The sequence below is a fragment of the Aythya ferina genome, assembly GCF_964211825.1.
Source record: "Aythya ferina genome assembly, chromosome: 2".
Lineage (NCBI taxonomy): Eukaryota > Metazoa > Chordata > Aves > Anseriformes > Anatidae > Aythya > Aythya ferina.
The window spans coordinates 31,963,903-32,108,081 of NC_140297.1; the positions used below are offsets into that span (position 1 = coordinate 31,963,903).

The following is a 144,179-nucleotide window of genomic DNA, read 5'->3' on the forward strand; positions in this document are numbered from 1 at the left end:
CACACACACACCAAAAAAAAAAAAATAAAAAAAAAATCCCACAGACTATATATTAATCATGTTTACTGATCTCTGGAGAGTATTAGCACACTTTGAAGTTAGCCTACTGTGCCAAGCCTCTGTCAGTTGAAGGCATAAATTTTCTTCTTTGCTCCTAGTGTAACATTTTCTTTCTTCCACACACACTCCCAAATGAAGTAAGGTTAGACTGGAACTAGATGCTCTAGATTAACCTGCAAGAGCTTACTAAGATGTGTGAATGGGTGGCTTCACTTTGAATGTACATGTTCTAGTACAAAAAACATATTTTCCAGCCAGAAAATATCTCAGTAAGACATCTTTTTTGAACTGTTCTGCAATAGAATGAATTTTTTTCAAAAATACAGCTCCATCCATTACCATGTCATTAGATAGCCAAGTTTCAAACATAAGGCAGCAAGTTATCCTTGCAAAGCAGCAAAGCAGTGATTATAAATAAAACATCTGAGATATGACTTCCTCCACATTGTGAAGTATAGTAATAACACTGAATAGGAATTCTGTGTCAAATATATATATATAGGTTCCAAACAGGGAAAAAAAAAAAAAAAAAAAGACAGCTGTAGAACATAATGAGAAGATGTGCTGTTAAAACTGAGCACAATCAGATAGCAATTTCCTTCCTTAAGACACAATGCCATCTAGCAGTGGAAAAGGAGTGATCACTGATTCATGATTCAGCCATCAGATGGTGAAGGCATGTGCAGCCGTGGCATCAGCACAGCCATGGTATCAGGCAGCCAGTGTTCCTGGCTGCAGATCCTGGTAGGGTAGGAATAACTCTCGGGAGTTATAACACTCAAGAGTTGCTGAGAATTATTACAGATGTCATGCATGAAAGGACTTAATGGAGACCAAAGTATAAGCACAGATTGATAAGAGTTGCTTAGGAAAGTCAGTCTAATCTACAGGTGTTTCCACCATTAACATCTTCAACAAAGCAAACAAGTAAATGCAATACTACAAAAACATAGTCATGTTCGTTCACTCAGAAAAGAATCACAGACTGTATACAGACAAGAAAGACACAAAAAACTCAACTTTAGCTAGCAAAGAATTCAAAGTTAAGGAAACAAGATGGATTTTCCTTGCAATTGCATCAGCATAAGTGACTATTTGTGGCTATACATCGTCAATATCTATACCAATCTACATTGCATTTGAAAATTTAGGCTTCTGATTTTTGCCCCGTAAACTGTACTAAAGCAGGATGACTAGAGTAGCCTGGATGCACATACAAGACCCTAAATATGTTTTTCATAGCAAAGAATGGATGCAGTCACAAGTAGCCCTGATTTCAGTCATTTAAGATCAAAGGAAGCTTTCTCAATTAGAAAGGACAAAATCAGACAGCCTGAAGAAAGTAAATTGGGAGTCTTTCTCCTTTGCCTTCCAAAAAGACAGCCTATCCATGGCCAATCAAACAGAAATTGAAAGCCAAAGCCTCTGAAGTTACTGGTAACACCAAAAATATCAAAGCTAGCAAAACACACTAGAGCATTATAACACGTTCATAGTTAGTTATAGAATCATAGAATCATAGAATATCCTGAGTTGGAAGGGACCCTTAAGGATCATCAAGTCCAACTCTTGACACCGCACAGGTCTACCCAAAAGTTCAGACCATGTGCCTAAGTTCACAGTCCAATCTCTTCTTAACTTTACAGGGTTCCTTTTTGATGTTCTTTTTTTTGCATGAAGAGATTTTTTTCGCAGACCCAGCTTAAAAAGTCAATCTGTGAGAAGTCCCAGTGAACTTGCTCCTTCAGGATGGACTCTCCTGGAAGAAAGAAAGTCAATTCTCTTTGTCCTCTTGGAGCTGCCTGTTCTATACTGTGTCTGTAAGTGGTGGATGCCCAAATCTTATCCCAACCTGGGATCCTCACCATTTTCTAAATTGCTTATCTTCCAGCAGATTTCTGGGGACAAGAACCTGAGATTTTATAAAGGAGTTGTTCAAATGTTAAAGAAAAATGCTTTATTCATTTTGAAACTCTGAATAAATCTTAAATTTTCTAGCCCACTGTCTTCTCATATCACCCTAAGCACACTGGGAAAAGTTATATGAGGGGACAATCCATAATACATATTAGTGGGTCAGACTAGCAGGCATTACACTGTTGTGCCATGAAAGATCCTGCTGCTGAACCAAATGCAGAGTAAGGAAATATAATTAAGGTAACTACAAGGTACCTGAACTCTACATTCGCACTTTGGGACTTTGTATCTGAGGTTTAGCCTGGCAGTAGTATGATTTAGTGCATTAAACAGAACAAACTCTTGAAAGAGATATCCACCAGCACACTGCACCAATACGAGATCTCTCTCTCTAGTCCTACCATGTCCAGAGTGTACATGCTCTCTCATCCACGGCACAGTAAGAACAATGATAGAACATCAGAGACATCAGAGAACATTGGAGGGCTTTAGAATTTGTTTGTACTCTGAGTGGGTTAGTTATCAAGGGTACATTCAGAGGCAGTTTTCTGACAAAGCTGAAATGGCCACTCTCCTGGGCTGGGAAAGGATGTTACTTAAAGGGCTCCATTAGTCACCAAAGCTTTTTTCTCTTAAATTGTGCAAGTTTTTGACCTCAGAGGTCAGAAATAGACTGTGCATCTGTTGTTGGTTGGTCTTCCTGAGGTCTCATATCTAAACGCTCGGGCTGATGTTTCCCTAATTGCATTTCCTTTTCAGAACAAGCCGCCATGGCCCCATTCAAGAAGGGGCTCACCCAGGCTGGAAGTGCTTTCTGAGGCACTCAGGGACAGAGTCTGTTCCATTATTTCTGGCTGGCACAGACCTGCCAAGCAGAGCAATCACAGATCTTCACATCCCAGCGAAATTAACCAAAGGGATCCATTCACAGTGGGGTGGGGGGAAGGAACAGTAGTAAAACACAACAGAATCAGAGCCATCTCAGGGTCTAGTCAGCATATGCTGGGCGACAAGCCCAGCGCTTTGCTCTTTGTTTGCTCTTGACTACAGGCAGCAAGCTCTTAATTTATGAACAAGAGTGTACAAAAGGAAAGATAAAAATTCCTACCTAAATCAACAAAAACTGCAAGAAAAAGAAATAAAATTATTTTCTAAATAATTTGGCAAACAGTAAAGTGACAAAGAAAAAAAAAATCTCTTCTCACTAGAGACAAATACATAAGAGCAGGAAGCAAGCAGTGTGACGCATCAGGGTTATTGATGGCAACTATTCTATTTTCCAGTAACTATTTTCATCTCAAATATGCTCTTCAGATGGCTTAAATAGCATATAAATAAATAAATAAATTTTAAAAGAAGCTAAAAATCTCCTGCCAAATACAGACATACAATCATTTTTCCCTGCTTTTTCTTTCATGTTACCTGAGTCATCCTTTGTGTGAGTGTGTATTTTAAAACAAACACCTTCAAAGATCATTTGCATTCATGCCAATTGTGATGTACAAGGCAAAACACTGAATATTCTGTATATACCTTCTGCCTGTGTGTAAGACCTAATGTTTTGTAGTGGACACAGTCCACATCTCTGTGCAAATATCAGGCTGTGACAGGAAAACTCAGTTTCTGTGTAACTTACCAGCTGAGCATGTAGTTAGTAGACAAGACAGTGCATGAAGTCATTAGGACTTGTTAAAAGTCACCAAGTTGAAAAGCAGTCCCTCTAGAAACAGAAAGCAGCCCCTCAGATCACCACGGAGATGACAGATAAAACATATAGGTTCATATTTCAAATCAAAATTTGAAAATTTAAAGTTCCTGTTCCTCAGTAAAAGTAAGCAAACAAATAAATAAAAATAAAAAATAATAAAAAAAAGTCCAGCTGTACTTGATTTCCTGTTGTCATAGCCTTAAATCCTGGCAGTGAAAATATCATTCAGGACCAGCATGAAATGCGTATGCTCTCCCTATACACAGAGAGCATTCAGCCTCATTCACTAGGTGGCACTATTAGCCCGTCCTTCATTTGCTAATGAAATTAAAGCCCATCGGCATTTACTCCTGTACGTGGTGCAGATGTCAGTCTGAAAAACAACGTTATGTTTTTAAGCCTTTTTTAAGAGTTATTCTGGGTTTTAATAGCGTGTTTTGTCATCTTCAGCATGAGAACAGTTTTTCAAAAGACTATGAGTTAAAACCTCAATACGCATCATATATTATATTTATGATGACTTGAATGGTGATGTAACCACATAAAAGATCTAGCATGGTGGAGGGGAGAAACAACTAATGTGTATCTGAAGTTTGACTTTAATGACTTATACTTAAATTTTCCATGGAGAAAATATTGGGGAGAAAAAAAAAATAAAAAAAATAAAAAAATAAAAAATTAAAAAAATAAAAAAGAGAGAGGGAGAAAAAAAATAAAGTTGGGGGGGGGGGGGGGGAAGAAAAACAGAAATCTGAAATGCTGAGCCACCAGAAAGTTTTACCACTTCTAGATGTTCATTTATGGATCCTGAGCTATAATAATGATATATGATGCATAGTTTATTTCTAGCCATTTGGTTGTTGCTTACTTAAGCTTAATTCAATAGACCATATAAAAGAGGTTTCCTGATCTTCACTGAAAAAACTATGTGAAAAGCAAGGGACCTGAAATTTAGAGTCTGCCTTTTCTTGATCTGCATCACTTAATAGTGCAGGACTGCAACTCGCTGCACTTTCCACCGAACACAATAAACTAGCGCGTAGGGCAGCTGTGTCAGCCAAAGCACTTCCCATCAAGGAGCGCAGCGAGACTGAACATGCAGTAAAATGTCCTGAAACCCTGCTATGAACTCCGGCATTGGTTGGGTCAGTAAATCAACTATTCACAATGCTGATTTGAAAAAAAAAAAAAAAAAAGGCAGAAAGAAAAAGCTGGTTTTGCTTTGAAGGCTAAAAAAAAAAAAAAAAAAAAAAAAAAAAAAAAAAAAAAAAGCTCATTTTTAAACTCTACTGTATGCGTGTGCTATTTCTTGAATGTGCTTAGTGGATTACTTTTCCTGGAGACCCCCACAGCTTGTCTCTGGGCCAAAGGCATGGTGGGAGCAGAGTCAGGAGATGTCACGGTCTTTTCCCAGCACCAATCCATGGTGTAGGAAAAGCCAAATAAAGGCTAAAATAAGAAATAGTTGTGGTGCTGCTAACTCCAAACAAAGGCCAGTGGTTTCCCCTGAAAGATCAGTACTCATTCCCTGTGGGGGTCTTCTCAATGCAAAGGTCACAGGCAGGTTCTGGTATTTTTTTCCGTTTCTAATGGAGAAAGCAATGAGTTGCCAGAACGAAGGGGTCAGCATAGACCTCATAGCAGCCCAGATGCAAAATCTTGTGTAGACCCTACCTGGGCAGCTTTCCCCAGCCTTCCTATCCAGCCAACACACACCCATCTCCAAGCACACAAACATCACATCCAATGCCCAACATTATCATGCAGCTGAGTTTCAAGTCATATTTAGCCAGAGCCTTTAGCAAAGGTGGAGAAAACTCTAAAGTACCCATCTAAGAGGATCATTAAATGGGGCAAGTGTGCTGGTGTCCTGTTGGATGCAGCTCCTCTGGCACCTGTCCTTCAGGGATGTGGCAGAAGAAAAGGGGCTTGAGGAGGGGTAGCTGGCGGCCAGATGTCAAAACTCTTGCTTACAGGGGGCTATATGCACAAAGAACAGTTTTTAAGAGTTGTTCTGTGGTCTTGGCACAAAGACAGCTCACAACCAGGGCTGCTGTATGTGAGACGTGATGAGGAGAGGCCAGGCCGGCAGGGCAGATCTGTCAAGTGTCCAGCACCTAGGGAGGAGGTGCACAAGCATTTTCAAGTGCTTGTGAAGGCCAGGATTCACATCTAATTGTGCTACAGAAAAGTCCATTCAGACATGCGTCCCAGACTCCCCAGAGGACAAACTCCACCCTTGCTCAGAGAGCAAATTGTGTACCAGGTTTCTGAATGGCCAAGGAGTCTTTAGGATCATGTTTTTGAAGGCACTTACCAGTTACTTCTGAAAATCTGGACCACAAGTGATGAAACAGGAGATGTGATAAATCTGACTAGATGAAAGTGTCAGAGTAATAAATATTAAAGCAGAAAACCCCTGCTGAATCATCTCTTCAGTCTTTCCAGCAGTTTCATGTGGAGTCATTTTTTATTGAGTCAGATATTAACATTCAGAGGAACAGTTGCTTTTAAGTAATTTCCGAGGTCCTTTAAAAGTATTTATTTGAATGTTTTCCTTCTTCCATTTTTGTCACTTGCTCACATATCAGAAGTTTAGAAAAAGACACAGAGCACCACAGTGCTTGCAACCAACTCTCTGAATAGTCTCTCTGCAGCTGTAACTCAGCAGGAGAGCTGAGCTGCTCGGATGTGTTAATTAGTTGGCAGCTCTCCGCAAATTTTCAGCAGTAATGCTTGGTGTTATAGGTCTGTCTCCAGGCGAACACTTTCATTTTGCTGTTTCACCAAGCAAATCCTGTAAAAAGGAGAGCAAACATTGGGTTTAATAGGAGTTAATGCATTACTTTACAAGTTCTTCATGGCTGAGAGTCTGAAGTCTTCCCTTCAGTGATGTAATTGAGACAGCTGCAAAAAGCCACTAATGACCTCAGCTAAATGACCCTGTCGGTTGTGTCCAGCTCCTGGTAGATAAATAACCGCAGATATATCTACCCTTCAGCTATTTGGCCCAGAATTTGGGAAGGAAATGCTGTATATGAGCCTCATCCTTCTGTGGTTAGACAAAAGAAGCTGTGTGTAAGTGAGCAAGGTGAGATTAACCCTGTAACCATGACCCTGAGGCCGCTGAGCACCTGGGTGCCACCAGCAGACCAGCCACTGGAGAGCACCAACAGTCTGACATGGCACTCGGCTCATCAAACACAGAGCCTGGGCAACTCGCGCTGTGCTTCTTGCAGTGCTAGGGGCTCATTGCATCACCTCAGCCAAATGCATAATCACCCAAAACAGTTAGATGGAGAATTTTTCTTTAATATAAGTAGTATCTACAATGAACAATTAGCTCAAATGGTTCTAACCACAGTGTCTTTCAAAGTAACATTTTAAAACTGATTTACATAGTTAAACACATTTTAGAGTATCGTGCTTGATCTCTTCAACACCAATGACATCTTCAGTGAGCACATAGCCAGAACCTTCCAAGTTTTGTGTACCACAGGAGGTTTTCTGTTTTCAAAAACAACACTAGACAAAAACAGAGTCACCTGTGAGCACAGGAGGCATCCAGTTTCCAAAAGACTGAGAATTTTCATTTTGTCTTTCACCAATAGGCAGTAAGTAATGGTCACTCTCAGTGTTATGTCTACCTTTACTTTCTGGGTTCCATTAGGAAAAAACACATTGAAAATATTTCTGTCATGAACAGCTTCACTTCTGCAGCTTTCCTTATCGAAGGGTAGCATGAGAAGAGGACATCAGTCAGTTTTATGTAGAAAATTTGAATTCAGTTGGCTTGACCTGAAGTATTGTAACCTACAATCATATATAATTATTTGAACTGATGCCAAATAAATACATGAAAGAAAAATAAAATACAACATCATTAACATATTCAAAGATCAGCTAAGGTAAATGGAATTTGCATGGTTTTGTTTGAATGATATCCTAAGCATATGAGAAATGGCTGAATAGGATAAGCTATCTCCTTAGTTTGTTTGGATGATTATGCAGCTTCCATACAGCCTGCCTGCTCTTCCCTTACACTTGAAGAAAAGAGTGAAAATTATTTACTCTGAATAATTTTGCATTATGATGGTATAGCAAAATTGCCATTTCAGGTGGCATTCAAGCTGTAGAAGACAACAGGTAATAAGCTTTTATTTATTCTATATGCCCCTGGTATTCAAGAGCTTTCAAGGGGACGCAGAGCTGACCACAGTGAACATCCATCCACACCACAGTCACAGTGGCTTCTCTCCTGGAGTACCAGGGACTGGCAGTGCGGACACCCCATCCCGGACCTGAATGTTGGAGCCGACCGCCCTTTGCTGGAAAAGCAGACATTAATACTGTCTGCCAAATACTTAAATCTGATTTAAAAAAATCCCACCTGTAATGCAACTTGCTCATCTCGGCTGCTTTTCCAAGGCCTTACCAGATGGTGGCAATCTTGTTTCATGTTTGTGCTGTTTCCGCCCAGACTTGCAGCAGGCAAGAAAGAAAAACCAGCGGATGTAAAATTGGCAGCTACAGGCTTGTTGTAGGCACAAAATCAAAAGAAAATGAAAAGAAAAATCCTCATCTCTAGTGACAAAAAATATTACACAGGTGAGCTTCCTCACTGAAAACTGCATCTTTAAAAATTTTTCTTGTTTGGTAGAATTATTTTACAACATTGCTTTTATTTATAGCTACTATTCAGAACTGAAAATCTGAACGTAGCCCTATTTTTATAGGGAGAGCATTTTAAGCTTGTGTAATGAGAAGTTTTTATTTCTTTATCAAAGGTGTGTTTTTATTTAAAAAAAAAAAAAAAAAAAAAAAAAGTAGTGCAAAGGAACTTTGTATGGGAATGACTCCATACATTTTGCTTCCTGAAAGAGCCTAGAGTAACACAAGAATAACAGGTGTCTGAGCACACAAAAAGTTGTTTGGATAGGTATTTGAAAAATGAGCACACTGCAAAGCAAAGTGGCCCTGGTTTCAGAGAAAAAAATATAGACAGATAGATATTATTATATATAATTCCCATGACTGAGAAGAAGGAGCCATTTCTTGTGGAAGGCCTAATCCAACCTGCAATACATTGCTCTGAGGAAAACTTCATGACGTAAATGGGAGATTTACCATAGCAAAGTCTGTGATCCCTTTTGAACAGGAGGTAACACACGTCCATGATTATATTTCATGTATCAGGCCTTTCCTTTGTCTCATGATAATTTGGCCATTCTATCCTTCCACAGTCAGATACAGATACAGGCAGAGGCACACTGTGCACACAGAAGTGAGGCACAGAAAAGAGTTGAAAGGGGAACTCTTGCAGGAGCTACAGCCACATGCCTGGCTATGACTTTTACCAATCTGAATGCTCCTTGGAAGGACAATGCATTTAATATTTAATTTGGTATTTTGCACCACAGAAATCTCTCCAAACAGAGGACCTCTTGGAAAAAAAAAAAAAAAAAAAAAAAAAAAAAAAAAAAAAAAGAACTCCCTTCTGCAATTTGCATATAAAGCCAAGATCATTCTCTACAAATATCTAATCAGATAGTAATTAAATATTTAACATTTTAGAGACTTCAAACTTTTTACTTTAGACGACGTGTTTACGTGTTTATCCACAAACACCAGAAGTCACCTGCTTCTGGTCTGGTTCCTCAAGAGCATCCAACAATACACCCACTGCCAGACTTCCCATTGCTGCACTGCAGACCCAGCTCGATCTTCAGTGTGCTGGTGCACTTCTGTCCTTCAGGAGTGAGGCAGGCTGTTTTCTCCAAGACCCAGCCCTTGTGGTAGAAGCTTTTTCACTAACACATAATTTTTTTCAGTGTCCCCCCCACTTCTTTCTGATACTTTAAGAAATGGTATCTTAAAGGAAATAAGAGCATACAAAAGTAAAATTACAATATTTCTTGTCCTTTAAGGCATCGCCCATTCAAGCCATGCTCTTCAATCAGAGAAGCCTTCATCCCCTGGCTCTGACAATACTAGATTAGTTGTTGACATGTAGAGGACATGTTTACGCTGGCGTCTGTTAGAGTATCAAGCTCTCCATTGGCTGTGAGTGGTTGTGGGCATCAGTACAGCACGATAACTGTAAAGGATTGAAAGCAAGTATAAGGCCAAAACTCCTGTGTGCCAAAACACAACAATCATTATGTTACACACAGACATTCACAGTCAGCTTAATGAAGCGAGAGAGAAGGCCCAAGACCAAAGGGTGTGGAAACATTCAATCTCCTGCAGACATGTAACAGCAGCAACCACCCATCTCAACATAGGGCCAAAATAAATCACTAAGATAAGAGAAGACTTCTGCAGGAGACTGAAAAATATGGGAACATCTGGACAGGAAAAAAAAATAGTTGAATGTGTGTTTTGGATGCTTTGTAGGAAAAATATCTGCAAGAGACTGTCTTGTCTGTAAGCACTGAACACTGAGACCGAGGACATTTCCTGAGGATTAATAACTACCTAGGAGAGTTAATGACCCAGAGGAAAGCTGAGGGTCATTTAAACCAGTCAGTCGTCAGCTCGTTGGGAAATACCCTCCACTGAAGTTTGTTACCCTTGCTGCTTGAACTCCTCCCTCTCAGTAAATACCAAAAAGAAAAACAAAAAGAAAAAAAAAAAAAAAAAAAAAGATCATACTGCTTTCTGCATAGCCAGAAAGCTCTACAGCTATGCCTCTGCACAGAGAATTGTGTAGGGACACCACCACCATGCCAGATTTTCCAAATAAGCAAACAAAAAGTCTTCCTTTGAATTCACATTACATCACTTAGAAAATTAAAACAAATAAAATAACATTTGTTATTTGACTAACAAGGTATCTGATGAGTTGTGGAGGGGAGAACATCACTGAGGAGTGCAGCATGTCAGCATGGGGCAGCAGCTGTGCTGCTGCTACAGGACAAGCACCGCATTATAGGCACCGGGGAGGGGATGGAGAAAACTTTCTTCCAGCCTGACTGACATTATGGAGGAGTTTAAAGCAAACCACAGAGATGTTTCTAAAGATGAGAACGACTTCTCCCTTCTGTATCTTTTGCTCACTGTGGGATTACAGCACACATCTGAAGTGAAGATCTGCTGCCGTGTGGACTAAGCACAGACCACTGCCAGCCACAGACCCAAGCCTAATCTGGCCCTTAGATAAAGTAGGGAGAAGGAAGAGTAAAAGTGTGACCTAGAATATATGGTACCAGCATATGTTTCTTGCAAAGTTTCATGAAGATAACACGTTTTTTGTGATACTCCCTTAACCCTGGGGCATAGAGATGCACCAGAGCAAAGGTGCAATTATGAGCACCAGAGCAACCAGAGCAATTGCATTATGAAAGAGTGAATAGACCAAAGTAAGCAGCCACACAAATCCTTGGGGGAAAAAAAAAAAAAAAAGTATTTCATCTTTAAAATGAGATCTGCATGGTAGTCATATATCAAGGCATTTCACAACCTTATAGTTTGGGAACATAATGTGTGTGTGTTTCTAACATGAAAAATAGTATTACTGCATCATATTCCAGTGGCTTAACATTAGGCAAAGTTGTGCCTGGAAAGCCTCAGCCCTCTTTTCACTAAATGCTAGATATCTGTTAGTTTAAGTATTACTTATTTAAAAAGTTCTTTACATAAAATATTAACTTATTAATAAGTGCACTTGTGGTTATTAATAGCACTTTTATCTGAACAAAGAGAGAACAGGTTTATGTCCTAAGGCACCCAAATGTTATCGGTTACTTGAGCTCCCTGATTTGGCAGTGAATACTGGGAGAAACGCACTTATCTGAACTTTACATTTGTCTGAATGCTCACCAGTAACAAGGGCAGGTAGGTACAAGAGAGGCAACAAATACAGACACCTATTTCCTGCCTCTTTTATACTCCATGGTAGTGCTGCAGGAGCTGGTGGATAAAGTCAGGATCACTCTGGAAAAGCACTTCCAGGGAAACGTGTATGCCTTTAAGCTAAGGCACTTCAGACAACAAAGTTGCTTTTAACAAGTAGAAGATCTGGTAATGAAGCACATCTGATCTAAGCTGTTTAATTTTACCCTGAGTATAAGCAGTAACCAGGATCCAGTAATCCAGTAGGAGAAGAAATGGCACTGCTGGTGCTCCAGCCCCCTTTGTTAGGAGGGCCAGCCTGAAAGATGAGCATCTTTAACTGTCTTTTGCAAGGCAGCTTTAGCAAAGACAGCTTGAACAAACAACAGTTGGCAGTTGCAGTCATTGAAGGACCTTCAACACTGATTTTATTTCTCAGCCGTGCAGAAAGGTCCAAGTGGACATTGACAGACAGTCACGACAAGGGCAGCCCTGAGGAGCTCTCACCCTGCTCTCTGACCTGCTGGCAGAATAGAACCCCAGGCATGTGGCGCCTGTGTTGTCTCCTTGTCTTGACTGTCGAACTGTTAACTGCTCAGCAGCAGAGACCTAAGATAATTTTGCAGCTCTGGAAAGCTCTACTGAGTGTTTCTCCCACCATGCTGGGGTGGGCAGTGGAGCTGTGTGAGCAATTTAGGAAACACAGGGAAAGAGTTGTTCATCTCAGGCAGAAATATATATATATATATATATATATACACACACACACATTTATATATTGACATTGAAGTACCTATATAGTATGGATATTCTGTAACAGAGAGGCTGTTCTTTTACAAGCCTCATTTTATTGATTTATTTGCGTAAATTATTCCTAGTTGGTAGAACGTCTATTTTTTTTTTTCTGTATGAAATCTCGATGCATTTTCAACTATGAAACTTTCTTGCTTCTCTTGACCGAAGCTGTTTGGCTCTGGTCAAGAGGAATGTTCCACCAAATTTCTCTTCCTCCCCCTCCCGCACAGGAAGAGGATGCCAGGAAGAGGATGCACTGCTTCTCATGACAAACTTTGTTTGGACGTTACCCCTCATGAATTTTCAAGATGTGCTGGGGATGAAATACTCAGGATAGCAACTTCTCTTTTACTGCAGGAAAGGGAGAAGACTTATTTTCAAGTGGTCTTACTTTTGAGCCAAATGTCTCAGTTTTTTTCTTTCCTTTTTTATTTGTGTTACAGAATTTCTCTGCACTTTGAAAAACAAAAGTTCATCAGGAGACAGAATGATCTTTGGACATTCAATCCATCCAGCTCTCACCAGTGCTGATTTCCCAAGTGTTTATTTTCCTTCCAAGCTTCATTTTTATTTCTTGTATCTCAGTGTGACAATCTTAGGCTGCGCCATCCTCTATGAGATCGAATGGAAGAGAAATTCAGCTGCCTGCACAGATGAATCCTCTCATATGGGAGTTCTACCAGACATTCCTGTCATCACTGTTAGGCTAACAAGTACAATAAGTATTTACTGTGTCAGCCCTGCGATACCTTTCTGAAGGGACAGGGTTCAACGTGAGGGTTGAAATAAACATGGAAAGGCGAGGCAAGGGAGAAGGAAGGCTGCCAACAGTTCCCGTGCTTGCTCCAACTTTTTATGTAAACCTTCCACTTTGAGTTAACTGAAAATCTTTCAAGATAGAGCCGTATCACGAGCACATCTTTGACTCAGTATTGTGGCAATCAGCACAAAGTGTGTGGAAATACAAGAAAATAAATAAGTCAACTAATAATTCTACAGTGGCATACCTGCAAGAGCAGGAGATAAGAAAAAGATTGAGATTCAAAATGCAGAAACTTCCTTTTTTAAAATATTTTTGTCAAATACCAGGGGCTACATGTAAAGCAGATGCCAGCAAAACAAACCTTTCTCACATGGCAGATGGACCTGTCACAGCACCCTGGGGAGCCCAGGAAGACAGCACCAGGTCCCTCACCAGCAGCAACAGATGGGCTTGCCAAGAGGAGAATTTCCTTATATAGATAGTAGATCTAAGAGAATTATAAAGAAGTACAGCTGGGAGAGACCCTTTCAAGGAGACACCCTTAAAAAAGTCTCCTGCAAATCAAAATGAGTAAGTGATTCTCCTAATATATGCCAAAAACTGGCAAAGATGACTTTTTGGACTTTGTTAAGAGATCTCTCTGTAGTTTAATTTCTCCTGTTAGGGTTACTGTTTCTACAAGTTCTGAGCATGTATTGTGAAAGCAGCCATGGCATGAAAGCAGAATGATAATAGCTTAAGTCAAAAATATGTTCTTTGTGACAGCACTCTGAAGAGATAAGATTACACTTACCAAGACCTGGAGAAAAAGCAAGCTACAGTAACCTATACAGTGATAACCTTGCAATGAGGTAAGGTTCGAGCTTCGAGCAATAGCTGGCTGTGACAAGACTGACTTTTCTAAAGATTCCTCTTTCATCATCACGTGTAAGCCGAGACTACCTACAAACCAAGACCTAAAGATTACATGGCTGTTTCTTCTCAAACAACTGTCCCACAGCCAGAGAGTACATGCAGGGAGAGGGTAACATTCTAATACATCAGCTCTCTAGCACACCAGAAGCTTTTAAAGAAATGTGGAAACAAGAAACCTACAGAGAAGAGCAAGAAGGAACAATATACAGTTTTGGAGGGTAGAAAAAGTTTCCAAAACCTCTGTATACCCCTGAGACCCAGCAGAACTGACAGATCAGCCACAGCTTTGTCAGGACTTTGACCTCCCAGCTACAAGACCCTGTGCCTGATGCCTGCTCTGCCAACACCATCTGCAACCACAGAGCACATTGACCAGAACTGCTTCTGAACAAAATGTTTTTCAAACAAAATATTTTCCCACGAAGGCATACACACCAAAAAATAATAAATTAAAGAAGACAACAAAACAACTAAAAACACTCCTCAGTTTAGTAGGATTCATTTTCAGAAATATGTTTTCGATCTGATATAATCTGATTTATTATTCAAAGACAACAAGACAACTGCTAACATTCACTCCCTGGAACACTTTATGGAAAGTATGGACAGGAAAATAAACTATCATTTAATATAGGAAATACACTATGATACAGGGCTTTTCCCAAATTAAAACTGCAAAATTTGGTAACAGAAGTCATACCTTTGCAATAATAATAGCAAACTAGTAATAGTGATGCTGAACAGTGAGTTTATCAGGATGGAAATATGTTGAGTTTGCAGGTCTCAGTGGTAGTCAGAGCTAGTAATTTAGATTAGCTTCTGTAGAATAAATTAACAGCCTATTTCATAACATGCACCACTACATATGAATTCTGTCATTTTTAGAAATTCATAGAGCTGACAGAAGAGATGAAACATTTGCTCAGGGAGAACAGGGTTGGTCAATTTTCTTTTTTGACCTGGAACACCCAGATCCTCTCCAAGGGAAGCTCTGGAGATAACACTTTGCTTCTGTATCTTTCAAATTCATCATCCTCCAGTCTGTCTGTTAACTTTGCCAGACAGCCATGCATCTTCTTTTTGAAGATAGCTGTTAAGGAGAGGAAGGATTAAGCTATCATAGCCTGAGGTTCAAGAAATTAAATTTGCTACTTCACTGAACGTCACTTGGGGACTGCCTTAAACTTTTCTGGGGCACACGGGTGGGGATGTTGGATTTCTCCAGACCCGCTGTTTTTGTGTGTCTGCACACTGGAGGGAAGGAGAACGCAACCCCGACACGTGATGCATCCACAGCATGATTGCCAGGCAGCCTGCCCTTCTGCAAATACCATTAGGAACTTCTTTGCTCAAAAAACAAACTTAAATCAACATTAGCATTGTAATTATTGTAACGCTGCTGAATGGGCCACTCTGTTACCAAAAGTCTGTTCTAATCCCAAAACAACATAGTTAGGATGGGAGACTTTTTAAAAGTATTTGAAATATGCATACCCCATTTCAGGTCCCGAGAATCAAATTACCAGCTTGTAAGTGAGATAAGGCAGCAAGAGAGTGCTGAGACCCTGCACGTCCCCCGGACCCAGTGATTTGCTGGGCTCGGTCCTCAGACCGAGCTAAGCCCTGATAACACCAGCTGGAACGTGTGCTCTGCAGCCCCGGACAGCTGGGAGGAGAAAAGGGCAGCCACAAATTAAATTAGGAGGTGTAATATGCTGTGAGAAGAAAAACAAATTGAGATTGTGAAAACAGGTGCCAACTGACATTTACTCAATACTCAGTCACACTTTCCTTTCTCTATATGTGATTAGCAGCTAAACCGAATTAGGATAGATTTCATGCTTCTGTGACCTTCCAGAACCCCCATACAGAAAAAGAAAAACACCTGTAGCTAATTTTTTTTTTTTTTTTTTTTTTTTTTGCTAAGGGGTAAAAGTGCCCAACTACTGCAGAGCTGGGTTGGCAGGACTGACACGTTAAGGGCAAAATCTGCCAGTCATTTTTCTCTGAGTAGTCATTACTAAATCTCAGCATAATGTAAAAAGGCAAATGTTCAAGATAAAAAGGACAAATAACAAATATTAAATATAGTGGTAGGTTGGTAAATATTTAGAAATGCAGTCTAATAGTCTAAATATGATGGAGGTACAAGCTGTCAGCATAACCTTCCCATGGGACCTCTGACAATGCTGCTATGCTTTCCATAGCCCCAGGGTAATGCAGTTCAACCCAAACATTTGGGGGACCATAATCAGAGTAAATTTGAATTATTATTTTTTATATTTTAATATTTTATATTTTAAATTAGTCCAAGCAATAAGCAGCAGTAAACACAGTGCTTAAAAGTGGCACCAGACTGGCATACTAATGGATTTAGTTATCATTCAAGCCCATCTTAGTAGCTCTCACTTGGAGAACAAGCTGAAACCTTTGGGTGCAGTCCTGATGTAGCCCTTGAGGACAGCAGTGACATTTGATGAGCCACTAATCCCCAAGGAGCCCCATGATGATCCTGTTCCTCTGCGAGCAGGATTGCTGTCTCCTGTCAGCTCCATGCGGGATTCTGTGAGTGAGAGGCCTGAGCTGGGCCTGAGGAGGTTGCTGTCAGCAAATAGATGTGCAAACAAAACGCCCTTCTCTAAACGACCTGGCATAGATGCCAAGGAAGTCCCTGGCTCAACAAGCCCTTCTAGGGGGATGATGTGATGTAAAAGATCACAGCCAGGCCTACCTATTGAAGCCAGGGTGATCTCCTTGCATATCCCCACCCCAGTAATTTCAGAGAAGTTCCATTGAAAGAAAGGGATCTACACATCTGTTAGGCTCGGTCTGTGGTCACAGAGCAACTTTCAAAGCAGGCATTTCCCTCTTCCCCAAAACCACCAGAATTATCAGAAGAAATTATTTTGATGTTGCTTTCCATCACCAACATAAGGATATACCATCCAAGAACTGGCTTGCAGCATAAATTCAGCCCCATCCTGCAGGGTTCAGTCCCACATTCACCCCTCAACCCAACTATAAAACATAAACCACCCCCACACAACCCCAAGTATACTATGATGCATAGATCCTAAATGCTTCAGTGGAAAATACTTCAAGCTACACCTTTCACTCATTTTAATTTTTTAAGGTAACTTTTACACAATAACATGAAGAAGTTTTGGGCTCTTAACTACAGAAGCATTTCATTAACATCTTTTCCTCAGCACTCCCCACAGCTGAACACATGATGGCAAGCACATACTGTAAGACCACTTGAAAAACGTCAGGGGCCTTAGAAATAGTTCACATTCTCTGGCCTTCAGTTTCATGATCATTCACATAATAAAATGTTTTTGCTTATTTCTTGCACACCTGCTGTGTGTCAGTTCCCCGTTATCACAGCTATGTCACCACAAGGCACTGCCGAGACCAACACACTCCATCACCTTCTTTGTACCAAACAGATCTCAGGCAGTGCTGGCCCATCACACTGATCACAAAGCATTTTATGTGCTGTTTTTTTTTTTTATGAGAGGAATGTAGTCCGTGGATGTGATTCAGGATTAGATTAAATGAGAACAGAGTTCTGGAACTCTGTCATCAAGTTTTGGATCAAAATTCATAAATATTTCTGAGGTATTTGTTTTTGTCTCATATGACCAACTCTTGCTGTGAAATGTCAGCAGCAAACCAAGCCAATAGGTGCACTCCTTGAGTTTTGAAGCCATAAACCATAAACCAAACCCTCTGTAGGGAGTAGCAAGGATGGATGGGAGGGTGCAGATCCAGGATCTCCTGCCTGGCTTCTTTCTTAACCCTGCTATTAGAACTGCAGGAGGGGGGAGGTACATTAGGAGATTCAGCTTCTCTTTGCTCTCAGTACCTACTTTACTTCCTCTTTGCTCTCAGTACCTTCACAGCCGGTCCCTGGGTACCTTATGCCACGTGTCATTCAACCCCCCAACACCCGCAATTTGCAATCTCCTTCAAAATATATTTGCTTTTAGAAGCACGTTACCTATGTTGTGCTTGTAACAAAGCAACCCAAGAAATAAGAAATGGTTAAATATTGACTTTATAACTGAAAGAGAACATATTCTAAATAACATTTGGATCTGATTTAAATGAACTGTTAGAATTTGTAACTGTTTTTTATTGCAAGTTTAAAAAAAAAAACAAAAAAAAAACAACAGTCTCATGAATATTCCTACACTGACTAAAGAATAGCTGATGAAGAAAAACCTACTAAGCACGAACAAGACTATGACTGCTCTACTTCAAACACTACTTAAAAATAATTTAAAAAAAAAAAAAAAAAAGAGAGAATCAATAGCATTTTTCCTTAAACATGATATACTAAGCAAATGTTGAAAATACCTCAGGTAATTATCTTTGTAAGATTTTCTTCTTAGGTCTTATGAATTAAAGACTCAAAAAATGCAGCAGACTACTAATGTTAAGAATGGAATTGATCTTGTATGGGGAACTGTTGGTAGCAAAGAGAAGTTTCTTTTAAATTATATTATTCCTGGCCCACAAAACACAGATCCAGAAATAAGAGTCCTAAATGTGATTTTTTCCTCAAATTATAGAGAAACTGCTACGATGCAGGAGGGAAAAGCACACATGGTCAAATCAGCTTCAAAGACAGCAAACTTACTAATTTAGCATTTGCATTGGCATTTTGTTCCAACTTCTGTTAACCAAGATTTCATTCCATGTCCTTACCTTAATTTATAAATAAAAAGCTTTTGTTACTGTTCTTTTTTTCTTAAAAATAAAAATAAAAAACCACACTTGGATGTTTCCGTGCTCTAAACATCTGCAATTCCAACAGCACAGGATTCCTTGCTCACACCTTTTCCACAGACACAACCCCTCTGCCTTGAAGCCAGGCCAGTGCTGTTTGAGAAACGGATGAATCCACACCACCACTTAACCACAAAGGTGTTTACATTGTCCATACTTCAAGGGCAGTTGTAAAGAAAACTATTGAGAACAGTTTTACATAAAAATTCTAGAAATGGTAGTGAATTAGACTTCAAGTAGTCTTTTTCTGTTCACTCTTCCAATTAGCTAGTAAACACCAAATCATTTTAAGCATTGCTCAATCAATATTGGCAGCTACAGAACCAAGAAAAGTTTTTTGATATGAAGATTCAGATTTTTGACAGTGGCACCTCTTTATGTACCTCCCTTAATCAGTTTTGTTGTTGTTGGTAGTTTTTCTTTGTTTTGGTGAGTTGGATGAAGACACAGAAGATATGAAGTACTTTAACATCAAAAATTAAACTTGAGAAACCAAATGACTGCTCAAATCATTCTATTTAATATTCTTAGTTTAATAAATTACTGGATTAGTTGGAAAGACAACTTAATATCCTACATGGTATCACCCATGAATTTTAGTTTTGTTCCCGATACCAGCAGCTGAAAGAGTCCAAACAGCTATCTACTGATTATTAGTGTGCTTCATGCGGTTCAAGATAACATCCTTTAGAGAATACATTCTTGGTAGTCTCAGTAGTCTCGAGGGGGAAAAAAACCAGCATGGATTCTGTAGCAAGTGAAGAAGTTAGCACAAATGTTAATACATGGAATCATTTTTAATAGCTCAGGTACTTCAGCAAGATTTTTTTCTGGTACGAGAACAAGCATGCATCTTGGTCCTAAAGCATCCTTATCATTGAAATTCAGCTTTGCAAGCTGTATTTATATCCTGTCCTGATAAGTAAGGATGTATTTAAAAGACATTTAACACAGCTGTTAACTGGAAGCCTCAGCAGCACTTAGAACTTACACATAAAAATAACTTTGGTGTTTTTTTTTTTTTTTTTTTTTTTTTTTTTTTTAAATATGTGATATACAGGAGAATCTGGATCCATGTTTCCTTTCCCAGCACTGCAGAATGTCAGCAAAATTAATGAACTCCAAGCTGAGTGATACTGAAGTTCCACATTGCATTGATGTGATTACCCAAGACTGCAGAACAGTTCTGCACTCCTATCCTTTTCTCCCCCAAATACCTCTTAATGTTCTTATGTTAGTTTGTTTGAAATGTTTTGTATGAAGTCCTTGAAAACCGAGAGGAAAATGTTTTCCTTCATAATCCACCTTAACTTCACTTTCAAACTGAAAAATAAGAAACCTATAGCTTGCTAACATGAGGTGGCTTGTGCAAAGGAAGCTTTGTACTTATCCTAGTACTGGTAAAAAGAACAAGTTTTTCAAGTCCTAGCTATTTTGTGCATGGAATAACTGGCTCACTCGCACAACAATCTTCCACATGTTCTGAATGAACAAATGTTCCCAATTCCCACAAGTTTCTCAGAAGCTCCTAAGATTCCAGTGCTAATTGAAAATTCTGTGTCTACTAATTCAATGCAGAATTACCGCATTTCTCAACCTCAAGCTGAGAAAATCCAGGACACAGTGACTGAAAAGATTACTTGGAATTTGCCTTTTAAAAGTGCTACGCTAAGAAAGACCAAGGACATTTTTGAAAACTATATTCCTTCCTCCCAATAAATAGCTCTTGATTTCCAGTAAATTCAGAATAATCTAGTTCTGTAGTTAAACCCAACCTCAGAATTAACTTATGTACCAGCTCAGTTTTAAAATGTCAAACAAGAATTCCAGTTAGCTCTTTCTAAACTAAATGTCAAATGATTTAACATGCAGATTTCCCCCATCCCAACCCCAACATGCCAGAGTAATTTAGAGACACAGCATGGGAAACAGTTACGTGAGATACTTACACAGAAATACTTACATACAGAAATATTCCAGCATATTGCTGTGTCCATGGTGGGGGAATTGCAGTGGCATAAATGTTTCAAAGTGTTCATGAAAAGAAAGCTTAATTTCTTTTTAAATCCTTAACAGAAGTAAACTTGTTGTTTCCATTATATAATTTCCTTACTTCCAAGAGAAAAAAACATGAAAATTGTAGTTAAATAAATCAAATGTAGAGTGATGCTGATTATCAAACATTATAAAATCTTCAGCAATCCTCACACATACACTAAACACCACAAACAATATAAACCAGATAATGTGATAGATTGGAGAATTAAATAAGCCACAGAGCCACAGGCACATATGACCCACATTTAACAAATGGCAGATACTTCTAAGAATTCATAAAAAAAAAAAAAAACAGTAATATAATGGAGTGAGTTTCCTGCCATGAGATTATCCTAGGATAACAGCCTCAATAAATATGAATTTGCAAGCAGTTAATGAAATTCTTGACATGTGTCTATATCCTGTAGCAACATTGTGCAAATTAGTGAAAACAGTAAACACTTTACCCTAGGGTCAAAGAACTAACATCTCTGTAGCTCAGGACATCTTTTTGATGAATGTGAAACAGCTGGAATAAATATATCAAGGGTAACAATTGTGCTCTCCCATGGTAGATCCAGCTGCTGCAAAAATAAACCCAGAAGGGAAAAAAAAGCCAAATAGTTAAAAAAAAAAAAAAAAAAAAAAAAAAAAAAAAAAAAAAAAAAGCATGCCCCATAATTACACAGTTTCTGTATATATTCTTTTAGAATACAGGACACTGGAAATGCTGATTGAAAATTAGTGTAGTGATACATTTGTTAAAAGTAAAACCAGTTTATAAAGCATTTTAAAATCAAGAAATTACTTTTTTTTTTTTTAAGCAGCACGTAACAGCAATATTTATCGTCAGTGATTTTTTCTTCTAGATCCGAGAAACATTCATACCTGCTAGTGAGAAAGTTATGTTTTTGTTGTGTTTTTTTTTTTTTTTCAAATAAACAGTGAGACTCAAAATAATCCTGTTAATACTTTATTAGTGTATTTTTTTTTATTTTTTTATTTTATTTTTTTTTTTTTTAGCTTTGGACAGAACATAAATGCAAACTCCAAAAAAAAAAAAAAAAAAAAAAATCAGAGTCCTCAGCCTTCTAGTACAAGTGACCCTGGCAGTCTGTTTCACGTTCATTCTTTGTTACGGAAACGAGAGGATGGGGAAGGGAGGGAAAAAGCATCAATAGAACAATTAGGCACACAGCTGACGCTTACTGTACAATGATATGCACAAGTAATTTATAACAGCTATATTCATGAGATGTGCTCTTCAGATTTTTCCCTTGTAATGTATGAGCTATGCTCACATGAGCAATGATCATTAAGAACAAGGGAATTAACAGAGGAGTAACAAATAAGACTTTTAAAACAAGTCTTTAAATAAACTAACACAACAACAGAATGCAAAATTGTTTAGCTGAGAAGACATTTTTAACCTAGACTTCAAAACATTAAAAATTCATTTATTTTACAGTTATTCAAATACACATGCATTTAATGAAAATATTGCACAAAATTAAAATTTAGATTGTGGAATTCATATATTTTTATTTTGGTACACATTCTGGTAGCACTTAAAATTTACCGTTTAGTTCTAGCAAACACCAGCAGCACAAGCTTGAGGATGAACCAAATGAAAAATTGAATTGCTCATTTTCTCTTAAAAGTAATTAAGGCTAAAACAAGTGCATTTGTTGACAATGGCACAATTTTCAGCGGCCAGTCACAGCACCCAAAGGCCAGAAGTTACACCCATAAACTTAAGTGCTGTATATTAACATTCAGTTTTGGAGACTTTATAGGATAACAGGCTGCATGGGTTGACAGGGCAGGTATTTTAAATCCTCAACAGGAAAACCACTTAAATAAAGATGCATACTAACTTTTAAACAAAATGTATTCATTTCTGATCATTCTTGCCAGCTAACAGGCACCACTGAATTAGGAAGCCACATTCTGTAATTAAATACAGAAGACAAAACTTTAGTACATATATACATATGCACACACATGTATATAAATGTGTGTGTAAGTATATATATGTAATAAATTCATTAAGTAAAATGACTAACAAACACATTGTATTATGTTCAGTTCACATTCCTAGAGATATTATTTTATTTTTTTGTACAGAAATGTACCAGACAATTAAGAAAATCCCGAATTTGCACACGATCGCTATTCTCTTCATTTTTTTCATGGTACCTGCAGACAGAAAAGAGGCTCCACAGATTTGACAAAACAGTATTTAAACTTCCCATTTTCATACTGTATAACTAATTCAGTGATTTAAAAGATATAAATTAGGTTTGGTAGTATCAATGATATATTTACTATATCACCAAGAACAATTGCTGAATGATCTTTATCAGTCAGATATCAGGTATAACAGAGCATACCCTGACATCAGAGGAAGATACAGGCATGTAAACAATAGTAGCTGGCTATGTTGATTACTTCACACAAGAACTCAAGAATTTTGTTAAATTCAACAGCACTTAATCATCACACTTCTACAAAACCTGCAGAGAGGAAGGGGGAAGGATTCATACATATTTTCCAACTTGTCTTCCTAGAAATTATAAAAGAAAGGGATTTAATTTACAGTATTTAGTTCTGCAATAAAGAAAAAAACAAGTGCACTTGAGCCCATGCATACTGTATGAGAATGTTAACAGTACAATATGATCACCATTAAGTAGTATGATAAAAGGCTACATTGTGTGAATAGAGTCCATAAGAAAAAAATATCTATATAGAGGCTTCAGTCAATTTAACTAGGTCCTTTAAGAGCTTTCTATCTTCTCTTAGAACACTTCCATAAAAAGTCTGTGTTCCCTCCTTGCATAAAAGGATCATTTGTTCCCATTTCGACACAAATTGCTATAAAGATCCTTGATCGATAGCTATATCTTACCCTGTATTTAGTGTTCAGAAAAAAAATGGACTCTGCAGGATCTTTCTATTCACCTGAATAGTGGTGCTCATAAACAGCAGGGGACTATGAAAAAGAAAACACAAACTGAGAAATGCTGTGGCCAAACAGGATTACTCATGTTACTTTATTTTTAGTTGGACATAAATTATTTGATGAAACTAAACAGATGGATGTGGGGCCTTGATGTCAAATTTTTATTAAAATTTTACACTATGCAAAAAAATAAAAAAAATATTTAAAAAAATATTGTAGTTTTATCTCCTTTTTATTTTCATATATACACTGAGATGCATTCAGGAATTTCCAAATGTTTGCATATGACTAGTGAAATATTTTATCTGTAAGGAACCAACTAATTCTAACATTTTTCCATGAGGCTTGCACACCCAAAGGTAAGGAATCCTTCAAGTGGGTAGGACAGTCTTTTACACCCAAAGTGTTTCAGATTTTAAGAGGGGAGTTGTGTGAGAATTGCTTCTTCATGCCATTTCCTCATCTTTTAACATGAGATGTCTACCCTCTTTGAAACATGTACCCCCTTCCTTCTACAACTATCATCTTGACATATGTTCAAATACACCAATTGAACACAAATATGATGCCCCTTCTCCACTGAAGTCACATGCAAAATGTATGCCAGGTGCTGTAAGAGCAGAGCATGGCCCTTAGAGCTACAGAATAATCAAAATAAAGGGTTTATTTCTACTGCACCTCTGCCTTTACTAAACCCCCGGATAGATGTTAGTTTATTTTTCAAAACATAAAAGGTAAACTTTATGTGGCATAAAAACCACATTACCTCAACTTTTCTTTAATAAATATACTTTTATGATGGGGGCGTAACTATATCTCCCCTCCCCTATGAACATGCTGTTCCAGAGACTGCTTTTCATGTTAGCTCAGCCTTTACAGGAATGTTAAATAAGCCCTACGGAGTCTCAACAGCCATAAGGTAGAACAATTCCACCTGATTTTCACACATTGCACTATCTCCCAGTGCCAAAATATTATTTTCCTCCACTGTATCGCCATAGCTGTTGTGCTTCACTCAAACAGTCTGGCACTTTTCATTGCTGGCAAACATCAACTCAGGAACGGAAGGAATCAGCATTCTTATACAATGGGCCAGTATTCTTCTCAATGTTGCATGAAGACGCACCAAATCATTTAAGACACACGAACCCTTCTGGTAGTGGTTGAATTACAAGTGAAGATGAGAAGATCCACAGGTCTTACAGATGCATTAATAATCTAATATGTGACACTAAAAGACTGGTGCAGAAGTAACAGCATGTGAGTTTGAAGCCCCAGAGAATCTGCCCAAGTAATTAGTCCTGGACAAACATACACCAGCTTAATAGGTTTGAAGTGTCACCTTTTCTGCAAGGAAGGCGCTTGAGTAGTGTGTAGTCTCTGTTTGTACCTCTGCATCTGCTTTGACCGTGAATGCAGTTTGTTGAAGAGCTCATGGAACTTATTTTGTGGAAATAAGGTTTCTAAGAATCTCTCCAGAAAGACATACACCATTCTCTTATTCAGTTGAGCGTGCTGGAACATTTCAAAGACCCGAAGAATGCCTTTTCGAGTTGTCTCAGCGCCTATGATGTGCTTCAGCTCATCTACAAAAATAAAAATTACACATAAGTTCAAATCAAATTCTACCTGTTAACAACAAATTTAAACTGAATGTTAAGTCTTTTGAGTAATTTGTCTGGATTTTTCAAAAATTATGTCGCTTGAATTTTGAAGTGACAGTACCTCTGTTATAAATAGCATGAAAATACTAAAAGTTCTCTTATAGCCGAAATGATCTCCAAAAATTACTTCTTTCACACTGTATATGTGGAAAATATGCAAAAAATATGTATGCTTTTTTATAGTGAAATAATGCTGCATTGGAATACATATTTTTAATGTACTAAGCTTAAATTCTCTAGTGAAACTAAGTACAGGGTTGGTTCTAAGAACTACAGTTGCAAAGGTACCACATGTGAAGATTTTCAGTGCATTAACAATTAAAACCACTTTCATTTGGTGGTTTTAAATCAACATTTCAGTAAATCAACAAGAACACTAACATTAACACCACTACCACTAGATGGTAAGGACTATTTAGCTTCAAACACAAACCCACTTACCTGGCATTACCTCCAGTAATTTGGTCTTCCCTGCTACTCTTGTTCTCATTCTAATAGCTTTGTCTCTCCGCGGAACAGTCTCTGCTAAAATGCCATTGGGCCAAAAAGCATCTCTGTAACAAAAGCAAATCTGTCAAAATACATTAACATTTTAATCAAGTGAAAGGTTCTTTTTAATCCCTTCCAAGCTATCTCATAAAATAAATACAAGAAAGTAATTTATACAGAACTTCATACACTTTAAATATCAGAGCAGGAAGAAGAAAAGTGAAAAAGGAATAATCCAAAGTAGGAAGTATGATACACTCAATCTAATTGTGGTTAACTTCATGCTACTTTCAGCACAGGAACATCCAAATACCACATACTTGTTGCATAAAATATATGTAAAATTTGCTTTTACCAATCAGTCTCCATTGCCACTGACAAACTGTAGCCTTAGGTCTATTAACTGTTTCAACAGATCTCTGACAGAAGTTAGCCTATGAACACGCTAACTCTGAGATGAGGTCATTTCATTATACTGTAATGCCCCATGCAAAACACATACCTCTGTCTGAAAAGCTATTTTTTCCCTCAGTGAATGACGCATTCTTTTTCTGAGTAAGACACACGTGTTTTTACTCAACTTTATTAAAGAATAACAGAGTATCTCTAAAGTATGACCCTTTGGCTAATAGGTTATCCTACTGTACATCTTTCACCCCACCCCACACCCCAAGAAAAAGGCAAGGGGAGGGGTGCTATTGCTCAACAGATTTTGCAGAAGCCATTAAAACTTCTAGAAAGAATATGATGTAACATACAGATTGTTCTATGAAGATCTCTGACAAATTCAAAGTCAGACTTTAGTTCAATTGTTCCATCTTGTATGGAACATGTATTAGCATAGATCTAGGGTTTTTAGTAGTAACAACTGCTTGCCTTTTAAGACTGGGCATGCACATGCCTTCATCAAGGTAAACAAGACACTTCATCCAGTCATATCCTGAATTCAGAGACATAACTATATCACAGCTGTTCAGGGCCAGTTAACAAAGAATTTTAAGGAAAAGGAGAAAACTGTAAAACATTTTTCTCCACGTGACAAATACTTTCACTCACTTAAAACAATTAAGAAGCAGGACTTACTCAAACTGTATTTCTGTACAGTAATTTCCTCACACAAAACAAATGGAAGGGATACACAGATATTAGATATCAATTGACAAGCATTTTATATTTAATATATGTCATAAAAGACATACCTGAAGCGTTTTACAGCATCTGCTACTTGTTCAGGAGATGTCATCCAGTCAACATGATCAACTATTTTCCTAAAATCAAAGCAACAAAGTCTCATTTTGTTGTTACAACAGAGAAAAAAAAAAAAAAAAAAAAAAAAAAAAAAAAAGCATAGCATTTTGATAAGCATTCTGGTGCAAACCAAGCATAACTTCAGCTTTTCTCCAACTCCATACATAGGTTCTATAAAGCTGCACATCAGGAAGGCAAACATCAATTCTCAAGATAAAAATCTAGAGCTCACTGATCACTCTTTGAACACTGCTAAAATTAAAGCCTTTTTCCATTTGAGCAAATACGTGATGACTAAGGAGGTTGGAAAACTGACATTACATCTTCAGTGTTATATAAATGTTCTGCTTGCAGAGTTCTCTTCATGAAGTGTTCTTCAAATTCTGTTTCTGTATGCAAAGAACTTACTTAAAATTTCAAATTATCCTACTTATGTATGAAGTTACTTTATAATCTTGAATACAAATTTACTGATCACGAAGTTTGACCTTCCTTCACCAACATATACACACAGCTCAATATTCAGATTTTGCACGTTTACAGAAATGCTATAAACATCTGTGCATCCCAGGACTGATTTCCTAAACAAAATTTGTTTTTTAAACAAAAGTAAAAGCAGAACTTTGTTGCAGAATGCCATTACACTTTAAGGATCTGCAAACACAAGGTCTGACTGCTGAACCAGAAGAAGCTGTAAGCATCTGGAACAGTCCCAAATGCACACATCTCTGCACTAAGAAAGCTGCCGTCTGTGTACAAACTCAGCTAGTTTGTTGTATCACAATCTGAAAGCAGCAAAATTGTTCACAGAGCTGTTCAATAGGGTAGAATGATTTTGGAAGCACAGGTCTCAAGATAGTTATCATCTTCCCACTAGGAAGTATTTGAAAGCAATCCAGTGCTATATTATTACAATGCATCACCACTACTGGTACCATGAAAACTATATGAAATAGTGATAATGAAAAATATACTCATGAATGGTACAAAGTACTCTTTCAGTAATTTCCTCATCGTAATAGAAAGCTACTTTTCACTGACAGAAATCAAAGTCTTAATTTATGGCCCCACACCAAATCAACAATTTAATGTCAATTAAATTGTTTCTAGAAGACTTTGTTCTTTATTTTTACTTACTTTTCAGAAACAAATGATTAGAATGGGAAACGTGGAAGCAGTAGAATTCTATGTTTGTATATTAACAATAAACATTAATTATTTAGCACTACTAATAGCATGTGAATGAAAGGGGTATGTCTGAATTACAGAGACACAATCATGGGATCCCACAGCATTGTTTTACTTTTCTCTCCTCCATCTTTTAAAGTGAGAGGAAAATATTAACATACCAACTAAGTACAAGTTCACCCAACTTGATAATGCTAGTGTATCATTTGTAGCACCGAACAGATGAAACCAGAAACGGGGCAGAAAGTAATGAAGAGTATTAACAGCAAAAAGTATAATGTTAAAACACGGGTGAAAAAAAAATGTATACCATCAGTATTAAGTTGCATTCACAAAAGCCATGAACTCCATGTGAAAACTTTTGTGTAAGTACTCTGGCATGTAAGAGTGACCAGAACCGGTCTTTCAGCAACATTGTGTGTATCACCTTTTTACAGCACATTTGCACTTCCTTTACCAATCCTCTTTAAAGGGGAAGGCAAGAAGATATAAAACACAGTAGTTGAGCAATACCAAAAAGGATTTCTAGACACATTCTACATAGCTTTACTTACACAATAGCCCTCTAAAAGAAAAACAGTACCTGTTAATTGTGTCACCGTATGTTGCTCTAATAAGCTGTTGAAGCAGATTTTTTATATTTCTTCTTAACCACTGATTCCTTTCCTTTAAATCAAACACTTCATCCATCAGGAGGAGCATTACTCTAAGTGGGATATTGTCATCCACCTGACCGAGTAAAAACAGGATCAATCAGTAAACTCATTTCAGCTCAAGAAAGGTACTTTTTTTTTTTCATGGGACAAAAAAAATACTGAGTCCCCTATATTAGGATTTCAATAACTATGTGAAATAATTTTTAAAGATGGATAGTGTACATTTGCAGGAACAGTCAACATCTACATTATTTTTAAAATATTAAAGTTTGAAGAAGTTTACTCAATTTTAGTAAGAGTATTAATTTTTACTCCGTTATTATGTTTTATCCTACAGTAGCTGCTAATATTAGCTGCTAGCAACAAAGCCTGCTTATATGCCAAACTACAGCAATCTAAACTTTATGTTAATAGAATATCTTAAACCATTAGATAAAAATATAGCATTTGGAGTTAATGTATTGCACAGTACTGCACAAAAGACCACAGTTGTTTATCTCAAATACAATGAACGTGATTTTTTGGCTCAGTCATTACCTAAACTTTATATTCATTATTAAAACTTTATAGAATAGCAAATTAAAAATTAAAATTATTTTACATCCTCAGAAAAACAAAGACTCAATACCTTTTCTGTGGTTTTGGATTAGGATTTTTACATTCCACATATAACCTTCATGGTTTTGTGTACTGTTTTAAATGTGAAATGCTCTAACTGGAAGACTGGTTTCAGCAAGCAGTGCAACTTCACCTGTATTTTACTTGTGTTTGCACTACATTCTTAATGCTACCATTGAAGAATTAGCAAGACCTCACTACTACCAGAGAATTTTTATTTTACTTGGTGGGCTACACAGGTACATCTCACTTCAGAGTGAGTTTCTAGGGCTGGAACTGTGGTTAAGAGTACCAAGAACATTTTTATATACAAATGGAACACAGTGGAACATCATTCATTCAGCTAGAGGTGCCACGGATCCACACCTCACTTTTACAGTATTGTTTCCCCTAGCTTAAAAAATAAGAAATGTAAAATCCTATTCAAATTGACATATTTTTGTCTGATTTAGTGACTGTAGTTTGTGTAGAATTCATAGCAGTTCAGAACTGAAGGGTTTTAAAACATTTGAAATCTGCCTTTCAGAAACACATGATATGTTAACTTAGAAGCTATTAAGAATCGAAGCTCCTATTCACTTTACAGAAGATCAATGAAATATTTGCGGAAATGCTGCTCATATATTTGAGCTATATTATTTTTTCCCATGCAAAAATAGCAGCTTCAGGAGCATTAGAAGATACACATTTGTAATTACAGATTTACAGATAAATACTCTGATACAATGAAAAACAGTAAAGTAGAAAGAAAGCCTAGAAGAACAAATCTACGTTATTTGAGTAAAAATACATCTACCAAGCCATCATAGCAGTTATGCACAGGAAGACAAACTGGAATGCTTTGATGTGACTAAAAAACATGAAACATGAAAGGCAGAACAGGTGCAGACATATGACCATAGCGAATTGCATATAATCACTGGTAATCTTATGGCCTTTCTGTCCTACTTAAAGATGAAGGTTTTTTTTTTTTTTTCTCTCCAATTGTTTTCACATATATGATCAATGTTTCAATCAAAACAATAGCAAAATACCATAGTTATGATAACATCAAGAGCTTAGACTTCACCATCAAGTTTCCTAATATTATTACCTCATACATTCAAAGTATCACATAATGAAAGTTTATTATTCAGGAATATATTAAGTCTTTTTTTTTTTTTTTTCTCCCCTCTCTTCAAAACATACCAAACACTACTTCTGATCCATTAAATGAATGCTCCCTAAAAGGTCACCTCAGAAATCAGACCCTATAAAAAGACAACTGAAATAATGTAACATAACATAACAGTTTGGTATCATACTACCATTGAACTGAAAGAAACTTGAAGAATAACAAAAAAAAGCATATATATATATATATATATATGTAAAAATAAAAATACAAAACACCAAAGCAGTGTCATGTGAATTTTAAGTTACTGCACTGTCATGAAAGCTATTTTAGTACTAAAAATTGATAATTTTAAAAGGGAGCATATCAGTTTCTTTTTTAAAAAATAAGTAGTTTTTAAGCGTTTATTTATCTGAAGATAAATACATTGCTTAACAAAGTAACTAAATCTTTAATTTGGTTTTAGAGGACTTATCATTGAAGGGACAAGTGTCAGACTCACATTGTCATCAATTGGTGCTGCAACACGGCAGTGGTCAGGATCTGAATAGGTTTTCTGGATCAAAGGAGGCACCTGCAATGAAATCAAAAATGTAACGTTTATGAAGGAAAATACTGTATGAAAATAAATCTGATTTATTGCTATTCTAACCAAAACGATTATGATAATGAAAACCAAACTGGCCAAAAGTCAGTTATATACTCAAATGGATAAACATAAAGCAGACCTTTTGTCTTCCAACAAATCAAGTCTTGCATGTATTCCCCAGTAGCTGCTGAAGTTATCAATACCATTCAGACAGTCCACATATTTTCCCAAGTGCCTAGCGCTTCAACTGAAAAACATCTATAAATCCATATGAGACTGATGCTTCTTTAGATAATTCCTCTTTATCACAAGAATTCCCATTGAGTATATCTGCAGATGTGCACACCAGGGAAGCTACCAGCAATGAGAAAGTCCAGAGGCGGTCATTCTCTCACATGTAACATTTAAAAAAAACAAACAAAAAAACAAAAACAACAAAACCATACAACACAGATTTGTTCTTCCCTTTGATGGTGTAAGGGTTAACTCATCTTGGTTACAGTTCTATATCTACCATAAATAACTGTTTTATTAATATAAAAATGTCCTGACCACAGGACCTTAGAGCAAGACAAGTAAAAGGGTAAGGGAAAAGAGGGCAAGATTACTACTTTACAGGACTTCTGGATAGCATGCCTTGCTACTACTCCACACCATTAAGGTGTTGTATTTAAGGAATACACAGGTAAGAAAAGATAACAGCTGTAGATGACAGGACAGGCAGAAAGAAAATTTGATTAAAAACAGAGTTCAGCAAGGAATAAGCAGAAAAGAAGCTCTCTCCTTATTCTAAGTTTCAATACATATGTTCTTTTGCTATTGAAAGAGGCAAATGCCGCAACCTAGTCTTATGAGAATGGAGGAGTATTCAGTTTTTACCAACATTATTCTTGTCCTGAATTAAAGGGTCCCTGCATAAATTTCATCTTCAAATGTGTTACATAATACCAAAGAGAACTCTACATTTGTGTTATAATGACTGCTGAACCTTATTAGAAGTGCATAGGTATAAAACAGATTACTTTCCTGTCTATTGATGTAACTTTTCATTATAGCACACAACGTGAGTTCAAATGACTTGATAGCTAGTCTCCTATTAATTCACTAGTACGCATTAACTACCAAATATTTTCTTACCTTGAAAAATGATTGCTTTATGTCTTGTCCCAATCTCTCTGACATTTTACCCATGTTGTCTGACATTTTAGTCATTCCCTCTGCCAGGCTGTCAGGGAGAGACTTGACTGCATTTGATACATTTCTCATAGAGTTACGCAGTGGGTTTACAAATGTGTCCATCTGAAGGGGAAGATGTTTAACCAGAATAGTATAATGTGTGAGGACACTAGTAAATTAATACACTATGAGAAGTATCACATTGTTCTAGAGAACAATAAAATAAGGAACAACTCCAGTTGCTTAAGTTCATTACAAAATGCAGCAAAATGCAGAGACTAGCCAACAGTTCTCTGAACATTTCTGGTAGCTTAACAAAAAGGATGGACAGCTCAGAGCTCTGAATATGATCAATGGCTCTGAATGTTTACAATTAAACACACAGCAGCTGCTTCTGAAGGGAAATGCATTTCATCTTTTTGGCTGAAGAGTGGACAGCATGGTAACAACAGCAAATACAGAGCAAAGATTTGAAAAAGGATATTAGAAGGAATGAGACTAACAAAAAAAATCACAGATGTCACTGACAAAGTAATTTGCAACAAAAACATGTTTTATAAACTCTTAGTGCAATACATGGTCCCCAATTCAAAATTTTGATTTTGTTGTCATACAAATAAATGTACCTGCTATAGAAATGGTACATTTTTGGTTCTGTGTACCCTGAAATACTACATTAATCACAAATACTGAAACAGCTCACTTGAAATCTTTTTTGAAAGTTCTATAAAGCTGCTTAATATTGGTTAAATATCTCCATTTAATACAGTCATCACACTAATAAATGCTCTACTAAAGTTTCCCTAATAGTGCAAAACATTCTTACCTTCCGTGCAAAATCTCCCTTCCCTTTGCTGTAGGCTTTATTCTCCAGGAAGTCATACACATAATGGGCTAGAGCTGGAGAAGCTTTCATCATTTCAGGATTTAACAGGAGCTGAGTAAAATATGGTTGAAGGGCACTTTTTAGTTAATTATGAAAAAGGTCATGCCGTTTAGTAAAAGTTTACCATGCCTAAAAACACCATATCTTGCAATGTATTTTTTCATTTATTCTCTGAATTTCATTCCAACACTACTCTAAAGATTAAAACAATCTGCTGCCTGGTAATTTCTATAATTTTAACTTATTTGTTAATTATTACATCTCACAGAAAAATACGTTTTCATTATTTATTAACATGTCCATCAAGTCAGTCAACGGAAGTCCCTGTGAAGTCATAGCTAGGCCTTATCTGAATGGAGAAGTTGTGTGTTTCTGCTACTGCGCAGAGTGGGTGCTGTGCCTATCCTACGCAATGGCACAGGAGAAAGTAACCACAGAAATGAGTGCAATGAAAGAAAGTTAAGTGGTGTAGTGCTCAAAAAAAAAAAAAAAAAAAAAAACACACACCACACAACACAGCTCAAGGGGAATGAGGGCAGAAACAGCTGAGAATAAACCAAAAGAGCACAGAGATGGCCAACTGACTAGATAATAATAAGTTTAAACTTCTCATGGTATACTGTTGAGTATTTATCTCCATGATTTATTTGGATTAATTCTGTTAGAAAACTATCTGAATTTTTAGATAGCATTAGCTCAAAACTGAACTCCTGAACCTTCCTGTACTAATATTAGGAAGTACTTATGACGTTTCTATGAAATTTCTGTTTATTCAAAATTAAATTTGGCATTTAGTTTCAGCTGGAACACTTACAACAGCATTTTGTTTCGTGCTTTAAAAAAAAAAAAAAAAAAAAAAAAAAACACACACCACCAACAAAAAATGCTAGCAAGTTATCTACCTTAGGGAAAAAAAAAAAAAAAAAGAAAAGAATGTCAACCAAAAGACGTAACAGCTTACCTGCAAATATGCATTTAAATCTTTTTTCCTCTTTTCCAAGAATTCTCTGTCCATATTGTTAAATGTCTTTTTGCCAGGAAGTTTCAGTATATTTGCCAGATTTTCAAACTAGAAAAAAAAAAAAAAAAAAAGATAAAGATTTTCATTCTGTGTTCAAAGGAGGTTCTAATCACCATGTAACCTCAGAAATTATAGGGGTCATTATTTCACATCACCTGTTCTCATCCACCATATAATATCTGGCAAATAATTTCTGCATCAAGACCAGAACTCAGGCACCCTGGAGATGCCAAAATGAAGGTAGGCTGTCAAGAACAAGTACTTGCAAACTCTTGGGACAGTCAAGTGCAAAATTTAATTTCCAAACATACCAAGTGATATTGAGCTTCGAAATACAGACATATGCTAGATTAGTCTACAAGTTATTCATATGTCATCACACCTGCTCAAAAACACCGGATTCAAGATTATCATTATTATTTGGGCAGAAGTTGGTAAGGTTATGACTATACATCAAGATAACTTGTACATCTTCCTAAAAGATCTCCAGTGAGTCTTCATTGGAGCTTTTCAATACTAAAAGGTGGCTTATAAAAAAGATGATGAGCAACTTTTTGCTCAGGCAGATAGTGACTGGACAAGGGGGAATGGTTTTAAACTAAAAGACGGGAGATTTAGATTAGGTGTTTGGAGGAAATTCTTCACTGAGAGGGTGGTGAGGCACTGGAACAGGCTGCCCAAAGAAACTGCAGATACCCTATCCCTGGAGGTGTTCAAGGCCACGTTGGACAAGGACCTGGGCAATCTGATCAAGTGTAGAGACACCACCATGGCAGGGGGGTTGGAACTAGGTGATCTTTAAGGTCCTTTCTAATTCAAGTCGTTCTATGATTCTGGGAATTCAGTACTTTAAAAAAAAATGACAACTTCAATTTAATTTTGGATTGGGTGCCTATTTCTCACCCCACAAAAAAAAAAATAATAATTCCTGCCCTTTCTATTAATTTTATATAAAAAATTCTAACATTTATCCATAAGATGTCAATAAAAGTATCTCAGACATGCACACAAGAAAGTTCAACATACTGGTGACATTGTTGTGTCTGCAAACTCAATAAGAAATTCGATTTTACTTTCAAAATAAAGTAATACTGTTGGGAGTTTCGGAGATGCTACAATGAAGCACAAAAATAAGATCAGGTAACCCATACCTGTTTCACCAGGTCAGGGATTACTATTAATTTTAATTCAATTTTGAAAAAAAAAAAAAAAAAAAAAAATCAAGAGAAATACAAAATCTTAGGTTTTACTTTGTACTTCAGTGAATTACAAGCATCTTGCACATTTTTTTTCTTTTATTTAAGGATAAGTTAAGAACATGAGCATACACGTATATCAAATAAAAGAATGTCTAGCAGTACACTGAAATGCCAACATCTGTCCCTTCTGAAACCCACCAACCCTTAACATTTTGCTTAAAACCTAAATATGTATTTTCCAAGCTGAGTTTTTATTTCTTAATCTCTGTGACAAATATAACAGATGAACTGTGCCACTGTTCCAGACCAATAGCACAAACATTTCACAGTAAAACTTAGGAAAGGGAAGAAAAAAACCAAGTTTATTTAGTACCATATCCTTTTATTAAAGCAATCTAATGCCTCAGCATCAGGAACTAAACAGGTGCACCTGTAAACTGCTTTGTACAAATAACTTATTATATTAATGACTTAAAAGTATACCTTAATGCAAAAATAATGTAGACCTGGAACTCTTGATCTTAACTCACTTTGAGAAAGCCAATACTTATGCCATACCATCACACAGGAAAAAAAAAAAACAAACAACAACAACAACAACAAAAAAACAGACACACCTTTCAAAGAAACCTTCAAGGATTTCTGTGAGACAGATTACCTGCTCAGTGATCCTCATATGAAAGTCGTGAAAGTCACTGTAACGCCGATATGTCTTCCATGTCTCTTCACTGTTTTGATTTCGCCGATGGACTGTGATAGCATACAGTGCGTATGTCTTGCCATGGTCATTACACACGCCTGCCACAGCATATGGGTCATAGTCAGCATAGACTAGTAGTTTGAAAACAAAAACAAAAAAAAGGAACAAACAGAAAGAAGGAAGACGAGAGGACACAAACGTGAAGTAAAGAAATGTCTGAAATGACAGACTTGAGAGACTAAAATGGACATGCAAGCAGAAGAGTAAGCCATCCCTTTATTCAAAACACCGCATAAGTGGTACCCCTCCAGAAACTTAAGTTTAATTTATAGACATTAAGTAGCCTTAACGATTGGAGCTTGTCTATCACATGCAAAACATGAAAAAAGAAAAAGAAAAAAAGAAAATAAAAGAACAGGAAAGGTTTCAACACTAAAGAATCGAGAACAAATCTTTTAAAAATAATTTTAACCTAAAGAATTCAAGATACAGTTGAAAGACAACTATGAAACCAAATGAAATTCCAGTCTGCAAAGTACTCTCTAATTACATTTTTTTAAAGTCTGCAAATACAGAAGGAATGTGCTAACACTGTAAGCATTCAGTTCTGTTATTAACATCAGCAGTTATTAGCTACAAGATAGAAAGTAACCTCCCTACACTATTTCTCAGTCAAAAGGAACTATATACACACAAATATACACAAATGCATGCCTTCTGCATGTATGCGTACATATGTACTCTGTATATGTGTACACATGCGCACTCAATTTGATTTCTCCATAAAATAAATTGAAAGAGACCCTTATCTGAAATAGAAAAAGAAACATCTTTTTTTCCTCATTGAGTATTTAAATTCTCTCCCACATTCCTCCCATCCCCATACAGAATTTTTCAAAAACTTCAATTTAAACTACAGACTAACTTAAAACCAATACTGCATACACCGCACACATTTAAATTAATGTGCTGTAACTCTAATTATTGAGCCAACAGCTCGTTGAAAATACTTCTTGATTAAGTTCTGTGAGTTTGTTAATGCATTTGTGCTCCATACACTATTCTGCCAAATCATCAACTCTAACCTCGTGACATCTTTGAAAAGCAAGGCTGATGCCTAAGCAGCCAGTGAGTATCCCTAGAGTAGGGGCAGCTGCTGACAATGCAAGAGTTACATGCTAACAAAATGGAAACCAGTAATGTAGCATCATCAGCCTTTTCTTTGGTATTGTCATGGTTTAACCCGGCTGGCAGCTAAACACCACGCAGCCGTTCGCTCACCCTCCCCCCTCCCTCTCTGGGACGGGGGAGAGAAATGGAAAGTGAAGCCCGTGAGTTGAGATAAAGACAGTTTAATAAGACAGGAAAATAATAATAACAAAATAATAATAACAATAATAACAATAATGTTACAATGGTGATAATAGGAAAGTAATAATAATATGTACAAACAAGTGATGCACAATGCAATTGCTCACCACCCGCTGACCGATGCCCAGCCTAACCCCGAGCAGTCCGGCCCCCTCCCCCCGGCTAGCCACCCCTATATATTGTTTAGCATGACGTCAGATGGTATGGAATACCCCTTTGGCTAGTTCGGGTCACCTGTCCTGGGTCTGTCCCCTCCCAGCTCTTACTGCACCCCCAGCCTGCCTGTTGGCAGGACAGAGCAAAAGGCTGAGATGTCCTTGGCTTGGTATAAGCACTGCTCTGCAACAATTAAAACATCGGGGTGTTATCAGCACTCTTCTCATCCTAAGCCAAAACACAGCATTCCACCAGCTACTAGGAAGAAAATTAATTCTGTTCTAACTGAAACCAGGACATCTATCCACCCCTTATTCCATACCATTTATGTCATGCTCAGGTTATACTTTTTTCCATACATTCTAATTAGTCACCTACAGTAGTCATAGTAGTGATAATATACAGTATTATATAGTAATTAACATGGTACAATTCAGTTCATGGGCTATTCTCACCCAGTATTAAATCTCTTTGAGGTACACACCGGACCTCTCCGTTCTTTTGCATCACCCACCAAGTGTATCCAGGTCCCTGAGCGAAAACAATTCCACGAATAGGTTTGCCTTTTCCTGAGGCAGGAGTAGCCCAGACTGTTTTACCCAGCATATTTCTTACATGCACTACAGGAACTTTATCCCCATCTACAGTACGTAACAGGTTTGATTGGGCAGGTCCAGCTCGGTTGGCAGATCCCCTAGTATTGACTAACCAGGTGGCCTTTGCCAAATGCGTATCCCAGTTTTTGAATGTTCCAGCGCCCATTGCTTTCAATGTAGTCTTTAACAGTCCATTGTATCGTTCAACTTTCCCAGAGGCTGGTGCATGATAGGGGATGTGATACACCCACTCAATACCATGTTCTTTGGCCCAAGTGTCTATAAGGTTGTTTCGGAAATGAGTTCCATTGTCTGACTCTATTCTTTCTGGGGTACCATGTCGCCATAGTACTTGTTTTTCAAGGCCCAGGATAGTGTTCCGGGCAGTGGCATGAGGCACAGGGTATGTTTCCAGCCATCCGGTGGTTGCTTCCACCATTGTAAGTACGTGGCGCTTGCCATTGCGAGTTTGAGGGAGTGTGATGTAATCAATCTGCCAGGCCTCTCCATATTTATATTTCAGCCATCGTCCTCCATACCAAAGAGGCTTTGACCGTTTGGCTTGCTTGATTGCAGCACATGTTTCACAGTCATGAATAACCTGTGCTATAGCGTCCATGGTCAGGTCCACCCCTCGATCACGAGCCCATCTGTATGTTGCATCTCTACCTTGATGGCCTGAGGTGTCATGGGCCCATCGGGCTATAAATAATTCACCTTTATGCTGCCAATCCAGGTCCACCTGAGCTACTTCAATCTTAGCAGCCTGATCCACCTGCTGGTTGTTTTGATGTTCTTCAGTAGCCCGATTCTTGGGCACATGAGCATCTACGTGACGTACTTTCACAGCCAGGTTCTCTACCCGAGCAGCAATGTCTTGCCACAAAGCAGCAGCCCAGATGGGTTTGCCCCTACGCTGCCAGTTGTTTTGCTTCCATTGCTGTAACCATCCCCACAGGGCATTTGCTACCATCCATGAATCGGTGTAGAGATAGAGAACTGGCCATTTTTCTCGTTCAGCAATGTCTAAAGCCAGCTGAATGGCTTTCACTTCTGCAAACTGACTCGATTCACCTTCTCCCTCAGCAGCTTCTGCAACTCATTGTGTAGGGCTCCATACAGCAGCCTTCCATCTCCGATGCTTCCCCACAATACGACAGGACCCATCAGTGAACAGGGCATATTTCTTCTCATTCTCTGGTAACTGGTTGTACAGTGGGGCTTCTTCAGCATGACCCACCTCCTCCTCGGATGATATCCCAAAGTATTTGCCTTCTGGCCAGTCCATAATCACTTCCAATATTCCTGGGCGACTGGGGTTTCCTATTCGAGCCCGCTGAGTAATCAGTGCAACCCACTTGCTCCACGTAGCATCAGTTGCATGATGCGTAGAAGAGACCCTTCCCTTGAACATCCAGCCTAGTACTGGCAATCGGGGTGCTAGGAGGAGCTGCGCTTCAGTACCGACCACCTCCGAAGCAGATCGAACTCCTTCATATGCTGCCAATATCTCCTTTTCAGTTGGAGTATAGCGGGCCTCAGATCCTCTGTATCCCCGACTCCAAAACCCCAGGGGCCGACCTCGAGTTTCCCCAGGTTCTTTCTGCCAGAGGCTCCAGGTGGGGCCATTCTCCCCGGCTGCAGTGTAGAGCACATTCTTTACATCTGGTCCTGTTCGAACTGGCCCAAGGGCTACTGCATGGACTATTTCCTGCTTGATTTGTTCAAACGCTTGTCGTTGTTCAGGGCCCCATTCAAACTCATTCTTCTTACGGGTTACTTGGTAGAGCGGGTTTACAATCAGACTGTAATTTGGGATATGCATTCTCCAAAACCCCACAACACCTAGGAAAGTCTGTGTTTCTTTTTTGTTAGTTGGTGGAGACATAGCTGTTATTTTGTTGATTACATCCATTGGGATTTGACGACATCCATCTTGCCATTTTATTCCTAAAAACTGGATCTCTCGTGCAGGTCCTTTGACTTTGTTTTATGGCAAAACCGGCTTTCAGAAGGATTTGGACTATTTTCTTCCCTTTCTCAAAAACTTCCTCTGCTGTGTCACCCCACACAATAATGTCATCGATGTACTGCAGGTGTTCAGGAGCTTCCCCCTGCTCTAGTGCAGACTGGATCAGCCCATGGCAAATGGTAGGGCTGTGTTTCCACCCCTGGGGCAGCCGATTCCAAGTATATTGGACTCCCCTCCAAGTGAAGACAAATTGTGGCCTGCATTCTGCTGCTAGAGGGATGGAGAAAAATGCATTAGCGATATCAATTGTGGTGTACCACTTGGCTGCCTTCGATTCAAGTTCGTACTGGAGTTCCAGCATGTCCGGCACTGCAGCACTCAGTGGTGGCGTCACTTCGTTCAGGCCACAATAGTCCACTGTTAGTCTCCACTCGCCATTAGACTTTCGCACTGGCAATATGGGACTATTGAAAGGTGAATGAGTCTTGCTGATCACTCCTTGGCTCTCCAATTGACGAATTAGTTTATGGATGGGAATCAGGGAGTCTCGGTTAGTGCGATATTGCCGCCGGTGCACAGTTGTGGTAGCGATTGGCACTTGCTGTTCTTCGACCCTCAGCAACCCCACAACAGAGGGGTCCTCTGAGAGACCAGGCAAGGTAGATAATTGTTTAATGCCTTCTGTCTCTAAGGCAGCTATACCAAAAGCCCACCGGAACCCTTTTGGGTCCTTGCAATATCCTCTTCTAAGATAGTCTATGCCAAGGATACATGGAGCATCCGGGCCAGTCACAATGCGGTGCTTTTCCCACTCATTCCCAGTCAGACTCACTTCAGCCTCCAATACAGTCAACTGCTGAGATCCCCCTGTCACTCCACAAATATAGATGGGCTCTGGTCCTTTATAGCTCGATGGCATTATAGTACATTGTGCACCGGTGTCTACTAAAGCCTTATACTTCTGTGCGTCTGACGTGCCAGGCCATCGAATCCACACAGTCCAATAAACTCAATTGTCCCTTTCCTCCCCCTGGCTGGAGGCAGGGCTCCCCTAATCCTGGTCAGAATCTTCTTCATTTCTGTGTTTGAAGGACTGTCTGCTGGAAGTTGGAGCAGTAAACTTTTCAGAGAATCCCTTTTTCTTGATTGTTTTCTTTTGCAACTCACGTACCCGTGCCTCTAGGGTCGCAGTAGATTTTCCATCCCATTTTCTCATGTCCTCTCCATGGTCTCGTAAGTAAAACCACAGGGTGGCACGGGGTGAGTACCCACCATATCGTCTTCCTTGTGTGGATGAACGCCTACCCCTGATAGCTGAGACACTGCTCTGTACAGGTACGGGGGAGAATAATCTCTCTTCAAGTTGGTGAACCTTTTCAGAAAGTTTCTCCACAGTGTTCTCTTTTGGTCGGTGGACACTGGTTGGTTCAGGTGGGGATGAAGATAGATTCTCTTTAAGTTGGTGGAACTCTTCAGAAAGTTTCTCCACAGCTGAGACGCAGGCCTGTAAGGAAGAGGAGAGACTTTCTTCGTACTGCCGGAGTTGTTTAGCCACTTCATCCACTGTGGGTTCCTCATCCTCTTTCCAGGCCATTATTGCCAATGAGCTGGCATATGATGATGGTGCACTCCGTACAAACTTCCGCCACATGGGTCGTGTACACCTGACTTCATCTGGATCTTTGGATGTTTGTCTGAGGTCTGGATCCTCATAAATCACTTCCCGTACGGCTAATTCCCTCAGGTACTGGATTCCCTTCTCCATAGTGGTCCACTTGCCTGGTAGACATAAAAGTTCTTCCTTGAAGGGATACCTTTCCCTCACAGCTGAGAGGAGACGCCTCCAGAGGCTGTGAGATTGTGCTCCATCTGCAATTGCTTTGTCAATGCCTGCGTCTCTAGCAAGGGATCCCAGTCTCTTTGCTTCCCTGCCGTCTAATTCCACACAATTGGCTCCAGAGTCCCAGCATCGGAGCAGCCAGGTGACAAGCTGCTCACCTATACAGCGACCAAAATCTTTTCGCACATCTCGTAACTCACGCTCGTTTAGGCTCCGGGTAGTTACTGTTGATTTTTCGGCATCCTCATCTTCCTCCTCCTGAACCCTTGATGGCCCAGCGTCGTCGTCGTCTCCGTCGTCTCTATACCTAGATTTGGCAGAAGACTCTCTGCGTTCTAAACGACCTGAATCTCTATACCATTTTTTCACCTTCTCTACAGGGGCAGCTTGCACTGCTACTGCTCGTTTCTCTGACCTTGTTACAGGGTCTGCCACAGAGGTTGGAATACTCTCCGCAGGGTCAACTTGCACTGCTACAGCTCGTTTCTCTGACCCCGTTACAGGGTCTGCCACAGAGGTTGGAATACCCTCTGCAGGGTCAACTTGCACTGCTACAGCTCGTTTCTCTGACCCCGTTACAGGGTCTGCCACAGGGGTTGGAATACCCTCTGCAGGGTCAACTTGCACTGCTACAGCTCTTTTCTCTGACCCAGCCACAGGAGCTGGAGCGGCTGCAGGAGCTGGGACTGGAGCGGCTGCAGGAGCTGGGACTGGAGCGGCTGCAGGAGCTGGGACTGGAGCGGCTGCAGGAGCTGGGACTGGAGCGGCTGCAGGAGCTGGGACTGGAGCGGCTGCAGGAGCTGGGACTGGAGCGGCTGCAGGAGCTGGGACTGGAGCGGCTGCAGGAGCTGGGACTGGAGCGGCTGCAGGAGCTGGGACTGGAGCGGCTGCAGGAGCTGGGACTGGAGCGGCTGCAGGAGCTGGGACTGGAGCGGCTGCAGGAGCTGGGACTGGAGCGGCTGCAGGAGCTGGGACTGGAGCGGCTGCAGGAGCTGGGACTGGAGCGGCTGCAGGAGCTGGGACTGGAGCGGCTGCAGGAGCTGGGACTGGAGCGGCTGCAGGAGCTGGGACTGGAGCGGCTGCAGGAGCTGGGACTGGAGCGGCTGCAGGAGCTGGGACTGGAGCGGCTGCAGAGTCCACCGTAGGGGTCACAGTGGCCGTTGGATCTGTCACAGGGCTTGGCGTGGCCGCAGGGTCTGTCACTAAGTTGATAGCAGTATCAATGGCAGCTCGATAGGCATGAGCCAGGCCCCAGCATGTTGCAATGATTTGTGTTACTTTGGAACTGCCAGAATCATGACACCTTTTTCTCAAGCATTCTGCCAGTTTTTGAGGATTTTGCAGTTGTTCAGGGGTGAATTTCCAAAACACTGGGGGTGCCAACTGCTCTAGATGCCTGCCCATATCCTCCCATATTCCCTGCCACCCACAACTATACTGCCTCCGGGCAGATCTCTGGATGAGCTTCCTAAGTAGTTGTTTAACTTTAAGCAGAACCTGAAGTGCATTCAGGAGGCAGAACAACAAGACTATGCTGGTCTGAGTATCCTAAGGATATTCAATATCTTGGAGAGCTATTGTAGCAAGCTCAGAGGGTAAGAGGGTGGTGAAGGAGGAAGGCATAGTGATCCAGGAGGATACAGGGGTGGTGAAGGAGAAAGGGAGAGTAAGCAAGTAAGAAAAAATATCTTCCCCTTTCCCCTCCACAGATTGACTCCCTAATGGAAAAAAACAATAGGTATAATTGCTAATAGTTTCCAAGATACAGTTTCCAAAATACAGAGTTGACGATGTTACTGAGTACAAATACCAAGTTAGAGTCATGACCAGATATCTCATCGTCTCATAAGCCATTGCTACAACACTCAGTACCATAATGATCTGAAACCAGGGCCCGGAGAGGATAAACAACATGACAGAGAGCAAATACGGAAAATAATGTACTATAATACTCAATTTGGAAAACAGGCGCAGCAGAGTTGAGATTAAAGCAATCAGCATTATGACAAGTGACTATTAAGCAGGTCTAATACTTACACCAATTTTAGTTTAACACACTGTGGTCAGATCTGCCGTTATCTCAACCTTTCGTGCCCCACGTTGGGCGCCAAAAAGGCTGTCGTGGTTTAACCCGGCTGGCAGCTAAACACCACGCAGCCGTTCGCTCACCCTCCCCCCTCCCTCTCTGGGACGGGGGAGAGAAATGGAAAGTGAAGCCCGTGAGTTGAGATAAAGACAGTTTAATAAGACAGGAAAATAATAATAACAAAATAATAATAACAATAATAACAATAATGTTACAATGGTGATAATAGGAAAGTAATAATAATATGTACAAACAAGTGATGCACAATGCAATTGCTCACCACCCGCTGACCGATGCCCAGCCTAACCCCGAGCAGTCCGGCCCCCTCCCCCCGGCTAGCCACCCCTATATATTGTTTAGCATGACGTCAGATGGTATGGAATACCCCTTTGGCTAGTTTGGGTCACCTGTCCTGGGTCTGTCCCCTCCCAGCTCTTACTGCACCCCCAGCCTGCCTGTTGGCAGGACAGAGCAAAAGGCTGAGATGTCCTTGGCTTGGTATAAGCACTGCTCTGCAACAATTAAAACATCGGGGTGTTATCAGCACTCTTCTCATCCTAAGCCAAAACACAGCATTCCACCAGCTACTAGGAAGAAAATTAATTCTGTTCTAACTGAAACCAGGACATCTATCTACCCTCTAGAAGAATGATGAGTACTGAAACCCAAGAGAAAAGAGATAAGCCACAGCCCCATAAGCACTGAGCAAACCTTATCTTCTAAGCTTACACTGACCACTCTGTCATGCAGCCACCACACCACAGCTCAGGGACACTGCAAAGCCAGGAGTGGTAGAAAAAGAAAGAAGCAGCTCTGAGAAGCCCCTACATTGTTTCTTCTAAACCAGTACTTATTTTACAGCACAAAGCAAACTGAATGCTCAAAAATTAAGGAGAAGATCTCATGTACTACCAACAAGCACAGTGAAAGGTAGTGAACAGCATATGAGTGCTGCCTGTAACATCCAGAAGGCAAGGACTTCTTTCTTGCTCAAATATAAGGTGAAGAGAAAGGAGACATCCACTTTAATCCTATCTTACAGTATGAACATGTACAAAACCCACAGTTCAACTGGAGTATTATGGACTGACAGTAAGGCTGATAGTTATCAGTATGTGCTGCTAGCAGATAATAAATTTTAAATAATTTCTGTGGGGTTAGGTTATCTTTTTTTTTTTTTTTTTTTTTTTTTTTAAGATCAAAACAATGAAACTTATAAGTTTAATTCAGAAAATAAGTAATGTTTGCAATTGCAAAAAAAATAAAAATTTGTGATTCTTAACTTTTAAAATATTTTTTCCCCTTTTCTGAGGGCTGACTACACTGCATGGATTGTACCATGTTCTTGCACTGGGTTTGAATAATAGAGTTTAATTAAAATGTCAATGAGTTGAATTCACAGCTTATGTCCACTATATAAATGCAAAGTTTTAAAAGTCTATTGCATAAAAAACTCCACAAAACAAATATCTGAACTGACAAATTAATTTCCTAGTGGAATCTTGTTGAAGTAGAATATTTGTAAATAATACCTGATGTTTATTATTTGCTCTCATGTAATACATTTTTTAACTTAATTCTAAGCAAAAGTTTGCTAAAACCAACCAAAAGTGCCACCACTGTAAAAACTGAAGTCACTACCTAAAATTAAGCTAAGTCACTCACAAATCAGAGAGAATTATGGGGTGACATAGCAAGAGAAGTAAAAACAGTCAACAATTCAGATGATGTGACTAGAAAAGGAGTTCACTTTTAGAATTTGTTCTTTAAATAACTGTAAAAATAAATACTACTCAATATTAAATTTAACAATTATTCACAAACAGGAAAAATAATAATGCTACAAACAGTAAGAATTAAATCACATTTTAGGTATGGATATACCATCTACGAGCTAAACATACTAATTCTGTATGGAGTTCCATTACATGGACCTAAAGGGAAATATGAATTCAAATGTTTTATGATGTTAAGAAAAAAAGTTTCAGATTTCAAGGGCCTGTAATATTAAAAAAACTCAAAATAAATGTTGGAAAAAAGCAGACATTGTAATGGATTAACTTACCAGTATCTGAGATGTATGCATGGAGTTGAACTGTCTCATCAGAAGGGACATTTGAAAGGTCATCTAAGGACTGCATGGTGGGGGAGAGAGGGGAGAAGGAAGAAATGGTCAAGAGAATAAGATCATGGACACATCTCATTTGAGAGATGTTTTTTGATCATTTTAATCAATTTTCAAACTTTCAGTTCAGCATACACTAATAACTTAATGCCCTGTAATAATGAAGCTAAGTTTTTATTACCTGGCTACCAAACCCTTTTTTTTTTTTTCCCCACAGCCAATAGGGCCCTTCATTTCCCTCACTCCTCAGTTTCATGTAGTTTGCAGACCACTCTAATATATTTACTACTTTCACTTGATACCTCAGTTTTAATAGAAGTACAGACACAAACAGTCTTTCATTGAACATTTCATAAAAAAAATGCAAAAAAGAACAGCTAGAGGGATACAAATGTGTTATAACAGATCTTTTGGTTTTATTTTTATACTGTTCTGTTTCTTTCAAATTACACAAAAGCTACAGTGCAGTAGAAGTTTAAAAATTTCTCTACTCTATGTAAAAAACAACGGTTTCCTCAGGAATATTTTCCCATGTGACAAATAAACAGGCACACCCTTAGGTTAACATCTGTCTCCCTGTTCAGCAATTATTTGTGTGCCCACGAGGCCAAGAAGGCTAGTGTCATCCTGGTCTGCATCAGAAATAGTATGGCCAGAAGGACTAGGGAAATGTTGTCCCTCAGGACTCAGCACTGGTGAGATCACACATTGAATATTGCGTTCAGTTTTAGGCCTCTCACTACAAGAAGGATATTGAATTGCTCAAGCGAGTGCAGAAGAGAGCAACAAACCTTGTGAAGGGACTAGAAAACAACACTTACAAGGAGCAGCTGAGGGCACTGGAGTTTAGTCTTAAAAAAAAAAAAAAAAAAAAAAAAAAAAAAAAAAAAAAAGGAGCCTGAGGCCTCATCACTCTCTACAGCTGCTTGAAAGGAGATTGCAATGAGGACAGTGTCTGTCTTTTCTCAGAAGAAAAATGAAAGGACACAAGGAAACTGTCTCAACTTGCAACAACGGAGGTTTCAATTGGATATTACAAAGAATTTCTTCACAGAGAGTGGGCAGCCCAGGGAAGTGGTGGAGCACCCATCCGTGGAGGTTTTTAAGAGACATGTGGATATTGCGCTAAGGGACATGGTTTAGTGGTGGGACTTGGTAGGTCAGGTTGACAGTTGGATGTGACGATCTCACATGTTTTTCCAACCTAGATAATTCTATGATTCTATGAGATGGAGGAGTTATTACAGAAGGTAAATAATAGTCAACTGCTCTAATACTTTGCTTGCTATGAAATATTAACGTTAAACTACTTTTATATGGTTTTGTTTTGTTTTTAAAGCATCACTGATTATTGTTTTCCTGCCTCCCTACATTACCAACCCGACTTTTTTTCCTTAAAACTGCATAGGGTTCAAGCTAATTAATGATCTCCAGAAGCTCAACCCAGACATTTCTGCTGCCATTCAGGGTCTTGGGTGTAATACCTGTGTAACTGCTTCTATTTGTTCAATGCACAAAGAATATATAAAGTTCACATTATGGATGCATTTAGATGAAATCTGCAAGAGCAAATATTCTACAATTGTTTTATACCACAGTGTGCCCTACTAGTCTAGTTTAGTAGATGAATGTGTCAAATTAAAGGCAAAAATTAAGGTGATACTTTTAAACTTTTTTCCTCAAAACAGCCTCTTTCAAATGCATTCCTAAATGAAGGTACAGGAGATAAATTTTGAAATGGAAACTTTAGCAAACACTTAACTTCTGTAGCAAAGTATTATACAGAAGAAATTTCTGCAAATAATTGAAATGGTTGAGACTTTTTTTTTGAGATAAAGCAACAGACAGATTGCATTTAGTGTGCCCCAATATCTTTGGCATGAGGTACGTTTGCAGGAACAATTAAAAATGCACATATATTAAACGCACACAAATTAAATTAAAATGCAAAAATATCACACCACAACCTAATCTTTTTTAATGCATTGTCATTAGGTGAAAGTACAGACATTCCCTGACCTTTAAAGTAACCTTTCCAAGGTCTATTTTTCTTCATGTAACTAACTAACACAAGGGAGCTATACTATTTATACAGAAGTTTACTTTTGATGTGGAATTGAGCCAGGAAAAACTAATCTACCAGTATTCAAACACCTGTAAAAGCACTGAAAACCCCAAACAGCCCTAAATAATAAGGATTACAGAAAGCAAAAGTTCTGCATAAATAGGGCTTCGTTAGGCACTTCTGCTAGAATGTTTTTCACTCTTTATAAAAATAATAAATGTTGTATTAGGCAACTATACTTTTCAGAACAATAGCAACAAAAATCAAGACTTGGACAAGCATCTTATGCAAATACCTACTTATATTGCAACAGTACTTGATAAAGGCTTTAAGACTTTCTAGTTTAGTTTGGAAAAGCCAAAAAATTAAGCAGGACATAAGCGCTTGCTAGATGTGCTATAACAAAGAAATCCCTACCCCATAATATAGCATTCTGATATGTCAGGCTAGTTCTAGAAAAAATACTTGAGACGTTTTAAAGATCTTTTTAAGAGAACAGTCCATTGAAAGAATCTCTTCTGAAATGTTATCAGCATTGTATGCAAATTTATAAAAATTTAAAAAAACATAAGTTTTATTTCTGCATCAAGAGGATTTTGTGTAAGTTCCATCTGCTGAATCTTATCTTGTTTGTGTTTTTGAAATAAAAAGAGAAAAACAATAGAAAATATCCCAGCTTAAAAAAAAAAAAAAAAACTACATGGAAACATGTTTAGATTGAGAGTAAATGTATTCAAACTGTATTACAAAATTAATTATATTCCTCTGCATGCTAAGCATGATCTGGCTAATACACAGGAACTCTTAAGGAGCTACATAATCCTCAAGAACGAATTAGAAGAACCTACGAATTACATGAGCCAGGAAATTGCATGCAGATTGCAAGCCTTTCTAAAACTATAAGACTTTCAAAAATACTCTCACATGCACCATTGAGCCTTGCTTATCTTGTGTCTCAGTTAAGAAGAAACAAATAAGAGGGAGGGAAGGAAACGCTTAAAAAAATGTTTAAAAAATTAATACCAAAATGCGAACTTGAAAATGGTCAGAATAGGAAACAAAGATTCATATTTTGAATAGGTAAAATCCAGATACTTGGATGTTTCCAAATCAAGTCCTAATTCAAAAAATTATTAAAAATGCAATTAAATGTCTTGTTTTAGGGTCTATTGGAATTTAATCCTTTGAGATTTCAATATTAAAGGATTTGTTTTCACCTATTATTACCCAACTCTAAAATTCATGTCTATTTATAAAAAGAATACGGAAGTACGTTTTGCTTAAGTTTACTGTAGTCTACTGATACATTCATTCTGTGAGAAACTATGTAAGAAATTCATTAAATTCAGGGAAAAGTACAAAGAGGGCAGTTTTATCTTACAGATCAAGTGATCCCTTATGTGTCTTTCAATTTGATTCAAGAGCAAGGCAAATTTTTTCAGAAAACAAACTGCAACAAAGTAACCCCCCTAATAGTAACATAATTTAAACTATTTTATAACACTTTCTCTACTATTGGGAAGAGGAAAAAAAGTACGTACCAGATTTATGCTGCCAGTAGGAGACCCATTAAAGGATTCTAGGAACAGTGAGGAAGGGGAGAAAAAAAAAGTAAAAACAGGTTAGAAAATTTTCTCCAATACAGGGCCCATATAGAATAAATAAAAATGTGAAGCCAAAACCTTACGGAAAATTAAACAAGTGTACAACAGTTGTACCTGACATATAAATACCTTCAGTTTCCCAAAATGACATCTAAATGGAGATGTATGGAAGTTTATACAACTATAGATATGAAATAAACACTCCAGAGAACATTTCTTTTTCACTTTAAGCTTGTATCACCACATGACATTGCTTCACTAAGGAGTCAGTGTAATAGCTGAACGTTTTCCATCAGATTGATGTTTCAGTTAATGAAAAAACTATTTTAGTTGCTGACTTCTTTGGGACCACACTACACTCAAATACTCCCTACCGCCACTAAAAAGAAGTCTGGAGTGACAAAATGATTCCTAGCTTTGTTAGAAATCAGATTTAAAAAACAGTAATAATTCATGCTGGATATTAAAATGTTCTTCAATAGAAAAAAAAAAAAAACGTACTTCAATTCAATACGCACTGTAACCTGGTAGCAATTTGACCCAAAAGTGTTCATAAGAAAAAGCACTAAGACTTGAGAGTGCTTAAGGAAATAGAACAAAAAAAGGTCAAGAGTTAAGCTAACTGTAGTAACAAGATATACAAAAACAATTTAATTAACATAAGACTGCTAAATAATTTGCTCAGAAAGGATGCATTCTATGTTTTGTCCACTATGTCTAATAAAAACAGACAGCATACTAAAAAGACACAGAAACTTTTGAGAAAATGAGGGTACCTGACCTTAACAACAACAAACTTAAAGAAAAACTCTTCTCCCCTTCCAGGATAATATGGATAGAAAGGACAAGCCATGTTAACATTCTCAAAGTGAAATAGAGCTAGTATTTCTATCACTCTTACCCTAACAGGACAAAAAATAGCTAAAGATAGTGGTTTGTGTTGTCAGCAGTGCTCTTAAGATTACTAGCAAGCAACCAAATGCTGGTAAATGATGCTAGCAGCAAATTCCAAAATACCACCAGGCAGCATGTATGTTTTCTTTAATTCATCATGCAGTTTGCCTAATCTCAAAAAAAAAAAAAAAAAAAAAAAAAAAGCCCATGCTCTCTGATGGACAGATGCAGGGAAAATCTGCTTTCATCCTTTCATCCCTACTCACTCTTAGAGTGAATTAGTTTTTTATTCCGTTATACAATTTATACAGCTTCTTGTTTCTAGTAGCAGGACTGCATCCGATATATTAGCTACTTCATTAAATTACACATTCAAAGGTATTAATTTGTGAATAACCTGACCTGTATCTGATCCAAGACAGATTTTGTCAGAGTTCTCTGGGATTTGTTAAAGAACTTAGAAGACCAAAAAAATCCCAACATTACAGGAAGAAATTAAACATGATGGAACAAAACTAACACATGAAAATTAATAGTTATATTCACAAAAGTTGCTTAAAATAACTACAGAGAATAAAACCACTAAACAAAAAGAAGGCAAAAGAACAAGTAGATAAGAATAACTTGGGAACAAATAAAGCAGGTTGTAGAAGTGTTATTAGATATTTTGTATATTATTGTAGGTTTTGCAGAGGCAGTTCCATTAACAGGACTGTTTCAAAACTTAAAGAATATGGTGTAGTAAATACACATTATATTGAAAGTAACTTAAGTGAGAAGAACAAAGCTGATCTTCACAGTTCTAATTCTTCAGGTGTTAACAAAACGTATCACTAGAGCGTAGTAAAGAACACAATCCTCCTTCCATCTTCTAAATTGTTATTAAGAATAATTAAGTTCATATATAACTGTGCTTTAAAGAGGAAATAAATATTTATAAAGGGTTCTGTGTTAAAATTACTCTTGATGCACAATGTTACTTTAAGCGAGTAAAAAAGAAGGAAAGTTCTTAAAATAAGAAATTTCAGAGGAGCTGATAAAAAATCATGGAGAAAAATGTATAAAATGAAACTTCCAAAAGTGAAGGCTCCTTAGTTCCAAGGGGGCGGGGAGATGATAGAGAACGACATCACAACCACACATCTTGAAGTTTCAAGCTTGATTCTTAACAACAAAAAGACTTCACTGACTTTCAGTTTTCCAGAAACCTTTAAAAATCCACATCTTCTATGTACTTATTTCTATTTCCCGGTGAAGAATATAAAAATTTTTTTTGAGAAAATTGCAAGTGAAAGAGTTGCACACTTATTTTAGTGACACACTCATGACTAAGACTTGGAAAAAAAAATTACACAAAGTTAATAAAGTTAAGAAAAACTTGTTTAACTCCCAGAACAATTTACATAAAAACACAAACCAAAAAAAAACAAACACTAATTTAAAATCCTGTACAAACCTTTTGATTTTATCAAAAACAGTGTGGACAATGTTCTTCATTTCATTTTAAAGGAGAAAAAGAATACACCCAGAAAATCTCCCTTACAGGTAGACAGCTCACCTCCTTCCCCGTCATCTGATCCTCTGAAACTAGGATCCTTTAGCATATCCAGCTCAGCTAACATGCGCACATACAATACATTCTGTTTGAATGAAGGGTAGAATCTTTCATCTCGCAGCATCAATTCGTAAACCTTATTGAAATAAAAATAACATTAGAAATATATATATGTATTTTATATATATATTTTTAATTAGACAAGCTTTCATCAATAATACAGGAAAGGCATAACACATTACTTTCCTGAAGATTTCCAGTTCAGCCAACACTGTGTAATCACAAAGATTTAATCTACATCACAAATATTTAATCACATCATCTCAAAAATTTGTCTGTGTAGCCTGAACAGTAACATACTGCTTTCCTGCTATATTGACATGTTCTTTTTTTTCAGTGTCATCATATCCAATCCCCCAACTACCTACCCAACCAGTTACAAAAACAACCTTTATCATGAAGATAACTAGCAATTTAAGTACATATGAATTTCAAAAGGAGAAATACATAGAACATGATATCTTAATCCCCTACAAAATTGTCTTCAGTGACTATGATCTTCACTCGCTATTTTTTAAGCAGTACTTTGCAGCAGTCAATGTATATATATATATATACACATATACAGAAATATTTGTGCATGGTAGGAACAAATTTGTACAAGTCCAATCACCTGGTAAGAATGCCAAAAAAAAATCATGCGGGTTTGAGGATGTCAATTTTGTAATACATGAAAATTTTACATTCTCTTCAGCAGATATCACATGCAAGGCCCTTATAATAATCTACTTTGAGCAATGTAGTTTTAACAATGTTTTCATTATTATTAAATGAAGTACAAAGTGATTCTAAGTTCTACAGCTCATATCGTTAATTTTTAATAGAAATGAGTATATGAAGTTAATGACCTAAAAATCGTAAAAACCTCTCAGACTGGATATGTAATTTACTGAAAGAACATCAATTATTTACTTGTTAATATCTATATATATTAGACTTGAGTGATAAAGTCAGTGCATGAAGGCATGAAGGTATTGATAAGATTTTATCTTCAATACTTGCTGCTGCTTCTGAGTGTTAAACTGTGCAGCCTGGCAGAAACAGAGCAGTCAAATTTCTTAAAAGAAATAAAACTAAATACAGTAATACACTTATACCCCCTTTGAAAAAGAAAGCTTTTTCAAAGCAGACCAAAATTGTACCACTTAGCCATTATTCTGCATAGGCACATTTTCTTAGATTGGTGCATAAACACAAATCAACCCATAATTTTTAACCCACCCATTACTTTGAAAGTCACAGGCTACATAAGGCCAAGCAAAAGATGACAATTTAGAATATTATTTTATAGAATATGAAAGTAGTTAAACAGGTTTTAGGTTTCTGATAACGTTGAGTTTCTTGATCCTCTTGAATGGCTGTAGTGAAGTTTAATGCATTATAGCCTTAACAACTCCTATGAAATACAGGATAAATAGAGTATACCTTTCTTTGAATGTCATCAAAGATTTCAGGTGTTGGATCCTCATGGTTCAGTGTTTCTGCCAGTTTTGCTACTAAGTTGTCATCAATATTAACTCTTGGAGATGCCTGTCAAGAGATCTAAATCAACTTTCACAGAATAAAAATAAGCATTTTTCCCCCCCCAAACAAAATCCAATGCAATTCTGCAATTCTCTAGGCAAAATGCATTTCTGCTTGATGAGTATATCCAGGTCATGAACTGTCTAGAACACAAAACAGGAGTCAGAATTAAAAAAAGATGAAATTCGGACTGTGTGTTGAAACTCAGAACTTTAAAGAGTACTAACAAACATTTCAAAAAACAATTTATGCACATCCCAGCTGTGCATCCCAATTGTTCAAAGCAATATCCCAACTAGATTTACTCAGACTTAAACACAAGTTCTATTTATTCATGATCAGAAAGATCCAGATTCAGAAATGAAGAACAACCCAGAGAAAAAAAAAAAAATGTAAATGGATGAAGTCCTAAAGAGTCTACGGAAAAACTAACAGCTTGCCAGTTCTACTAATTCCTGCAGACTACTAGGAACAGCAAGCACAGTAGCTTCTTATACAGACTGTATTACAGCTACCAGAAGAGACAACATATTAGCATCCATCAGATTCACAGTCGTCCTTTGATATGACACATTTCATGCTAGTGCTTACTGAGCATTCATTTAGGTAGGCCCAAGCTCACATACTTTCTCATTTTCTGCAACAGACACAGAAGCCAACACTGAACCAGACCCAACATAGCTAGCTGCTCACTTGATCTATTTAGCACACCTGAGAGGCCAAGTTTGTTGGCTTTAGAATAAACTCTGGGATTAGGAACTTCTGACTTTGAACTGGTATGTGTTCAGTCAGCTCACAAAAACAGTAGAGCAAGCTCTGGATAGTCCATAGAAGACCCTGCTGATATTCTATTGAGGTGAAAAAACAAAGTGAAAGAAAAGATGCAGAAAGGGAAACATCACAACAGATTTGAGGGATAATTTGCTGAGGGAAGCTTCTAAAATGAGCTGAATAGTGATTTTTATGCATACACAAATTCAGAAAAAAGATGCTTTGTTCATAGAAGTTGACAAGTGTTTTATTCCACTGAACACTTCATTGGGAACATTAAAGCTTTGCCTATCAAAAGGTATTTAACAGGGTGATATTTGTGCAACATATACAGGCATTTGCAGAGGCACGGGAATTTATTTTGTTTCAAAGCCCAACCTGAATCTGTGCTTGTACACATATGAAATGGCTTTTGTTTTATTTCTTTTATTTATTTATTTTTTCTTAATCTAGGGAAAATGGGGGTAGCAGGGTGAGAGAGAAGGCAGTGTAAAAGGAAGGGAAGGGAAAAAGGGAAACATACACTATGGGAATTTATCTTCTTTTTTGTCTTCACACTTTCTTTAGTTTTTCCTCTATATTGTCCCTCAAAAGCATACTTTCTAGAATACAATGCATTTATAAGATAGCCAAAAAAAGGAGAACTTTGACCGCTTGACATAACAAAAGAGAAGATATGCAGGTAACACCTTAAGTGTTAGTTTGTAAAGAAACTACTACATCAAATCCATTTCACATTAATGTAGCCAGACAACTATTTGTACAAAAAGTTTCAAACAATTTAGAAATACATTATTCCTACCTTTTCTGATAAATATTGCTCATAAACTCCAACTGCAGCTGCTCTTAATAGACCCTTGGTTTGATTGGTTTGATGCTTTCCATCTTTTTGCCGGCTTTGAAGTACCTCCAGCTGTTGCTGTGCTGTAACCCTGTATCCTTCCACTGTCATCCAGAAAAACAGATGTGCTTGGCCACCAGTCTGCTGCATGTAATCTACACGAACACAGAAAACAGGCAACATACAAGCATAGTTATAATTTCACACCTTAAAGGAAAAATTCTCTAAGATGTGAACTAAGTTCTCCAGGATCTGGTTATACATCTAGAATAGTTGTCATCTGGAGTGAAAAAAACAGAAACTACTATATAGATGATATTGGTGATAATAATTAAAAAAAAAAATGGGAACAGAGTCTAGAACTAGGCAGCTAATCTTAAAATGCACAAGTAAAAACTGAATCAATCACTACCATGTGGATATAACAGGCTTGTACAGCATGACAGGAGTTGAGAGGAAATTCCAACTGGAATTCTAATCAATCACATACATCTACTACATTAAAAGAACTATCAGCAACAAAAAAAAAGACAATTGACACTCTCAGCAATGACAATTAGTAGCATTATTCATTTAGAGAAAAGCATCAAGCACTACAAAATAATAAATATGAATTACACAACCTTTAAGCCATCTATCAAATTTCTTTTTTATATGTTTAAAAAGTACATTGATTACAAGGCTACTGAGTTCTCTGAGAACTTAAAATACAGCAGTAATTTAACTTCAGTCTTGTCATTAGTTCCATTAGTTTCGCTGAGGCCAGTGAAAGGCAAAAAATAGCAATTAAGATTCAGAGTCATTCCAAATATGAAACTGAGCAATTCTTGCAATGATTCTTCTCTAAACAGAACAAACTTCTTCACTAACAGACCAAGAACGATTGCAGATCAGTCTTAAGGAGAGATTAGTATTGAAATGAGCTTCGTGGAAGTATTCAGAAGCACTAAGTATGGTGCTCTGAACAGATAATTATAGAACCATTTGCAAAAAAGGTTTTGTGTTTCCTCTGTCTTACATATAGCTTTCAGTAGATACTTAGGTACAAGTAAACAAACCTGTGAGCTAGGATAGTCTTTCTAAATAGAAAAATCAGAAAAAAAAATAATACTTACCCATAAAAAATTGTAGTGCAACATTGTCTACCAGAATATGGTCCAGAGGGACTGTGCAAAGTTTTCCAAAGTTTGCTGCCAGTTTCACAGTATCTATTTCCTGTAAGACACAGTTCAGCATGTTCATTGTTTTTAAATTAGGTTACCATAAATCAGACATAATAAAAAACTTATTTATGTTGTAGACAATAAAGCAGCCTCTCAAAGCTTAATTATTTTTACAGTCACTAATAAGAAGGTCATCTCATAACTATTTTACTTCTCATAATTCAAACATGGAAGATTGCTGCTGTATGAGGGGCTGGCTTTTAACACATTCATGTAACATTCATGTAATGATATACAAGTCAAATTAACCCCAAATATCTCCCTACTGGTTACGGTAGAATGAAAATGAACTGAGATTAATTAATATCAGAATTTGATGGGGTGCAGGTCACCACAACTTAAACTCATCTCTGTCCAACTTTCTTCTGCTAATTAGACATTTCTTGGTATTGCAGTAGCACTTCAGGGTCCAACCATAAAATATTTTAAACATTTTAACAGTCAATATGCACAAGATTACATTATCACAGAGCCACACTGAGGTCCAATTAAGAGAGTCAATAAACTAGGCAAAGTCAAACATACCGACTCTGTAATAAATACAAAACAAAACAAACAAGTAAGCAGAACAAGATCAGGTTCTGAAATTTGACATCCAATTCTCATAAAATATTCCAAGTATGACAAAATACAATACGTAATAAGGCACCACAAAATAATCACCAAGTGGTACCTTTATCAACAAGTTAAGAGAACTTTGCCAGAGATTAAACTTGAGACACAATAGGTATGCACTGAAGCAACAAAAAAGAACTAAATATAGGTGTAGAAATACAAAGATTTACCATCTATACACCATTTCAGTTCATCTCTTATACTGAATATATGGGAATAATATAATTTGTAATGGCATATCTAAACTACTAAATCCAGAATCTAAAACTCACTAAACATGTGAACCTTTAGAAAATGTCTCCATGTTAAAATTGCAAATCAAAAAAAAAAAAAGTGAGTTTTACAATGTATGCCTGTAATTGCATGCTCCAAGCCATGTCTCAAAAAGCAGGAATCCAAAAGCAAAAAGCCAGACTGAACTGGTAAGTCATCTGCAACATCACTCTTTCAGAATCAAAAATCATTCTAAAATACTTACTTTTCCTGACTGCAACCTCTGAATTCTTGAATCACATACTTTAATAACATATAATAAACTGTTTATTTGATTTTTTATAGTGTTGATATCTGAAAAAAAAAAAAAAAAAGTAATGCAGATGAGTATGCAAACTCTTGTCCTGAAATACTTAAAATACTTTCATAAAATACTTAAAATTCAGGCTGGGGCTTCAAGAAACCTGGCCTAGTGGAAGGTGTCCCTGACCATGGTAGGAGGGCTGGAACTAGATGATACATAAGGGTCTCTTCCAACCCAAACCATTCTGTGATTCTATGATCCTACTTTAAAAAAAATCAGAGCAATGACACCACATACGAAACACGTCAGCTTTGCAGAGAAAGTTTTTCAGTTTAACTATTCTACCAATAGAAATGAACAAGAATTCTTCTCTTCCCATTTTCAGATTAACTGTTAAGTGACTACCCATTAATAACCAAAGTATTACTGAAATTTAGAACTAACTGTAAGTTTTAATTCAGCAGAAGTATACATATAACTAATTTAACTAATTTGTAACTACATTAAAAAAAGAAAAAAGAAAAAAAAAATAGGTACTAGCTAATTCCTTCCTACAAAAATAAAATCCAGATGGTAAGAGACCTATTTTTAAACACATACCATCCAAGGTTTACCACTTTTATATATATACATATATATAAAACAATTTAACAACAAACTATTTTATACTATATTTTATCAGTTTGCATTTTCTGAAATTTTGGAATATTCTTCAGGGTTCACACTGGTAAACACACTCAATATTTTGTTAAATAATACAGTACTAACCATCTCCCGCTGTATCTAGAGATCGAAGATATTGCAGTTCTTCACTTGCTTTATCTTTCACTGCTTCCAACTCTCCTATATTATCACTTAATTTAATAATATTCATAAAGGCCTCATAGTTACAGTTGGAATCACGAATCTGGAAAAAAAAAAATCAGTGTGAATAATGTAAAGCCGGTGAAAGCACAACATTAACATTATAAATTATTTCAGTGCAACACTGCAAAGTGGAATTTTGAAGACATTTTGATGCTTCTAAATCTTCCTTTGGTGCTAAAATTTTATATATTTCAAAATTAGATAAACTCTGAGAGAAGCACAATTTTTTCATAAGTTCAAATGATGAGACTGGACATCTGTAAGCTATCTACATATTTTTACTCTCTACATTTGTGGGTCCATGGTTATCATTCTGTCTCACAGAGCAGCCCTGCCTTGCAAACACAACCAAACTGCCTCTAAGTGAGAGTCAGCACCACTAGATGACTCCCTCCTGCACTACATAATACGATCCCAAACCTCACGTGCCCTTCATTCCGCTGTTCTGTAACCAGTTTTAGGATACAATCACCTAGGCACCTGACTGCTTTTTCCCAATACACAGAAAAAAGTTATCAGAATATTAAAAAAAATCAGCTTGAAGTTATCTCTGGCAGACATCTAAGTCCTGCTCAAAGCAGGATTCAATTCAGAGCCTTCATATTAAACTGTGTAAAAGCTTGAATGTAACCTGCTTCACTTTTTTCCATGACTCAAAGGAAAGCTGCTTTTTAAAATTGATGGACGAGTAAAGAATGTAAAAAGGAATTGGAAAAAAAAGAATGAAATAAAGGTCGTCAAGGACACGATAAAAATGTTGGCAAGGTAGGGATAAATTAGAAGGAACAGGGCAAAAGAATCATGCTTGGTAGAATAAATGGACCAAGAAAGAAGAAACATGCATACAGTCCAAATCTGTTTCACTCCTCTCATTTTCAAGAGGTACAGCAAAGCCACCTGGAAAGCGTCATTGTACTTAAAGATCTGCCCCAAACCCATTAACCTTCTTCTGCTATTTCCCATCTCCCATAAATAAAAAAAAAAAAAAAAAAGTAGGCAGAAATTGACCAGAACACTGAAAAGGTTTCAACTTTGCCAAGGGCCCCTGCAACTGTATGTGTTCCCCATGTAAGGGTTTCTTAAGATACAGAATTACAAAAGCAATTAAAACATTCTACTATGTAACCACAACCTAGTGGAATAAAAATTGGGAAATGTCTGAACTAACATCCCCTCAGAAACCCTAATTCTGATACCCTTATAAATACTATTAAGCTATTTTAATGCATACTATCATATCCAGGATTGCAGTCCTAGAATTGGCATAAGATGAACCTAGCCTGCTCTAGGGACTCTCAGGAATTTGTGGAAGTGCAGGAAGCCTGCTGCGCTGCTCACATCATTGGAAACTGCCTTATGAATGCAGCATGGGGATCTCAGGATGGCTGGCAGCTTTACAGCATGCATACACAGGTGGAGAGGGCTGAAGTCTAATGCTGCCTTTAGTATCTAAAGAGGAGTGGCTGAAATCACATTACCCATCTTTCATAAATGCTCATTTTGGTATGGAAACATTGCACCTGGTCTGCACTACCAAAGTGCATTGACATGAGCTGCACAGAGAAAAGAGAATGTAGTGCAGATATCTTTGGTTTAAGTTAATGGAAAAACTTCTAAGAAATATTTTTTTTCTAAAGTAACAGTACAAATAGTAGAACTTTAAACATTATTTTTTTAATGAATATAATGACAAAGAGAACTTGTATTTAACTTCTAATATTATAGTTTTATGTTTGTTTGTTTTTAAGAGAAATAGTATCAGACTATGTATGGTACGCATAGAAATGTAGTATTAAACATCTCATTCTCAAAAATATTTTTTTTTATTTGAGTCTGATTTTATGTCAAAAGTTCCCATATGAATTAGAATTTCAGTCATATCAACTCCTGACCTTAATTTTCTGCAATCATCTTCATTCTGTAAGGCTTGTACTAAATTTTTGGAAGTGTTTATTCTTCCTTTTATTCCCTGAGTATTTACTTCCCCATCTCAAAGAAATTATGAAAAGTAATATTTGGGCCATCATCATAACAGAAAAACTTTATAAAAGCTTCAGAATTCTATCTTTGGATACAGTCGGGGACAGTGCTCAGTAAATAAAGAAAGAGGACAAGTTACAAAAAAAGAATATGTGTAGGAGGATAGGGGAAACAAAAATTGAAATGCTTGGTGCACATGAGCCGCAGTAATTTTTCCATTTCACGTTCCTGCAGAAGCAACGTGAAAACTTTTACATAAAACAGAGGTGGCCAGACTGAAGGAACATTGTACATGTACACCTGAAGCAATTTCACGTTAAGAATTTTTAGTCTGAAATCCAGAGGTGTTTTCAGCATAGTTACTGAATGCACACATTAAGAGTAAGATACACAAATAAAAGTACAGAGGTCTTGCAGAAAGTTTAAAAAAAAAACTTGACTAGTGACATAACAAGGGACAATGAATTTTAAGTGCAAGTTTTAACTTGCATTATCAGACAATAACATTAATTAAAATGTAAATGCTCTATTTACATTATTTTAGTATATACTTTTTTTCTGCAGGTCTATTTAGAGAGATGTCAAAGTAAAGATTTTGTTTCTTCCCATTCAGTTAAATTATTAATAATTAAGGATAATAATAATACCTGCCATGATCACAGAGAACAACGTAAGTAAAGGCTTATATAAAAATATTCTGGAAATATGAAGTCATGATAAATCTTACCATCCATATGACATACTGATTAATATAATCAGGATCACTGAGCTGGTTTATTAATGGAAGAAGAATCCCTCGGGAGAGGATTTCCTGAAAAAAAAAAAAATAATTAATCACTTTAATGTATTTACTCATAAAATTACTAAGTGCGACAATCTAAAAATCACTGTTACCAATGCTAAAGAAAAAGCATGTAATAGCAATTATCATTTAATGGGAAGATATTAATACCTCAAGAAAAACAACATACATTTTTACATGCTTTTCTAGTGTTGCTAGAGCTGAAAAAAACTTGGGAAACATATCAGGCAAACTGTTCCCTGCTATTAAATACTTTTCAAAATTGTTCACTTAAAATAATCTAATGTTAACTTAAAACAATTAAAAAATAAAGTAAAAAATGAGCAGCTTTAAAAATTTTTATGACATCAAAGCAAAGAATTAGGATGACTATTTACCCTGACAAAGTATCGCATGATCTTGTTCTGGAAGTCTCCAGGAGGTAGCAATATATACAGTAAAACCTCACACAGATCCCTTAGGAATCCTAGTGAGGGAGAACAAAACAAAAAACAAACACAAAATTCTCAGCATAATTGTGCATTATATTGTTTTTCATCCTACCTGATAACATAAATACCAACTGATAAATCCTTAAAATAAAATTCAAACATACAGCTATATAGTCCAAGCATTATAGTTACACCTTTCAGACTGAATATAAGCAGCACTGACATAAAATCAAACTGAGGCAGTTCTACAGAGTCATAAAGCCAAGAAAAAAGAGCCATATTACAAGGAATTCCAATATACTTTCTTTCATTAACATATATAGATTGTTTTTCCATCCTGCATACTTTGCCAATAAACTGATTTCCCATGAAATTAAGATTATGGAGTGGTAAAATGGATGAGATATCCAATAAAAAAAAAAAAAAAAAAAGCAAAACAAATATCTTCAAAGCCACCCTTCCCTGTCAGAAAACAGTTTGAAAGTATTTTTTTCTAATGAAAAGATGGATAGCTCCATATATACACACTTAAAATACTAATATGCACAAATCAGAAGAAATAAGACATTGTAAATAATCATGCTTTGAAAGTCACATGCTAAGGCTTCAGTATTTATTCATATTTGTAACTTCATAGTATTTTAATTCAGTCTGCTATACTAAAATAGCTTCAGAAGAATATTGAAAGACCTTCTTCATCTTTGGGAGAAGTGCAGACTAGGTCACGACAGACTTCTTTTTCCATTTCAACTTCAACCTCAAAGAATGTATCTACAAGTTCCTCAGCTTGGTCTACACAAAAGAAAATAAAAGAAAAATTTTTATGTAAAGATCAGAAATTTGAGAGTAAACGATTAATAAAAAAGCCAAATATTTCACACAAGTAAGATGCTTGCCAACTTAATACTCAAAGTAAAAATATATTTCCATCATTATGTTACCTTTCATCTGATCACCTTTCTCTGCTATTCTTTGTTGAGCTTTTCTGAAAACTCGAAGATGAGTGCCAAAGTCATCAACAAGTCGTGTAGTGAAATAAGGCTGCCAGTCTGTTTCCTTTGACCTATCAGAAAAGGGGTGACATGCAAATTAATTAGTTTATCCTGAATACCAAAAGCAATTATAAATTTCTACTTACTTCTCCCTGCCAAGAGCCAGAGTGATAGTAAACATGGAGAAACAAAGAGAAAAAAGCCTCCTGATCTATTCACTGAAAACAAATCAAACGTTGTGAAATACCATTTTAAAACTCACATTTACACATTATTTATGTTTGAATTACTTTAAAAAGTTAACACTGATATCCAGTATTGTATTCTGATTCTCATCATTAGTTTAAAATATCCGTGAAAATAATAATAATAAAATAAAAAAACTCACACAAACTGTCTACAAGCATCTACAACCTAAATGCTCCCCAGGTCTTTTTCTCCCATAGTTTCTGTCATTTTGGAAGGCACATAAAATCATTTTATTCCAAATTTGCAGGATATGCACAAGTAAGAAAACACACATTTCATTTGAAACTACCAACAACCTAATATTATCAGTAATTGATTCCATAGCTTACGTGAGAAGTAGTTGGCATGAATCTCTAAATCAACAGTGCACAGTATTGGAAAATAGTCACCGTTAGATTTGCATAAAACCATTTAATTATTGGTCTAAGACAGATGCGGATATACTGATGTGTTGTCCATGCTTTCCTAAGCAAAGCTGTCTCAAAAGGCCTGTCTCAAAACCCGTTAATCATCGACAATCCAGATCCACAACCCGCACAACAAACAAATCACACAAAAACACTAGGTGGCAGCCTTGCAGCATTCTTCCGTAAGAGGAACTCCAAAAGAAAAAAGAAAAACCTGCAGTACTCGTTCTCTATAGAAATTCACATGCTAAATGAAATTAGAGATTATGGAACTAATCTAAGACTATTACAGCTATAACCAATTGCAGTCATTTTAAATGCACTATATCATTTTCCCTCAATAATAATAATAAGTTACTGCAGGTCAATGGAAATGATATGATTTGTACAGGAAGAAAAAACAATTGCACGGGAATAGTGGCTATTTTTGAAGAGCTGTAATACCGGAGGAAAAAAAAATAAATTAGTTATAACTTGTCCTGCTTTGACACAAAACCAGTGTTTGAAAACGTTCAACAAAATTAACTTCATGAAACAGACAAAAACATTGCAACTGAACAGCCAAATCAATTTCAGGTAAGCACAGTATTGCTTCCCATATGGTATTATTCAGCCTATCTTTTCTGATTTCCAAGTTTATGACATAATGGAAAACCTAGGAAACAGTCAGTAAGATTTTGTTATCACATACTTCTCCTAGCATTAAACCTAGCTCTATATCTTTGATCTTTCTTGCCAGAAAAGCACACTAATCTACATTTTCAAGGTCAGAAGGGGATGACAACACTTGAAAACTTGCTAAGAAGTTTATTATTATTATTTAGGTTACCCACAACCGCTTCTCAAGAGAAAACAGATGATCACTACAGTGGGATGAATGCTTGAAATCATTGCTTATACCCATATACTTCTTTACTAAGTACACATGGTTTCCTAGGCTGAGAAATCAGGCATGCTGAAGATAAACAATTTCCTAAATTTCCTGCTACTTGATTAAGCAACAACTGAAATATATTGGACAATTAACAAACTATCCATTTGTTCTGAACCATGTAAGCTCATTCTTTAAAGAAAAATTACATGAAATCAATATTTTAATTCCCCAGATTGCTACCCCTCTGGAAATACTCATTGCTCTTACATATTGAGGAGCAACACCATTTTTTAAAAGTTACCTGAGTTGATACAGATATTTGAATTAAGGTTTTCAAACTGATTTGTCTTGGGAATTGCTCTGCTGTTTATATGGAACAGACCTGCACAGAAAAAGGTGATGACTCATGCAGCTCAGTGCCTAAACTGCAGAAAAATACTATTTGCTAATCTTAGGCATTGATCGAAATCTTGAAAAGACTATTTTGAAAAGACCATGACTATAAACTTCACCTCCTTTTATTCCTTAAGGGATCAACAAGACTGCAGCTCTCTTGGATTATAACCTTAAAGTACATTAATGTTCTTTCTGTAAAATACAGTGAACTGTACCAACAGATAAATTAAAAATTGTTTAGCTATTACCATACAACCAACAGAGATAACTGTCCACTTGTTTAGTCAGTGTATTGATAAAAATACAAATAAACTTACCTGGCAGAAAACTGAACAAGTGCATACTGAAGAGCCTGCCTGATTTCCAGAAGAAACGATTCATCATCACTTAGTGTGTAATACCAATACTGCACATAGTCTCTCAGGGAAAACTGGATTACCTGAAATTGAACAGGGAAAATAAAGACAAACTAATAAACAAAACAGAACAAAATACAAAACAGCTTCTTGTGCCTAGTAATGCAACAGTAGTCTTCTTAAAAGGTTCACATAGTGAACTCTACCATTACAAAATTGGGAGTGAAACAATAAAAACTCCCATGCTAAAACCTCTCTCATATTGATTCCTGTGAATTCACTACTGCTATGCTGAGTAACTGCAAGATACAGAAAACGGACAAGTATTGCCCAATATCCTAGTCCATCCTGGACGTTTTTCACTTACCACTCTCAACTGTAATTTCTCAACTTCTTTTTGTCTCACAACTACTTAGCTATTACACATTCAAAACTTGGAAAAATAAAAATAATAAATTAAATAGTCCTAGTTATAACTTACCTGTTGCAAAGGCTCATCAATTATATTTGCACCTGTCAGTCTTCTGTCAATCTTAATAGGTCTGGCTTCACGTTTCATTTCTTCTATGCACTTGAAAGAGATTAGGAAATTTTAACTTTGCAGATTTAAGTAGAGCTGGATTCTAAGTATAGCTTCTCATGATACTTTTATACTTCCAATAGTAAATCTGTAAAACTTCTTGATTCTAATCTATGTAGTGCACAAGATCTAATATCCACATTTCTTTATATGGTAAATAACGACAAAAAAAAAATGACCTGCATTACTTCCTGCTTACTGTTTAGAAGCAGGTTTGCTAAAATAACAGATCAGAAGGAAATAAAACTCAAATGGCAGTAAAAGGGCAACGAAGAACAGCAGCACAAGATAATTTATGGGTAAGACTCCATCTTGATACTTGATGATGAGCTTCCTGTGCAGCCTCTGGCAAGTAATTGTACAGGATGTCCCCCCTATCCCTTTTGTTTCTTTATACATCTCAGGTTATTATATATGCCTGTAGAGAAACTACTCTTTGGTACCATCACGACTGGACAGGCAAGTCTTAGAAAAGTAATTGATGAGGATGTAAAAAATTGCTTTATAGAAGGACTTGCAACTTAGAGCAGTTAACTCCAGGTATTACTTCATCAGAGCCAACTTGCAGCAAGCAACATACTGAAAGAAATACTTGTTGACAGTATTTCATTGAGTGGACTAATATGGTGTCCTTCTATAAACTTCTGGTGAAACCTGCAATTAACCCCTTTATTTTCTGGAAAATAACAACACAACAACCTACATTACTGTTCAAAGAAAAAAAAAAAGTTTTCTTTTTTTTTTTTTCCCCATTTTCTCTAGAGAACGGAGTGAGTTATGGCTGTATTGGGACATAGAATTAACAAAAAAACATAAACGTAAAAATGATAAACAATACACCCAGTGTTTCTATTCTACTTGATTTCTCCTAAGTATCTCTCATTCAAACAAGTTCACATTCAGTGAATGGTGGTGAAATACAAGGCCAGAAAACGTTTCTGTTTTCAACTAACAAGGAAGTATTTGCTGTTGCAAAGTTCTACGTACTTTTAAGGGCAAGGGAACAGTTTGACACTACTTCAATACGTAAAAAGTTGACTCATATTCAAACAATATTCCAGCTATATATTTATGAATTTGCAAAACATTTTTGTCTTGACAGTATCAAAAATGCCAAAACAGTGCAGAATGGAATGATTATATATTGCTAAATGGTTAAAATTGCCAAAATAGTTTAAAAAGTGAAGTCTGAAATTTGAGGATTGCATGCACAAAACCACATTTGGAAAACAGAGGGAAAAAAAAAAAAAAAAAAAAAAAAAAAAAAAAAAAAAAACAGCCACAAAGAAAGAGAAAAAAAGAGAGAAATAGAATATGCAAGGTTAGTTGGTAAAATCTGAATGCTTATAGGCGCTTAAGATTCATGTTTGGGTCTTGTCCTCCAAAATTCATCTTGTCCAACCTTCTGCTCAAACCAGAGCCAACAACAAGGTTACACCATTCTTACACATTCCTTTTTCTCCAGTGAAAGTTTTATGTATTTGCAATACTAAGTAAATAATCTTCCATCAAACTTACATAATTTCCCCTTAATGCACAGCATTCATTATATATATAACAAGCAACATCCATGCAAACATATCTGTACTAAATCCTGTGTTGTAAGTTCTCTAGAGCTTGCTGCACTCTACACATTACTTTATTCACATTTTGGTGCTCTGAATTGTAACCCTTTTCTTTAAAATAAAGCATTTGAACATTTATTTTCAATTAAAGAAAAACAAAACAGAACAAAAGAAAAACAGCACCAAAATCATAGAATCACAGAATGGTTGAGGTTGGAAAGGACTTCTGAAGGTCATCTAGTCCAACCCACCTGCCAAGCTCGGTCACCTAGCACATGTTGCACAGGATGGCATCCAGGTGGGTTTTGAATATCTCCAGAGAAGGAGACTCCACAGCCTCTGTGGGCAACCTGTGCCAGTGCTCTGTCACCCTCACAGTAGAGAAGTGCCCCCTCAAATTCATCCAGAACTTCCTGTGCTTCGGTTTGTGCCCGTTGCCTCCCGTCCTGTCACTGGGAAAAACTGAAAAGAGACCGGTTCCATCCTCTTGACACCCTCCCCTCAGATATTTATACACATTGATGAGGTCTCCCCTCAGTCTTCTCTTTTCCAGGATAAACGGGCCCAGTTCTTTCAGTCTGTCCTCATATGACAGGTGCTCCTGCCCCGTGATAACCTTCATAGCCCTCCTCTGGACTTGCTCCAGTAGCTTCATGTCCCTCTTGTACTGGGGATCCCAGAACTGGGCACAATACTTCAGGTGTGGCTTCACCAGGGCTGAGTAGAGGGGCAGATTCATCTCCCTTGACCGGCTAGCAACTCTCTTCCGAATGCACCCCAGGATACCGTTGGCCTTCTTGGCCACAAGGGTACATTGCTGGCTCATGGTCAGCCTTCTGTCCACCAGGACTCACAGGTCCCTCTCCACAGAGCTGCTCTCCAGCAGGTCAGCCCCCAACCTGTACTGGTGCTTGGGGTTATTCCTCACTAGGTGCAGGACCCTGCACTTGCCCTTGTTGAACTTCATGAGGTTCTTCGCGGCCCAATCCTCCAGCCTGTTGAGGTCCCTCTGAATGGCAGCACAGCCCTCGGGGTATCAGCCATTCCTCCCAGTTTTGTGTCATCAGCAAACTTGATGAGGGTGCACTGAATTCCATCCTCCAGGTCAGTGATGAATAAATTGAACAGGACTGGACCTAGTACTGACCCTTGGGGGACACAACTAGCTTCAGGCCTCCAACTAGACTCTGTGCTGCTGAGCACAACCCTCTGAGCTCTGCCATCCAGCCAATTCTCAATCCTCCTCACTGTCCACTCATCCGTCCCTCACTTCCTGAGCTTGTCTATGAGGATGTTATGGGAGACAGTGCTGAAAGCCTTCCTGACTGCCTTTGAGAAAAAGAGCTTCCTATAAAGAATCCACATCTTCAGATTACTCTTCCAACTGAAAAGCTCAACTAAAATAGCTAATGCTGTATTAACAGTGACAAAAAAAGAGATGCAGAACGCTACTGTAGAAGATAAGTAAATATTAACTGGAGGACAATTTCAAATAGCATTTAGTATGAAGGTTTGTTTTTTTTCTGTTTCTGTTTTTTTCTGACTTACTACAAAAAATTCCATAGATCGGTCAGTATTGGTAGCATAATAAAAGTGACATACGTGCACCAATAATCCACACTCAAAACCAGAAGTACTAAATTTGCAACCATTGTACAAAAAAAAAAAAAAAAAAAGACATTTTATTCTTTCATAAAGCAACTAGAGCATACATACATATAGGGATCAAAAATCATTAAAAAAGATTCAGACACAAAGTCTAAAAGACAGAAAAAAACTGTTCATAAATCTACTCTCAAAAAACGTTAGACATAAGCAACACTTCACAGTCACTATAAGCATTGTAAGCCATATAGCACCAAGAACTTTAGTCTCCTAAAATCAGGTTTCATTAATGGAACCAAATCATTAGTTTGCTGACTCCTTTCTCAATAGTGGCAATAAAGTCTTAAATTTTTCATTTAGACCAATAAATTTACTCTCAGCTTTCAATATACTTCAGACCCAGACATCTCAGTTACATGCACACACAAATTGTGATTAGAAAACATACTGCTGAATCACAAAGCACATTTCTTTACACGTGCTGCTGATAAGAAAGTTGAAACCTCATCACAGACAACATGAAGTGTAGTGACCAACTGTCTGACAGCTGAAAGATGTTTCAACAAAATATTTGTGAGATTAAACATCTTAGTGTAACTAGCAATTTTTAGGTTTGTTTTCTCTATACTAATGAGTTCAAACCAATTAGGCCAAGATCCACCTGCCAAGACATATAGATTCATAAACCAGGAATTGCTACGAATTCCACATCTTGGCTATTAGGAGCTCATTCTATACTACAGAGATGCAGATTAAGCCAATTAGGATGCCTGAATTTATGTCTATCTACCTGGTAACATTTCAGAAAAGAAGATGACAAAGTTGGAAAGTGGATCACGCTGCTCCTCCATTTGTGTATGCATTTCCATGATTTTTGCTTGGCCTTACATAAAACGTTGGTCAAAGATAAGAGCTTCTCCCTCCCTTAAGTACTCTAAATCTGGACTTTATCAAGGAACTCACTGACCACAAAGAATCAAAATTGTCAAAACTACAGACCCAAGGATGGAAGAATCATAAGTAGTCACAACAATCTTGCAAGAAAAATCTGGAAGGAGACACCACCTCCCCCCCCCCCCAAAAAACAAAAAAAAAAGGTCTAGAAAATAATAGTAATTTCTAACATATAGCATTAGACAGTTGCACCTTACTCTTTTTGCGTAATGAGTAACAATAATTGAAACAAACTTTCTATAAATGCTTTAAAAGCCTATATTTCGAAAAGGAAAAATCATGCATTGCAATTTCATACACAGTTTAATAGCTGAATCAAAACATAAAAGCAGGATCATTTATTTTGGGAAATGGGTACATTTTTAATTTTTAGAATAACACTGCTAATCAGTTTGAATCTAACTTTCAAAGCTATGAAGACTGATTTACAAGTTAAGGTCAGTAAAGTCTCCTTACCTTAGGGATCCCAACTGATGTACAGGGAAGAAATGAATGTTCACACTGCTCAAGGTATCTTTCTGAGTTGCTTTTTCCAAATAAAAGAGTAACCACAAAACCCCTAAAATTGAAAAAGAAAGACAAGCTAGAACGATCTTTCCAATCCCCACCCTTTAGAAAACATTGCACAGTGAGGTACAAAATTCCAATACTTGACTCTCACCATTGACTACCATAGGACAGGGCTCTTTCAGTGTAGTATGCTACTCAAATTAACTGACACAATACAGTATGAAGTTTTCCAGTCTTCTGTTCGCATTCTTAACATCATGTTATCACTTAGCAAATGTTTATAGTCTATACTACAGAGCCTGCTACCTAAGAAGAACCTTTTAGCGCATGCTGCCTATGCTCCCAAATATTAGAAGAGTGAAAAAGGGGTACATGTACAGGCTACTCTGGTTGCATTTGTACAAAGATGCTTTTACTTCAACACTGTGCAGAAATAATGTCTTTACAGAGATATTTAGACCATGACATTGTGGTAATAGTCACAAAAGCACCAGAAAGAAACTGATGTAGTAAGTGTAGAAAGTAACTACTGATTACATATATTATTACATATATTTAAATGAGAGGTATAAAGTTTTCGATCTGGAATTCATATTAAGCTGAAAAATAAAGTAAAAATCAATAGTCCTATCAAGCTACCTAAGAACAGAGAGGCAAAGTTCTCCTAGAAGAAAAAGTAAGTTAAACACAAGGTATTGAGGTTTTGTTATTTAATTCAGCATATAAATTCTAAAAACAAGCATACTCCTGGGCCATTTATTTAAAAAAAAAAAAAATGTTATATTAGAAATTCATTACCTTTTCCCCCCTCACAATTCCTCAATACTATTTAAGTTACGACTTGTAACAGGACAGCAGCTACTTTTATTATTGTTTTCTTTGTAATATAATGAAAGCACGATGGAAAACAACCACTCTAAGAAGCTCAATTTTTCTGCAACAGGAATAATTTATGGCTTATGACACAGGGAACAAAAACAAAAACAAAGCTAGTTTTAGGAAGAAATGGATGAAAACCTAAAGGCTGTGCCAATTATAGCATAACTGAAGGAGGAAGCCTTTGAAAAGCTGAGCATGAAAAACAATGAGAAGCCGCTGTTGCTCAAGACTAGTCTTGGGATGGCTAAACATGCACAGCAAGCAAATATCAAAAGTATTCCATTTAAAGGACAACTGACCAATGCTCGTGGCCACAGGATCTCATAAGGCTGTTCCAGGCTAGAACATGCTGAAATCACACTTTTTAATATAGGTTGCTCTTGATAAATTATATTCTTACTCTTATGATAAGAATCTAGTTCCTAACCAACGCATCTGAATTCACCAGATGTATTCCATTTGAAAGTTTTAATTCCCAAGCTGGGGACCACTCTTTTCAAGTACTCTAGTGCTCAATAATTCAGAAGTAGGGAAGTGGTCATTTATATTGTAACAACTCCAGGACGGGGGGAAAAAAATAAATAAATAAATTATTATGGGTAATTTGATAATGTAGAAGAAAATTTCACTTGATATTCTGACTCCCTTACAGCCTACAGCACCATCTTTATATACCAATCCCAAATACTTTCTACATCTACATGTGAATGAAGGACAACAAATTAAAAAGAAATAATAATTAAAAGCTGTAATTGCTTTTCTGCTCCAGATGCTTCCAGATTGCTTTAAAATCGTAACACCAACATTGCTTTTAGCATCATAATCCAGTTCAAGGACAAAAGCTTGTTTTAAAACTTAACAACTTAGCATAGTGAAACTAATATTGTGTTTTGTTTTGTTTTTTATTTAAATGTTTGGGTTTGTTTTATTTATAACCTATCATTTTTCCATTAGAAACCTCAGTCTGCTTTTAAAGAAGACAGTACTCCCAAAATGCTTTTTTTTTTTCCCCCCCAAAAAAATGGTTTTAACTTCAACCATATAGTAGTAACTTGTAGGAGAAAGGAGGGGAGAAGTACTTCCTTTAATTCAAAAGGATCAAAACCTGGCAAGTAACTAGCTGTAGACTATGACCATTCAGTATAGCTGTTAGTTAATCAGAAGCTTCCAGTGCAAATGCTTATCCAATTCATCAAGAGGATATTCAATCCAGTAAATGAAAAATCAGCATAGTCTTTTCTAAAATTGAATAGAACAGAAAAAGAACAAGACTAATTTATTTAAAGTTATTTTTTTCCAGATTATTGGAAGACCAGCTTTTCACAGGGATGGATTAACAACAGAACAATGGTGAAAGGCAGAAAAGTGAGGACTACAGATTTATCTTTTTCCTATCAAGTCTGAAAAGTGACAATGTCAGCTGAATGGCTTTGTGGAAGTCAATAAGCAGCTAGCTTCAGAACCAGTCTGGTAGGAATTAGAATAATCAATGTAGGCGGCCAGACACATATACATGGATATTATTAAAAAAAATAAATAAAAAAATAAAATAAAAAAAAAGTGTAATTATCAATACTTAACACAATGGAGCAAATTCCTTAAATGTCATAGTGATTGCTGGTCCAATAAATGTTAGTTATGACAGTATCAGAAGCTTAAAGCTGCTGGCAGAGCCACAGATCACATAATTTCTATTTTACTTCTTTAGGATGCAAAGAGGGAAGTAGAGAGAGTAAGGTAAGAAACACACATGAAACATACATGGTACAAAGAAAAGATGGGTAAAAGACAGGCCCAGCATCAGGTTAACAGATTTGCATCTATACTTGAAGTAGAGGCAACAAATATTTTATGAAGCTTAACACCTTGTAATAGTCTTGGCTATACAGGTTAAAGAAACGGTATCTATCTCTTGCCTCCTGTTTGGGGTGGAAAGATCCCAATTGCCTTAGTGATGAGTTATCAAACCCCAAAATTTAGCTTTTTTGTTATCTTTTGTAAATCAATCCTAAAGCAAAACAAAATTAAACAAAGAAGACTTTTGATTTAAAGCTTTTGTATAGACACACAAGTATCCTTCTATGCATACAAACACAGTTGCATGCTTACTACAGGCTAACTGTGCAGCAGAAAATACACATATTAAAAAAAAAAAAAAAAACAAACTAGATAGCACACAAAAGAAGTGAAACAGTAGAAACAGATAACATTGATACAGCTGTGGCATCATCGTTTTCCTTCACAACTCACTGGCACACAGTATAAACATTAAGGTCATTATTAAGGATGCAACCAACTATAGTTCAATGTCTCCTGTTTGAACTGCAAAATGGGACAAAAGTAGGCTCCCAGCTAGCGTAAGTCTGAAACCATTGATATAAGCCACCATTTGTGAACAAGTGTAACCAGCTAGAAAACTGTGTGCCAAACAGGATAACAATTCAAAGTATTAAGATAAAGTTACAGTATGAAAAGCCACATCCAAAATTGTTACTTTGCTCCACATAAGGGTATAGTAGTTTCCTTAATGCTCGTGCTAAACATGAACCAAAATTAGATTTTTATTTTCTTAATTTACATAACTGACGTTATATCATTGCTAATCATAGGTGAAAAAGCTATAAACAAATATTAATGTTATAAGGTAAGAGGAATAGGACCAAGTGTTTTGCATAACTTTGCATGGGAATTAACTCACAAAGAAAAGCAGGCAAGAATACCTTTAAAATAAATCTATTTGACCTAGTTGGTACTCCTGATTCTGTATGTTGACTGTTACAGGATGCGTCACACATCTGACAAGATTAACAGTGTAAAAAAAGGACCAGACTACAGCCTTAGCCGAGAAGACATGCATTTTAAGCTAAAGCTCTACTAGAAGGGCTAAGACTTCACATCTGTCTACATACATAAACATGTAATAGGAAAATGGATACAAATTTTGCTTTAACAAAATTTAACAGTACCACAAGATGATTTTAGTTTTAAAATCAATGTTCAGTAACTAGCTACAAAAATGAACCAAGTTGCATTGATGGACAAACAGCCAGCAAAATATGCCAGTCATACATGTATCAAGATTCGAGAAGACAAAAGCATTTACTTAAAAACTAATTTAACTCACCAATCTTGTAAACTGACTACTCTGCATTCTCAGACAGGGAATTCCAAGTTTAACCCAAGTTCAAAACCCAAGCATAGCATCTCCAATTCTAGACACTAAACTGTATTGCACTTTTTGGAATGACAGAGAAGTGTACTAATATTATTTACCGTATCAAATAAGAAAGCTAAAAGGGTGTTTCAAAGAGGAGAAAAAAAAAAAAAAAGATAGCCCAAACACTCTCATTAGAAGTCAAGCAGGTTGTGGAAAACCAAGAAATATTGCTGTCCTGCAGAAGAGATGGATGAATGAGAGGACGGAGGAATATCTCACCTCTCATTTAGACCTGGTATTAAAAATAAAGGTTATAAGACAGACATATACAATGTAAAAATAGTGCTAAGGACAATAAAAATACATTGTTTGCTCCCTTCCTGTCCATAGGATAAAGTATCTACAGTTGCTAATCTGATTTACTTGATGAAAGTGTTGCAAGATATGTCAATAAACCCAGAAAAACACCTGCTCACTGTCCTCATGAATGAAATAACAGTGGTGTTAAGTGAATATTTGTCCTCTTAACATCTCTTATATATAGCTCTTTTGCTTTTTTTTTTTTATTTTATTTTTATTATTATTATTTTAAATTAGTCACCTTTTCTGCCTTGGCAAATGTATCATAAGCAATATTCTACAGGAAAAAAAATCAAGAGTAAAATTTAAGATCAAGAAAAACAACTTGGGTCACAAAGAGATGCTTAAATGTGGATGTGATTACATAGAAGTCACTACAGATTTTCAGAGCAAACTGCTAATATACGCATTAAAATTTAATCTCACTTATAAAAAAGCAGTAAGTAGTCTACTTACCCACCCACGAAGCAGAGGATATAAAATGCAAAGTAAAATATAGCAAAGGGTCCAAAAGTTATTAGAAAAAGCACAACACCAAGACTTCCCCATCCCCATATGGAAAGACTGGTCTGTAAACAAGAACACATAGAAAAAGTATTATTAATATTTTTTACAACTTTAAAGTCTCCAGAGCAATATTTGTAGTTTATTAAAAACTTGATACATTTTAATTGTGTAGGAAATGACACTTTGCTTGATAAAATGAAAACACTAAGTAAGAAGTGCATATTGCTACCAACTTACATCGCGAGCCAGCAGTCTGCTTTAGCCTTTAGAGCCTTTTTCCGTTATCTACTGTTGGGCATCTCTCACTTCACATGCAACTATTACCCATAAAGTGTCAACTTTCTTCTCTACATTTATTTTTTACACACTTGTTTCTTGAAATACTTTCTTCATGTGAAATTCTCCACTACTTCCAAGAAAAATACAGACTTCACAAGAGAAGAGGAAAATATCAATACAATCACATTAACATGACTAAACATGTAATTTTCACAGCCAAGCAATGCTGTATCTTCATTAGATGATGCACTGGTCAGCCAGTGCATCAAATACTGGGTATAAACTTACTTTTTTCTTGAAAAGAGAGAAGGAAACTTAAACTGATTATTATACTGACAATTCTTGTTAGCAGAGAAATCAAGAGCATTCAAACAATTCTCTAGTATCTAAAAAGGATTTTGCTTTAAAATAGTGAAATTTAATACAAAAAAGAAGAGAGACCCCATGGCAGGACAGATTCTTTGGCACTGGGGGGTAGACAAAAGCTGTTTTGAAAGCACCCAGTGCAGCTGAAGTCAACCACAAGAGCAGCTGTGGATTTGGTGGTTTCTTAGGGCTGATGCCTGCCATAACTCCGCAGACAAAACTCACCCTGCAGTGAGATGTGGGACATTGTGCAAGCACATGCACATACATATGTATATGCACACACTTAATCTCTCTCTCTCTATACATATAGATGTATACCTGTAAAAACATGTATGCATGTGCGTGTATACTTCCAAAACTCAAGGTAGCGAAAACCAACTGCGCGGAGCTACAACGGCTTTGGGCCCTCACGGTGCTGCAATGTAGCCGGAGAGTGTATAAACTTAATTCAGCCTAGTCTACAGTTCAGTATGGAAAGCATGTTTCAGCCAAGGCTCAGAAGTGTGAAACTGATAATGACAAGTATTTATAGGCCACCAAAACTGTTCCAGCTCTATGGTTCTCAACTTTTCTTTTTTTGCTGGTGTCTAATTTACGCCTTTCCTACCCGTGATCAAATGACACCCTGATGGAAACTCAGACAACTGCTATGTCAACAAGTAACACTAAGAAAGCACTTAAATAAACTCGTCTTGCAGTTTGACATTTAGAAAACAAGCAGAAATTGAACACCAGATTTGCAGAGAGCCCTTTTTTAAAGCTTTTAAGAGGAGGGATGAGGGGTGCTTGCCTACATTTCTTATTTCTCCTAAGACTATTTAGATTTCACCTTTCCTTCTTAGGCACAGAATTCAGAAAAAAACAACTTCCTGACACACACACACACACAGAGAAGTTTTTGGAATCCTATAAACAATGAACAGTAATAAAAAAAAATAAGGTTCCTACATAAAGCAGTCTCAGTTCTTTTCTGAAAGGAAGACATCGGGCTGCCCAAAAGCAAAATCATAGCTCTACAGACAGATTGTTTCACGGATATACACAGTAATCACCAGAATTATCTAATTCTTCCTGTTTTATTACGAGTTTAATAGAAAGTTGAGATTGGATTCTGTTTTCTTCCTAGTTAAAGCTTTTTAGCAAGAGATGGAGAAGTTATATTGGCTTTTTGTTTGGAATTTGGGGCTGGAAAAATACTACACTCACCTGCTTACTTATTTGTTTAAATTAAAGTGTCGCAGCTCAAAAACTGAATTGAAATTCAATTCTCTTTCGGCTGAAAAAGTGCAATGCCTTTTTTAAGTGATACTAACCATCCAATTCAAACAGCTAAAACGCTGAAGAACAGCGTTACAATAAAATAAAAAAAAAAAAATCTTGGCCACAGCTGAGTAGAAGATTCTTTCAACTTCTAAGAAGTAAATACAGCAGTATTTTGAGAAGATAAAGAAAACAAAAGAGACACCAATACAAAAAAAATGGCAAATACAATAGAAGTGCCATGAGCTCTCATCATACATTCTCATTATGCATCTACATTCTAATACACAAAGACGATTCCTCCAATTGATGCCCTCAGAAATACGTACATCCTAAAACTTCCACAGAGCACTACCCACCACAGGAAGATATGCATGGAGAAGATAACATTTAATCACGATTTTTTTTATATCATAATATCAGTATGCTTAATGGCATTATTCAAAAAAGTTGAAGTACCAAATATGGGATAAGCACTCTAAATGACTTAACAAAACTTAATTAAACTAGATAGCAGGGTGCATATTCAGGGCTGGATGAATGCATAATTAACAAAGAAAGTTCTCTAACTCTAATAGATAGAACAGTGACCTTTTGTCCTACACCCTAGCTTTGCAATTTAGCATATGGCTACAGAGATTCAAATCTCATTTGGTATTTTAATAGGATTTCTTAAAACTCGTACAACTCAGTACACTGCAGTAAGTACAACAGATACTGGCCCAATTCTTATATACTTTAGACACGTGGTGTATAGTCTTGAATGTCTCTCTCAGAAATCCACAAAAGGATGCAGCGATGAGAAAAGGTTCCATTCAGGCTGACTGCAAATAAAGGTTCCTGTAACCTCACACTTCTTAAAGGGCCATTAGCAGCATGACTCCCAAAGAAAATTGAAATCTAAATTTCCTTTACCACATCAGAAGCAACTATGAAAAGCAAAGAAAGTCCTAATATTACTCAAATATGACTATGCAGCTGGTACTACCTTAGTAGAAAGTAAGGTGAAACTAGCTGGGGTATTAAAAAAATAAAAAGTCATACCCCCATACGTAGAACTTCTTTCCAAATAAGCTGTATTTATAAAATATATATATATATATATAAAAAAATAACAAATTGAATGAAGCTTTGTCTAGTCCTACTGAAGCTAGCTGTAAGGTATTTGTCACTCTCAACAGAAAGAGTACACCAATCTCATGAAGATGCCATAACACTGGCATTTAAGTAGCAGCTCCCCAAAACCCCTTAAAAGAAGCAGAAGTGTCCCCTGCTGGGAGCACACCCTTCCAAACCAAACTGTCAAAGTTTCAGCTACTGCATTTCAAGCAACTCTGGTCAACTGCCTAGGGCTGAAGAGATAGTATTGGCCTTAATCCTATGGGATGCACGTACGTGTGCACACTGTGTGAGCGCACAGGCACACGTAGACAAAGACTCTTTGTTCCAGATGAACAATGCTTCCACCTCATCAGCTGGACATGCACTGGTTTACCATCCCTACAAGATGCCATATGTTCACCCCACCATCGCAGCTCCCTCTCTTGCGTGTCTTAACTCTTACAAAGAAAGAGTTCTGCAGCGTATTTGTAAGGTCATACCCATGAGAAGCTAATGCAGCACCACAGAAGATACAGTCGTCTTCTTCCATGGACTGGAATTGCTTCAGCAAAATAAACATCAAATGCAGTAAAGGGCTGTCTGCAAGTCAAAAACTGTGCACCAGAAAGCCTCGTTAGTTACAAGTCAGGTGAATATTCACAACCTTGATTCAGGCAATGCAGATGACAACACTATCAATGACACATGGCTTTTTTTGGACTAAGCTTTGTTCATTTTTCCCCACTCAATGTACCCCCCCCCCCAAAAAAAAAAAAAAATAAAATACAGATACCTACTAAAACAAGTACTTAAACTTGCTTTCTTATATACCTCTGCTTTTCCTGTTTGGCTTCTGCTTTCAAATTAACGCAGCATTTTGTTATTTTGTATTGTTGTAACAGGCTCCTGTTGCACACCTACAGCTGATACAACTGAGCCCAGACTGACTATGTCACCATCCATGCAGGATTTTGTCTATATCCATAAGATTCACTGCCTAGAAATTACGTACAGTTTATAGACTAGACAGACAGTCTTAAAAAAAGTTTAAGAGAAGAAATATCCCACTGTAATTTAGTATGCAAGTAGTTATGCACGTGATAGTCCACTACTTACGAATTAGCTAGATTATTTTGCAAGCGAGTCAAGCAGGAGCATGGCAAGGTTTGAATGTACCAGCCACAACAGCAATGAGTTACTACAGCAGCATACGTAACTACTATGCTTTTTTTTTTTTTTTTAAACTATACTTTAAAGTAGCTTCAGTGGGTTTCTTGTTCATTTAGTCCAGTAGACAAGCTTTCAGAGCTTTGCTTCTAACCCACCTTTAAGCAAAACCCTCAGCCCTGATACAGCTTTCATTGAATATTTGCTGAGGAAAGTACAGCTGTGCTCATTTTGCATTTAAACTGATGCCATCAATTTTTGTCTGCAACTGCAACTGACAGATACCTAAGTGCTTCTTCTTTCATGCAAAAACAGCTCCAGATGTCCAGTGGACAGATGCTCCTTTCTTCTCGCCTTCCCCTTTGCCACCAAGCAGCAGACACTTTTGTGTCTTTCAGAACAGACAGACAAAATGGCTGGAAAGGCTGGGCTCGGGAAACACCTACTTGTCCATCTACAGCTTTGGTAGAAGACTACTCATACGGCACAGCTGTAGCATCCAAAAGGCCTGTACCACTGCTGATTGCCCCTGTGAGTGCTTTCAAATTGAAGGCTTGCAACAGAATAGTCTGACCTTTGAAAGAACATGGTCATTTAAAAACAAAAACACTTCCTTGCAATTCTTTTACTGTGTATATCTGATTATATCTGTGTATATCCGATTAGTGTTTTTTAAATGGCAGTAGGTGACAAGTACCTAGCTAGATAAGCAAACTAGTCTTTGCTATTTTAGTACTTTTCCAATATGATGATTTGCCAAATGTATTCAACGCCACCTGTGGGCTCACATTAAAAAAATGTCAAAGACTGCATATACAGTAGATGTCAAGTTTAATTTTCTGTTAATTCTCCACATCTGCGTTTTCACTCAACTTCCATTTTAAGTGTAAATGGAATGTGTTCATGTATAAACCTTTCTATAATTAAGGCAAGTGTCATTTTTGTCAAGTGATTAAAAACATTATTTTAGGATTCAAATTACTGTGTCTTCACAAGCATGACAAGTAGAATTGGAAAGCAGTACCAACTGGAGTACCAATTTCATCTGCAGTGAAATTGTTATGTTATACTACCAGGAGAAACATTTAACAAGTGCAAAATAAACCATTAATAACTTTGTAGTTACATTCCTAATACATGCCAAATCTACAGCAATCAAAGTGAAAGACACGTCAAGTGGGGTTTTGAAAAGAGGTCTGCATATCCCTATTTCCTAACATCACTAAAGGTCTCTTCTTTTAACCTCTTCTGTGTCATCCCTTTGCCCTTTCCTGCCTTAAGCCAAAAGGCTTTCTCAGACTACATAAAAATTACAGTGAAATCTATACAACACTTTACTGCTGCAGTACTCAGAAGAAAACTCTTGGGAAAATTTTAAAGGGAAGGATTTTCATATACTCTGTTCTCCTTTTGTTGATTCAGGTTTATTTTTTTCCTCTCCCTCCCCCAAGTAAGCCTAAAATATTAGAGGATGTAAATATAAACAAATCATCTTTTAAATAAAGAACATCACACAATGTTAAGTTTTGGAAAATTAGGCCCATAAAAATATCTTCTGGGGAAGTGCAGTACTCTTGCTGATCCCTCCTGGTTACGCAGGCTGGAAACTCTGTACTAAGCAGGAGTCCATCTGTCCCTGCTCCACCTCAGCTCATCCTGTTCTGCTTACGGCATGCTTTTTATGTCAAATGGTTTAATTGGTTAACAGTTGGATTAATCCAAGAGCAGCCACGCCTAGCTCTGTTTAGCTCAAATTTTCCTGCTGCTTCTCACACTGCCTCAGCCAGGAAAGCTTTGGGGATCGTGTTCCCCTACCTGTCCCCCCAGCTACACCAGTTGGTCTAGCAAAGCACTCCAGGACAGGTAATAACTTCTGCTGCATCCTAAAACCACAATCACTGCGCTCATTCCGTGATTTGTGACATTCATTTTCAAAAGTGCAAACCTTTAAATGAAAATATATGTTAACATCACCTTGAAGTACACAACTATACAACAGAAACACAGTGTGTAATAAAAAGTTTAAAAGCTATCATGTATGTTATTGCGATTCATTTTTATCAGAAAAAAATAATAAAATAAAATAAAAACTGGCTTCTTGTTGAATATTACTGGTTAAAATAGCAAAATAATGTTGTATGTTTTGATTAAATTTGCGCGTGTAAGACGATGAAGAAAAAGAACAGTCTTCTGATTAACACTGCTTCTACCAGAAGGAATAAATATTTATCCCAAAACTTCATTTTAAAGTGAAAAATCAAAGTGAAACAGCCTGGATTAATGAGTCAAGGGGCTTTACTGTTTTTTTGTTTGTTTGTTTTCCAACACCTGCTCTACCAGCATTTCTGATGACAACATGAAATTAGGAAGTGGATTTTTTTAATTATTTTAATTGACCCAACCTTCATTTCTCTAACATTTATTCTCTGGGCTAACAGCTACTTTATCTAAGCAGAAATAACTACAAAGGACAGAAAGCCTTGTTTCACACAATCCAATTTTGAAAGTAGAATATTTATCATGTAACTAGGAAAACCAAGAGGCCACCTTCACACACACAGACACACACTTTCTGATCACAGGCTTGCAGTAAAAACCTAATTCTGAACCACATTCTAATCCAAAAGGACAGGGAATAACAGGTTTAGAAGACGCAATTCAGCATCTTGGATAATGATGAGAAATAGGAGATGCAAGCCCACTTTCAGACAGTTTCTTAAATCTAAGAAGAAACGACATACACGAAGTCATTTTTAGTTTGATTTCCAAAAAGTGATCCTTACTGACTTGTATCTAGCTTAGTTTGGCCAGAAGGAAAACAGACAGGAAGGATCCAACAGGACCAGACAAACAGGACCAGGCTTATTGCTTGACACGATCACCTTAGGTGATCCAACATGAGAACAAAGTAATCCCTCTAACGCAAGCTTGAATTCAAACCAGTGAGATAATCTACACTGTTTTACGTTCAGCCTCTGGATAAACAGATTACATCTATTTCAGGTCTTGCTAGTGCAAAACTCTGGAGAAGAAAAAGAGGGAGAACTGGAATCTCTTATCAAGTAACATTTAATAATTTTTTAAATACAAAAATGACACAGGATGTGGCTTTATGTTCAAAGGCCATTCTTGTCTGAGATCTTTAGAAATGGAGAAGAAAGTGGAAAGAAACTGATTATAAGAGATCTAATGAACACTAATTATTTTTCTTAAAATAAATCCAGTATTTCCTCCCTAGAATTATCACGGTTTCACAACAGTGCTTACATGAAAATATTTTGCATAATCTTAGACAAAATTGGCTTCAAAAAGTTTATATGCAATTGATACTTCAGGAAACCTCAAAAACTTTATAAACAATAGCCCATAAAAACAGGAAGCGAAACAAAGTGAAAGTGTTTTTTTTCACCACAAGTGCAGAATTTGTCAACAACACAGAAGGATAAAATAAGCTCAATTCCATAAAATGATGAACTTTTTAGAACTATACACCACAGCACCAACTGTGCTTTTTCTGTTTTGCTCATTCCTAAATAACTCCTGAAAAATGTCCTAAAAACATCAAGTGTGAAACACAGCATGGACAATACCTTCAATTTTGCAGAAGCATCTTTAAGCAATATAATTATTCTCAAGCAAACCCCATACAACAAGTAGATCACTAATAAACCATGTTTTAATGACCTATCTGTAGATATGTATGATTTTAACCAATAAATTGTATATATAACATATATATACACATATATTTGTATACACACACACACAATCCAGAATGGTTTAGTTATTAGGACTCTGACTATAAAATTAGTCACCCAAGTTTTTTGTTTGTTTCTTTAACCTGCTGGTAATATATTAAATATTATTTGATACTTGCAGCACAATTGTCAAGAGTCCCCTGAACTAAACTCATTTACAACTCTTACTGTAAGATGAAGCTGCTCTGGATGCACTGTAGTATTTCACCGTCCAGTTGTGTTTTTTCTTAACTTTAAAGTTACATAACACAATCTAATGGTTCCCAAATAATCAACACTCCTTCTCTAGATAAAAAGTTACTTTAAAATATTAAATTAGCAGTGTAACTTCACAGTGTTTTACCTGAGACTGGGCTAAATATAATAAGATACTCTAATTGCCTTAGTGGGTCAGGCTATAGATGTGAAGGAATATAAGCAAAAAAAAAGCTAATTCACATTAGCTACCATAATTGCCAGAAGGGTTCCTCTTGAAATAGACACCTCAATGAGACCAAATATTAATTTCCACATTGTCCCTAGTGGTCAAGTCTGTCATCTCTAACTATTGCCATTCACGTCACATCTTTGTGGACTTATTTTGTGGTTAAAAGACACTCCACCACCATTACAAAAAAAGTCATTTTTCCTTTATTAAAAAGGAAGAAAACTATAAACAATAATGTAGGGCTCAGAAAAGAAACCTTTGAGTTTCTGAGCTGTGATGTCAAACTGCACCTTAACTACAGGCAGTACTGGATCAGGAAAGTCAGAGCTCAGCTGAAGGCCAACACAGACACTCTCTCAAATTATATTGGCAGCAAAAGGGCATCTTCAAGAAGGTCCGTCCAGGCCAAGAGAGAAGATATAGGTCCATCATCCTCATCACGGTCCCCGGGAAGGCTGCAAGCAACCAACATGGATTTAGCAAGGGCAGATCATGCCTGACAACTCCATTCCTTTTTATGACGCAGGGAACAAGGAAAGGGCCTCAAATGTTGTGCATCTTCCCTTTAGCAAGGCATAATACCTCAGTCTCCTTATCACCTAACTGGTGAGCTATGGGTTGATAAGTGGATGATAAGCAAAGGAAAAAAAAAAAAAAAAGACTGGATGATGGGATGCAAAAACTTCATCAGTGGTGCCAAGTTCAGTGGGCAGCCAGTAACTATGCAGGGACCTTCAGGGACCAATACAGGAACCACCACTGTTTGATATCCTCATTAACTACCTGGATGATGGGACAGGGTACTCTCTCGTTAAGTCTGCATACAACACCAGACGAGAGCACAGCTGCCATTCAGAGAGATGTTGACAGGCTAGAGAAATGGGTTGACAAAGCCTGATAACATTCAACAAAAACAACTGTAGGCTTGCTGGGATGAAATAACCCCATGCCATAATACAGGCCTCGGGCCAGCACTCTGGGAAGCAGCTCTGCAGAATGGGATCCAGGGGTCCTTGCAGACAGTAACGCAAGTTGGCAGACAGCCCTTATGGAAAAAAAAAAAAGCCAACAGAATCCTGCCCTTTATCAGCAGAAGTGCTGCCAGCAGGTCCAGGGAAAAGATCCTCTATCTAGACATGAGATCACATCTGGAGTACTCTGTACTATTTTGGCCTCTCCATTACAATACAAATTAACCTGGAAACCAACACACAATATTTAATTCAACCATAAGGGATTTTCTGCCAAAATAAAGTACATCCATGTACTGAAGCCATATACTCGCTCTACCATCATGGGATTGGTAGATTTAAAAGTTTATTGGTGATCCTAATTAATATTCTGACCCCTATTTGTATGACTGGGAAGTAATACAACCTTTGAAAGTACCGAATCTAGTTTCAGTTTGGACTTCTGCTTGCGATGATCTCCCCTTCACTATGTCTAATTGCTGTTCCCCAAAAATTACTAACAGTCCCCCAATATTTGAGTGCCATCACATGGCACCTACAGGGCAACCAGGTGATCAGGCCCAGTCAGCAAGGGTTTATCAAAGGCAGGTCCTGCTTGATGAACCTGATCTCCTTCTACGACAAGGTGACGCACTCAGTGGACAAGGGAAGGGCTGTGGATGTGGTCTCCCTAGATTTCAATAGGGCTTTTGACCCAGTAAGGCTTCCCACAGCATTCTCCTGAAGAAGCTGGCTGCTCAAGGCGTGTACAGGGGTACGTTTCACTGGTAAAAATCTGTCTGCGTGGTCTGGGCCAAAGAGTTGTGGTGACTGGAGTTAAACCCAGACGGAGGCCGGCCAGTAGTGGTATCCCCCAGGGCTCAGTATTGGGGCCAGTTCTCTTCAAACAGTGATCTAGACAAAGGGATCAAGTGCACCCTCAGTAAGTTTGCAGACAACACAAAGTTGAGCACAAGTATTGACCTGGTCAAGTGTAGAAGGGCTTTGCAGAGGGATCTGGATAGGCTGGACCGATGGGCTGAGGCCAACTGTATGACGCTCAACAAGGCTGAGTGTCGGGTCCTGCACCTGGGGCACAACAACACAATGCAATGCTACAGGCTGGGGGAAGAGTGGCTGGAAAGCTGTCTGGCACAAAGGAACCTGGGCGTATTGGTCCATAGCTGGCTGAATATGAGCCAGCAGTGTGCTCAGGTGGCCAAGAAGGCCAACAGTGTCCTGACTTGTATCAGAAATAGTGTAGCCAGCAGGACCAGGGACGCAATTGTCCTTCTGTAGTCGGCTTCAGTGAGGCCAAACCTCAAATATTGTGTTCAGCTTTGGACCCCACACTACAAGAAGGACATTGAGGTGCTGGGATGTGCCCAAGGAAAGGCAATGAAGTTTGTGAAGGATCTAGAAAACAACTCTTATGAGAAGCAGCTGAGGGAACTGGAGTTGTTTAGCCTAGAGAAAAGGCGGCTCAGGGGAGACCTTATTGCTCTCTACAACTACCCCAAAGGAGGTTTATAGTGGGGATGGGGGTCACTCTCTTTTCCCAAGCAAGAAGTAATAGGACAAGAAGTTCTCAAGTGATAGGACAAGAGGCCTCAAGTTGCGCCAGGGGAGGTTTAGGTTGGATATTAGGAAAATTTTCTTCACTGAAAGGGTTGTGAGCCATGGGAAAAGGCTGCCCAGGGAAGTAGTTGAGTCACCATCCCTGGAGGTATTCAAAAGACATGTACATGTGGTGCTTAGGGACATGGTTTGGTGGTAGACTTGACATTGCTAGGTTAACGGTTGGACTCGATGATCTTAGAGGTCTTTTCCAAGCTAAACAATTTTTTCTTTTTTAATATGTAGTACTTTTTAAACACGATGATAATTAGCTTCAACTACAAAACTAAATGGATGTGAAAAGACGAACCTCAAAGAAGCAGTTTCCGGTAGCCAATTAACAGATCCAGGCTGCAAATGTAGTGCATCGTAAGCAGCAGCTCAAATCCACTAAAGGAATACTAGAACCTTTCTCTGACTATTATGCTGCTACTCCACTATTCCCTTCTTATGTTTAAACTTACTTTAGTTCTTTAAATGCACTGTTTTCTTGCCAAGATACCAAAAATAAACTGATACAAACACTTTCACTACAAGTTCTCACTAGCCATTACATCTGAGCTCTCATAAAGCCAAATTTTATACAAAGGATGCTTCTAGATGAAGACAAACATGAAAAATGATGTTATACAAAATGACAAAAACCTTTACAAAGCTACAGCAATCCTCTAAACTTCCAGTTCATTGCAACTATTTTTCTGGACAGAATACCATCCAGCTGCATTAAAAAAAGTAAAATAAAAAATGAGATCAGCATGTCCAAATTATCCAGTAGTCCAACATCAAAAGATTCCAATTTCTTTAAGCAGCAGCTGATGTCTAATTCTTTGCAGAATGGACAGTGCCTGACCAAAAAAAAAAAAAAAAAAGTCCCTATTTAACAGTGGGAAAAGAATTGTTGAATCCTATGGCCTTTATCAGTGGGATAAATGTAAGGGGAATATCGATTACAAATATTCCTAATCTTTCCTCCTCCTGTGTTTAAAATCCCCTTTCCCAATCCCTCCTTCAATCCTTATGGCTTGCCTGCTTTACCCACTGACTTCTAAGTCCCACTCGATTCACCATTCCTTTTGGTAAATGTGGTTACTTTCAGCATTTCTTCCCTGGTCTTCTGTGCACTTTTCACTTTTTCCTGCGTGCTGACTGTTATCAACAGACCCATTTTGCCCACCGCATCTGAAGTGCTTAAACTTTGCAGGGTTCAGCTTACTGATTTGCTACTTAACACTGCTGGTGGGCTGCGGTGCGTAGCTCAGAAACCAAGGTACGTGTAAGCAGACAGAAACCTCCTATAATTTCTTCTGAGTCTCTGCCTCTGTCCACTTGGCCTCTATGTACGCTCAGAGTCTGAGTATCCTGATAAATATTTCAGCCTCAGCAGCCTCCTCTCCTTTCTCAGGCACAATCTGGGCCCAGAGTTACTGTGCCAGCTACATCCTGGACAGCTCCATGGTGCACACACTGCCCACTGTGGCACTGAAGGGGACAGCAAGCACGAATATCTGTAAATAAAATTTACAGATGGATAGTTTTATGAACTCCCTGGAACACTTCATTCTCAAACAAGCATTTCCAGTACCTGAGCATGGAATATTTCCAACAGATGAAATCGAGTAATTTGAGTATCCAGCTCTTGGTGCAAGCTTACCGAAGAGATCTAAAAACCTCAGCCATTATCAACATCAAGAACACTAAAAAAAAAAAAAATAATAAAAATTCTTGCTAAAGTGGATGTAGCTCACCTCACTCGTAATTATGTTAGAGGCACAGATGTTTTCAGCAGTCACAGAAGGAACAAGGATGATCCCCATTTTCAAAAAGACGGGAATTATTTTGGGTATTAGTTGTATTTTAGATCTAAATAGAAGTAAATGCAGGAAGGCACTGTGTGCACACAATGCACTTCACTTGCACTGGATCACACAGCTGTTGACTGGGGAGTCAATTTCTGTGTTCCCATTGACTCCTCATTTGGCTGATGAAAAATTCCTCACGTGGTTCCTGCACAGCTGCTAGACCTGACACGAGAAGCAGCATCACACCAGCTGGACCAGGTGGGACTGGGAAAACCCCCTTTAGCAGCAGCCCAGACTAGATCCACTCAACTCTAACATGAAACGGCACTCAGTACCTTAAATTCCTTTATGCATGCAATACATTTAGAGAAAAATGTATGCCCTGTCCCGTGACATCAGCAGGAAAACAGATAAACATTTAAGGAAGAAAAATAAAGAGGAAGGAAACACATGAGAGTGATAAGTAATAAATAAATGAAGAGCCACACAGATACCAAAGTGGCAGCACTAAGAGACCAGCTCATACTACTCCACACAACAGCAGCATGGTTACTTTGATCCTTGGAAATCAGAAAAATACCTTGCATAATGCATCAAAAAATGGAGAACAAGAAAAAACACAGTTACGGCTGAATCTCTAGAAATCAAGAGAGAAATTAAGAAGAGCACAAGCAAAATATCAACATATTGAGATTATTACAGGAAAACAATTTCAAATAGAAAACAAGAGAAAAGAAGGTATCAGTAAACTAAAGCAAAAATAAAAGAAAGTGATAGGCAAGAGAAGACCATCAATAATTGCGTATTTTTTTTCCTTTACTATATTCTCAAATAAAGTAGGGAAGAGCTTTGGAGCATTTATATAAACAAAGTTTGCCTTTGGTCTCTATTTCTAACTCATCATCTTCTCAAGAACTCTTTAAAAAGATGTAGTAAGGCAATTGCCAACTGAAAGACAAGACCAATACTATCCAAAGTCCAGATAGTGTAAATACATAAAACTTATTTCATCATTAACACAAGAAAGTCAAATTAACACAAGCATGAGGTAAAAAGAGATAACGTCATGCCATAAACAAGGCACTAGTTATACAAGCACTCAGTGCTAGTACACAAAGAATGCAAGTAAATTATGTCTAGCACAACTACTGAGTACTCAATTTAGAAAAAAAAGAATGAAAAATTAAAATAAAGACTTACTCTCCCCGCAGCCTACCATTATAAAGACACATCTTTGTATCAAAACAATGACAGTTACATTCACACAAAACAATCTCTCCCCAATAATCTTAAAATTATATATAAGCAACAGATGAACCATAATAGGTAAGTAAGCCCCCTTTTTGTTGTTCTGCAATGTACCCTAAGATGTAATCTGTAAATGAGATGTTAAATCCCAAGCTTTAAGATCACCATATTAAAAGATTTTTCTTTACATAAGTGAATAAAATTCCAATTTGTTAGCACTGTGATCAGAAATGCTTGTTTGAATACACAAAATACTATAAAGAGCATATTTCTTCAAATTACATTAAAAGAAGTTAGCTACCTCAAACAGGTAGGGATATTAAAAAATAAAGTACAAATTTTTAACAAATATGCCAACATATGCTAGAAAAAATGCTCAGCATAGCATTTGAGGAAAAAAATGCACACAAAAATACATGTGCAATTTCAAGCACATCCACTTTCCTCATCTACCAAACGAACTAGCAGTATTACCAATCATATTATTTTCAAGACATCACAAAAATCATTAGATATGCTTCAGAAAAGATGCTATATGATGCCATAATACAACACTCAGGAAAACTCTGAAAATAAACAAAGTCTGGACTTGTTATAATGAAATACAGAGGTGTAAGTGAAGAGGTGTCAGCCTCACAAAGAAGAAAGGACCCAAGGCGACTCAGATATCTCTGGTCAGCCTGAAGCAGCTGTTCCTTGAACAGCAATGAGCAAGGTTTCACTGTGCCCTTAAGTCAAACAGTCCCAAGATCATTTTTATGATCAGCAATACTTTAAAACAAACATTCTTTCTACAGTTACACAGGCTGGATACTTCTTTCCTCAAGCACCAGATTTTCAGCTCATCCCTGTGGTCTGGGGTGTCAGATTCTGACCATAGGATGACCAGGAACATCAGGCACGTTCCTCCCATGCCTTCAGTGCTGATTAAGAGCTATGACAGAAGCTATGCCAAGTCTGAGGCACTGTTTCATAACCAGTTGGTTAGCTGTAACAAGAATCTCACGATGAACTTCAAGAGTATTTTTGGCTTGGCCCTTGCCTGACAGCATCAGCAGGAAGAGTGGAAGCGCGGAGCATCCCACAGGATGTGTAGCAATGCAAACTTCCTGCTCGAGCCTAACCTAGAGTGCCTTATATGGCACCAGCAGAAGCGCAGAGCAAAGCTAGCTCTCAGGGTTGCAAACATATATGGATGGACAGAAATACATGATCCTAAAATAGCAATATTAATGAAATAATAACTTTTTGACACCAACAGATTTGGATAAAATGGAACTCAGACCATACCATTCCTCTCAGAAACACAGAACTGAGGCAAGAAAGGCTGAGGAAGAGCTGCGATAAATACGAATCACATAGTAATAAAAGCAGCTAATTCTGTACAAATCCAGGCCCCAAATTCATGAATATTCTTGGAAAGAAAACATTTGTAGCTCATCTTCTGACCCAAAACTTAGATTGAAATACTTAACTGAATGCTCTAGACACCAGTGTTATCAACAGGTACCGGTGAACCTTTAGCTAGGCCATATCACCCTTCTCTTGAAAAAAAAAAAAAAATCATAGCACTACTCCCACCCATGAAACAAAGATCAGTTCTTGATAGATAATAGTTCGAAATACCAAGAGTTCTTCTAGCCAAGCCAAGCTGCAGTATGTGCATCACTTTTGCCATCTGATGCAAGAAGGGCCTTCAGTGGAAAGTGAGCAAGCAGAACCGACTTGAGCAAGGCAGACTGACTCCTACTGAGGTTCAAACGGGTCTTAAATCTCATGCTCACTGTCTGAGAAACTATGCAAACCTGCAAGAGTCTAGAAGTTTCAGGGCCACTGATGAAATGACCTCAGACTAAAATACTACTGAAGTAACCACTGCAGTCAAACTCGTATTCTGTTTTATGAAGCACTTTTAGAAAATCCTCCTTGAACAAACCCCATTGAAAATTTGTGGAGCTTTTAAAATGCCAATTGATTCAATTCACAAGTAAAGTTGTCTTATAGAGCTTTCACTGAGATCACATTCCCTGCAATATCTAAAACACCAAGCAACGCTAAGTCCTTCAGAAATCTACTTCTCTTCTCTAAAGATTTCAGAGCTATTTCTGCTTCTGAGCAAGAGTAAAATGCTTGACAGATACTACTGAACTCTAGCAGGATAGAAATTGCTTTATTTCCAAAATAAATAACAGTTATAAAAGAAGTCACCTAGCTGAACATACCCACCAACCATGCTTACTCACGTTATAAGCCAATGTCTACTTCATCTCATACCCATAATCAAAATTACACAGTTAAAGTATAATACAATAGAAATCATGTAAACAAGGTTAGTGATCTTGCCAAAATATTCCAATATGGTTACATCATGAAATAGCGCCCCATTTTTTCAGTTCAGAAATGAAAGATTACTGATTACTTATGGAATAATAATTAAAAAAAGAGAACAAGCAATTAAGCCCAAGATCATGATGTCCTGCACTTCTTGAAGTTTCTCCCTCATGTAACTGAAAGTGCCAATTACAATTGATTTTTCTATTATTCCAGCCTTAGTGCTTTCAGCCAAGAGACAGTGAAAGGTGTTAATGGGACTTGAAAATATTAGTTCTTAAAAGTGTTGCCAATAGCCTGCACACAACTCCAATGGTTTCTCATTTCTAATAATAGCAATGCTCCTCATGTTAGTTCAGATGAAAACCTGCTTTGTCATCTCCGTAAGGGTGGGGATAAAGGGACAAACATATTTAAACCAGAGATAATTCCCTAGAGCACTACCAAACAGAGGAAATCAACTTTTAAGCTCCTTAAGCTATCTAACCAGGCAAACCATTACAATTTTTACTGAATTAAGGAGCTTCACACTTTTCCTCTTCCACACTGTTTTGGGGAATTGCACAGAATGACATTTTAGAACTGATGCAAAACTCCATTAAACCTAATCACTTTATGACCACCTATGTAAGAATAACCATAGAATCACAGAATGGTTTGGGTTGGAAGGGGCCTTAAAGACCACCTAATTCCAACCCCCTACCATGGGCAGGGACACCTCGCACCAGACCCGGTTGCCCAAGGCCCCATCCAGCCTGGCCTTGAACACCTCCAGGGATGGGGCATCCACAGCTTCTCTGGGCAGCCTGTTCCAGTGCCTCACCACTCATTGAAGAATTTCCTCCTTATATACGATCTACATCTACCCTCTTTCAGTTTAAAGCCATTAGCCTTGTCCTATTCTTACACTCCCTGACAAAGAGTCCCTCCCCAGCTTTCCTGTAGGCCCCCTTTAGGTACCAGAAGGCCGCTATGAAGTCCAAAGGGTTTAGATGTTAACAGCCTTTAGCTGTTTAGCAGTTAACTGTGTCCTGCATCTTTCAGGGCTGGAGGAACATATACATTACAATGTGCTACTGTTTCAGTAAGGCTAATTCATTATTATTCTAAAGCAAGTTAAAACAAGCTGCTAAGTCAATCTTTATTCTTAAAGTCAGGCTAATTTCCTTGGTTTTCCCCAAAAACAGCTCTCAGTGGTTAGTACCCATCAAAATCCAACAACAATAAAAGTTTGTTATACATACTTTTTATTTATAAAGTAGTTTAACTATCGTTATCGTTTACCTGTAGTTAATGAATTATCTTGTCTGGTTGCAATAAATACTAACAAATCAGAGCTCATTTTACATTGGTTATTTTCAGTTGCAGACAAGAAAAAGTAACTTTTCCTACTTTGTCAAATTTCAGAAAGCTTCTCAACTGTCACTAGCTAGTGACTGCAAAGTCTCTCTGCTAAAATGAGAACTAAACTGTTGAAAATTTAGCTGCTGATAAATTCAGAAGGATGCCATCACTAAGAATCTCAAACCAGTTTAATAAGAAAAACATTGGAGAAGAAGCTGTAGAAAAACTGCGGAGCATGCTTATGCTTCCAGGGAGGCAATACTGACTGCAAACTCAGTTGCAGGTTGTCAGTTTTAAATAAGCTCTGAAACTTCTCATAAATGAAGTCTCACTGAAATCCTATTTTGCCCCCATTTGAATTTAAGATAAAATTAAGCAGCATAAGCCACAGTTGTTAAACACCTGCTGCCTTGCTGTGCCAAGGGCTGTACAGTTGCCACTGCACAGAAGTCAAGAACGGTGAAGGCAGCCACCTGAAAACACAGGGATGGACAAGGGCAACTCATGTCCATCACGGCTTCATCAGAGGAGAAAACCAGTGCTGAGTGCTGAAGCAGTAAGTCGCGTGGGAACAGGCCACACTGAGTCTTGAATGGCAAAGGAGACATCTGATGAGCAAGAAAAAGGGAACAAGTGAAAAGACACAGAAAGGTCAACCAGAGAAACAGCTGTTGCAGCAGCACTCTGAACACCTACAGACAGAACGCATTGACACGACCGCAGAAGTGAGTTCCAATGCCCAAAAAGACGACAAAAAGTTGGGGAACAGCCTTTGCTAGGTAGGTAAATAAGCATGTGTCTGGCACCCAACAATATGATCTGTGATGCAACTAAAATAAGGCCTGCAGTAAGGGAAAAAAAATCCAACCAACTACCCAGCATTTTTTTCCTGACAGGAAGCACGATCTTCCCCTGAAATTACTGATTACAAGGCCCTAATTCTAACCGCATCAGAACTGGCCTGAATCTGCTGCAGTCTGCATATACAGTCAAAGGATGCAGGAAGCTGATTCTGAGAAACTAAGTTACATTTTAACCGTACGATAACAGCACATGCAGAACCAGATCTTGCCTCTTCTTCACACTTAAAAATGCAAACTTAAATATTTTGCTTAATTATATTGAATTCATAAAAGTAGCAGCTCTAGCAGGATTTTTTTCCAAGTTTTTAATGACCCAAAAATCGACGGTGATCTTGGCCATTTTAGGCAGTAGCAAACTACCCACGTCCACAAAAATCCACCAAATTAGCTTTTTTTTTTTTTTTTTTTTTTTTAAATCTTTTTCTCATCTCGCTTCACTGTATGCTTTTAAATAAACAGTTACTCTGTAACAGAAAAAAAGACCTACTGGCTGTCTGGCATTCACCCTCCCTAAAGTTAGTTAGTACAGCCTTCGTATTTTAGGAAATATTGCACCCAGATATTAAGATAAATTTAGGCAGCCTAAAGATGCATGCAGTTGTCCCTACTGTCCTACTCTAATGCCAGTCCACCATATATTCCAATTAACTTTTCACTAATAAAGTGTTTTTGTTTTTTTTTGTTTAAAAAAGGATACTTAAGTGTTTATAGAAAACTGTATATGCATCAGTAGGCTTGAGGCAATCTGCATCTTCCTGCCAAGTGTGAAACAGCTCGCAGGCGTGCACAGTTTTCACAAGGTGATTTAGTTACCAAGTCACTCAAGTCACCATCAGAGCAGCCAAAAAAAGCACACTGAGAAGGACTCCTTCCAGTTTGTATGTCAGAAGAGCTTTCTTGTTTGCTTCTAAATTGCAAACACTGCTGTTGCCATTCCAGAGCTGTCTGGTTGTTTAAAGAACTCCTCCCCATGACTGCTGTTCAGGCAAGCAATCAAAGCCTGCCTACAACTTTGCTAGACGCCCCCAAAATTTTAAAAATTTGTTTTCTTGGAAGACACCAAGCCTGCAATGCTTCAAAACATCTTGTCTACAAAGATTTTGTAATGAGAACAAGAAGTAGAACACAACAGAACCCAGTCCTCCAGATACCAAGGCTAAGTATCCTAATCTGTCATAACACACACAAGCTTCAGGTTTTACCTCCAAAAGCCAATGGAATAAGTGGCACTGGTATAGCAGCATGGGTGATATTAAACAAGATTTTTCAAACCCAAGACAATAAAGTGTCCTGAAATAGGCCATCATCAAACAGAACAAAAAGTCAGGTGTGAGGCACCAACCCAGAACATTCTATGACACCCTTAAAATAATCTAAATTACAAGTATTAATGCTTGTACACATCATCCCTACCAGCGCTATTTCATGCAGACCATTAACCCTGACTACCCACCACATACCCCGCATGCAAAAATAGGTCATGTATTTTTACATGTTTAAGTCACTTGGCAGATGTTACCCTCCTGGGGAGATTTGAGAGCTCATCACTCCACAGAGCCACATTTCTAATGCCCTGAAACTCTGATGCACATTCAAAGCTTCAGTGTACTTCCTTAGCTATCGCTGAGGAAAGCAAAGCTAAATTTTCCAGGTGTCAGAAGGCAAGTCTTCATCCTGTAAGATGCTTAAGTTTTAAGACAGTTTATTTTTGGACAAATAACCTTCACCGCAGGATCAAGCGATAAATTACAAAACACATAACACACGTAACGTAGTCATCATGTTTGGGAGGCGTCTGTGTGCCAGACACCTTGTTGACTGATTAAAAATAGAAAATCAATCCGTCTTTGGAGAGAAAACCAAGTACAGTGGTGAGTCTCACATAATGAGACTGACATGAAACGCGAGCCTCCCTTTTGGCACGGGAGCCCCTCCTGACCCACGCAGACCCTCAGATACAGACTTGTCTCATATCTGTCTGTCTGATCTGGGGCTGAGACCCCCGAGCAGGGAGAGGCAGCTCACTTCTACCAACTGCCTACAGCCAGGAACTCCAGCCAGGGCAGCACTGCTCGGCTTCAGCCTTTGGAAGGGGAAAGCAAACGCGGAGCCTTGACTAAGCAAAGCCACCGCAGCGGGGCGGGTCGCAGGGGCTTCGGCGGGGGCCTGGCGGCGCATCCCCCGGCGCGGCCTAGGCAGGCCTCCCGGCCAGGTGCGGCTCTCCCTGCCCGAGCCGCCGCCCCGCGGCCTCTCGCCGGGCAGGGTGAAGGGGCCCGGGAGGGCCCCGTCGGCTCCAGGCGGAGGAGAGGGGCGGAGGCAGGGTGTTAAGAGGGGCCCGGCGCTGCCCGGTTCGAGCAGCAGAGGCCCCGGCCGACAGCAGCCCCTCGTCCCCCGGGGGCCGCGGCGCGGTGCTGCCCGCCCGGCCGCGCGGAGAGCCGCTCCCTGCCCTCCCGTCCCCCCCGCGCCCCGGCGGGCCGAGGCAGGGCTCTTACCTCTGCTAACATTATTACCCCGCTGCGGCGTCCCCGCGGCTCTAGCCCCGCAGCATGGTGAAGGCCGGCGGCCGCGCGGAAAGCTCCCCCCACCCTGCGGCCAGGCGAGCCCCCGGCCGCCTCCCTCAGCGGCCGCCCGCCGCCCCCAGCCCCGCAGCCGCCCCGGTAGCTCGGCCCCGAGCGGCCGCCATCTTGAGAGGGCTCCGTGCGCCGCCGCCGCCCGCCCATGGGGGCCGCCCACGGCCGGGCCCGGTCCCTCCTCCCTTCCCTCCTCTCCTCCGTCCCCGGCCCGCTGCTGTCCCTACCTGGGCCGGGGGGGCCATGGGCAGCCCGGCTCCGCCGCCAGGGACGGGGGCAAGCCGGTGAATGCGGGGCCGGGGAGGGCGCGGGGCGGGCAGCGTCTCCGCGGCGGTGGGAGCCCGGCCTCGGCTGCTCCGGCCTCAAGTAGTCGGCAGCCCAAGGGAGAAGTTGAGGGCAGCAGAACTTGAGGCGTTGTTTCCAAAAGCGCTTTGCAGTTTTTGTGCCCCGTCCCCGACGAGAAGCGGTTCTACTTTTCCTCTGAGCTCTTCGGTGCCAAGCATCAGTCACCAATTAAAACGCTTTTTCACATTTCTGACCAAACAGCACTCCATTAGGGCATGCGGCATTGCATGTCCTTTCCCTGCACTAGATGTTACAAAATAAACCTCTATATGTTTGCTACCGATGTTATCGTTAAGTAGCGACAAAAATTGTGGAACTGAAACACAGCAGAACCTGCGCCTCACGTACTGCCAGCATAGTTCCTTCTGCTCCTGTGAGAGCACACTCTCGCAGCTCGGTATTCAAATACATGTGAAGGAAGGTTACTGCGTGAAATCTGTAGCTTTTCCATTAAACACTGTTCTGATGGTCTTTCTGGTTTTGTTTAACTAGGTTTCAGAGTTGCTAAGCTAATCTCAGGTGCGCTAGCTTGATAGGAATACAAATGAGATACGTGTTTGATTTCTTCTGCATTGCCAGTAAGAGAAAATGCATACAAAACAAATAGTAATGATTACCAGAAAGGATGAAAGAAAAGCAACAACACTACTCTAATGTGGGAAAGAAGAAGGAAAAACAAAAACAAACAAACAAAAAAATCAATTACAGTTGCTTTTCTCACCAAGTAAAAGCAAAAAAGCAAAGGTCCTGTGTTGTTTATTGCAGAGGTGGAAAGGGGGACAGTGTGCTCTTATGGCTGCTGGGCTTTGTAAAAGTTTTCACAGGGGTTTTTAAATACTTAGCAGCTCAAGGTTGCCCACTTCTTGCTTTTATTCATGAGTATTACCAAGTTTCAGTTTTACTCATACAAGTGTTTTTGCCCTGCAGAGACCCAGCTGTTAGTCATGTGAATTGAACTTTCAAAAAAAAAAAAAAAAAAAAGTCTCCTGATATTCATTGTGGTTTATTTGCCTTTTCTAAATAATCCAAAATATTAACCTTTTAAAGTATTTTTTAAGCTATGTACTTCTGAAATTCTTCTGCATGTTTGAATGTTTGTTGTTAGCATTACTCTTCTTCAAGTGTATTCCTTAGAGAAAATCCAAATCTCACAGCACACAGAAATCTCTTTTCAAGAATATGTTTAACAATAACAGAACCATGCAGTGGCCTTGCATATGGTATTTCACCATCTTGATAAATTAAAAATTGTTCAAAACCATTGAGCAACGAGAGTTATGAAATATCTACTTTATTGCTTTAGACCCCTAGCACTTATTTACATGCAGAAATAAAGCATGCTGTAGATGTTTATTTGGAAGACACGTATATAACTATGGTTCTCTAATCACAGCTTTCATCACACTCCAGTTCAGCCAAATAATGCCCTGTGTTCTGGTCTGTGGTAGAGGAAACCCCAAAGGGACTCGTAATATAGCAGAGTGCTCAGTAAATCATCAGTTGTGTAATTATGCAAAACCACGTTTAGGTACAAATAGAATTAAAATACTTAAAACACTGTTTGCTATGTCACTTAGTCATAACTGCATTCTCTGGGCAAGGAACAGTGATAAGATAAATTACCTAGCTTATAAAATGTAAGGGGTAAACAGGATGTGAAAGTCTCATGACTTAACATGAATATAAATAAAAGACAGCTTTTCTGGAGTTCAACCAGGATGATGGTCTAGCAAAACAAAGTGTCTCTTACCTTGTATGTTTAAGCACATAAGGTGAGTTATTCAGAAGGAACTTAATCCCCTTTTACAACTTGCTGCAAAACTGTATATATCCTAAGTGTGGTAGATGCTGGAAGAGGACAGTCTTATGCAAACCTTACAAAAATGTTACTGTTTGTTCTTCTAAAGGTTACAAGCTAAGAACAAATAATAGGAATTATATTGTTGCATGTAGCATGTACTTTGTTAATCTGTAAATTCTGATGCTGTTACTTCAAACAGTTTTGGGGGAAGGGACTAAGAAAATCCTTATATCTCAAAGGTCTTTCTACTCCCTTACAAACATACTTTTAAAAAGGCCTATAAGTTTATAGGAAGAGACCTATTTCAGCCTAACCATGCTGTTAAGTTCTGGTATAACATCATTCACAATTTCTGTGAGGTCCTTCAAGACATTTCCTTTCCTCATAGAGGCATCAGCATCCCTTCAACATCAGTTTCAAGCCTGGGTCACATCCCATCCCTTCCCTTTAGCAGCACCCTTTACCCCTACACCCCCCAAAAATAGAATTCCAGATCACAGTTTTACATCCACCACTATCTTTAAAAAAAAAAAATAAAATAAAATCTTTATATTTTTTTTCTGACGAAGATGTAGTCATAATTAATACTTTGTACTTGAATTTGAATTCACAGCTACTTCTGCTTGCTATTTAGCAGCCCAAAAGCATACTAGTCAGGGAAGCACCTTCCATTCATGTGTTACTGGAAAAAAACTACCTATAGTGGTACTGAAAACTATTTCCTGTTTTTACACGTGTTGGCATAGCCTTAATATTGTTGCAAAATAGTTCTTAGTGGTATAGTCCATTGTTTTCACTTTAGGTTAACACCAACTCAATTTCAAAAGGGAAAGGTAGCGTAATTGCAACAGCAGGAATGAGGCTGTGAAGAAGGACAGAACCACACAAAGGTAGACTTGAGGCAGAAGAGGAGAGCTGACAGCAGCAGCTTGGAAAGAGGATACGAAGCATTTCTTGAGAGAGTAGTCTGCTGGGAGTAGAAAAAAGGAGCAAGAGAAAAGGAAGCTGCCCAACACTGAGGCATTAAAGAGTTACATTGTCTACTTCCATTCTTGGAATAAACTGAAATAACATAGTTATGAATTATTTTCTTCTGGGGAGGAGAGTGTTTCTAAATTAGTATGAGAAGGTCTGAAAACAAGGCTTCAGTGATGATTTAAAGGATTATCAGTCATACTTAGTGGGCCAGGAACACTTGACCACTTACTTGTTTTCCTGAGACTATCTTCAAGTGACAATACTGCTATTAAACTTGATGAGTCATCCTTAAGAGCCGTATTCCTTGTTTTATCCTTGTGCATTCTTTACAGATATACCATGGGATCAGCATTGCAATGACCTTGCATACTTACCGGAAGGTTTGTAGCCACACGAGTACTGTGCTCATCCAGGCAGAGCGGTGCACTCATTATTTTTATTGTCACTTCCACAAACCTGCAAGCACTCTGCAAAGAAGTGTGTTATGGCAAGTATATTTCTGATCAAATACAAACTTGGCAGAAAGACTGTGCTCCCAGTCACTCCTTAAAGTATTCAGAGAATTTTCTTTCTCATAGGACTATAAATGCTTAATTCGAGGAGGGAGTCAGATACAGTTGTACCTTAAGGCTAATGACTATAAAGGGTTTCATATTTATAAAACAGCTCCTACCTGTTGCCAAACTTCTTGGTGTTCTTTACATGATTACAGTTTTCACTGACTATAAGCCCAGCTAGTTGTTGTGATGTTCTGGATCCACATTTTGAAATCCCACTGCAGACACTGGAAACTGCACGTTTATCTACCAAAACTATGTGTGAATGCAGAATTAAAATCAGAAATACAATGGAAGGAGATAGGGATACCACTGACAGGCTCTCCAGCTAGAAGTTTATGAAGATTTTTGTAAAGTGTAACATAGCGAGTTCACTAAGTTGAAAGGCAAGCTTGGAGACAAAAATATAATTGTGAGGGGGCGGATTTAACATACACAGAAGGGGCACAGGCAAGATTTAGAAATAAAAGAGCAACTCTGCTGACTTGCAGAGAAGCACAAAAGAACACAAATTATTTTGCACTACTAAAAGGAGGGCAGTCCCACAACCTAAATAACTGTTAGCTCGCCAGCTAATGAAAAATGAAATCAATGACCTAATTGCCATTAAGATACCCTCTGAAACAGCAGTAACCTGCATTTGGAGGGCAAAAGGATACGTCCTCTTGTTTTATACTAGAAGACAAATGAAGACCAAGGAAAGGGGAAACAATAGCCAGCACTGGGGGAGGGACAGACTGCATGAACAGACCAATTTTGCTTTACTAAGCAGCTTCATTAAAGTGGTTACAAGGCTATTCTAGGTTCATTAGTAATCCTAAAGTTTCACATCTTTTGCTAAAGTCCACAATAGATTTTTCACAGCATCATTTCCTTATACTATAAATTAGCTTTCATTATGCACAATCAACTAATGTAAACCAAATTTTGGCCTCACATAGTTTAGCCTGGCAGAATGGTTGGCATTTGCTTTGGTTTTTTTGGTTTGTGATTGTTTTTTGAGGGGAGAGAAGGTAGGACACAGGAGGTCTGAAGAGTATTTTATTGTCATCAAACATTTCAGGTGTTCAGTCCCATTGTTTAAAAGCAGTGCTGTTTTTAAATGCTTTACAGTTCTGCTTTATGGTTGAATTCTGTAAGAGCAAATGACTACACAGAAACATGATTGAAAGGGGAATTCAGAGTGTCTTTGATGCGTGAAATTTGAATATTCTGTTATTGCAGGATGTTGCCTGTTCTAAGCTTTTTGGTGTGAGCTGCCAGAAGTTCAGATAAGGTTCTGATCAGGCTCAGAGCTCTACAACCTCCAGTCAAAGATTTTGTACACTTTCTGGTTTATCAGCATTTGCCTAGGTGCAGCACAGACAGAAAATGCACAGGCATGTGCAAAAGGGCCAATCTAAACAATAGTATGTGAATATTGGGCAGTAAATAAATAATTACTGAAGAAGCATCACATGTAGTTCCTGCTTCTTCTTTTGCAATATCTACCCATTGTTCAGGTTCTTAGAGTTGTTTATTGGGGTCTGAAATTTATTTTAAAGCCTTTGCTAGCCTACATCCCTTCACTGTAGTGAACTTTCTGCTATTCCAGCAGTTGTCTCTAACTAAATCAGACACTGTTTTCCTTAACAGTTTAATCCTAATTGTCTAAGCAATTGTTAGAATAAAGATAAACAATATTTCTTAATATAAAGGAAACAGTCTCAAAATTATACTGGTGTCTCTTTCAGAAGTCTGTAATGACAGGCCTAGAATCATCTCAGAATTTAATATAGAACTTAGTCATCAGCTGCTTAGCTTCTGGCCATTGATGTTCTGTGACAACAGTGCACACAAACAGAAGGCTTCCGAAATAAGGGGTTTAGAACTGTCTATACTTTATACTTTAAACTTTATACTTTTTTACTTTAAGAGGTGTTTTCTGAGCATTGCCTCACAACCCTAGGTGTTCAGAGCCAGGCTTGAAGAATCATGACAATGGAAATTAAAGTTGTTTATATTTTCCCTGTTTCCTGAACATTTAAGAAGCAGTCAAGTCATATTTTCAGAGTTTGCTTTGCAATCATAAAGGCTACAAACTCTTTTAAAGGTTATTTCTACTTGCATTTAATAACATGGCTCCACAAACTCAAAGACAGAAGCTAAATATTGTAAGTTTTGATAAATTTGTAGGACTTGGCAAATACCATGAGGATACTCGAGGGCTTATCAGACTTTCTTTCCATCGTGCATCACTGCTATTTGTGTCTTCTCTCCGGGTGAAGGAGTTTATTAGTATTGTGAATGCTCTCACAGCTGACGCTCTCGCTGCTCGGACCCTTGAGGTCACTTTGCAGATTGGCTTCATTCTTCTAGTTTTTTGTTTTGCTGCACACTTATGGCAGTTTCTTCATAACAAAGACTGATGCAAAAAATACCACAAAATGCAGAGATTTAATTTAATCATCAAAAAGAGCCTCAGGAAGTCCAGATTCCTGAAATTGAAATGCTGCTGGTAATACATTAGCAAAAGGACAATACCAAGGAGTACCGTCATTACTTATTTGAATGACAGCATTTCCCTCAGTTTAGTTAAAGTTAGACCCAGAATATTTTCTCCTATGTAATTCACACCACAAGTTGGTTGCTGTTCCCCTGAAGGAGAGTTGAAAACTGGTCCTACGTCAACTCCAAATAGTTTTTCATGTGGTACCAGGACTACTAGGTCCCTCCTTCACCAGAAAAACCTGTTCCTTGGGCACTCCTCTCCCTCATAGTTACACGCATAGTCAGAGAGGCCACTCTGAAGGATCTTCCACTGGCTGTATTTTATATACAAAATGTGCCCTTGACTAAAGATCTTACACCTCTCAGTAGTACTACGGTTTGTTTGGTTTATAACTGAGATCATGTTTTTCTCCTTGAGATTTTCACAAGATGTTTATTTATTTTATTTATTTTACCATTACTTTTGATTGTATCAATCCCTCTACAAGTTAGTAGACATTCTGCAAGGCCACTGCAAGCTACTAAGGATTAAATAAAAACCAAAGAGTTGTTATCTTCAACTCTTACTCAAATGTTGCCATTATTTCCTTTCCATTTAAAGTTCTATATAAACTCTAATAAATAGATACTCTATTCAACTCTAATAAATCAAGTGTCTCATCTATCAACCTGAGCCACCTTAGGGAGGTGTGATGTGAAGCCTTCTTTTCTGTGTGGGTTTCTCCTTCACTTTACTATGAAGGCTAATTGCCACTTGTCCATTCTCATAATTTACATCCAGTTCCCAGAAAGAGAGACAGGTTTACCCACTGTCTATTGTGAAAGAATTGGAACAAACAATTCCACTGCTGCTGCCATGACTTCAGCAATACACCTAAGGTCATGAAGTTAAGAACATAATCTGAGCTTTTACAGTGGTTCAAATATTAATCCTTGCAGCAAAGGCATATCCTGAAGTAGAACAGTAAAATTCTCCATATTAAATCCCAAAATTTCTTGATAATTTCCAGTCTCTCTTGAAATAGATCCTCTTGAAATGCCAACTTGAAAAAGGATTTGTAAGCCTAAAATATGTTTCCTCTTTCCTTTAAAGCCTCCATGACGTCAGTTAGTTTAACAAAGGCTATCTCATTTTTTTCAGGCTAAGGACACAGTTCTGCCTTATGTTACAAACAGTACAGATGCTGCAGTCAGAGTATAGTGTTGTGTTAAACTTACCATATGATCACATAGATTTTATTTGGAAACACTGAATATAAACATAACTTGACCCAGACTACTCTGGAGTCAAAGTTGAGATTGCAATGTTACAGACTAAGCTAAATTCATTTAAGCAGCTGTGCACAGGAGTCTGCAATGCAGTGTTGCGTTGAAATTCAGATCTGCTTAGTCATCATACTGATAAGAGATGTTGGAATGATACAGATTGATTAACAGCTTTCTACAAACCTGTTTTTGCTAGATTCCTACAAGGATCACAATTTCACTTTTGAGAGATGAAATAGTTGTTGCCAGAAAAAAAAAAAAAAAAGAAAAAAAAGAAAAAAAAAAAGCCCATTTTACTCCAAACTCAGAAGAATAAGGAAAGAAAGAGAGAAAAACTCAGAAGACAAATTAAAAAATAAAAATAAAAAATGTGTTCTGTCCTACTCTGTGACTGATGTCTTAACACTGTTAGTTTGAATTTTTTCATCTGTTCAACTAAAAATTTGCCAGTTCAGAAAAACATTAGTTACATGAAGTTTTTCCTCAATACAAGAGGCAGTTAAGAACTTACTTAATATATGTAAGTGTTTCCAGATTTAAAACCCAAACAGCAGCTAGTTCTCTAATTAAAGCTCCAAAGTGACAACAATGACAAAGAGCAAGGTTGGAACAGAGAATTTCCAGTTACAAAACATAAATCAGCTGCACTACATTTTTTTTTTTCACTTTTCAGGAGCAGCCCTATAAACACATTTAGGAAAAAAAAATCTCAGGAGAAAGAAACAAAACCAAGTTAGAATAATATAACACAATTTTAAGATTTTTTATTTTAAACACAGTCCCTCTATGTCCAGCTGTGGAAAATAAACAGCTGGACTACAAAGTCTCCTGGTATTCACCTTCATCCATCCATACGCTCTCTGCTCACCCACTGTCGTTTTTTTGTTCTTCACCCTGTGATTTCTTCACCATTACTTAAGCTCTCTTTACTTCTATTCCTCCCTTTTCATACTGGTAATATGCTTCCTTCCTATGTCTCCTCCCGTGCAGCAATGTCTCCATATTCCTTCCAGAAATACCTCCCATTCCCCCCATTGAGTATGAATCCAGGCTCATGACTCTTGCTTGGCTCCTGGGGAGGGAACCATCCCAGGGGAGCGAGCAAACTGCCAGGCCTCGTCCATCTTCTGCCTCTCCTTCAAGCCAAAGAGCTTCTATCTTTGAGGAGAGGCACTCTGGGATAAGGCTTATGCTAGCTACCCAAAGCACTGCTGGATCTAATATGTCAGTCGTTCTTGCTAATGGAGTCAGTAAATGCCATCTCTGTATCTTTAACCTGTATAGCTTTTTCATAATATGAAGTAGCTTTAATTAGAAATGCCAAATATATGACACACTTCATCACTACAGCAGGTCCTGTGGTTGGTTTTCTTTTTGTACCTAAAGCCACTGTCTGTGGAGTCATGTGTCTAAGCTGTGCACTGACAAAAGATTCTGCTTTAGGCAAGCAAGTTTTCTTCCTTCCTCTTGACACAGAATTGCTTACTCATGTGAATCCTAAAGCTGTAGGAAGGTCAGAAGATACATCTCTGTTTCATGATACAGAAACTCCCTGGTTCAAAGCCTTTGAAAAAAAAATCTCTTTTCTACTCCTAAAGCTTTTAGTTTTCAAAACCTTTGTTATCTGTTAAACTTACCACTGGAATAAATGCTGCAATTGTTTTCCATGCAGAACTAAAGGAGATGTGCTTAAGTGTCTGTAGGATTGTGACAAAAACATATTTATACATCATCTTCCTATTGATCGGGATTGGATAGCTCTATTCCCAACAGTGCTCCACAAGCACATTGGTATTTGAAAGGACAAGCCATCAGTATTCTTCTGAGAAATCTGGAGATTTCCAGAAGTCTTCCAGAAGTCTTCTTTATTACTTCAGCATTCTGTACCCAAAACCAACAATACATACACAGAGTTGTGCTCCCACAAGAAATTTATTTCTGAGATAATAAAGATACCTGTCTTGTCTTACCTCAGGTAAGAATTGTGAATAGAGTTGCATTAATTCATAGGGATGCACATAGCTGATATTGCGATAGTTATACAGAAGCTGTTGTATTTTTGTAACCCCCTTTTGAAATCTTTGCATTAGGTAGAGTTCAATTGTGGAATGAATTACAATGAATTGGAATGAGTCTGGAATGAATTGGATTGCTGCACACTAGCTAGAGAGAGCAGAATTATATCTGCTCCCGCAGAACTTTTTTTTTTCTTTTCTCTTTGTACTTATTATTCTCATCATGTATGTAAAGTACACAGGTGCTGATTAAAAGATTGCAAAAGGGACGTGGAAAAAATCTTTTTAAACATACAGAATGAAATAGTTTGAGTGGCACTTTGTGATTTGTTTTCCAATTAGGAATGACATTTAATTTTCAGAGTTGAACTGTTTTTAAGATAACATTTTGTTGGCTCAGCTGCATATGCCTACTCCTGTGATTGCCAACTATAATTTTCAGGAGTTTGGGCACAGAGCAGGCTAACTGCTCCCAGTTTTAATGTGTAAGACAATGCTTACTGCTGTGAGTGACACAACCCCCAAATTATTCAGGTACAGTTTTTATATATGTATAGATTATTGAAGAGGCTGTAGGTTTTAGCTCTTCACTGACTTCATAGATATTTGGGATAGGTCTTTCCCTTGAAGAAGAAGAAGGGAAAACACAACTTTTTATGCAGATCATAAATTGTCTTGAGGTCAGTGTCAAGGTTTGTAGGCATCAGCACTGATTTGACAGTTTTCTCATTAAAATCCACTGGTCAGAATAATACAATGTACTTTCCTCATGATAAATATTTTTAAGTTGTTTAGTTAGTAAAAAGAAATCTGTTACAAGGAAAATACAACTTTTAAAAGTACCCCAACTGTATGAAATATTTCACAGAAACAAGTGAAACTATATCTCTATTGCTAACACCCCGCAAATAAGAGGCCTGCAGTGATGGCTACACACTCACATTAAACTGACACTGTCTTCCTGTGCACCCAAGTGCTCACTTTCATCGTCTTCCTTGTGCTGCTATAACCACTGAGGCTTTTAACAGGGTGCAGTCAGGCAAGTTTGGGAGTGCAGGCCACCTTTTTGACAGCAGCTGGCATTTCATCATGTTAAACTGATGGCATAACCATGACCTCATTCTGCAAAACTGTCAGTTCAACTCTGGCATTTTAAAAGACTGCACATTTTAAACATGTTGTAACTATAATCATGTACAAGATACTAAGGGCAAAACAGGATGCTGATGAAAAATAAGTGTATTTCCACTAAAATACGATACAGCTGATAGTAGTACTGAAGGTAAACTGTGATGAGGGGATTGGTATGTTGTATACGTGCTTCTTATCCAATATAAAAAATAGGTGTGCCACAAAGTAAAGGACGAAGGACAAGGAACCAGATGACTTCCTGTGTTGCTTTCAGAAAATATTTACTTTGAAATGCTTGAATGTCTTTAAAAATGCTTTAGATTAACTTCTTGGATTGAATCAAAGCAGTAATTATGATTCCATGAGTTATTCCATGAGGCTTTGATCCCTGACATGCTGTATCATGTTAGTGTTTATTACAGACCACCATGATGTTACCTGGCAAACAAGGAATCTTTTATTGTGCTAGGACTTGCACATAATCAAACCATCTTACTAGGACTGTAAAATAATTTTTTTTTCCTATATAAGCTTAATGCTATATTTCAACTTTGTTTCTCATAAGCTGCAGGGAATTTTTCCAGACCAAATAGTAAGCTGTTCTTTATGTTCCTGCTGATGTATAGCATGCAGATTACTTATGAAGGGTTTGTTTTAAATTGTATTTTTAGATTGATTTTTATATGATACCAAAGGTGTGTGTACGGATGTACACACAAATGGGATGTACACATACCCATATACACACTTTTGTATGAGTATGCACGCATGCACGCATGCTCACATGCATGTTTATCCCTCTGTTTTTCATTAATACCTTTGAGCCCTTTGGCTAATTCCAACCAAATTAATTTAGGACTAGAGTTCTAAAAATAAATATGTTTCTACAAGGCTTGGAAAATGGCCACGTAAAGAAGAAAATCTCACCAGTGTCCTGATGAAAAGAAAGGTTGTAGTGCATACATTATTCAAAGGTAGAGAATCTTCCTGGAGGACAACCCGTATAAATGTCTCAGATGTTGGAAAAAGGGCAGTTTCTTGGTCTATGTCTAAACAGTATGGTGCACATTGTGATACAGTCAATGGTCACAGCTGCCTGGTTTTCTGTCTTCTTTCTTTAGCAACTCTAGAAGTATTTTGGAGTACTTCTGAGTCCTCCATTCAGATGCAGCTTTTTATGTTAGAGACCTAGGTCCTTAGAGTACTCAACTTCACAAAACTACTTGTTGAAGAGTTTTAAAGGATACCTGGTGCTTGCATCCAGCCTGTGTAGCTCTTTGTCACCAGAAAGATTTGCTTCTCACCCCATTTTCAACTGTGAAGTCACAGGCCAATCTACATGGACTAGCAGAGACCTAGTGCTGCCTTCAAAAGTCCCAAATGCACCAGAGTGCAAAGTTTACAGGAACTGAAAGTGCATCAAACTCTACAGGACGTGCTCCACCTGATATTTTACATCTTTTTTTTTTTTTTAATTTGTCTGACACTTCAAACCAAAATATTATATAGCACTATAAAAGTATATTCTGTCTCATGAATCTCACAAGTCTCAGGAACTTTTGTCAAAGATCTTAAATTTACTTATGTGAAGAATACAGAAGACTTATACTTAAAAAAAAAAAAAAAAAAAAAAAAAAAAAAAAAAAAAAAACGAAAAAAAAGATATAAGCTTCTTAATTTTGTGACTGAAGATAAAACCTTGAAAATGTGATACAATGACCAGGAAGCAAATCAAAGGAAAACACAAAAAATCTCAGATTGTAGACCAGTCTTATGATTTTGACTCATGAATTTGAATGTCCTTGTATTGTCCTTGCATATTAATATTGTCCAGTATCTTATCTGGAAAAAGAAGTCAAAAGGTGCATGCAGAACACCCACAGGAATGGCAGTAATACCGTTACATGCTACTTTTACATATTTTTGTTTCCTGTAGCCCATGAAAGGTATATATTAGGATATTCTTGTAATAACTCTACAGTAAAAATATGTTTTAAGTTGTAATGTGGCCTTTTCTAGTTATTCTGTATACAAATATATTCAGGATGTGTGATGAAGAAATAAAATTTTCTTCACTGTGAAACTATTTAGTGTAAGAACTAGGAAAAGAGTTTGGTTTATTGTTGTTCTAATTTTAATTGATAAGCATTTGATTTAGCAATAGATTTTCCAGGTTCTAAAGGACTAAGAAAAGATAGGACTAAATATATGCCTCTTCTACATTTATTATGGAGGACATTTTAGGAAATAATCATCATCCCTGTACCAAAATGTCACTTTAAAGGTAAACTGCAGTCAAAAATAAGTAGATAGGCACTTTTGTGCCTATAGTCATGTACCTATAAAAGAATTTTAAAACTTCTATGGAGTTATGGGGAGTCTTAAAAACTTTGAATCACAAAACTTAATATTCTTGATGTTCTTATGATAAAGAACACCTTTCAAACCATAGTTATAAGAAGCAAAATAAGCTGCCTTAAAAGCAGTGGAAATGAAAATGTTTGGTTTCTTCTGGATTTATGATCTAGTCCTGCATATTATATTCTCTCAGTAAGCTCATGTTGCCCTAGTATCCTATAGGGCACCCACTGCATAGCTCTGGTCTTCTCCAAGACCTTTGCTAACCTCTTCTGTAGCAATATCACACAAAATCCACCATCATTTGCAAATGTAAACCAAATACCCAGCATAACCTTAATCTCTCTTATTTTACCTGCTGGCTATGCAGACTAGCATTTAGGTACTGTACCAGATGAAGCGCATGGTATGACAAGCACAGTTACACGTGTTCTGACTGATCCTGACAGATCAGCCAAGCAGCTTCTGTTACATAGGAAAAATGTCTGCATTCTTCACATCTTCTTATTTTCTCTTTAAAGAATCATTACTAGCATTTGTCTTCTCTCTCTAGGTGTCTTTTTTTTTTTTTTTTTTTTTTTTTCCCCACTAAACTTGAGTACATACACCAACTGTGAAACCTCAGTGCTTTTGCTGTAGTTGCTGCTGCTAGATGCAAATTACCAGAAGGGGAGCTTACAGAAGCAGGACAATTTCATAACCCTCCTTTTCTGAGGAAAGCATAAAAGAAAGAGGCAAAGTTAAGTTTAAAAAAGTCAAGTTACCTTTTGACTCTCTTCAGCATTTTCTCATGCTGTTTTATATAGAAAACACAAACAATTATATCCAAGTAATTCTGAGCATATTTTATTTAAAGCCCATTCATTTTAGCTTAATGTGCTGGTTCCCAAAGTGATACCAGGTTACTTTCATGATTCTGAATTAGTACAAAATTGGAAGACCAACAAATGCTGAAGAAGAATAAGCCTCTGAATCAATATTTCTAATGTGAAGTCAGATCATATTCCCTGGATATGTATTCTGGGATGACCCATTAATGTATGGCTCCAAGGATGTAATACAATAGGCTTGCTTTTTCCACAGTAATGCAGGGCCTGGATTTAGAGTACAGGGTGTCAGTGAGGAGCATTTCACTTGCGAGGCTCATTCTACATTGTCTCTGTCATCCAATTATAATTATGTTTATTCATGAAAATCTGTAGTGTTTTCTGCAGCTCTCCCTAACATTAGTGCAGAAATACCTTAAGATTCTTTACTTTGCCAACTTTGTAACAATCCATCTGAATGTTCTTTCTTAATCACATTATCTTCTTTCTCTTTCCCATACAACCCCCAGGAGACCTAATTTAATACATTATATCTTCCACAGTGACGGCTCTACCTTTATGCTTAGCTTAGGAACTGACTAAAAATTAAAAATAAAAACCTGTGCAATCAACTGTGGAAGCTTCTAATAGGTGTATAAATTCACAAAATTATTTAAAAGTCAGAAAGTATACCTAGTAGAGTTGCAGTTAAACAGATAACAATGGCCAAATAACACAGTTATTATAAATTTTGTGACAAAGTGTTTTCAAGACTGATATCTTTTATTAGTTACTAGAATTGCTTGGTAAGAACTCTCTTAAAGCCTGAAAATTGCATTCTCTGCTTCAAGGCAGATAATAACTAACAGGAAAGATGTGATATTTTCTCTACAGTCTTTGTCCCAGCTGGTCTTGCTAATGTTTACAAATATACCTATGTTCAATTATCTTTTTAGGATAGTTCTCTTCCTGAAAGGATGTCACAGGCTCTCTGGTTCTTTAATCATATCAGTTAAGCATTTCAAGGGAATAGTTTTAGTTACACTTTTTTTCAGCAAGATAACTGTAATTCAGCAACCAGAGCAGTTCTCCTGGAGAATGTAGACAGAAGCTCCATGCCTGGGCCCTGGGAGCCCTAAGAGGTGCAATTGCCACATGAGACCTCGCCTGGGACCTTCATACACATGGCCACTGCTCCTGGCCTAGACCACCATTTCAGCTCTGGCCTACGGTATTGATTTCTCTGCCTGAGCTATACTGCAAGTATACTTGTTTTCAGCCCTGTTTGTTGAGGTAGTGTTTGTTTTTACTGCTCTGCTTGCCTTGCTGTGTTGTGGTGGGAACGAGCCCTGTGGTTGAAGCCCTGCCTGTGCTGTACTCTTCCCCAGCTCCCCTTGCTCCTGATGCAGCCCTGCTATTGTTGCTCTTTGACAGCTTACAGCTCAGTCTGCTGACTACCATAACTTCCTGGCTTGGATTTTATTCTTTATTAGAATAAAAATTCCACCTATAAAAGGAGAAGGTAGTAAGTCTTTTTAGGTTTCATCATACCACTTAAAAATAGGAAGAGGGGCATGCTTCTAATTCTGGAAGAGTATTGGGAGTTTTCTGCTTATCTGAGAAGTTTCTGATATATAATGAAGTCTTAGTAGACTTAGCCAATTACTTCTCTTTCCTGACTTAGTAACAATTAGTCATCTTTTTATTTAAGAATCGGCTTAATATTAAATCTGAGCGTTGCTTTTTTTTCAAGCCTATTATATTGAACAAACTGGAAAGTATTTGGCAGTGGAGGTATTACATAATGTACAACTTCTATATGCCAGAAACAACAAATGTTCATTTTGGCCTGCTGATTTTATTAAGTGTATAACACTGAAGGAAAAACTTGGCATAACTTTGTCTTGTCTCTTATTTGAAAATTAAGTCCTGTGCCACTGACTGTAATGGATGCAGAGTTATGCCAAAAACATCAGTTCTCCCCGCATGCTACCAAACCATTTCTCCTGAAGCCTTCTTGCTTGACACCTCAGAGCAGAGCTAATAAAACAAATTCCCTACCTAGAAGTCTGCGACTAATTTATTGCCTGATCTAAATTTCCACAGTAGCATGCAAGAAAGCTGGGGGGGAGGGAGCAGTGTGAGTAAAATAAGCAAGAGCTTGCCTTGCTAGAAGAATCGAAGTTACTAGATATACTTCTTTGTGTTTTAAAAGGTCTTGGGTGTTTTGTCACTCATAGACAAATGATGTTGGCTTTATACTGTGGCTGTGAATCGTACTGATGATTTGTTTACAATGTGGAATTCAGCATGAAGTGCTGGAAAACACAGGGCACTGTTTTGTTGTGGAATATGCTAGAACACACAATGAATTTTCCGTTTCAGTAAAGCAACTGAAATGGCTGAACCTAATTGTCTGAGTGGAACGCTGCTTCCTGTGCAAGGGCCTCATGGGTGCCAAGGATATTTTGGGTTAGCAAAACTAATTCCTATCAAAGAAGGGTGACTCCAGTGTGAAACTTAAAGGTTAAAAGACCTGGGAAATGTGGAAGGAATTACTTCATGGGGAGCAGCCGAGAAATGCAGCTGCATGTCCAAGAAGTATAGCTACAAGGTGCTTTATGCATCTGATCTCCACTGAAGCGTGAAAGTCTGGATCACAGTGTTTTATTTGTGGAACGATTCTGAACACATGAAATGCCAGGCGAGGGCCGGGAGACACGATTGCTCCGTTCCTAACTATCTTAATTACTGCTAAACACCCTCCTTAAGGGCCGCGCTCCCGGCTGCCATCCGAGGCAGGCCTGCGGCCTCCGCTAGCACCACCTAGCGCCGAGGCGCAGAGAGACCGCGGGGGCCCGGCCTCAGGCCTGTGCTTCGCAGCCGGGCTCCGAGGCTTAGGTACTGCGGCCCTCTGCTCCCCCAGCACGGGGTCAGCTTTGTCTGGTGATAACGCTGAAGTCGAGTACACCTTGTTGACTGGTGCCTGGAGAAGCAGAGCTGGGCTTGTGAAGCCAGACAGATGAACCTCTGCCCTTAAGCAAGGACTTTACTGGAGCTAATCCTGCGTCTCTATTTACTAAATAAATAAATAAATAGTAGTGATAATGAAACCCAGCAAACACTTCCAAATGTGTGAAAACGACTACCTGCTAGCATGTGTCTAAGTCTATTCAATGTTACCAGATTAACACAAAATTAAGAGGACTGAAAGGAAAGGAATGTGTATGAGCAGAAAATGCTTAAAAGCAGAGTGGGCCTAAAGTAGAGAAGCCATCCATTATTACTGTGTAACTACAGCTTGATAAACAATAATTACGTGACATAGGTTGAACAAGTTTCCCTATGCTGTTTCCCTTCAACTGTGAAAGCAGATGCAACTTTTTGGACATCTAAGGGCTTGTAGTGAACTTGGTACATTCTTTTTACTGCTTTAATATTGATTACATGACAAGTCTTCACAAACAATGATCACTGATACAGCAGCAGTGACAGCATGTCTTATGCAAGTGCTTCTGACATGCTGGTGACAGACATAATGCTGCACAACTGCTTTCTAACAGGAACTAACACAGTTACAACAAGTCATCTACTGTGTGAAATAGTTTACAAGTGGCTTTGAGGTTCTCTGTAAGCCATTACAGAGGAAAGATGTGCTTCCAGCATACAGTGACCATACAGTGGATATGCACAAATTAACTTACTTTGAAGTAGTTAATAGCTATTGCTATCCAACCATAGAAACAAACTTCCTGTGGTTTAACTCCCATTGTTGAAGGGGGAACGTATAATGCTGGTCAGGTTTATAGGTGCTAAGGAGTGGTACAGACAGTCAGACAGAACTTAGCAGACTTCAGAAGAGGCTGGAGGGAAAAAAATAAATATATTTGAGAAAGGGATCATATTATTTTGTCTGTGTAGCTTATACCTAGTGGCAATTTAGAGGAAGGCTGTTAGATGCTTCTGCAATATGAACATGAAAGCTTCTAAATGAATGTTTTTTATTTTTCCTTTAAAAAAAATAAAAAATCAATGTCTCCTATAGCAATACATTAGACTGACAGACTTTTATATGAGGAAAAAGTGTTTTCAATGACATAACTGCTGTTTGTATTTCAATTTGGATGGTGGACTAAAGGCCAAATTCACTAAGTTTGAATATAAAATTCATTCCAAATAGATCAGTTCTGAAAAATCTTAGGTGTTCTTACTGAAACTAATAAAACCTTGAAAACTTCTGTTCCAGTCAGATATGGTAAAATCACATGCCAGCAGACTTGCACAAGAGTACTCACTCAAACTTGATTTTTTTTTGAGACCCAAAGACATGGAGAAGATTCAAAAAGTAATCTTCTTCATGGAGAAGATTCAAAAAAGTAAAACTTGCTAATTAGAAGAAGTGACATAATTATTTTGGACCCTCTGCCTGATTATGGTAAGTGTAATAGGCTTATTAATGGGATAGTTAACAATAATGTAGTAGGCTGTCTTTACCAGTAAGATAGAACAGGCCAACAAAGTTAAGGCTTCTTTACTACACTTCCTACAGCCCTGCCTCTGTACATTGCTGCTTATTTAAATGCACGTTAAGACCTTAAACTACCACCTTTATAAAGAAACAAATGAGTTTAACTCCCATTAGTCCTTTAAGCAAGAGTACGTGCCAATGAGATTCTTCGCATGACCTTTCTCTTCTCCAAGCTGAACTGTCCCAGTTGTCTCAGCCTCTCACATGAAATGTACTGGGAGATTTATCCTCGGGACTAGAGACAGACATGTCTCACCAGTGCAAAGCAGAGGGGAAGGATCACCCCCCTCAGCACTGTCCAGCTGCCTCAGCCCTCCTGAGTTAATCTCTTCAGGTTCTGTGGACTTGTGAATGTCCAATTTGCAGAAATGTTCCCTAAACCGATCCTCCTCTACTCCTCCTGTACAGATGGCCAACCATCATTTCTCCAGACTTTCCCACTGGTCTCAGGGACCTGGGATTCCTGTGGATAAATCTTAGCAGCAAAGACAATGTTGTGAGAAAGGCTTTGAGTACCTGGGCCTTTTCCATGTCCTTTGTCATCAGGTCCCTGCTCCTTTCAGCAGGAGGCCCACATTTCTCCAAATCTTTCTTTTGTGGCTCATACCTCTGTAGAAGACCTTGTTGCCCTCTATATGCCGCATGTGCTTTGCAAGATTCAACTCCAGATGGGCTTTGTCTTTCCTCCTCTTCCTCTTCCTCTTCCTCTTCCTCTTCCTCTTCCTCTTCCTCTTCCTCTTCCTCTTCCTCTTCTTCTTCTTTTTTTTTAATGTCATGGTCACTTCAGCCAATGCGCTTATTATAAATGCAGAATCCCTGTCATGAGCATTAGCTGCACAACCAGTTGTTGACCCATGCATCAATAACTGCAGCTCAGCTGTCAAGCCTAGGTGCATACCAACCTGTCTTTGCTAGGAATGAGCTCTCAGAGGCTATCTCTACAATGTCAAAACAATCTTGGCTGTTTTTTTCAGCCTTTGATTACATGCTTGTTGCAAAAAGCACTTCAGATCTTTAGTTGAAACATTAATTTTTGGTGCAATATTTCTGTTTTTTTTTTTTTTCTGTTGAAGTGAACTATTTATAGATAACTATTGGATTTTTATTCATTTAGAAAAATATTGTGCACACAATTTTTCAAGGTATTTTCTATAATTTACAACTATTTTATTGATTGGATTTCATTTTAATAGGCCATTTGAGTGGTGACAATCTCTTAACTAAAAAGAAGGTAAGGATTAGGAAATAACTAGCAAAAAAAATCCTGTTGAGGGCAGAAAGAAAGCTCTCTAGTTTTTTATGGGTTTGTGTTTTATTCCTAATGCCTCCCTCTGCTGCAATAGCCCCAGTACTCTTGCATTCTTTTGAAACTCACTGTCCATACAGCAAATCAGATTAGAGTTAAGCATCTCATACTAGCTCTTATTTGGAGTTATGCAAAAGCTGATCATTTGGGTGTGAAAGAGGAGGAAAAAACAAACAAACTAACTAACTAATTTTTGTTAGTTTTTCCTAAAGAAGTGGCTATTAACTTAGGTTTCTCCCCTCAACTCAATCTTAGATTTCTACAAAGCTTGCAGGCATTGAACTATCTTCTTTCCAGTTTAGTTTGTAGAGGCCAGTGGGTTCTGGTCTTCCTGAGAGACAGGCTTCCAGACTTGTGGGCATGCAGCATGACTTGGTCAACCTTACTGCATCAGAAAACTAGTCTAGAAAGGGTAGTATGTAATAAGCCTGTCTTACAAGGGGACAAGAGTTAGTGTGAGGGAAGGTATCAAAGTGATCCAAGTTCCATTTTGATTTCTGCCACAGGCTTGTATGCCTCTAATGTACTTACTGCACCTCCAACCACGAGAAAACTTGTTCACTTAGGACTCTGCATTGTTTGGACAACATTCACTAGCAAGATTACCTGCTGTCCTTGGCTGTCACAACTGCTCTAATGTAGAGATTACTTTTCTACAGGTTAATGCAATTTTTCAGCATGTAAGATACTTATGTAATAGTTTAGTTTATAAATGTCAAAATGCAACTCAGAATATAAAGGGCAGTAGATATTTCTTGGGTTTAAAATGTCTTGATGGTCAAATAAACCAGCTGATGAAATTATAGAAACTTAATGATATGTGATAATGATATGTCCCAACAGACTGAAAGTGTGTCAAAAAATAAAGAATAGCACCGTATTTTCAATAACACTTGTTCATTCTATTGATCTCCATTATTATTTAGAATATTCCTGTCAAATAGCGTGAGAATAACATGCTAATAATGATCTGTAGTTCCTTAGTGATTTTTAAATAGATTGTTTTCTGTCAAGAAATCATGCACATCATCCCATTCAGCTTGTAATCTGTGACAAATCTGTACCCATTTTGGAAGTGTTCAAAGACTATGTTGATTAGAGGTACATAGGTCCTGAATATTGAAATACTAAAGCTCCTATCTTGAATATAAATATAACCAGCATTAATATCAAGGCTTTAACTCTAGGTGGCAGTTTATTCCATCATTTTTTTTAAATGTTAGGTTTAGCGGCAGCATATTGATTAGCAAGCTTTCATAAATGCAACACTATAAACACGGAAAGAAAAAGCAAGTCAAAGAGTCAAAACAGCTCTCCTGATTTTTATATATTCTTTCCCAGAATCAGGTCACTGAGTAATGGGTTTTAGAGGGTATGACTTGCAAATGTTTTCTGAGGATTTTCCTATAAATCTGAGATGACTGGGAATGGCCTGATCATGATTCTAAAGACTCTCTGCCACTTTTTTTTGTTTGTTTGTTTGTTTTGTTTGTTTTTTGTTTTTTGTTTAACCAAATATAGGCTCAAACCAGTTGGTAGTTACTGAAAACCTCTAATATTCTTGCTGCTGCTGCTTCAAGTACTTGATGTTGGTTGCTGCTCCTGAGGAACCTGCACATGTTTTTGCAGCCCCTTGCTAGGATATTTGCTGTTCTAGTGCAACCTTTTCTTCTGGCTTTCTGCAAGCCAATTGCACCAACAAGAATGTGTACACAGCAAACTGACTTACCTGTTTGCACTTGCTGAACTCTTTGTAAAACTGCTTCCTTTTTAAGGATATGACATCCCCATAGACTTGAAAAATAAATCAGACACAACACAGAGGATTTATAAACAATTAGTAAGGGGTGAGTGATGGTGTAGTAACGCTGCATTGGTCCCAGATATGGATAAGCCAATGCAGTTCTCCAGCAACTCTGATCAAATCTGTTTTATGGAAGTTTGATGCTCATATTATGTGAAAAAGTAGATAAGCTTTTGGAGCAGCTAAGACTGATCCTTAGAAAAGTTATTATCTATCACTAGAATTGCAAAACATAATGGGGTTTTAAGCACAATTTTGGATCTTTCAGTTTTGCTCTTTGCCTTTTGATTGTGCAGGGCAATGATGACCAGCTGTCATTTAACAAAGTCCTTGCAGCCTATATACAACCAGGTAGAGGATGCTAGGATGCTATCATTAGATAACCACTACTAGTACTCTAACATGTTAGTTGAAAGCTATACTCCAATTTATTCTGGAGCTCTGGAGTTTATTCTGGAGACCCCACCTGGAGCACTGTGTTCAGGTTTGGGGCCCCCAGCACAAGAAGGATGTGGGCCTATTAGAACAAGTCCACAGGAGGGCTGCAAAGATGATCAAAGGGCTGCAGCACCCATCCTGTAAGGACAAGCTGAGGGAGTTGGGGTTGTTTAGCTTGGAGAAGGGAAGGCTCAAGGGAGACCTCCCAGTGGCCTTCCAGTACCTAAAGGGGGCCTACAGGAAAGCTGGTGAGGGGCTCATGGTCGGGGCTGTGGGGATAGGACAAGGAGTAATGGCTTTAAACTAAAAGAGGGTAGATGTAGATCAGATATAAGGAAGAAATTCTTCACTGTGGTGAGGCACTGGAACAGGCTGCCCAGAGAAGCTGTGGATGCCCCATCCCTGGAGGTGTTCAAGGCCAGACTGGATGGGGCTTTGGGCAACCTGGTCTGGTGGAGATGTTCTGCCCATGGCAGGGGGGTGGAACTAGATAATCTTTAAGTTCCCTTCCAACCCAAACCATTCTGTTACTCTGTGACTCTATGAAATAATCTAAGTAGATGATATCTGAGGGAAAATAAGAAATGCAAAGCATGTGGCAGAGAAATACAAGTGAATAGAAAGGCAAGAAGCAGAACTAAAAGAAAATGTTCAAAGTTAGGTTGAAGAGTATTAACTTACTATACTTTGAAAGCAGACACTAGAGAAGGAATTAAAAAGAAGGAAACTGTAAACTTTTAATGTTGCTTTTAATTGATTCAATAGCAAACAATCCCATCCTGCTGTACTCAATGGCTGTGAAAACACATTCAGTGACTTCAGCTGTGGCCAGATCAGGCTCACTAACTCCAGCACCTGTAAGTGAGGTGGGAACAGATGTCTGTATGCTCTGTCTAATCCATATGCAGGGTATACCATATGCTAGCTGTTTGGTTTAGAGTTGATTGGAAAAAGTCCCCAGCTTAGTCTTAAATGTCATTTTCATGCTTACCATTCTCCTTGTGCAGTGTTTTCCACCTGCTGGTGTGTTTTTACTGTTGATGCTAAAGATCTCAATTGAGAGTTCCTCTGTGAGCCCAGATGACAGTATGGATAACTTTTGATATTGAATTACTGTCACTTTACTTTTGGTTACATCAAAGTACTCAGCATATTCTACTGAAGCTAAGGCAGAGCTCTGGTTAGTAACTAATAAAACATGAGCATTGTTTTACTTGGAGGCAGCCTAATGAAAGTGTGGTGTTTTTTTTTTCTTTGTTTGTTTGAACGTGACCATATCTAATAAAAGTATTTGCAGAAAAAGAGTAATGTCAACATTTTTATGCAAACATAAAAGCTGAGCATCAGTATACATGACAGTCACAAAGTTTGAAAGAACTCCTGTATGCTGTGTTTATAGAGATGAAGATTAATTTGATGATAAAGTACCACCAAAAGCTTGAGGGATACTTGCCTGATACTTGCCACAACTCGTAGACTCCTTTTGGGACAGTAATTCAGACTTAATATACTTTGAATGATGTTCAGTATTGCTAAAAACAGCTATATATTTGAAAGCTTAATATTGCTTTCAGAAGGAACTAAGTGTTTAGGGGATTAGCTGAGAGTCTAAGAAACTGTGTCACCATCTCCATTGCAATTGCGTCCAATCCTTTTACATGACGTTTGTTTTTTTTTGCCGATAATACTGACAATCTTGGATTTTCTTTTCTTTTTTTCACTTAAGTAATCTTCATAAGACTACTTTTGAGAAAGCTGTATCTGTCATTTCAAAATGCAGTGTTGTGTATCCAGCTCAAAACCTTTGTCTAACTGAGATTCATGATGACTCTAAGGAATATTACAGATTGATGCAAGGACCAAGAGAATACAAGTAGCCCAAGCCATTTACATGTACATGATTTTTTTTCCATTTTGAGTTAGAAATTCTCTGTGGATGACCACTGAAATCCTCAAATCTCAGGCGCAGAATCTAAATGCTTTAAATAAAGTAAGGACATTCTCTATTTAATAAGGTAATACAGTAATATGTGCTTTAACTTAAATTATTACTCTTTTTGAAAAAGGCCTAGTGGACTGTACACAATCTACATGGACTACTGGAACATGAGCACCAAGCTAACACATTAGGTACCTAAAATCTTAAGTAGTTTTTGATGTTTCTGTAAATCTTAGCTAGATGTATTCCATTACCAAAGTCTGGTCAGGGGGGGATTGATGCCTAAATTCAGACAGGTCTGTAAAATATGCTCTATTCTCCTTATTCTTAAGCTGTGAATGCTTAAAAATGGTCTTTCTTTACTCATTATAAGCACATAACAGTTCTTAAGAATGCATGTAAATGTACCGTGTCTCAAACAAGATTGTTAAGGGAAAAGACATCTTCTCCAAGAGGTGAGTCTTCCACCAAGTTGGCCTAAGGCAAGCTTGGCTTTCCTATCTTTTTCCTCACTTAAGACAATTGAAGTCAAGTCAGGCTATACAATCTACTTTTATCCTTAACTCCTTATATGCAATCATGAAACATCTTTCTCTTCAAGATTCTGTTTTTTCATTACAACCAACTAAACTATTAGACTTCGAGGACAACAAGAGTAATCACAGAGGCAGTTCTCTATCATACTACATACTCAGTGCTGCGGGCTTTTGCAGTGGTGTTGTAAAACATGAGGAATCTGAAGGTTGGCAAGTTTGGTTCCAGTACATTTTAAAGACTTTCCATATAGAATAGCACACCCCTGAGTCCACTTGCTGCTCTCGTTTCTTTGTTTGTTTGGTTTTGCCTCAAAAATTTCAAAATCCTGAACTCACAGGTTTCTGGCTCAAAAGGGCCTCATTACCAGCATTTCTAACATCTCTTTTCCTGATTCAGAAAGTTAGTTATTCCCTTACACGAATGCCCTCTCATAGAACCATTAAGGTTCAAAAGACCTCCAAGATCACCTGGTCCAACCATCCCCCTACCACCAACTAAACAATGTCCCTAAGCACCACATCCAACCTCTCCTTGAACACCCCCAGGAACGGTGACTCCGTAGTTTAAGGCACTCTCATTATAAAGCACTCCAGTTACTGGTTGTAACTATTTTAAGCATTAATATTAATAACAACTCTTTTTGTTCTGTCACTACAATTACTCCTCAAAACAACATGACACTCTACTGGTTCCACAGATGAAGTTGCAGTATATTCTCTACTACATGAAGAACAGCGTGATATTTTTTTAAAACTAAGTTAGCTAGAGAAGGCTCAAACATCCACAGAACAAGCTAATTGTTTAAAAATAACTACCAAGTTACTTTAAATACTACTGTGTTTTTTCCTCTGTCTTGCTTTTCCCCCTAAATGTCATTCTGTTAACATGTAAACTCCCTGACTTCACACTAGAATGATTCTAGGAAGTGTTAGGAACTTGTCATCAATACTCAGAAATCATCAAAAAGGTAAATAAGCTCAGATCAACAAAATGGGTTTCCCCTTTTCTCCCTGTGTACTTACCTTTTCCCGTACTGCAGATTTCCTCAAGAGGCACACATCTTCAAATAGATTTACAGATGTGCTAATAAAAAGCTTCATTGTTTGAGCAGACTCATTTTCCATGGCTCTGATTGAAATTTAGGAAAAAATTAAAAAAAAATAAAATTACTCTGTGTTCTAGAAGAACAGCTTTCTCTTCTCATGCTGAAACTTCAGTATGGAAAAACTTCTCTGAAACCATTATCTTCTGCCCAGATCACTACTTAGGCTATTCCGTGTAACCCTCTGTTCTCTATTATGGAAGTAAGGAACTGTAAGAGACCTAATTTGCCTATTAAATGGAAATATTTAATGTCAAAATAAAGCCTGTCATAGTTTTGTGGGTGAATTTTGCATTTTTTTAGCTACCATTTCTAAAGTGAATTAATTAGTTGTATTCAATAATTGCTACGCAATGTAACTTTTCTTTACCAGTTTAGGCTATTACTGGTCTCAGGACTGTTTTGAAGATATGAAAGTTTCTAATACATAAAAAAATCAAAGAATATGTGAAAAATAAGTTTAATTCCAATATATTTTTTTGAAAAATAACACACAAAAAATGAGAGACAATGGCTCTTCTAATAATGATGGACTTGGCCATTTCTAAACTCTTGTTACAAATACAGAAGATAAAGGTAAGGAAATGTCTCATTGAAGCAGTGCCATGTATCAGAGAAACACAGGCTTTAATGAAACAAAAATGAGACCAAAATGTAGTAATTGTTACACAAAAGGAGATTCCCAAATGAAAAAAAGTCTGAACTGTGAATTGGGCTATAGGAATATACCACAAACAGAAGTAATTAAGCAAAATAATAATAAAAAAAAACCTTGCTAATGCAAGTATTAATTACTAAAATATTTTGATACTTTCAAAAGTGACTTTGTTGTTGTTGTTGAGTTGTGGTTCCACTGGGTTCTTGATATACAAAGCAGCAGCATTCCAGGAACTTCTCTGAAACCATCAGCACACAAACCTGTTTGAATTCAGCAGTAGTTGGATAATTTAGGCCTTTCTCAGAATTTTGGCCGTAAATCAACACCACAAGGATTCACAAGGATAGTTGTTCTGATAAAGTAAAGAAAATATTATAACAGAGTACTTGGTAGTACTTGGTAGTACCGATATAAATAGGAGTAGATGCAACCTTGGGAGGTAGGTTAATCGATCTATCAGAGCAGAGTAGGAATGTTATGCCAGGTCTGCAGTCTGTTGCTGTTAATTGATTTCAATGTGATGTTTGGCCTTTTCATAGCAGCAGTGATATTGCTAACTCATGCTCACCTTTTAATAGCATATATCTCTAAGCTCCTACTTCAAAGTAACATTATCTAAACATCGCATATTTTTGCACTCTTTTTGCCCAAGTGTGATGTTTTCACTTTCACTACTGTATTTCACATTTTTTTTCAGGTTTTCCTGGTAATTTGTCAACACCTTCTGAGTTCTGATCTTGTTCTTCAGGCAGTTCCTTCTAGGACTGTCTTTTCCTCAGGTACAGTAGTTTGCTGTATAACTCTCTATTCAACCATACAGGCTGCACAAAGCATTGATGAGAATGTGAGATAGGCCACCGTTACATTTGTTATGTCCCTTCATTTTGCCAGTGAAAAATATGTCTTTTTAAGATATATTACACAAACAGTTTGCACCCGTTTATGGCAGTTTCACCTGGACCACATTTGCCCTGCTTCCACGTAAAATAGTGCTGGTCAGTGGGATTTCTTCATTACACCAAGTTTTAGGAAATCTATATATTTTCCTAAGAGCAAGGCCTTTTATAAAGGAAAATAAGTGAGTTTGACATAAGTCTTTGTAAAAACGTCAAGTTGTCTGCAGTTTGTGTTTGTTTCTTAAAATTCAGTTCTGTATCCTAAAGATTGATCTTTTGCTTTATATCATAATTATTCTGAACAGTAAAGTTAATAACAGTTCTAGACTTTATCAGCCCTTTTCATTATTGTATTTTGAACATAGGCATTATGTATACTTTTTGTTTTCCAGTCACTTAGAAATGTCTCTTTGTCATTCATGAATTTCTAAATATACTTGATAAGTTTTGCAGTTGTGTTGATCAGGTTTTTATGTATTTGATGGTGAAGTTCATCTAAAATTGAAAACTTACTCCTCTGTTCCTGATATTAATTTTCTAGGCCTTTGCTATCAGTTGGTTGTCTTAGTAAAGACATTTAATTAAAGAAGACTTAAAACATGTTGACCTTCTTTGTTCAATAGCAGATCAGTATTTTGCTTGCTCATCACCTTATTATTGCTTATTAAATTATTTCTTGTTACCTTTGGTTTCTCTTTTATTTTTACTTTTATTTATTTTTTTGCCCTGCCCGTCTGTGTTCTTTTATTCTGATAATTACAAGTTAACCCAGTTTCTAATTTCTCCCTTTCTTTCATCATATGTTCCCTTCAAATTTTTGATTTTTTTGAGGAATTTGTTATTTAGGCTGGTATGTTTCTTTCTACCCTTACTATATTTCCTCTACTTTGGGATAATGTATATGTGTGCTATTTTTGTTTAATGTCATTTATCTGAGTAAGTACCTCTTCTGCTTACATTTTTTTTTCCTTTCCCCCTTTCCCCCCACCCCCCAGGGTCTTTTTATATTATTTATTTATTTACTTATTCCTTAGGTTGATCTTTTTTTTCTTAGATTTCCTTATGTCACTATGATTGTATCAACCAAATCTCTGCGTCTGCTGAAGTGTACCTGTTGTTAATTTCCATCTTCACTTTCTAAGGATTGTGAACTCTTCAGTTTCACCTTTTTCATCCAACTTGACAAGGACAGAAACCTTGCTATTCTTACTAGTTACCCTTTACTGCTCCTAATTACATTTGGGAGAATCTCCCTTTACCTGTCTTCTCCATTTTCTGTATTAAAAACAAACAAACAAACAAAAACTTGACACACATTCCAATAGGTTGCTAGGAAATCTGTGTTTTGCTGTATGTCTCCCCCAATGCCATTTATAAATATGGCACTACGCTAAACTAACATCTAAAATGCATAGTTCTTTTCATAGTTCTTGTAAATATGAATAACAGCTTACCTGTATTAAAGCTGTGGTTATAATTCTGAGAAGCTAGTTGCATATTGGATTCCTCCATAAATGTTGTTTTTGCAAAAATGTTTGCAAACTTTTCTGTCCATTGATTTGAGTTTGCTTCACTCCAGCATGCAATTTGACTTACTCCCCTGCAAAAGACTTGCAATAATATTTTTGTAAAAGATAGTATTGTTACATTCGTGTGGAAAAAGCATCTCCCAGCAAACTCCTTTTACTTCTTAGTTAAAAAGCTTTAGCCACGAGAACTGAAATGCTAGCTTATTTCTCACTGCATCATTTATTCATGTGTGTGAAACACAATCTGTAGACAGATCTAATGGCTTGTGGAAAATTAGCATTGAATTACTGGGCAGTGGTGCTACATTAGTGTAGTGTTCCTTTCAGAACATGTTTTACTTTAGGTAAACTTGCATATCCTGAGCTATTTTGTTCATGGAGCTGAACGTTACAGAGCTAGCCTTATGAGAAAACAACAAAGAGAAAGTACCATTTAGGCAAATGGTTAATTTTATCTTTGTTTTGCCAAGTCACAATTCATTGTTTTTCTTGATGGTGCAAAACTAATTGGCTCTTATCAGAGTTACATTACCTCCAAAGGCAGATAAAATTAATGCAAAGTAAACATCACCATGATCAGAGAGTGTCTGATGAAAGGGGAAACAGACTTGCGTGAAGTTGATGCAGAAACCCACAACAACCTCTCTCAGAATTATAAATCAGGAAGTTCTCCAGGTTATCAGCTACTGCTCTACTTCATTATTTTGTATTCTCTGTTTTAACCTCAGGTCACCTTTAATACATCTGCTCTGTAGTGATTAATATTACTGTTGAAAATAAACTACGGAAGAGCAGTGCTGTACTGCATGACTAATTAGTCTATCATGCTACTTGTTTACTGCTTTTAAAAATGTTTCTCTTCACAGAAATAAATCAAAGCATGGTAAGCCCCATGTTGTATGTGAACCACCATTGTGTCTGACTGTGGAACTTTCAAGACTGGTGCCCTTGTCTTTCAAGAAATTATAATTTGAACTGCAAAATCTTCAGCCCTTTATTTTTTTCCATTCAATCTCTTTAACACTTGCCATGTTTGCAGAAAGCTTCTGTTTGGGTCTGGGAATTATATGACTTTTTTCCTGGAAAGGTTCACACTTGAACAAAGCTATGTACCAAATTTCTTCTAAGAAATCTAAAATAACTTTGACAACAGGCAACCAATATTGAGTCTGAAGGGATCAAGGAGTACAGGTTATGTCCACTGAGAGGTCAGGACTGTCATTTGCCTTTATAATTTTAAAAATGAAAATGCCAGTAACTTTAATCCCAAACTTCAAAAGAGTACAGAAACACTCTTGGAAAAACAGAAATTTCAAACTTAAGGAAACTTGTATTTTTTAATCAAAATTTGCAGTTTTCTGTGAAGCAGGTAAAATTCTATAAAATATGAAGGAGGGTTTATGTCTACATGGGATTTGTATTTAGAGACTCAACAGCTGCTCTGTTCAAGACACTTGATTTTAGGGAATGTGATCTCTAACAGGTTCAGGGTCTTTTATGGGGAAAAACGTCTAAGAATTATTAAAATATAGGAGAGTATTTCATCTTAAGGTTATGGTCAGTTCTATTTTTTTATTTATTTTACATGCAATTTTTTTTTTCATTTTCAGTCCTTCAAACCACAGTCTGAGTCTCAATTTCCTTAAAAATGGTACATGATTATTTAAATGGTTTTACCATCAGCTTTGTCTCTTTTTGTGTAACATGGTGGGTGGCTTGCGTTACAAGCAGTACACTGTTTGTGTTATGTCTTTGCAAAGATAGAACATTAGTATATAAATGGGGTGCTGGCATTCTGGACGGATTAAGCTGTAGAAGTTTTGCTTTGTAAGATGAGGATCTGCCCAGCATTCACTGATAATTCCCAGAAGCTCATGGAGGCTAGATTATCAGATAGGGGCTTTGAGATATTTCTGCTTGGTGTAGGGCAGTGGCCGTCTTGTAGGCTGCAGCACATCTCCTAACTGCATAGGCCTTTCTGCAAGGCATCAGAGGAAAGCTTCAATTAGGCCAGTCCACTCTAGGTGTATGGATCAAACAGACGTCATCAAGTAATCAAACAGATGTCATAAGAGGTTGTGTAACCATCGTGATTAGATGTTTCTGAGAGCAAAGCAAGGCAAAACCTCTCTCAACAATGCTAAGGCACAGTGGATCTAAAATAGGAGCATGGGCTAGATAACATCTTGAGGTTCTTGAAGCCCTGTTTTTGAGATCGTATCTTTTACTTCCTAAAATCCAGCACCCACAGCATTTTACTGAAAAGAAATTGCATTCCACTTAATATTGTTGACATGCGTATGAAAATATTCACTTCCAAGTTTATCAAGTTTCACATAAAAAAAGAACATGATAAAGACAAACTGTACTCCTGTATCCATGACACTATTTTTCAATGAAACGCAATTTCACCTTACAGAGATCATTTGCAGAGCAGGATTCAAAACAAATCTGTTGCCAGTGTTCTTGTGTAGTCATCTTTCTAGTCACAAAGTGCAATCCCCACTGTATTTAAGAGCAATAAACAATTACAGCTGCATTCCCTGCAACAGAACAGGCAAACAGAAAGTGAAACTTTTTTCAAATAGCAGCTAAGTCATCCTGTAATAAGGGGATGAAAGGGGGGCAAATGTACTCGAGAAACAGACGGATTTCAGATAACCTTTTTTTCTAGTTTAAATGCAATTTCTTCTTTGTTAAGCCATTATTGGCCCATTCTAGTGTGTATATGTCTGAATCTGACAATCTTACTGATTGTATGTTATGTATTTCCCAATTCTTTTCCCTTTCTGCAGCACCTTTGTGAGCAAGCCTCTGTCTTTCCATTTCCATCAAGACCAGCTTTTATCTCACATGGAGAAGCCTTGGTTGCAGGGACACTTAGCTGATGCCTCTGGCAAAGACCCAAAACTCCTTCCCATCGCTTCCTAGCAGATAGCGAATGTCAGGCCCTCTGCTGCTCGGATGGTCAGTAGCCTGCTGGCACCATTTTGCCTCAAGTTAGCATCTATGTATCATAGCAACATACAAGAATGCTAAGCACGTATACTAATACAGTGGTGGTTTGTTACAAAGAACAATCAGAGAATTCCTCAATCGACTCTTGCACTAGAATGATTTTTATGTGCAAATGCTGATTCACAAAGCAGGTTTTCCATATCAGGTACAGAAATGTGTGCTAGTATTAATCCCATTTCTAGATGAGCAAAACGACCTCTTTCTGCCTTAAAATTATGACTATATCACCTGCTCTTCAGTCATGCAAGGAGAAACAAGTTCTGCAAGGTGATTGTGATGAGGGCAGGTCAGCTGGTTATTTTTAGCTCAAGCTAGCACATTTAGCAAACTCTCACAAGAGGAAACATTTTTTACCTGCAGCTGATTAGCATTCAGAGCTGCACAACTTCATCCATTTAAGCGTCAAAACAGCTATTTCAGTCTTATTCTTACAACCAAATGCTTGCTGTTCAGTATTAGGAAAAAGGTGCACTCAGATGAAATGGCATAATATGCTTCCGATCCAGAAAGCTAAATGCAAATAGTGATTACCAGTCTCTCACAGTGGAATAATAAGCACACAAACATTAGCATTGGAACAGAGTTTACCCTCTGTCACTGTGAAGGCTTCAGCCATTAAAACTCTACCAGAGTACAGAATGGAATTTTCCATGTATTTTTTTTTTAAGTTTTCTTTTAATGGAAGCTCCCATTACAAGTTCAAAAGCCTTTATTTAGCTGTCATTAGGATATTGTTTTAGGACAAGCAGGATTTCTTTTAACTGTGTTCCTTGACCTGGCTGCACAGGTTTGCACATCAAAGACTTTCTCTTCCTCCCTACTCAGCTAACCAGACACACGTACCCCAGGGAGAATGCCAGATTATCTAGAAAGGCTGGAAATATGACCTATGTTTTTATATTAATTGCATACCTTGACAGAGTCATGTGGGAAATGCTCTCAGAAGGGACTTCACAAAAATTGCTTCTGCTAGCTGTTGTCTCCTGGATTTGTTCCCATTACAGAGTGAGATTCTACCTGAAAAAATAGATAATGCAAGGAATCATAAAAAAACAAAAAGACGGGGAAAGAAACAATGTTTTGTTTAATAACTGCACAGCTGTTACACTTGTTTAAAAATGTAAACTCAAATAATATTTTTAAATTGCTTGTTGTTTACCAGTAAAGGGCAGAAATATTCTTTCTCTTCCAGAGAAAGGCAACCTGTTTAGAATACAAAAAATATCTTTCAATTTTTTAACCAATTCTCCTTATAGGTACTTGTTGGCAATAAGTATGATGATCAAATCTGAATGGTTGAATTCTAAGATCAAAAGGGTACTGTCATTCACTTTCCAGTTGCAGTAGGTGCTGAGCATTTATTTATCAGAGACTCCTCGTATCCTTGCATGCCATTTTTTGTTCCCATCCATTTTAAAGGTCTCCTGAAATCTGCTTCCTTCTGTCCACTGCCCTGTCAAGAACTCCCCACCCTTTTTCCCAGAATCCCAGCCTGATATCCCTTTTGTTTCCCTGCCAAGGTTCTTCCATGTGTTCTGGGTTTTTCTTCCTTATTCTTGCTACCCCAGAAAGTCCTTTCAGTCCCTCTTCTTGTGCTACTCTCTATTTTCCATATTTCCTCTACCAATAATGTGGTTCTAGGTCATTCAGGATGCTAATGCTTAAAAACTGCATAGTGCAAATCAATAGCCAGATGAGGAAACCCTTGTTTCTCAGAAGGTGTTACTAATTGGCAAATAATTGAGGCATTCGTCTATCTTCAGTTACAGACACCTGAAGCTGCTGGATATCTGACCACAGTGTCAGCACTTGCTTCTGTCCTATATTGCTAATGTTTTCTCTTCCACTTTCCACTGAGCCCAGTAGCTACCAAAGGATAGAAGACAAAAGTTCCACTGTGTTATCTGCAATAGCACATAGGTAGGAGACGGGCGGTGCTAAGCACACAACACCACTGAAACAAGAACACTGGAAAGTTCTTCATAAATGCAAAATATATAATCTGAGACAGATGCAAAGCCAACAGCAAAACAGCATGTCTTTTTCTTTTGACTTCCCAGTACACTTCTAAGTCAAGCTCCGGTCAGGAGGAAAGATTTAGTACATTTGTTGACCCCTGGAGCCAGCAGAAGAAGAGCTTGCCCCGCATGTCCTTAAAACCCCATCGCAGTACGGTACGATCAGGCCACATAGCACGCATTTCTTAGTGCCAGCACACTTGGTAAGGGCAGGCCAGGCAAGCAAGGCTAGATGTAGGGTTTGGAGACACCTCTTTGCATGTAGTCCTGCTTCTGTGTCACCACGACATAAATCGCATGTGAAAAACTACCAGCTCTGGTACCAGTGCTCACAAAAGCACAGCTCACTGTTTATTTTTTGTGAGCGTTCCTGTGAATCAAATTGGACTGCTGGATTGTTTTAGGAAAACAAACACAAGAGAACCGTGAGTGCTGCCAAAGTGAGTGAAAACAATGCTGCTGGGGAGTGTTTGCTGTGGTAGTGGTGACTTTGAGTGCTCAGTACTTCAGGAAAGCAATTAAGACACAAACTCTGGCCTGGTAAGAGTTTAGGCTGTGTTTTAGTTGCAGCCCCTCCTGTACAGGCTGTTAATGCCCCCAAAGCATCACATTTCCTTCATCCAAAGCTTGCTTTCTGCTCTTAGACCAACAGCTCCTGTCTCCATCCTGCAGTTATGTTTGTGTGTGCCTCAGAAAGACTATATGCAGTGGACAAAAATTACACAGCATTTCTTCAGGGTAACAAAACAGAAAATACTAGGATCCTTTTGGATCCTCTTTCCTCTTTTTCACCTTGGTTCAGCTGAGTGCCCGTCAACATCAGCTTGACATTCTGAAATTTTCAGTAGTGTCAGTATCTTTATAGATGTGCTTACAATATTTCTGTTCAATTGCTGTTGGTTTCCTCAAGCTAATCATCATTCTCTTAGTCTGAAAAGTTCCAACTTCTGTCACTGGAAAAATACTGAAAAGAAAAAAGGAATAACAACAACAAAAATCCTTAAATCTGACTTGCAACCCCTAATGAGAAAAGAGAAAAAAAAATCTGTCATCTCATTCAGAAAGAAAAAATGCTTTTTTTTTTTTTTTTTTTTTTTTAAGTGAAATAAATGCTTTCCCTAAACATGATCGCAGTTGACAAAATGCTGGATGTTTAGGTGGCAATTATAGCTCTTTCAGAGACTGTCAAATCTTGTCACAACACATGTTATAAATGAGGACAGATTTAGACATCCTTTATGACAGTTATGTGTAGGATGTGGATGGTTGGCAGTTAAATTTCAAATGCAAGGAAATTTTCCTTCCAATAGATCTTTGCTTGTTTATTAAGAGGGAGTTACCGTGCACTGAATCTTGTATCTACCATGTGCAGCTTTTCATCCTTACAGCTTTTGACATTTCACTTTAACTTTCCTTTTTGACAGCCATCTGAACATTGTTTTAGGTAAAATGTAACCTTCAGTGCTCTGGAGATGTATGAAATTTTTAAAGCTCTCGGTGTTTTCATACTGAGATTACTGTTGGAAATGTGTCATATTATACATGGATGGATAGATAGTAAGAAAGCAAATAACATAGATGGTAACAATAATGATTGAAGGGAGCCACTTCATGATGCATGCAGAAAATGGGATAATGCAGAAGTCCACATTTATCATGAGATGTATAAAATGTTGATGATGTATTTGTAATCATAATGTGCATCACAAAGCACAATTCATATGATGATAGACTACACGGGTGTCATTAAAGCCAAGCCTGACATGGATTTTGAAGTGTTTCTGATGTTAACAGCTCCAATGGCATGGGGAGAAGAAAGAGAGGAGAAATCCCAGAGCCATGGAAGAGTCCTGGCAGGGTCAGACAGAACTTTTTTAGAAGCTCCTATGGAGAGCGTGCTGGAGCAGCCTAAATGTCACATTTTCTAAGTGCAGCATAAGCCTTTTTGACGGCACCAGCCTCACTCTGCTAACCGGCATTGACATTGACAAGCTTTGCATGCACCCTTTCTGCAAAGCCCAATAAAGAGATAGGAAAGGGCTAGGCAGCATTTCCCAGCTAGGTGACATACGGCGTATGCTACGCTATGTGCAGCTAGTAGAGAGGGGAACTATACCTCCTTTAGCCCCCGCTCCAAATTCTAATAATCCTTTGAAGCTTCTGGCAGCATCTCCTCCTCCTGCAAGAAACTGGTAAGAGGAAAAAATCTGTTTGCCCATTTTGTAGTCCTCCCACACTTGAATATGGTAGGCTGTAGACTAATTTTTATGAATGATGGCGTATAAAATACCAGTGAATTCGTTAAATGTGATTCTAACGTTTCTGAGAGATAGTAAAGAAGAAATGTCATCTACGGTGTCAGGACCTTGTGACTCTTCCATTTAGCTATAGCAGTGTAGAATGGCAGAATTATTCACGTGCATACGGCAAGGCAGCTACTTGAGATTGCTGGACTGGGACCAAAGTGCTCGTTGCGTTGGAGGACTGAGCCCATAAACTGGAACACTGTGGGCAGCTATACCTTTTGCAGAGCTGAAGTTTTTCTACTTTCTATTTTCATAAGAGTGGCAGTATTATGTAACCAAGAGATAGATGAACTTGTGCTCATTCCAAAAGATCATAAAATACTCAGAAATATTTGTGGAAGTCTGCCTCGAGTAACACAGCTTAAGCCCTTGAATCCTGAATGGGTAGCTCTCCTGTTTCTTTCCAGTTACAGATCATTCACTTAGGCCTAATGACATGCATCCAAATAAAAGCTTGCAATAGCACAAATGTGAAAATAAATGTACTGTTTCTATGCTTCAAGACATCAGCATTTATTGCCTCATTTGGGAAAACAACAGACTTATTTGGCTCATTTATACTCTACACAAATACTGTTTTGAGACAGGGACCTGTGTCTTGCATCTCAGAGATCTTCATGAACAGGGCCATATGCTTCCAGGCATCCTCCCTTCTACTCACTTGACTAAAAAATACAAAGGGTCAAAAGATTACAGGATGCCTCAGGTATACATAATTAATTTACTCATAAGCTGCTAAAAAGTAAGATAGCCACAGCTTTTTTTTTTGATTTGTTCAATTCCTAACTGAGATGACTTCTTAGGTCTCCCCTTGATTTCAGAGGTTAACTTACTGTGTGTGAATAAATTCTACCTGACAGTCTCTCTCCTCACTCACTTGACCGGTGAAACCTTTTTGATAATATTACAAAAAGTTTGCCTATTTGAGAAGTATTTTGGAGTATTTTTACCTTCAAGGAAATGTCATATTTGCATGTATGCATTCAGAATAAAAAAGAGTTTGTTACTTCAAAAGGTAATCTTTAAGTAATTGATTTCACACCATCTAATTTTACAGTTTTATGCAATAATCCCGATTGTGATAGTGACTCTCAGAAAATTAGAAATACCAGCAATTTCAGCCCCTTTTAGGGTTCAGGAAACTAATTTTTAGAATTATAATTATTTGAGGCTTTGTCAGACTTGTTCTGTTATTTGTATTCATGCATTTCTAATTACAGAAAAAAAATAATAAAGAAGAAAGGTATCCTCCATAAAGATAAGCAACACATTCTTGGATAATATTTGTAATGGATCCATTAATTGAAATTGACAAAAACTAAAATGCAATAGCAAAATATTCATCTTTAGATGGATGCACTTTAAGCCTTCTTTCAATAAATGTCTGTCCTTCGGGGCAGATAGATCTTTTAAGGCCCAGGGATATCAGTATTTCTATGCCCAACCTGTTCAAAATCTTGACTGCCAAATTGTCATATTAAAAAGACTTACAAGTCCTAGCTGATGGCACTGCCTTTGATGCTGGGGAAAGGAAAGGCTACAATGCCATTCTGTCACTATTTCTGCTCCTAGTGCCAGGGTGGTGGCAGAGGCCACCTGGGTCAAAAAGGCATTCAATGAGAAGGGGAAGTTTAACCCCTCTAGTTCATTCCGTGATGTCAGTTCTAAAGCAGGTGAAGGCGCAGATGTCTGGAAGCCCTTTTGCATTGTCAGGACCCTGAGCTATACTGCCCCTGCCTCCCTCCCCCAGTTCCCTCACCCTGCCAGCCCTCTGGGTTGGGTTTTGCCATCCATTAGGTGAAGGAATCTGAATGGAATTGGCAGCATGAGGGATCACATCTCCAGCATTCATATCTGCTCCTCAGCAAGTCCTACATGGTTTGCATTGTGAAACCAAGAGCAAAAAAGGTCTTATCGAAACTTGATGTATTTCATTGAGATCAGGAGGAAAAACACGTTACTATACTGTAGATTTGGATAATTAATTCTGTGAACCTATATTTGAAAGGATTTGGTGTAAACCACAAGAGAAGCACTCAATAGTGAAGAAATTACTATAAAACTCTTTACAGTCCAGCTGCCCACAGCTGGATTAGGAGGATGCTTTGTATTTCAGCTTCTCAGCCTACCATTAAAAACTACCTGCAATTGCTGGTAAATACAATCTTCTTCTGCACTGCTACCCACAGTATGGGCCCAAAAATGCGCAGCATGGCTGGAGGATATTCATGCCCAGTATGCAATCAGATCTTGAAGAGTTGCGTGTTAGTCTACAGGCTCTGGATGAAAACATAATAGCCATTGCTTATCTTTGCAGTTTGCTGTGACAGGATGACATCTTAAATTTATCAAGATGCTTGGTGATCTCAGTGCAATAAAGAGCAATAGAGAAAACACAGGAAAAATGTATTTGTGGAGTTTCGTTTTAGACAGAACAGCAGGGAAAAAAAAAATCTCACAAACTAATCAGACCTCATGGTTGTCAAAGTGAACCCTGTTCTTTTCAGTCAGTGTCTGAGGAGTCACAAGCAGACCAGGCATATTCTGCATATTTTTACAGGGACTATTATTGATCACTTTCTCTTTTTCACATAGACAAATATTTTTATATTTATTTATTTACAAATAACAGTAAACGAATAGAAACTTTCCAATCAAGAAATCTTTGGTTAATATAAAACTTTACAGGTGAGCTTAAGATTTTCTGGAGTTTTAGTTGGAGTGACTACTTAAATTGCACAGTTGTATTCCTCATGAACAAAACATAACATTTCTTACATTCAAACAAGGTTATGAAAATAGATGTATATGCAAAATGAGTTCTGTAACAAATAATGCTATTGCTATTTCATTGGCCTTATTTCCAAACAGACCTGAATATTCTCCAGTAGCTACACTGCATGCAGAAAAGGCTTAGTGCAGAAATCATAGCTCCTTTGCCTTACATACAAAAGACAAATACAGAAAGAACAGGCTTTCTCTATTTTCTTCTGCTTCTGTAATTCTAGTACTGTACCTCAGTGGAATAGGAGGAGTTACAGAGGTTATGTACAGGTGAGTTTTATTATACTCCTAAATTCCTTTTTCCAGGAAAAAGGCCACAGTAGGTTGAGATAAAAATTCTCATTTCGTACAGAGACATGCACGCTTTCCAACTCTCAGCTGTAACCTGGAATATGTATGTGCATGTTATTTGTACTCATGTATAAATATGATACATACATACATATACGAAATATACCTCTATGATGCAGATCATATGGATATGATATAAATTTATATATATATGTGACACAAATCTTGTAAGATGCTACGCAGCACAATTTATAAATATTCTCTTTAATAATCATTAGCACAAAAGAATAACTAAACCTCCAACCCCCTGAATGTTTTACCTCTACAGAATAGGTGGTATTCAGGGAGCAAGTACGTTTTTCTCTTCAGGGTAAAATACATTGTGTGAAATCTTTCAGAAACTGGGCATTCATGCAGTACAGCAAGTACGTGTGACCTCTACAAAGTTATTCGACTATGTTTGAAAGAAATGGTAGGCTGATAAAAGATAAATGTGGGTCTCTCATCAGCGCTACTTCTCGGATTTCTTTACCTGAGAAACAGTAATTGTGGCAAACAACCAAAAATAAAAGAACGATACACAATAGTAAACACACACACACACAAAAAAAAAAATAGACTGGGATATTTAAAATAGGCTAATCACTAATGGGAGTTGTTTTGCATGTAAAAGACACCCCTTGTCTTTTCACTGAAATAACTTAGGCCATTTAGATTCATCAGGAGACTGTCAATGTTGTAAAATCAAATGCATTAGTATTGTCAGCGTCCATACTGTAGTGTTAAAATAGCAAAATGCTGCAATTATAGAAAGAGTATCCATTTGATAGTCTTGAACACAATGCATTGCCTTGATGGCATATGCATTTTTAATTGGATATTAACTTTAGAAATCCAGAATCATAGTAGAGATGTCTCTCCTTGACAACCTATGAATGAGAAGGGCTATCTCCTGTCAACCTGGCTGATAAAAATTCTCCTGTAAGCCTTCATGTAATAAAACCAAACCTTGTAAGGAATGAATAAAAGCAGTAGACACCTCAGGTGGGATCCACCTCACCTCATTTTGGGCACCTATAATTGAATGAAGCATTGCTCTGCTGAGGTATCTCTCTCTGCTGCCTGAACAGGGAGCCTTGGGTAATGCAGTCATCTAAGTGAGGGCAAATGAGTTCCAGCTCTTGTGTGAAAGCAAGATGCTGATCCAGATTGCTGTTTGTAGGATGTGTCTGTTGGAGGATGCTGAGACAGTGTGATAAAGAAACATTTCTTGACGTCTGTTGGAGAAGGAAAGACTCAGTGCTGCAGGCAGCGAGGCTCTGTGACTAGTTGGTTTTGACAAGAACTGATGGTGCTCCGTACCTCATGTGATTGTAAGTGTAGCATGTTGCCTTCCTCACGCGTGCCGAGTGCCTGCCGTGAGGCGCTGAGCAACCTCACGTCTCATTAAAGTCATTGGACAGAGCCTTCAGCTATCTCATCAGATGAAGCTGCACTATTTATACGCTGAGAGCATATGCATACTGTACTATTAGTGCTAATATTTTTGTCAGAACACTTTTTTGAAGTAAAATGTGAGAACATTTGTGGGCAGTAATCACAAAACAGGGTTGACAGCTCCTTCCTTCTCTTACTCAGTCACAAACGTTTTTCCCTTCAACACATCATGTAATGTAAGTGGAACTGGTCATTTTCAGAAACCAGTGTTATTTGGTTGATAATATGTGAATACCAAAAGGGAGCTGACAAGGTTATCACCAGGTAGAAACTGATAACAGCAGGCTGCCTGCATCCCTATCTTAAATTGAAAGGGGAGCTGCACAGCCTGACAGCAATACCTGGGAGGGGAGCATATACTGCATTTGTAAAAGTTCGTAACAGATAACTAAGCCCCTCTCTTTCATCACCACCTGCCTAGGAGTTACGGGGCAATTTTTATTCCATTAACAGTCTTCCATAGCCATGGAAGTCAACCAGTAATATGAAATACATACTTTAATGTTTATGAAATATGAAATACATACTGTAATGCCACAACAATGTTTAAGTAAACCAAGACAACAGAAACATCTACAGCACTGTTCACCTACCCCAGCTGGAAAAGCCAAAACCATGTCAACGATAATCTTTCTTCATAGCTGAGAACTGTGCAGTAAAAGTTCTCTTTCCATGGACATCCTGGTTCATATTGCCCTCATGGCTGAGCTATGGGATCTTGGGAAAGAAAAACTTCTGGGTATTGGCATTTCAAAACAAGAGGTAAGAAACCACAGCAAGAAGCAATAATGTCACTGAATTGTTTTGTTCCCCTCACTTGGAATGGTGGAAGACTCACTCAGATACTCACATGCAGCTGTTTGATGTGCTTGAAGATCAGTGAGTCACCGTCATGTACAAAGCTTATTGACACAGACTCCCAGTAGTAACTTCCACCTGTTCTCCATCACCGCTCTGTCATCACTATAGAGCGTGGGATAATAAAAAAATAATGATACAGCAGAAAGCTGAAACAAATCCTACCTGATGAATCACTACAGTAAGAAAGGTCTGTGTAATCTCAGGCTCATTCATTCCTTCAACCTATTATATCTGCTAACGCTGTTAACTGTAATAAGTGCATGACAAAAACAGACGTAATTGTCCACCCCAAACAGCATGATCAGGTCAGTTTTAATGTGTTCCTCAGAGTTCCTCTTCTCAAATTAAATACAGCTTGTTTTTTTAAAAAGTAGTTCAGCTAGGAACTAAAGATATTCACTTACAACATGCGTTGTCTTCTAACAATGATTATGAAGCAACAAATAAGACATACCAAGTACAAAGGCCAAGCATTTTTATTTTTTTACTTATTTAGCATTTTCACAAAGACTGATGAATACTGGAATTTTTTAAGCTAGATATATTTATGAGCTGTGGGCAGTTCTTGATATAGTTACAGTCTATCCCTGTTCGGATAAAATCCATTTTCTATTCAGGGTAAATGAAGGACTATTTTAATGCCTGCTAGCTTAGTAATGGCAGAAGGAATAGAAACTGCCTTCCAAATTGTGGATAGTCATGGCAAGGCTGAAGTGGGTGCTCAGATCTATAAACTAAGATTTGTACAATTAGGTGTGAATACAGACACACTCCTTTGTTGGAACTGTACTTGCCGAGGCGATCGGCTCTGGGGCAGACGCGTTTTGCAGCGGAGTGGTGGATCGGACAGGCGGAGCTCATTTTTCCAGCACCGAGCCCACTCGAGGGAGCTACCAGGACCTGGCAGCCCTCATGAGGGAGATGAACGAGGCGAGAACGAGGCGTAGGCGGAGCCAGCAGCGCCCCCTCCCCGGCCATTCAAAAGCTGCCCCTAGGGAGCGCGGTGACCAGGATGGGCAAACAGGCCGTGGTGCGTTAGAAGGCAGTTGGCATGGCAGTTGGCGTGGCAGTTGGTGTAGGCAGTGCTGGCAGGCAGGGCAGAGCACTACCCCCCGCCCATACAAATGCCTTCTCTAACGGCGGTCTACCACTAGCTCAGCTGCATTGGTGTACACCAGGCACAGTGCTCTCTCTAGGAAGTGTGTACACACCCAGACCGACTGCCCGCTCAAAACTGCGGCAGTTCAGGTCTCTGAGTGCAGGGAGTCGGGGTGCAGGGTGCCTGAGCCTGTTGCTACCACCTGCGGGGGGCAAAGAGGCTGTATGCATGAGGTGCAAGCAGGTGGACGACCTGATCCGCCTCGTGGCAGAACTCAAGGAGGCCGAGAGGTTCAGGGATATCAGGGAGTGTGAGCAGGAGATAAGACTTGTGGAGCACAGCTTGAAGGACAGGTACCGGAGGGAGACACCCCAAATGGGGGTGAACCCCCTGCCCTGTTGCTGTCGGGCAGAGGGAGGGCACCTAGGAGTCGAGGAGGAATGGAAACAGGTCCCTGCTCGACATCCCAGGCGATGCCCTCCCCCTACCGGCCCCACCTTCCCAGGTGCCCCTATGCAACAGGTTTGAGGCCCTGGAGCTTGAGAGACCAGTAGCTGAGGAAGAGGTAGAAAGTCTACCCAGGAGGATGCCTAGGGCGAGGAAGTCGACTCCAGGCCTCAGGACAGCCTCCACCAGGACAAAAAGGAGGGTGATTGTTGTGGGCGACCCCCTTCTCAGGGGAACAGAGGGACCTATTTGTCGGCCTGACCCTACCTGTAGGGAAGTCTGCTGCCTCCCTGGGGCCAGGGTCAGGGACATTGCCAGAAAGCTTCCCAACCTGGTTCGCCCCTCTGACTTTATCCTCTTTTTAATAGTCCAGGCTGGCAGTGATGACATTGAAGACAGAAGCCTGAAGACCATCAAATGGGACTTTAGGGGACTGAGACGGTTAGTGGATGGAGCGGGAGTACAGGTGGTGTTTTCATCCATCCCTACGGTGGCAGGGAGGTGTACAGAGAGGACACGGAAAGCCCACCTGATAAACACATGGCTCAGAGGCTGGTGCCACCACAGAAATTTGTTTTTTTTTTGACCATGGGGCGCTTTGCTCGGCACCCGGCCTGATGGCTGCAGACGGGTCCCTATCTCTAAAGGGAAAATGGATTCTAGGCCAGGAGCTGGCGGGGCTCATTGAGAGGGCTTTAAACTAGGCGAGAAAGGGGATGGGGCTGAAACAAGGCTTGTTAAAGCTGTGCCAGGGGTAACAATGGCAAGGCTGGGAGAGAAGGCAATGCCCCAGCTGAAGTGCATCTACACTAATGCACGCAGCATGGGTAACAATCATGAGGAGCTGGAAGCCATTGTGTGGCAGGCAGGCTACGACTTGGTTTCCATCACGGAAACATGGTGGGACCATTCTCATGAATGGAGTGCTGCAATCTCTGGCTATAGGCTCTTCAGAAGGGACAGGCAGCATGGAAGGGGTGGTGGTGTGGCTCTCTATATCAGAGAGAGTTTGGATGTCATGGAACTTGAGGCTGGGAATGATAAGGCAGGGAAGAAGATTGGCCTGGCTGAACAGAGAATTGTGGCTTGAGCTTAGCAGGAAAAAGAGGGTTTACGATCTTTGGAAAAGAGGGCGGGACACTTGGGAAGACTATAAAGATGTTGCGAGGCAGTGCAGGGACAAAATTAGAAAGGCCTAAGCTCATCTGGAGCTCAATCTGGCTACTGCCATTAAAGACAACAAAAAATGTTTTTACAAATACATCAATGCAAAACGGAGGACTAAGGAGAATCTCCAGCCTTTACTGGATGTGGGGGGGAACTTAGTTACAAAAGATGAGGAAAAGGCAGAGGTGCTTAATGCCTTCTTTGCCTCAGTCTTTAGCGGCAAAACCAGCTGCTCTCTGGATACCTGGTACCCTGAACTGGTAGAAGGGGATGGGGAGCAGAATGTGGCCCTCACTATCCATGAAGAAATGTTTGGCGACCTGCTGCAGCACTTGGATATATGCAAGTCGATGGTGCCAGATGGGATCCACCCAAGGATACTGAGAACTGGCAGAGGAACTGGCCAAGCCGCTTACCATCATTTATCAACAGTCCTGGCTATCGGGGGAGGTCCCAGTTGACTGATGGCTAGCAAACTTGATGCCCATCTACAAGAAGGGCCGGAGGTAGACCCGGGAAACTACAGGCCTGTCAGTTTGACCTCAGTGCCAGGGAAGCTCATGGAGCAGGTTATCTTGAGTGTCATCATGTGGCACTTGTAGGATAAGCAGGTGATCAGGCCCAGTCAGCATGGGTTTATGAAAGACAGGTCCTGCTTGGCCAACCTGATCTCCTTCTATGACAAAGTGATGCGCTTGGTGGATGAGGGAAAGGCTGTGGATGTGGTCTACCTTGACTTCAGCAAGGCTTTTGACACAGTTTCCCACAGCATTCTCCTCAAGTAACTGCTCGTGGCTTGGACTGGCGTACGCTTCATTGGGTTAGAAACTAGCTGGATAGCTGGGCCAAAGAGTCGTGGTGAATGGAGTCAAATCCAGTTGGAGGCCAGTCACTAGTGGCATTCCCCAGGGCTTGGTACTGGGGCCGGTCCTCTTTAATATCTTTATCGATGATCTGGATGAGGGGATTGAGTGCACCCTCAGTAAATTCGCAGATGACACCAAGTTAGGTGCGTGTGTCGACCTGCTCGAGGGTAGGAAGGCTCTGCAAGAGGATCTGGATAGGCTGGACCGATGGGCTGAGGTCAACTGTATGAATTTCAACAAGGCCAAGTGCCAGGTCCTGCACCTGGGGCACAATAACCCCAAGCAGAGCTACAGGCTGGGAGATGAGTGGTTGGAAAGCTGCCAGGTGGAGAAGGACCTGGGAATATTTGTTGATAGTCGGCTGAATATGAGCCAGCAGTGTGCTCAGGTGGCCAAGAAGGCCAACAGCATCCTGGCTTGTATCAGAAGCAGTGTGGCCAGCAGGTCTAGGGAAGTGATTGTCCCCCTGTACTCAGCTCTGGTGAGGCTGCACCTCGAGTACTGTGTTCAGTTTTGGGCCCCTCACTACAAGGACATCGAGGTGCTCGAGCAAGTCTGGAGAAGGGCAATGAAGCTGGTGAGGGGCCTGGAGAACGCGTCCTATGAGGAGCAGTTGAGGGAGCTGGGTTTGTTCAGCCTGGAGAAGAGGAGGCTCAGGGGTGACCATATCGCTCTTTATAAGTACCTTAAAGGAGGCTGTAGCGAGGTGGGGGTTGGTCTATTCTCCCACGTGCCTAGGGACAGGACAAGGAGGAACGGGCTAAAGTTGTGCCAGGGGTGTTTTAGGTTGGATATTAGGAAGAACTTCTTTACTGAGCAGGTTGTGAGGCATTGGAATGGGCTTCCCAGGGAAGTGGTGGAGTCACCATCCCTGGAGGTCTTTAAAAGATGTTTAGATGTTGAACTTAGCAATATGGTTTAGCGGAGGACTTGTTAGTGTTAGGTCAGAGGTTGGACTCGATGATCTTGAGGTCTCTTCCAACCTAGACGATTCTGTGATTCTGTACATTCTTTGCTAGCAGGAAGCACGGACATCAGAAAATTAAGTAGACAATTAGAACAATAATTAGAACAACAAGAAAATACCGGCTTATGCAGGTAGGACACAGAGGATTCGGGATCAAGAATGAAGGACAGCCTAGAAAAGCAAGGAAAAGTCTCAGCTCTGGTTAGTCTAAAGCTACCAGGAAATCTTTTAACAGACATCCAAGCCTTTAACTTGGATCCTCTTTTTATGCAGTTCCCCACAGCATTAGGGGGGACTTAAAAACCTTTACTTAATGGGAGTGAAAGAAACAGTTTTGGGGCACAGTGCTGCTCTGCAAAGGCAGTGTAAGGGCTTGGCATTCTGAGCAAGTAGCTGGGTCTTGTCATTCATTTCATACTTAATACATCCAAGGAGACAAGATTTGTTTATATTCTCTGCATACAAATAGGTCTGGATCAAAAAATACATGACTCTATCGTGTTTCTAAGAAACAACCCACAAATTTCCAAATACTGGCTAACCACTGGCACTAAAAAAAGGGTAATAACATGTTTAATTTTAACCACCTGAATAGTCCTATCGAATGTAGGTATGTGTATACATTCCTGAAAGCCCAGGCACTGAAAGAGCTAATCGCACATTAAATTATCTCCAGTGCGCAATAAATGTATTTTTAAAGATATCTAAGTATACATAAAACTATTATTTTTAATAATAGTACAAAAATCTCTATTATATTTAGAATGTTGGTGTCTGCATTGATTTCTTTACATTGCCTACTTCTGTAGCAGTTGAGTGGTTATTTACAAACTACGTAAAAGTGCCTGATCAGCCAAACCACTGTTCTTTTTTTCAGGAAAAGAGCAAACACCTTCTGTAAACGAAATCGACAAGTATACCCGATCTGAAACACCTAAGATTTTCATCTTTATGACCCACTGAGCAAGATACTTACTAAAAGGAAAGCAGTCTTACCCAAAAGAAGACATTTAATTCTCAGACACACTAACAGATCTAACAAATAAGTTAAACCCCAGCAAAATTCCAATATTTTTATTAGAGAAGAAAGGAAATCTTGATGTTTTAGAAAATGAATGTAAACATTTCTAGTAAAATACAAATAATTGCAACAATAGACACTCTTGTAAGCATTAGTGTATATATATATTAAGCATACAGAGAGAATTGCACAATGATGGTTAGAAGGGACCACATACTTTAGGCACATGGTGCATGGATGTTCTTCACAAAATGTGAGGTACCCGTTGATTTCTTTTGGTTAGGTACTGAAATCCCTTTTGGAAAAAAAAAAAAAAAAAAAAAAAAAAAGTGACCTGAAGCATCCGACTGATACAGCTGAAAAGGGGCCAGATGAGAGGCAGCTGGTATTGATTTCTACAGAGGAGAGCAGTATGAATTGAACTTCTCAGGACTCTGAAGACAAAAAACAGAGAGCCATGAGTTCCATTTAAAACTTGACAGGAACTTAAAGGCTGAACATCAGCTAAGTCTGAGGTACTTACTTGTCTTAAGCAGAAAGTATGTGGCTGCTTCTTTGAACTTAAAGATGAATTTAAGTCATCTCTCTAAAGTATGTCTTGACAGTCTGCTCTGGATGTGACTAGCAACATAGGTGTGTTGCAAGACTG

General features: G+C 38.3%; 2 protein-coding genes and 2 long non-coding RNA genes across 8 annotated transcripts; all 4 read right to left on the bottom strand.

The window, feature by feature from the left end:
* Nucleotides 1-6,198: 6,198 nt before the first annotated feature.
* On the bottom strand, nucleotides 6,199-15,581 carry LOC311432024. Its single transcript, XR_014689784.1, has 3 exons — nucleotides 15,486-15,581; nucleotides 8,076-8,166; nucleotides 6,199-6,482 (listed from the first exon to the last, which is right to left on the bottom strand). It is a non-coding gene; the product is annotated as an uncharacterized lncRNA (long non-coding RNA).
* Nucleotides 15,582-22,900: 7,319 nt separating this feature from the next.
* SNX13 (sorting nexin 13) lies at nucleotides 22,901-96,952 on the bottom strand. Of its 5 annotated transcripts, none has more exons than XM_084508225.1 (26): nucleotides 96,932-96,950; nucleotides 75,571-75,683; nucleotides 70,665-70,767; nucleotides 65,986-66,075; nucleotides 65,466-65,587; nucleotides 63,172-63,293; nucleotides 62,921-63,022; nucleotides 62,177-62,265; nucleotides 61,725-61,808; nucleotides 58,919-59,057; nucleotides 58,112-58,200; nucleotides 56,911-57,010; nucleotides 55,757-55,950; nucleotides 54,085-54,189; nucleotides 52,603-52,735; nucleotides 50,088-50,125; nucleotides 46,422-46,491; nucleotides 36,294-36,433; nucleotides 34,377-34,484; nucleotides 33,356-33,466; nucleotides 32,491-32,652; nucleotides 31,267-31,338; nucleotides 28,960-29,105; nucleotides 27,140-27,208; nucleotides 25,893-26,005; nucleotides 22,901-25,373 (listed from the first exon to the last, which is right to left on the bottom strand). In XM_084508225.1, exons 1-26 carry the CDS (start codon nucleotides 96,947-96,949, stop codon nucleotides 25,126-25,128), a joined length of 2,880 nt encoding a protein of 959 aa, XP_084364351.1. In that variant the 5' UTR covers nucleotide 96,950; the 3' UTR covers nucleotides 22,901-25,125. The 5 variants fall into 5 exon arrangements, with proteins under 5 accessions (XP_084364351.1, XP_084364349.1, XP_084364350.1 ...); XM_084508223.1 differs by having other exon boundaries at nucleotides 36,294-36,466; XM_084508224.1 differs by lacking the exon at nucleotides 96,932-96,950 and adding an exon at nucleotides 96,627-96,780 and having other exon boundaries at nucleotides 36,294-36,466.
* Nucleotides 36,681-46,243, bottom strand: LOC311431653 (uncharacterized protein; the record flags this gene model as incomplete). Its single annotated transcript, XM_084509427.1, has 4 exons — nucleotides 36,681-36,698; nucleotides 41,803-42,685; nucleotides 42,764-42,854; nucleotides 46,222-46,243. The coding sequence occupies 4 exons, from the start codon at nucleotides 46,241-46,243 to the stop codon at nucleotides 36,681-36,683; spliced, it is 1,014 nt and encodes a 337-aa protein (XP_084365553.1).
* A 29,856-nt stretch (nucleotides 96,953-126,808) lies between the features above and the next one.
* Nucleotides 126,809-129,845, bottom strand: LOC311432770. The gene is made up of 4 exons (XR_014690315.1): nucleotides 129,538-129,845; nucleotides 129,366-129,409; nucleotides 129,119-129,223; nucleotides 126,809-127,731 (listed from the first exon to the last, which is right to left on the bottom strand). It is a non-coding gene; the product is annotated as an uncharacterized lncRNA (long non-coding RNA).
* Between the last annotated feature and the right edge of the window lie 14,334 nt (nucleotides 129,846-144,179).

Excerpts from the sequence above, each read along its gene's own strand:
- SNX13 (XM_084508223.1), bottom strand. Across the intron at positions 52,736-54,084 it reads TTGATGACATTCAAAGAAAG|GTTTACGAATTGATGCTGCG; the intron begins GTATACTCTATT and ends TATTTCAATAAG. Across the intron at positions 27,209-28,959 it reads TACGGTGACACAATTAACAG|GAAAATAGTTGATCATGTTG; the intron begins GTACTGTTTTTC and ends CTTTGATTTTAG.